The following is a 144179-nucleotide window of genomic DNA, read 5'->3' as shown; positions in this document are numbered from 1 at the left end:
GTCAACACCAGGTATGGTGCCAATGCTGCAGTGTTGGGATGGTAACAGTAAATTATTCTTTGTGGGTGAGACTGCCCTGACTTTATTCTGTCCTTGCTGTGAGTATTAGAAAGCTACTCTCCACTACCTATCCTTTCAGCTCCCAGAGATACGATTCTTTGTTTTTTTCTGAGGAACAGTCTCTGAAAGAGAACTTGGCAATGTAAACGATGGGGAAAAGGGCAGAGGAAAGAGACATTTGGCACCAACTAATGCTGTGAGGTAGGGAATAGTGTATTTTAGCTTGAGTAAGAAGTCTTTTTTACCACTGCTCCTGGCTGGATTTTCAGAAGAGCTTTGCTGTAGGTAGCTCAACATAGCTCATGTCCCCAAACCAAGACTTCAGTGCCATGTTCTCATGCCCATCAGCACTGTCCTGTCTACACCCAATTTCCCTCCTACTCCATTCTCTCAGAGATTTTCAGATCCCCATGAGTTTCCTTGTACAGGAACAAGTTATTGCACATCAACAACTCCGTAACAACCATTCTACAAGCTCTTGTCCATCCCACATTGTGTCATTCAAATCTGCTTTTCTATCTTACACACTTCTGGGTGATGCTGGGAGACTCATTTCTCATGCCTTGGATGAACTTGGGGAAACAAAGATACTGAATCCTTTTTGCTAACTTGTGTCCCAATTGCAAACATTTCAGGGCAGGGAAAGTCTTTTCCTTGGTCTTTCTACAGCACCTATTAGCCAGTAGCTCTAATGTCATTTAGTGCCTCTAGACATGACCAAAATATAATTTTCAATTCATTTTTATTTCTCTTTAAAAACATCAGTTTGACACATGGAAACAAAGTCATGAGAAACTTTGAAGAAATGTGTCAAGTGACAGGGCGAAGTTCTTTTTTGCCCTCGCACCTTTCTGTGGGAAGTTCTGCCTGTTTGTAGTGCGGTATTTTGCAAGAAACTGCTTTTAGGTAGAAAGGCTTTCAGATGGACTTGTGTAAAAGAAGAAAGATCTACTTCTCAAATGGGTTTTGAGTACTGTCTTCTCTCCAGTGCTCATCTCCTCAAGTTTAAAAACTCCTTTCTAGCTAAAATAAAAATAAACCCTTTTGACCTTAAGGAATTTATTTTCTGTTATAATACGTAGCACAACTGAATATAAAGAAAACAAAAGAAAGAAGAACTTATCTGAGAATGACCACCAAAAATATCAAGAGAAGGAGTCTGAAAAAATATTCCTGGAGGTGTTGTACAAAATATCTTGACCAAATTCAATATCTGAAACAACTTGGGATCAGTAGAAGTTATCTGCGCATTTACCACTCTGGGCTGCCATCAAGGAAAGCAAGTCAAAACATTTTATGTTGTGTCTGGGTAAGAAGATGGTGATATTCCTTGTGGGGTCAGTCCAGAGAAAGATTTGCAACCCATAGGCGCAAACCTTGTTTTGGAGGTAAAAAAATCCATTATGTTTGAAGAGGAGTAAAGCCCGATATAACCTTTAGTCAGAAGGGAAGCATCCTCCCAGATGTACACCACATGGACCTTTTAGTGCCAGCACGTAAGGACCAGGAGCAAGCTCCAATGAAGTGTTTGAGACCTACATCTAAGAATGAGGCAGATTTTGTCATCTCCATTAGACTGTGATCCTGCAAAGCTCTCTTTTCCGCTGGGGTTGCTTAGGCTTGACAGATGCTCTGTCTCTGATGTGAAGGCTCTTCTCCTTCTCCATGTCCTTGAAATTGCTGTAAACTCAATAAATGTTCTCAGAGCCACCTAATACACCCTGGTAGTGGTGGGTTGTCTGTAAAGCAGTCGCAGCTCCCATCTACTTTTAAACTGTGACTGAATGGGGAAGGAATGCAGTCCTTGGTTCTTTATTACCCAGAGGCCAATACCTTGAAACTGCCTGTAGAAAGCCGATAAAGACAGCAGTGGGCAGATTTAACATACTCAGAGTACTGTCACGTTGCCAAGACAGTCTTGTACCTAGTTGCAGTTTTCTCAGGGCTAGTGCCTGGATTTGGCCAGGCAACATTATGACCTGCAACTCTTCATGGTCCAGAATGGGCTCAGATAGAATCACAGAATCATAGAATCACTAAGGTTGGAAAAGACCTGTAAGATCATCAAGTTCAACCATCAACCTACAAACACCACCATGCCCATTAAACCATGTCCCACAATGCTTCGTCCACACGTTCCTTGAACACCTAAGATAGCCTAAGAATGGAAAAATTTCAGTAGTCATGCTCATGGTCATGACTCCCCATTTGAGAAGGGTTGGTTAACTCACACTCAGCCCCACAAGAATGCATGTAGATACTTCGGGTTGAAGTCCCTGTGCTGAGCTTGTGCAGCGCTGCTTCAGCTGCAAAGGTCTTCCGGACCTTGCATAATGCTCCTGTTACCTGTATCAAGGTGCAGACCCAAGAAATGGCTCTGTATGGAACCAGATGAGCCTGGGAGGAACTTGTGGGGAGGTCTGAAGGCCTCATGAAAGGACATAACCTAATCCTGGGCTGAGCTGGCACTGGAAGCAAACTTGCTGCATTTGCATGGCTCTGCCTTCAGATAATGAACCTGATAGACCAAGGTGGCTTAAGCAGAGCCAGCTCTGTTCTTAGGGTATAGTTTATCTACAGAAGATATCTCTTGCTATGATTACCACTGCAATCTAGACTTCATTTCTTCACTGGCAAGTTTCCAAAGCCCTGGGTGTTTTTCTTGGAAGTGTTAAGATTTGGTGCTTACATTGGCTGAGTCCTTGGAAGGATGCTGTCTCCTATCTCAAAGAACATCTAAGAACATCACAGTTTATTTGGTTTTCTTTTCTTTTTAATCCAAACTAGTTTCTTACTCCGCGTCTGTAGCAACCCTAGTAGCTCCCTTGCGAATGCACTGACACATTATAAATAACCTGGATATAAAGTTCCATCCTTTTAGACCAAACCTTAGAAAAAGTTTGTTCTTTTGAATAATATTTAGAATGCATTTGCATTTCCAATGTCTCTGCAATTACAAAAGACTTCACAGATGCCACAAAAGCATCGGCTGTTTCAACCTCTTTCTATCTTCTGTTCTTCATGCAGAGGATGGGAGGGCGTGTAGGGACCAGCATCATTTCCCATCATCCTGAAACTAGAGCAAAACAGTAGCTAGTGCCTAATGGTTTCTCTGCTGGCCAGGTGCTAAGTGTCCTTTCAGAAGTGCGGAATGGCTTCACCTCCCACCAAAGTCAAGGCAAGGTGAAGATGCTCAGCCCCTTTGCTGGATCTGCTCCCTGGTTTCCAAGGCAACTGTTCTTCAGAGAGATTTAATGAGAAGGTGAGGAGATCCACAAGGCCCTTTGAACATTTGGGGGAATGGAGAGCTTACAGAAATGACTGTGCTTTTTAGGGGAAAAGGACAGGTGGCTGGACTGAATGGACAATAAATAATTTGACATTTTAATGAGTTAACGTGATATAGCAGAAAATGACCTGAATAAAGTGGCTCAATCCCCATGGAGAAAAATAAAATAAGTATAATGGAAAGAGGAACCATAAAAGGCAAAAATGTGGGTTTCTTCATACTGTCTGAATGGAAGTGAAAGGAGCAAGTTACATCCCTTGTTACAGCCTCTTAACAGCAGTTGGTCTAAAAATGAATTCGAAAAAAATGTATCTGTGATAACCTGACATAGAAAAGCTGGTTGAGTAAGCACCATAAAACACAGCCTTTATATCAGTGCCACAAATAAGAAGCTATTTGCAGGAGATGTTACAGCACAGGCAACAGGTACTTCTTGTTCTAACCTCAGGCAGTGTCATCTGTTATAGGAAAAGTGGAATTGTTGCTTGTACCCAAAATGTCTCAGATCATGTTTACACTGTGCCATGCATTTTTACACCCTAGAATTTTCCAGATTTATTGTAACATGAACAGACTAACCTTTTAACAGTAAAAAAGCCCTTGTAAAGACAAAGACTTATCTATCCTGTGTGTGATACAGGCGAGTTAAGCAAATACGGACTTTTGAATCTACAAGAAATACTGATATATTAATACTTTTCTCATTGTAATTTAGATATAAAATTAAAATAGTTCACCTTTTTCATCACAATAAAGTCTGAGCCTTTTCAGTTTAGTATTAGAAAACTTTTTCTTTACTTAAAGTCAACCTTGACATGAAAGTGGCTATGTCCAATATGTCTCAAAAGGCTTGAGTAAACTGTGGGAAAAATTGATTTTGCAAACTGTTTTTGGGAGGGATGAAGGGAGGAGAGGCATATTGGTCAAATGAGGGGGAAAAAGAAATTATTTTTTTTTAAAATTAATTAAAGAGAGATATTCAAAACAAAACATTTTGTGTGGCTGATGGGCCATCTTTAATGATTTTCCTAATGCTTTTAAATGAAGTATTGGCAATTTCAGACTTGAAAACAATTATTTTACAATTAAAGAGGAAGAAGACTTGCTTTTAAAAATGCTGGAATTAAATGTTCCAACTGGTGCTTGGCTGGAAAAATAAAAAAAGGGAATTTTTGACAGAAACCTCTTCATCAATTCCAACCAGTCACAAACAATTCCAGCCCTATTGTCACCCTCCGCTACCCCAGAATCAGGTTTCAGTAATGATTCTGTGTGATTCTCTGATCCAGCTTTAAAATAAAAGCAGGAGCTTCGACCTCGTGAGCGAAAGATATGAGAACATTGTAAGGGCAACTACAGACCAGTCTGCCTGGACCAATGCAGGACCATGTGCCATAGTGATCACCGCTAATTCGGTGGGGGGGTGGGGGTGGGGGTGGTAAATCTGTGCTACCTTGAAGCCAACAGCAAACTTATCCAACTATGACTCCCATTCAAGAGCCACAGCACTGCAGAGGTTAAAGCTCTAGGTACTGTCAGGGCAAATAAAAACTTAAAGAGCAAAGATTGAGATGAAGAAAGAATTTTTCTATTGCTTTGGGTGACTCTGGTGCCACTTAGTCCAGGTGAGATGTCACTCTCTCTACTTCACAGTCAGAGAAGGACGGGGACCAAGTATACCTGGAGGCTCATGCAGGCTTCAATGCTTTCAGTTTGTAGGTAAGGCTTTATCTCCTTGTTTTTAATCTGATATTTCATCTATTTTTCTGGAAGGGTCCTTGTTAACAGTTCCAAAGAGAGTGTCATGCTTTAATACAGTCATTGTAGGGAGACAAGTGAGTGAACAATTATCCCTCCTAATACAATGTGGAAGGTCACAATTTTAGCATCTATCAAATCTTTTGGCCTTGTCAGCACTTTTTGCTCATGCACCTTTATGGGTGACTTTAAAACGGTGTCTCCAACCATAAAGTTCTCCCAGTCTTTAATCTTATCGTCTGTTTTCTTGAATGTTATAGCCAAGATCACTTGACTAATTCAGCTCACAAAGTACTACTGGGAAAGAGTATTTATGGTAGTCGCAGCAAGGACAACCAAATTAGCTGTAGCAAGCAGCCAGCCTGAAGAAGAAATAAAATGAGGGAGTGAGATAATTTGGAACAAAATGTAAAAGAAGCACAAATCATTTAATAAAGGTTTTCCCTGGAGGAAACTTTCCAAGCAGCTGAACATTAGGACAACCGAGGGGAATGAGGTCAATTGTGTTTAGACACAATGTGTATATTTTATTTTTTAAAATTATCATTTGTCAAACTTTATGGGCCAGATTCTTTCCTCATTTTAACTGATACTAGAATTTAACTCACTGAAATAAGATTTTGACTTTAGTAGACAGGAAGGTGGAGAGAGAGATTTATTTCAAGGAAACTGTAAAACATTCTCCGAAGTTGAATGATAATGTCTAAGAACTGGGAAATAAAAATGAAGTATAAACAGGACTAGGTCTGCTTTATCAAAAAGTATAGGAAAGAAACAACAAATATCTGTAATTCTTTAGCAGGCTCCTGGGTTAGATAGCTCTCTTGCACATCGGTCCAACAGTACATGTTTTACATTCCTCTCATTGTATTCATAAATCTAAGTTCAGGCACACATAATAGCAGCATTGGAGTCTAGAAGAACAAGAGGTAAGGGGAACAAATATTATCCTTATTCTCAGAATAAAACAGCTTTTTCCTCCCCTACTTCAGATGAAAACCTTATGGTCATATCTAAGTTCAAAAAAAAGACAATCCCCACTCTCCACCAGATGTTTGCTCCCCATCTGCAGGGGAAAGGGAGCATTTGAAGATGTAGCTCACCTGCAGATGTAGCCCTCAGTAGATCTGGTTGCATGTCCATTGCAAACCCAGCGCCGTGAAGAGTGATGCACTATAGTTTCATGCGAGCTGAAGACAAGGAAAAGGAGAGTGGTTCAGTTACAAAGACTTCCTTTTTTCCTAATCACTGGAAAAATCAGTCATTTTTTTCTCTATGCTGCATTTGTATTACAATAACCTACTAATAAACTATGACTCCTCAATTAAAAAAACTAGAGCTGAAACTCATTCATTCTCTCTCAAGCTGAGGTACCATGATCTACAGCAGAAAGCACAGTTACGCATGAGGCAGCTCTGCTGCAAGATTTCACCAAGATTTTGTTCTTCCTGTTTTACGTCTTCCTCAATTCCCCCTTCTCTAAAATGAAAACAGGTCAAATTTACTTTTGCATTAAGACGTATCATTAACCTTAATACCCAAGCAAGACCAGGACTACTCAGGGAGTTCAGAGAAGAACAGTACAGCAGAGAAGATGGCCTGGGTGGGCCTCAATGAGTCTCTTCTCATCTCTTCCCTCTCTGTCTGCTTCAGCAATTTGGCTTAGTGCTGGGAGAGGGCTGCAAGGAAAACTCATCACAGCAAAGGAGTGTGAAGGACCCTGACTGATACCTGTGGTAGCTGATTCTGCAAAGACAAGTGACACCAGAAAAGACACCCACACATAGACTATTGCACGAAAACCCCATGAGTGTAGATTTCACCCTGCACCATGCTGAGCCCCCTCCAGAAGGACTGCCTCTGTTTGATTGCTGTTCAGATGGATGGAAGAAAGCGGTGCTAAGTGCCCTCCAAATTCTCATTCTCTTCCAGAATGTGCTGTCATAAGATTGCATGGATGAGGCCCTCACTGATGCTCAGTTGCACCTCTGTCTTCTTACACAATCTGCTCCTACCTCATCCTGACCTTCAACAAGGCTCTCTCTGCAAGATAACCTCTCTTTTGCCTTGGGACCCACATGCCATAGCTAGGTGATCCACCTGGACCTCTTTATGGACAAGAGAAAGGTTCTAGGTCTACACTGCTGCTGGAGGGGTTGTCTCAACCCCTTTGCCAATGACCTCTATGTGCTCGGAGCATGGCCATACACACATGCACTGGAACAAGAGACGCTTGAGAAGTTTATGAGATGAATATATGGATGGATGGTACCCCACAGCTCCTGCCAGAAGGGTCAGGCCATGGAGAATGCAATTTGCCCTTCTCAGCAGTGACCCGTTCTTCGCAAGTAGAGGCATTTCAGCAAGGGAGTCTTCGTGTCTGAGAAAATTGTTCAACAGAGAGGAAAAGCTATAAAGCATTGAACAGATGTGCCAAGGTTTAGCTGTAACTCATTTGCTGCAAATTTGCCCCCTTCCTGAGCCACCAGGAAACAGCTAGTGAGAGTCACATCACAGTGATTAATTTGAGAAGGCTTTGCTGACCATAAGTCACGTGGCTTATCATGGGAAGGGGTGAACTCCTTAAGCAGCTCTGGCTTCTCCTATCTTTTCTTGGAGTTGCATGGCCAAAGTGGCATCGGAGGTGGGTTTCTGATTGTGGTGAGGAGGACAAATTCTCTGGTGGAAAGCCACGGAGAAGGGAAGGGCTCTCACAAGGAAGAAATGAAAGCAAATGGTGTCACTACAAAGCCAAATCCTCCTGTTATCCTCTTGCCCATTGCCTTGTTGAACATATTGTGTGTGTTTTTTCTCTTTGAGGCTGATTTTTATTTAATGTCACAAAGATGTGCTGCTTGGAGAGAGCATGAATCCTTTGAAAGTTTAATTAGTGATGAGGGGGGTACTCTCTCCCTCTGCCCGCAGACTCACAACTTGCATCTGGGTGTGCCAGCTTCCCCATGCACTTTCGGGGAATAAGGATGCCCTTGAGACTGTGAAATGAAAGCAAAGCAATCTAGGCAGCCTCAGATCTGAACCCACACTAAGTTGCTGAGAAACAGCAGTTTAGCTATGCTGATTTTTTTTTTAATTGACAAAGCCCTCCATCCTTTGATCTTTGAAGGGCATGTTTATCCAACATTGTTCTTTGCAGCTATACTGCTTCTAGTTACAAATTGTGAGAGTCATGTTCTGTTTCAATGAAACAATAGGATTTAATTATTAGCAGTCTTCAAAGACAAATGCAGGGCTCACAGTCTTCTCTGATTACAAGGTCAGAGCAGCAGAGCAGTAGCTTAGAAGCAACAGAGTTGAACAATCTTGTTTACATTATTCTGTGGGGGAAAAGGGTTCATTTCTTAATTTCAAATTCACTTTTCCTCAAATTTTCTTATTTGTAAAAAAAAAGCAATCAGCATATAAATCAGCAGCTTGATTGGATTTCACTTCTTCAACCTTATTCAAGGTTGGTTGTCCTTATGAAATGCATGCATTATGTTTGAATGCTAAATTCAGGAATAGAGCTGTGTATGTAATTCTGTGGACAGCTATTGTCAGGAGATCAAACAAGGTGATCAAAAAAGTTCATTCTGGGATTTAAAGATGTGAAGTAATTATCTGCATCAGTTAAAAACATAAATACTGCTAAAAGAGGAAAGTATTGAGATACTCTGTTCAGAAGAGTACCTTAGTATAAAATTATGGTAGGCATGGCATTAGGTCGCCTCCATGGGTGACAGATTCTCCATTACTGGAGATTTTAACAATAGGTTAAGTAAACAGCTGTCAAGAGCAGGTTCGGAAGAGAACTTGTTTCTACTATAAATCTGTTGGTACAGATTTCTACAGTGAAACTTGACTCAGATTCCCTAGCATAAAAAGGCTTTGCATGTCATCATAACCCAAGGAATACCAACTTCCACTGCTAATAATTGTAGTTCCTAATCAGTCTTTTAGGCATATGTGTCACTTCAAGCACAAAGCGTGCTCAGTTTATGGCTCAGTGAGACCACTCAATTAATGATAAATCATCTTAGGTAGCAGTCTCCAGAGAGGTCTGGGTCTTTCCTGTGTCTATGTCTACTAAAGATAGAGGTAATCTAGACTAAAAGCCTAACTCTTAGGCCACTAAAGAAAGTAAGATGAATCTAAAACTTAGCCTACAGATTGGTGAGCATTTCCAACTATTTTTACTTCAAGGTTTTCATGGATAGCCTGCTGATTCTCTTCAATTTATTTTCTTTTTTCTCTTATCTCTTAATGAAAAAAACGTGTAGACGTGGCACTGCGGGGCATGTTTTAGTGGGCATGGTGGTGTTGGGTTGATGGTTGGACTTGATGATCTTACAGGTCTTTTCCAACCTTAGTAATTCTGTGATTCTGTGAAAGAGCTGAAGACACCAAATGAGGAGCACAGAGTACAAGCTAAAGACCAAACAAACAAAAAGAACTGTAAAAGACCCTTAACTCAGAAACAGGGCTATTTTAGACCAATATTTCATTTAATTGGAGCCATCTCTATGCAGTTGCAGGTTCTGATATTGAGCGACAAGTGGAAATTCCTTTGACCATGCTGCTGTGGTAATAACACCACAGAATCACAGAATCATTAAGGTTGGAAAAGACCTATAAAATCAAGTCCAACCAGAAGAGAAGAGAGATGCCCTCTCTAGATGGTGGCAGAGTTTATCATCCTCATCATAGAGCCCAGCAAGGACTTTGTCCACCGGTTCAGAGACCTCATTCTAACCTGATTTTCACCACTGAGTGGCACCCAATGCTAGTCCTTAAAGGATAAGTGAAGAGCAAGACCAGGTATTTCCCTGGATAAACCTGGTGCAGAGTGTAATCAAAATAAGGCTTACAGTCTCATGGGAAAAAAATGAGCAGAGTAATGCAAACCACTTCAAAGAAGTTCTGTCCAGGGCAAACTTGACTTTCTGGGACCAGTGCCACCTAAGGTGTAAAGAACAGCAAGCATCAGGTAGAAGAAAATGATAAAGTTTTGAAGCTCATGCGGTCAAATCAAGTGCTGATCTTACCAAGCCTGACTTACCATGTATCTACTGATGCAGACACATGCCTTCCCTCTGCATTGATGGAGAGTTCTTAATTTATAACTTTTTTCGGTTTCTAGCTGAGAGAAACTGGAAATTGTAGGACTTGCTGCAGATCACAGATAGAAGTTCTGGGAAGGGAAGATGAGTTGCACTGGCACTGAAGGCCTCTAAAGTCAGGTAAGATGCCTTCCAAAGTGCTTAATTTGACTGGGGGCAGGAGCAGAAGTCTAGGCACCAAAGTATTGGGGGGGGACAAGATCTGACATGTCTTCAGGTTTTCAGGCTTTTAAGTGGTTAGCAAGGAATTATTTCTAGATCATTATATTAGGCATAGGTGCCTCATTTCCACTGAGATTAGCACATTTTCTCACTTCCTTTTTCATTTTTGGAAATCCTTGGACCTGTTTGAAGATCTCACATAGCATAGTGTCTTGTTCTGGGATTAGTCCCACTGACCTGGTGGGTTAGAGGAAACCAGGTTAAAGGAAATCAGGTAATTAAGATCCTAATCCATTGAGGATTCTTTACTCATTAGCTGCCCAAAGCCTAGTCCAGCAATTAACATTATATTCCCAGTACAGCCACTACAGTAAACCATGCCAGGGAATTTATTTTAACATACTGAGATTGTTCCCGTATTCCTGGCACCCCCAGACTCCGCATTTCTGTTTCAGGATGTGAACTCCCCAAATCAGAATTCATGGTTTGGGCTGTAGTTCTGTGACAAAAGGCAGGATAAAACTTTTAGATAAGCAAAATCCCCAATCATATTTGTTGCTATGAAATCACAGCTGGACAATTTCTGGGTTTTGCTTGGTTAGACTTTTTCTTATTGTATATTTTGTCTTAGTGGAATCTTGTGATATAAGACAGCCTTTTTCCACACAGCATCTCTCATAATCCCAGTCCCCACTGACGTTATCATTTTAAAGATTACACCAACAGGCAGCATTACTGTTTCATACACATTCAGACATTTTCCCACAATGGTTTCTGACGCATTTTGTTTGTGATGGGCTTGCTCTGTCTGTGTGAGGCTGTTGAATCTCACATGGTGAATGATTATCCTTAGTGGATTAGACCAGGACACAGATCTGTGTTCAATTCCTATCACACATTTACTGACATGACTGTGGGCAAATGTATCAACTCTGGGTTTTTTTCAAGCACTTAAGTTCCTAAATCCCATTAATTTCAGTGCTCAAAAATCATGTAAAATTTGGCTTTTGGGCACAGATCACTGTATCTAATTTTAAGCACCTACCTGAGGGTGTGATTTCTGAAGATCCCTCTCTACTGCTGAAGAAAAGAGCTACTTTCAGAGAGCAATGCAAACTACACAAGAGCTCAGTGTCTCCTTGGTCTGTAGAGGTGCTCTGTACCCCAGACGTGCACCTTCCGTCTGGTACATAAAATTAAATTGAAAGAAAATGGGCCTTTATGCCAGAATTCATCCTACCTAATTTTAGATGTCTGAAATGGGATGTTTGAGAGTGGGTATCCACCATCGACTCCCGTTGTAGTCAATGAGACTGTGGAGGGTAGCTCATCTCACCTTAGACACCCATCCTGGACTCCTTTTAGGCAACTGAAGAGAATCCAACCACATGGCAATTAATACTTTAGGATCAGCCAGAACAAATTCATAGACAAAATACACTGCTCCACCCAAAAGGCTTCAATCTGAATCAGCACCAGCATAAATGTGCAGAATTGGTTGTGCTGAATAACGGACAAAGTTACCAAGAAGCCAAAGTCAAAGTGATGAATGGAGCAAGGAAGAAAACGGGAAGGAGGCAGTGGGTATATTTGCAGGCTAAAGACAATTGCTTTAATTACACCCACTTAAAAAAAGAAAAGAGAATCCTGGCTGAGAAACACTCTCTTTCAGGCCCTTACTTTCAAAACCAAAATAATCATTTTCATACTCTTTGACAAGCTCCATTAGCTGGAATTAGAGAATATTTCTAACACAGTCTTCTCTTTCCCCATCCCCAATATAGTCTCCATCAGGAAACAAGGGCAACAGACATGTTTGAAATGCCTATGTCAGCACCTCGATGGGAAGAAAAAAAGTGTAATTTCCCTGGAGAATGAAAACCACTACAAAAACTTACACAAGTGATAGCAAACATCCTATAAATCTGAACTAGAGAGAAGAAAGGCATATCCAGGGATAATTTGGTGGGGGGTGAATTTAGCTTGACAGCAGGCAAAAATCCAAGACAACCTTTGTCTTAGTCATAACAGTGAAATGTGCATTTCGTCTAATTACAGTCACTTTGGGGTTTTTTATGGGGCTATTTAGCAGGCATCCGCTCGTGATGACGGACAGTTTATGCTATCCCGACAGCATCTATTTATGGCAGGGGTTAGGAAGACATGCGGTGCCAAACACTGAGTAAATGTTTGCTGCCCTCCTGTGTACAACTGCAAAAAGACACATGCAAGGATGTGAGAGCCCTGGATTTGCCGCACAAGACTTTCAGCTCCTGGGGGGATGGCTGGTGTGGAGTGCCTGTTATGTATTTACCCCGATTTGCGCTGGTGAATCATCCACGAGTTGATCCAGATTACTGCTAATGGATCCGGGCCCTTGTTCTTGCACCATCTGCTTGTTGTATCCATTGCTTGTCATATATTTAGATACCATTTGTTGCTCCATGTGTGCAGTAGGGAAAAGGGCTGCGGGTGCAAGGCTGTTCCTTGATCGCGCTCTGTAAGAGCAACCACAAGACGGATCGGTTCGGAGCCAGCGCCAGCAGCCTCCCAGTTGGCCAGACAGCCCTATGTTTGGCTCGCTCCTGCATGTAACATTGGGGGAATGGGTAGCAATTTCCATCAGGAGACTGATAAAGCCAAGAAATCACCTGCCCAAGGAAGTCTTGGGCTCTCTGTCACTGGAGGTGTTTTTTTAAAAAAAACCTTAAATTCATGTTTTCAGGAACTGCTTAAATGATGTTCATCCTCCCTTTGGGCAGCAGATAGTTCAGAGGATCACTGACCCTCAACCCTGTTCCCTGAGATTTGTCTGTGATTTTATTTGCAACACAATTAAATGAAAATTGAATGTTTCGTGTGTTTCTGACTGTGAGAATTACTGCACAGTTACATGCTTACCTAAGCACAAATCAAGGTGTAGGGTTAGTGTTTGATGGTGATCATTTGCCATATTCGTCTTAGCACTGCTTGGCAGTAAGAAAATAACATGACATCCAAAAACACTATGCCAGGGTACCTAACCTTACGTACACCTTTTAGACCTTATTTATTCTATGCTACATATTCACTTTCTTCATTTCCTCCTCACATTAGTTACTACATTTAAATGTCATTCTTAGTGCCTATGCAAGTTGCTTTTATAAAACCTGTATCTGTGCTTCTGGTGTTTATTGTTAAAAATTAACTTCTTACTACACAAAAACCAAGATAAACAAATGGATATTGGAGCACAGCGGAATACAGTCACTATAAATTTTTCAGGTAAGAAGTGAACATTTCTGTACTGATGTACTTGTAACTCAATGCAAACCAACTTTCTGTCTAAATTTTCCTTGCGTACTTTCTGACAAAACTGGAAAAGGAGGATAAAAACATACACACACAAAATATGTTGCAGTGCAGTATGCAAAACAAATCTCTTCATCCTTTGTAAAGAATAAAACTTCTCCCTTTTGTTTACCAAACACATGGGGAATTTATTTTATTCAAGCCAGCTCCCTTCTGCATGGTTTCGGTTTTAGAAAGTGAGCACGTTTTGAAGCGTTATATCTCAAGGTCCTGTTTGGGGAGCATGAGACCAAATCTTGTTCTCAGCTGTGCCGTCCTTCTTGGCTTCAGCTGAGTGATTCCAATAGGAAATCAAGTCATACAGGTGTAATCAGGGAAAAGAACAGCCTAGTCCAAGGATTCAATAGTCCCATAATGACCTTAACAAGGATGACCGGAAAAAAAAGGCTACATCTGGAGGCCTAGGTTTTCCTGGTTGTTCCTGCGTGGTTAGACTCAATGCAAGTGTTTCATCAGAAATGTATCTAAAATGAAAATAAAACTAAACCTGCACTTTTTTTTTTTTTTTTTAACAGATCTCCAAAGCCCTGGGTTAGAGGGCTTTCTTTTTTAAAATAATCACTTGCATGGCAGAGCTCTACAAAACACCAAGATCTGGCAGTTTGACCCATGAATTTTCTTAGCCAAAAAGTCGCTCTGTGGAATTAGATCAGGACAGAGCAGCATGACATTACACAACTGTTGTGTAGAGTTAAATAAACAGTCAGGGAATTGAATGCCATTTCTCAGATAGGACTAAGCTATAATGGTCCCAGCTGCTTTCACGTTGGGTTTTTTATGAGTTGTTGGATGGAGAACCCAGCTGACAAGGACAAGTTTCCAGCTCCATCACATTTCCTATTCAGCTGCTTTGGCTGGGGGAGTTTGCAGGGCTCTGCTGGGGCAGAGTTATGCAGTTGACACTTTCTTGGCTGCGTATCCCTGCAGAGGGAAGGAAAAAGGAAAGCAGGATTCTTGTGCCAAGACTATTTGCAATCATGTCACATCGCACTGGCACCTCTGCAGAGGAGATGCCAAGGGTGACAGGGAGGAGATGGGTGGATGGAGGGACCAAGGGAAGGCATGGCAGTGCCCATCTCCTTCTCCAAGATCTCTATGTCCATGCTGAGGGGTGAGGATGAGCTGTAAAAAAGCCTGAAGTGTGCCCCCCTGCATGAGAGTGAAAGGGCAGACCAGCTCCTGAAGCTGTCTCCATCCCTTGGTCCCTAGCATGTCCCCAAAAGACATGGTGACACCTCATCCACTAAGAATGATCCAGTGATTGTGTCTACCTCAGAAGACCTCTGCCCCATGAAAGGGGCCTTAGGGGGCTTGGGGTACTGGCCTACAAGGGGTCAGACAAATCGCAAGACTTAAAGCTGCCTGGGAAGTCTGTGTTGAACACATAATTACAGGGCTGATGGCTCCAGCCAAACTGGGGTCCCACCACAACTGACATATCCTTCCTGAGATGGTTTTAGCTCTGAAAGACCAAGCCTAGCATCTTAGAGGGCTCCTCCAAGGGGCTGTCACCTCACCTACACTCTCCTGAGTCCTGGTACCCTCCTGTCCGCAGCTTCTCTCCTCCCTTTGTCACTCCCCCAGACATCTCACATGGCAGGCCAGGGAGCTGGTAGCATTGCACCAAGAAGGAGACCCAGCTTCTGCCTTATGCCGTTGCTCCATGCCCTGTGATGTGGCCTGAAAGCTCTGCTATGTACCATCTAGGGCAGCCTTAGGGACCGCCATCGCTTCCTTGATGCATCTCTGGACGCAGTGTGGTCTCACACACTTGTGGATGAGGTAACTGGAGGAATCAGTAGCAGCACACCTTTCAGCTGTCAAAATTATGTTTGTCACAGTCCACTGTGGCACGAATCTTAGCTTAGAGGTCCCAATGTCCTTAAATTAGACCGTATTTGTACGTTGTGCAACCCTGCCCATGTAAAAATCTCCTTCCTTCACCTCATCAGAGAAGCCTGAGGAAAACGTTAAGTGCTCTGATGTATATAGTAGGACTCCTAACACAGTTCACCGCTGGCTGCAAACCAGCCCTGTGAGCAGTGTCTCTTGGAAAAAATTCAGTAGCAACTGCCAGCTGATGGAGTGCCTTCACTATGAGAGGAACCCAGCTGGTAGTGTTGTTCTGGTGGAGCTTTTGTTTGTAGCATGACCAAAAAATGGTTGTATCACAGGCACACAAATAAGGTAAATTAGTCTTTTTCTGTGGAAGTCAGCAGAACAATGCCCATTGACAGGCCTTGTGTCCTTAGAGGGCTCATTTGAATTTGGACTTGGAGCTGACTACAGGTTGCCAGGTTGCAAAAGATCTTTTTGGAAGCATGTAGCAGATAGGGAGGGGACAGAGAAAAGATAGGACATGTTTGAGCTGCCATCTTCTCCTTATGGTCACAGTCCTTCAGAAACTCCTATATCACAATGTGTTATCTGAATTCCCAACTCTATGGTCTCTTGGTTGTCACTGTATATCTTGTATGCCATCACTGCACAAAGGCATGAAAAGTAGGGAAAACTGGGGCAGGGGGCATGATTCCTGTGCTCATCTTCCCACAGCCTTAGTGCATATACAGAGAGACAGATGTGAGCTTGGCCCTACTACTCCCTTTCTGGGTGATCTTGGGCAGGCTTCTCCATTTGTCAACCAATTTGGGATAATTCTAAAAGGGAAAGAGTGGATTTACATGAGGAATTTTTAAATGGCTCAAAACCGTTGACATGACTACAGAAATAAGGAAGTTTGATGGACCTCAGAGGGATTAAATTGTATTTCTTTATCTCCTGCCTGCCTGGGAAGGAAACATTTCAGTTCTGTCTCCCTCTCTTGCTCGTTCAGATGGCCCACTCTTGGATGGAGGGGCCTTTTGTTATTTTGGGGTGTAGTTTAGCACCCACCACCTAAAGGACCTCAATCTTTCTCTTTAAAAATATCTTTCCACCAAGACAAGACACTGCTTGACCCTTGCACTGGTGTGGGGTTTCTCAACATGACAGGTAGGATTTTACCACCTTGGGAGTGATGGAGCAGGGATGGACCAGGTTGTTCCACTCATGGAAGGAGGAGGGAAAGGCAGCAGTACAGACCCAGGATGAGTCCTAAAGAAATGGGTGGCTTCTCTCCCTGCCCCTGTGTGATGGGCACAACGACTACTGCTGGGGGTGGCCACACTTCAGCAATGGTCACCAGCCCAAAGATCCTGGCTGTGCCTTCAGCAGTGGCTGCCTTCCTGCCTGCTTTGCCCTATGCCCCAAATCAGTCCTCTTAATACTTGTCACTTCTGGTTCCCTTTACTTCTGGTAAAGCTAGAAATAGGTGTATGGGACTCTATCACATCCACTGGGAACATCCTATGGGGGGAGGCTGTAGCTGAAGGCTATTCAGATACTCAATAGATGGGCCAGTCACATGAAAACAATTCTACACATACGTTTTCTCAGGGTAACTCCTTCCTCTTCTATCTCTGCTTTGGCCTGAATAAGAAAAACTTGCTGAACAGGAGCCCTAGGGGGGTGATACATTCCACAACCGATGGAAAGCAATGCCAGCATCTTCTCAACAAATGCTTTTTCCTACACACGCAGCTCACGCTTCTAACAACCGGTTGCAAATAGATTTTATTGCCCAATGGCTGGATCAAGTAGACATTTAACAGGCTTTAATTCTTCATCAAGCTTCAGGTTTTCCACCCAGGAAATCTTCCTCCTTTTCACCCCCTCTCTTTTCTTTTCCTTTGTTAAAAGCAGGACATGACAGCCTGCAGGGTGATGTCTATTGTTATAAGTTGAAAGATCTAGCACACTCCGGAGTCTGAGAGCATGAATGAATTATTAACATCCTTCCCCACTGTTCCTGGTAATGTATGCAACACTTGAAAAGGCTTTTCTTCTAGCTTAAAACAGCATAGATATTAGCAGCTATTCAAAACAGCCTGGCAGATGCTGTGTTAATATTGCTTAGCCAGGGCTTGACAGGGGTGAACTTTGGATCTTTCCGGTTGAATGGGAGAAGGGCCATAGTCCAGGAATAGAAGCAGCAGCATTACAACAGTAACTAAACAGCTTGTCCCAACAGCCATGGTAATTTGTTTGAGAGAAGGAAGGTTACGCTACCCAGATTTGAACCAGAAAGGCGTGGCTACTGTTACCTAACTTTTGTCAGATAGCCAGGACAGTTAAGTCACAACCAGTCACCTATAGATCACTCTGTGGCCAAAGGGGTGATAATTACCTCCCAAAAGTGCTTTAAATCATTCTTCCATGGTATCTGCCCCTTTCCACTGAATATACAGTTGCCTCTGTGGCACCTTCTTGCATTACATCACCACCTAATGTCCTGCCCCAGCTGTGGTTGACCCTTGTGATGCTCCTCTGCTGACCATCCCTGTCCGTGGGGATGTTGAGCCCAGAGAGCCTGAGCTGGGAACCTTTCCTGGTAGCAGTGGGATGAAAGCCATCAAATTTAGTTTTATGTCTGTTAATGTCCCTTTCAATGGGCTGCCATGCACATCTGCAAGGCTACCATGTCTCTCTTGCTGAGGACAGAGCTAATGTGATGGGGTGTCCCTCTGCTCCTTTCTGGCCTCAGCCAGGCCTTATCTCCGCCCCAGCTATTCTCTTGTGGCCGGACACAGTTGGTTTGGTCAGTGCTGTAGCAGAAGGGATTGTCACACATTGGGACCCCAATTCAGAAACCCCCAGTCCCAACCTTCAGACTTGCAGAGTTAGTCTGCCAGAGCCACTGAGACCACCCAACACTATGGGTGAGCTACACTGAATACACCATCTTCTAGCACATATGTTGAGACCACCGCATGACAATTGCCTCATATATCAAGAAAGGAGGAACTTGTGAAGGTTGTTTTGCCAGGGATAGACACCAGTGCTAAACTGTCCCTAGCTAAAGAAAATATAATGAGAAAAAGTATCCCATGGGTTCTTATTTGTTCCTGAATGACTAGGCAAACATGACATCTAAGAGTAGCAATCAGGATCCATTGAGGGATGATTATTCTGGTTAATGAAATCTTATTTCTCACGGTTTTGTGTCATCGGCCTCACACGCTCCTCCTCCACAGTCCCCCCAGCTTTCTGTCCAATCCTGTATAAGCCTCACTTGGCAAAAGTCTCTTGCTCACGCTATGGTACCTTCATTTTCTTCCTGCATCACAACGCCCTTGCTCTGAAATAACTCAACTATCCTCATGTCCACTAGCTATTTAGCTATGGACTGTGGAAAGTGAATTAGTTGGTCTGGGGATGTAATCACAACAGATAATCCAAAGGGCTTAGGTTCTTGTTACTGTCTTTTGGGCACCTTCTCTGCACCCAGTGATGAACACTTGCAGGGCTTGTGGGTAGTAGCCCTGAGGTTGCTATCCTGGTGTTAAGCTTCAGTCCACCTTGCTGACGGGCTCAGCTGTTAGCAGGGATGGACTAACAGCAGATCTGTACTCCGGCAGTCAGAATGTGCTCTCAACCACATCTCTGTCGGAAATAAACAGCTTAAAGGAGTTGAATTCCTCTAGTTTGTTTCTCTGTGAGAGACACTGTTAGCTGACCTGCTGGACCATGAAGTTTCATTCCTCAGACCTTCAACACTTCAGTTAGCTGCCTGGTCAGAAACGTTTCTGCTCCCCAGGCTTTCCTTGTACATGGGAAACATTTAAACAGTTTGTCAAAAGAAGAGGCTGGGAGGAGGAAAGGAAGGAATCACAAGCCAGAAACATCTAAATTTTTTTTTCCAGGCCATTTTTCATGCTGAAAACTGAATCAACTCAACAAGTCTGGGCTCCTGCTCTTGTTCCTGTGCTTTCAAAAGCAGCCAGCTCCCACAGCATGGGCAGGACAACCCTCTGATAAAGCAGTTGAGTGTGATTTAACCTCGTGGGGCCTTGACAAATTCAGCACTCAAGGAGAATGCCTATTCCGTGCCACGACCATAAGGATCCAATGCATATGGTTGGAGAGACATGGGTCAGGATGAGTCTTGGTGGCAGGCACAGGAGGTCACGGAGGAGGAAAGCAGTGAGGTTGCCACAAGAGCCATGAAGCTGTCCATGTGTCATGATCCACGCCTGTTACATACTTCATAGGTCTGCAATTAGTTAGACCCTCAACAAAATGGGGCTCTCAAGGGCTCAGTCACAGCCAAGTGGGCAACCTCTGCAGAGCTATTCCTAAGCAGAGGCAAAATTATTCCTGTCCCCTTGAATATCCATGCAGGTCCAGCTCTTTTGCATTGAAGGAGAGCAACACTAGGTGGCACTGACTTCATTATCTGAAGGAGTCCAAAGCCACAAAGGTGGACAGAGCTGCTGAATGGGGGATCCCAATAAACCCCACTTTGGGGAGCCTCCAGCCAGGGGGTATCTTCTGCACCTTGTGGATATTTGGGCTCCCAACCTCATTGTAGTGCCTTGTAGATAGCAGTGCCAGGAGAACAGAAGTGTTTCCTCCTCTTCCTAAAGAGAATGTAAAAGATGCAGGAAAATCAGAGCTTGGTTCTTCAAACATGCTCATCCTTGGTGAAGTCTCACAAATGCTCCACCTACATGCCCTGTGTACTTAAAGCTAACAACACATGTAAGTACTTTGTTAATAAATGCTTCACCCAGACTACACAAAGTACCAGGTTTCCTGAAGCCCTTTGGGCTTTCACATCACTGAGAACTTTGATATGGTCTCCTCGATGTAGCCTTCTTCTGTGGGATCAGATGCAGTGGTTGTGAAAGAGCTTACCCAGCTACTGCCGCAGGTCAGCGTAAAGCTCTTGGTGGACACCGTTGCTTCAGGAGAGCTCCTTCAGAGTGCATAAACATCATCTGTGTATGGCTGCTGTGGGTACAGACTATATGTGATGAAGTAGCATGAAGATGTATGAGATCAGAGTAAAGGTCTGCTTCGTCAAGTTCTGTCTCCAGCAGTGGCCAATGGAAAATTTATAATGAAGAGGAAGACCAAGAAGATCCTGACAACTTGTGGCTCTGGGTCTTCAGCAGCTACCAGGATAATTTTGTAAGTCAAACCCGTAATGGAATTTTCTTCCCTGAATATGTTCTGTCACTTTTTGAAAGCATGTAAGTGTCAGCGTCTCCTTGTATTTTGGCAAAGCATTTAACAGCTGCACTTCACGCTGCTAGAAGAAATATGTCTTCTCATTTTTTCTGAACTAACCAGACAGTAACGCTATCTGATGCTTCTCTGGATTTTAGTATTAGGAAAATTAGATACAAGTTGTTCCCTCTTCCCGCTCTCTAAGCCATTCACTGATTTATATCAGATGCTCTCTCAGCTACCTTTTTTCCAGGCCAAAAATTCCTATTGTATGTAATTGTTCATCACAGAAAAACAATTCGACATTTTAGCATTTTGTCACTCTCCCACTGTTTCCAGTCCCAGGATATTACGCTCTCAGGTGGGGAGACAAGACAACAACATAAATAACATCAGCTGAAGACCCTGGAAAGATTTATATAGTAGTGTAATTATTTTTTCTATTATTGTTATATTAGCAAAGGCTATATAAAAGGACAGAAATGGCACTTTTCTTGACCACAAAGCTGTGTACCAAAATGGGTGAGAGGCAAAAAGTTGCCTATCACATCCATCCAGGACCTTGCAGAAGAGCCGTAGTTTGTAGGCAGATGTCTATGGTTGTCCATGGATCTCACTAGTCAGGGAGCCAGACGGCTCATTCCCTCCTGCAGTGAGAATTCAGGTTGCAGAGAAGTCCTCAGGCCAGCGCAGCTCTGGAGCCTGCCTTCCCTCCCTTCCACAGCTAGTAAGAAACCTGTTTTAATGTAAAAAAAATAGCATTTTTCATTAGAAAAAAAAAAAAATCAAGACAACATGCAGAAGAGCAAAGAACTAGAAGTTTAGAGGACACATTTCAATACCTAGACACAGATATACACAAGATAGTAGTGCTGTGGCTCTCTGTATTGTGTAAATCATGAAGGCTTCATATTTTTCAGACAGTCCCATACAGCATATGGTCCCTTTTGTCTGGGACATCAATACTGTGTCTCATCAGCTAAAATGGCTTCGTTTTCAGAGACACTGAGGGTAGGATTCATTACACCTAATATCACCTGTGTAGGTGTTAGTCCCCCTTCCCCCATTTATGATTAAAGAAAAATGTGATAATTTTTAAGATGTGATTCATCTGACCTGTTTTACACATCTACCTTAGTCTGAGTTAAATGTATTCTGGAAGTGCCTGTTTCTCTCACAATAAAACCTAAATTTGATCAGACAACTCCCATCGTTCATGCCCGACATCCTTATCCATGTTAGCCTCCCAAACGGCGTCTGGAGTCTCAAGAAAACTTAAACCAGGAGAAATTCACCTGCTTTTATGTTGCTTTGACACTGTTTTCCAGGAGCAGTCAGCCTACCCATGAATGCAGGCTCAGTGTTGTCTAGGTTCAAGATGAAGAAGGCAAAGGAAGTTGGTCACTGTGCTTTTTTCTTCCTGTAGAGATGGTGGTGTCTAGCATTCAGGCAACTTCTGTATGAAAGGTGGGGACCTGTGCTAAATCAGGTGGCAAGAATTTAGAGCATATGTGAACCAAGGCAGAAGAAGAAAGATCTTCCCATTCTTCCAAGCCAAAATCTACACAAAGTTTCAGACAGCTAAGTACTGTTCACAGTCTACATTCAGTTGTTAATGGGCTAAATGGACCCTAGAAATTCTAGATTTGGTCCAGATTTTTCCATACAAGTTACAGGCAGCTCTAAGTTAGGCTTAATGCTAATATTCTTGGATGCTTGATTTAGTTCAATTGGTTCTGCAGCATATGAACTGAGTGTAACAAGACTCTTACAAGTCTTTGCTCCAGAATCAAGCTGATTCATGAGCAGGTCCTTGCTGTAGGCCCTATATAACCATACAATTATAAAAAACAGGGGAGATTCAACTCCAGACATTCAGATCTTGAATCTGGAGGTGAATTCCTCCCAGACTGTAGAGATGTGAAGGTTCATGCTCGTGTTACATAGCTAAGCTTTCTTTTGTAAATAAAAGGGATATGGGGTACAGCTCAGTTGTGGGACTCACCCGGATTCCAGCTGCTGATCCAGAAATATGAAGGAATCCTGATGCAGATGCCACAAATACTTTAGGTTATCTTATTGCCTGGGTCACTGTATTTAGGTAACTGGATTGAGACCAGGAGACAATACAATCAGTAGTGACCAGCTGACTGTGCATAGGGATGCAAGCCAATTACCTGAATAGGGGCATCTAGGGCAACTGAGCTGCCCTAAGTTATCCAAGATGTCAGCACAGGGCTGGTAAATATAATACAGGACCTACAAGAGACCTGCACCCATATGGAACAATAGCTGGAGGCCAGATGGGATGTGTCTAAAATGACACAGGCCATGTGTGGCCTTTGACTTCTGCTTTAGGGTGACGTTGAGTCACTCTTTAGGCTCTGCTGACTGCCTGTGCTAAACCTCCATGGACTGTAGTGGATGCTGAGCATCTACCAAACTCAAAGATTGGCACTTGCACTCTAGATCCCTAAAGTTGAACATCTACATCTCTCAGAGTACCAAAAAGATAAGTGTTATCTCCTTTTGCTCTCCATATTACAACATTTGTTTGCTTTTCCAACCCAGGTGGTTTGATTTATTTCATCAAGATTTCTATGTGAAGAAAGCAGTCTTCCCTGAAACAAAAAAGCTTCCCTCGAACACACAGACACATCCCCTCAATGCTGATGTATGTTTTATGTCACGCAGTAAAATTCTCATGTGTCACTGTTTACATATTAATACGAAGTACAGGATTAGGCTATAAAATGAACATGCTGATTTCAGTTCCTTTTGTCAACAGGGATAAATTACACCATATGTCAAGTAGTGGTAAAGCCTTGGTGTATGCTCATTAATGGAACTATCCATTAATACCCAGGTACCATGGCCAAGAGAGACTAAACATTTGTTTCTTGATCGTAGTGCATGCTTCTCAAAAAGCAACAGCTGGAAATTAGCAGAATTAATAGTGCTCAGAATAAGAAATGTTAAAGGAAACCACAGAGACAAAATGCAGACTGAGATTATAATGGTATTTTCAGCTATTTTTTTACTGTAGGATATGCAATCCAGAACCAATCCAAGCAGGACTTGACATCAATCCCTCCCTGAGCCAGCCTTGAGCACTGGCTCTTATCCACTGTCATATATATATATACACACTCCAGGCTAGTTCTGACATGGTACTAGTTAGGAGTGAGTCAGACCCTTTCAGTAAAAGGATTTTTCAACAATTGTGAGCCATGGAGGGAAAAACAGATGCACTACTTGGAGAAGTGGGCTAAACTACCACAAATTTACTATGGAAGGTAATAGGATAAGAGCTTGTACAGCTTAAGCAACACACAGATCCAACATGTGGTTCTGGCTCCAGCATCACTGATGTTCTGGTATGAAATTGTTCTTCTCCATCTTGCTGAAGCTTCAAGTCCACATCTCAGATTTATTACCATTATCTGTCGGCTCTCCAACAGCTACTTCATTTCTTCTTAGAAATCTAGGAATAACGCTGGGAGCCCCAGCTTTTAGGAAGGATCATCCATCCAGATTAAGATGAAGATGATAACATAAACGATCAAAAGCTTTGGAATAAAGTGTTCCTATCTTCTACCAGGAAAGTCAGTCTTTAAGGGAAAGCAAACCATGGATATTATTAATATTCAACAAAAGAAAAATAAAGCTAGCATGTATTTAAGAAAATTAGAAAGCGCCTAGGAAGAACATATTCTCTTCTTCTCAGTCTGAAGAGTAGGTGACTTTGGATTTTTATAGTAAAATTTTTTGACCTATGAAATGCAGCACATCAGGTTTGTGGTACCGCTTTCCCTACAAAGTTCTTATTTTATACAATGATCACTAATATTTCACAGGCTTATTCATATTTTAATTAAATATATGGCAATACGAGGGACATAACACCTTTAAACTTATCACAACTTATCACAGACCTTGCCTGAAGCACATGGATCCCTAGTTCATGCTATCTACTTTTGCTTCCATTTATATAAGAAAACATGACTGTGCATCAAGGAATTTACCTATGATATCTTGCCACGACACCTATTTTTTGCTGCAACAGTGAGTTCATGAAACAGAGTTGAAAAGATGGAGAAAAATCAAGAAAGTTGTCTTAAGTTAAGAGACAAGCATTACGTTAGGAAAAAAACTCTTTATGCTAGTGCTCAGATTAGGTCCAGATGCCACTGTGCACTTTGAGCCTCCTTTTCTTTGGGAACTGGAATCTTCTACCCTGACGATCAGAGATGGTGACGCAGACCACCAGCCACCCCAGCTGCAGACCTGGATCACCCTCCATATGTACTTCTGGTCTGAGGCTGGAGCTGCTATTCCTGTTCACACACTGCACCAAGCAATCCATGTTCAACTCAAATAACAGCTGAAGCTATGCAGCCCCGGGGCCAAAACTACTTAAGGCAAAATGATTCCTGATGCAGCTTTCTTCTGCTCTTCTCTTTGTGCCTTCATAGCATCTTTTAGAATTCAAATGCTTCCATTTGACACAATCCTTTCATCTTTTGGCGGGTGAGTCCCTGCTATTACAATCCTCTGCATGTTGTATAATTATTGTAACAGCTCCCTTCGGGCTCAAGTCATTATAACTGTCATTTGATTAGCTTTTTGTCACAAGGTCTTTTAAAGAATGACTGCACCTTTCACACATAACATATGTTAATTTATTTCCACAAACATCCAAGTGTCTCTCCTCAGCTTGACAGTGACTTGATCAGATTTTGTGTTTCTTCTGCACACACTCCCTTCTTCTAACTGATGACCAGATGGAAATGGTGATCCCATGCCTGATCACATTTTTGTTTGTAATTTAGGCTTATCAACAGATCCAACACAAGCATTTAACCTACACAACGGAATCAGCATGGGTTCTTCAGACATCTGTATAATCATAAGGTTGACATTTAACAATTAACAGTTTTCCTAGAAATTTTTTATTGGGAGAAAAAAAAATTATTCTTGCTCATCTCTAAGCTATCTCAGTGGCCATTTACAGAACGCTTAAGTTTGCCATTAACTTCAGTAAATGTCTAACTCTTCCAACTGTATCTATCAGCTCAGATAGAACCACATCTGGAACATCTGGAAGCTAAGCGCACTCCATTCCTACATTATCTTCTATTATGGATGGTCTTGAAGAGATTCATATGTTTGAGAAATGCTGATTTCACTTACATTATCTTGATAATGGTTAACCACAATACCAGTCCCTTAAAAGTTCTATTATATTTCTTTATCTATCTGTGTTTGATCCTATTTGTTAAGCTAAGATAACAAGTCCATCACAGGTTTTAGGTTGCTCTGGGCTGTTGCCAAAAGTTCAAGGTGGTTCATATTCATATTTGCATTTCAGTTATTCCTGTCTGGTAAGGTTCAGAAGAAAATCTCAAACAGAACCAGAATTAGCATCCTAGACTTCCTAAGAAGCCACAGAAAGTGTCTGTCTGAGTTGGATGTGGGATGCTGGATTGGAGAAGCACTCATTGCACCCCACATCAGCAGTGCCGTGCGGAGAAGTGCTGTGTGCTGCACACATCCAGGCTGACCTGAGCCTGGAAATCTCTGCATGGTGACCGGCTTCCTTCCCTACAAACACAAGTTACTGACCTCTGGGAAGCAATTGCCAGATCTGGTCCTATGGTCTCAGTTGTTGTGGTCGTTTGATTTTACATAACATTTTCTATTTGAGCAGTTGTTACCAAAGAACAATTCAGATTAGTTCCCTGATAGAAGAAAAATAAAAGAAACAGCACTTATATCCTCCAACCGTCACTGCTCAGCAGCCCAAGACTCACACCATGACATTGTGACAACCACAGTTTGGTGGAAAGATGATACAAAACTAACCAGATGGTTTGGACATCTGGTGTCATTTCCACCAAAGGAAAATAAAAGAACTTGCAAAGTGACTCAGTGACTTGAAGTGTCAGTAACTGTCCAGCCACTAAAAAGTTGATGTTTCCCGCACAAGTCGCCAGCATGGATTTGCTGCTTTGCTGCATCCTGTGCTGCCAGTGGCAACACCAGCATCACAAATACTTGTATCTCAGGCGCATTTGCCGTTGGCTCTGCAGCGTGCAAGCACGCTGCATCAGAAAGGGGGAAATGCAACAGGGACTTACAAAACGGTCCCTGCCCAATTTTCAAGCCCTCAAAGGGCTGAAGAAAATGGTTCCTTTAACTTTGCTCACTGATGGGGACGAGTGAGGTGGCAGCAGGGAGGGTTTTCGTGATCTGTTCGGCTACATAACAAAAATTGTGGCTGCTTCCTGTAAAGGAACCGTCTGCTGAGGCAAAACATGACGATTCGTGCCCACTTCAAACACTGCATGCTCCGTCCTGCAGCTTTTGTTTCAGAGACACAACAGTAAGTCTGGGTGGAAATAATTTTTTAAAAAGTGCTAATTTTGTTTTCATTGACTTATTTAGGAGCAAACCTTGATTGCATATCAGGTATCTCAACTGGTTACCACCATTTGCTGTCTAAAGAAAACTTTGAGGATAGGAACTGCCCTTCCCTCTGTGTCCTGGGTCATGTAGAGTCCCAATACGGGAATCAAGTACAGGGAATGACCTAAAAGAGGCCCTAAAAAGCCAAGAAGACATGCAAAGCTACACCTGTAGTAGTGAGTTAAAGGGGTCAGGACACCTTCTCCATCCCCAAGCCCATTGGCATGGCCTGTCTGATGTCTAAGCCAAGACAGACACACAAAGACAGACCAACATCTCACATGCTTGGCCAGCATCAAGAAGGTACATTTGGGACAGTGAACAGGTCTACGCAGAGCGGGCAGTTAGGGACCATGGTAGGAAGGATACTCTTCCAGTCTATGTGCCAAAATAATTACAGAAAGAGCGTGCCCATGTGCCTCTTCTCCATGATGAAAAGTGATTGTATGCCAGACGGTTCTCATCTATCACACTCTGCTTTGGTTCATCAAGGAGTTGAATTTCACCCATGCAAAAAAAAAAAAAAAAGAAGAATGAACACTCCTTTTTCTTAAAGGCACAAACAGAAAGTCTGATTTTCAGGGAGCTGCTTTGCTCCTGTTGTCTGTCTTTCTCCTCCAGACCTGCGGCCCACACATCGGGGAGAGCTGATGCACAGCCCCTGCTCTGCCATGACCAAGGAGAGACTCCTGAAACCCCCAAGATGGAAAAGCTTGCAAGTGTCCTTCTGCAGGAGGCAAATAGATGTATTTGGGTGTCACATTTTTCCACCTCAAACTAACCCTCGGTGGGCCCGGCAGAAAAAGCTTTGCCGCAAGCTATGATACAGTTCATGTGACAATTTTTTCTTCTGAGGACTCGAACACTAACGTTTGACATGTGTCTGGTTTTCTAACCACAGAGACAATATCTTCTTCCTCTGGGCTCCGTGGGGAGGTAGAGGCTGGAGGGTTTCTCACTCTTCCCTTGCCTCCACTGACTCATTCACACTCAGAGATGCCCGGGCAACAGGAAAATAAACTAGAGCAGAAACCTCCTGAGCAGTTAGTCTGTGGTCTCTCAACCAGTCCTAGCTACATCTTGGGGCCTTGGTCCATGGGGCTCTGCAGTTTTCCCAGCGTCAGCTGCCCCAAGTCCCAGTGGATCCACAGCTGGGCTTTACCTGCCTGTTCCCATCTTCCCTCTGACGCCTTCGCCCCAGGGAAAGGTAACTCAGAGCAGGGAAATGTATTGGGGTCTGACAGGTGCTACTGAATCATCAAAAACAGGGTAAAAGAAAAACAATAAAAATGTGTACCCATACTTCTATTCTTTTTTTTACTTGCCGCAGGAAATAGGCATCAAAGGGCTGTTCTGAGGCACCCAGAGTGAAAGGTGAAACAGAGCTGCTGTCATAACCAATGCACTTTGTGATTCATGATCTTTTGCTTTTCCTAGAAGGAAAATCAAAGATTATGGTACTTGTTTATGAGGAAGCTAAAGAAGAACCACCCTCACTGAGGCCTGGTCAGAGAATTTCAACCCTGTGGAAAAGTCTGTGATTCAGAGCCTTCCTCAGATCTGAGGAGATCGAAATCCATCATTCCAGATGTCCAGGAGAGGCACTGGCCCATTAGGCTCCAAGCAACATACGGGAAGAGGGGCAGGATGCCTTCCTGCCCCTGCAGCTGATGCTGGACTGCAGCACAGCATCCCATCTCAAACTCTTCCATGGAGAGAAGCAGTAGTTTAAACTCCCTCTGGCCAGCAAAGCAGCCCAGATCATTTATTTCCTGCAAGGTCTCAGCAACCACTAAGCTGTCATGCCCGAATCGGTTGTGGTGGTATCACGCAACCAGCTCTTGCATGCTCCTTGCACGCTCCTTGCACAAAGACGTCAGATATTTCACTTGGATCTGGGAATCATGCTCCCAAGGGAGTCTTGCAGAGTAGAAACAAGAGGTTACCATCACAGGAAGGACATGGACTCTCGGTTCCATGCCCAGGTCCCTCCAGACCTTTACAGTCACCATGCCAGGTGGTGCTGGTTCAGCCTAATGCTGAGTAGGATGAGATGCGGTGACTGAGCCTGGTGGGGTGGGTTAGCAGAAGACAGAGAGATGGGCTCTGGCTGACGAGTGTGAGTGTGTGAGGAAGAGAATGAAAGGAAAAATTGTCATGGCTGGAAGTACTCAGCAACTTGGGCAGAATTCAACAAAGAAACTCACCCCCCCAAAAAAGAGGAATAAAAATGTTAAGACGTATTTCTGCTTTTCCGAAACGAAACACTGGGACTTCAAGCAGCCTGTTTCGTCTGAAAAGTGGAGCTAGCTGCGAAAGCTAACAGACAGGGGGTTAAATACAGGGGAAATAAAAGAAACCGCTGAACCTGGGGAGGAACAAAACATTTCAACCTGACCTCTGGGTTGCTTTGTTGATTTTCAGAGAACGTTCCTCAGTGCCTTCCTCCTCTGAAATACTCTCTCACTCCCCTCCCGTATTTTTATTTTATTAATTTCAGCTGCTAAGCCCAGAAGTTAATGACTGCCCAGCTGTGTCTACATCTTAACTCAACTCGAGCTTCTTTTCTTTGCTGTTGGAGAGGCAGGAGAACAGCTGGGAGGTGAAAGCCCTCCTGCACCCAAGCCTTGGTTCTCAGAGAGCGCGGATGGAGGAGCAGTCCCCAGCACCACCAGCACGGTAGCCCACTTGCTTGGGTGGAGAGAGGGCTGAGGATGGTTGTGGTTTCATTCAGTGTGGTGCAGAGCCCTGCTCCTCGCTGCTGCACCATGTCACCATGAGCCGTGTGATGAGGACATGCTTCGGAGAGTCACAGAGTTAGTCTGGGATGCTTTGTCAAATGTTGTGACTTTGGAAACTAGGTTATGGTGCAAAAGAGATATGACTTATCTGCAGCAATCAGAAGGAACCAAGGGCAAGACAGCTCTGAGAGGTCTTTGGAAGATGTTTGTTCAGTAGTGACTCAGCTAAGTAATCCAGCAAAGGTCTGCCCACTTCAGGTCGTGGTTATAGCTGCACTCCTGGATACACCAGGCTCATAACAAAACCTCTTAAAAACACAGTTCTGCACATATTCCTTTCCCAGACCCATACGTCCGTAATAACAATAGTAGAGTGATAACAGTAACAATAGTCAACACTAACACAAAGCAGAACTTTAAACGATGAGAAGTATTCATTAACTATTGAGGTTTGGTTAAACAGTTCAGTGAGATTCTGGAGTCGCTGACCTTTCAGATCTCCCATGCAAGAACAGCACTGTTGTTGGTAGTGATATTGGTAAATACTTGTATCGCAGGAGGCTAATGCATGTAGTTCTCCTCATGGGATGTGGTGAATATTGAAAGGTTACTGGTATGATAAAAGCAACCAGATAAACTGGTAGAAGAAAAATCCATAAAGAGGTATTGAATATAAAGCCACAACTACAGGAAGTCTATGAACAGCAAGTCTTGCTCTGACCTACTACTCGTTTGACTTGAACTTTTGTTCTCATGTACCTTCTTGGAAGTATTTATGTGTGTCTTATCTGTACTACTTCTGGACAGGTCATACCAGGACTCTATAATGAACCTTTTCAGCTTCTGAAAAGTTTTGTGAAGGCTTGCATCCCATGTTGGTTAGATACCATTACAGGGTAACACTCCAGTTGGTTATTCCAGCTGCCAGATCATGTCTGTGGAGACATTTGGATATGGCCTTGAGAATGAGGTGTTTGACCAACACACTTATTTTTCACAGGTGTTCACCTAATCTAATACTACTGTTCCACAGGTTTATGTAAGCATGTGCTATACTCTTGAAATCAAACAGCCATCCACATAAACTCCATGGTACACTTACATGGGATGCTTCTAGGTAGTACTTGGCCCCATAGACAACGCAAAACTGCAGGCAGGGATGGAAACACCAGTTGTCACTAGTGTTGATGGCACTGGAAACCCCTTACTACATCCTCAGCTGTGCATGGGGCTTCATGATGTCAAGTTCAGGTGTCACAGTTCTGCCTGTGCTCTGAGGGCATTGTCTCCCAGTTTTTCCTTAATGCATCCTAGCCACATTGTCAAGGGTTAATTCTTAATCTGCCCATACTTTCTCCTTCTGACTTTTTAGTTCCTGATTACCATCACACTCTGATCTCCTATCAAGGGATCTAGCCTCCCACAGAGCAAGAATTTCTCTTCAATTTTAGATCGGTCATAAAGTCTTCTATGTTTTCATCTTCTTTTGATAATAGCTTTTTTAAAGCATCACTCTTACATGTCTCGTCTTGATGTGGAGTGCAGTACTCCTTCCATTCCTGCTGCACACTTTCATAGTTAACTTCCTCTGCCTGAGTTAGCTGAAAAATATTAAAAGCATAAAGTGTTTCACAGACAGTTGCTGTCAGAAGTAAAGCAACCTTCTGACCGTCTTCCTTTTTGTGGCACGCTTAACATGGTGATACAAAATGAAGCAGTGGCTCTCCTCTCTGCCTAAAGGTGCAGTTCATTTAGGATTTATAAGTAAGGTCATCTTCCAGGCAGTGTATTACTACTTTTCATTACTTTAGTTTACTCCTTATACCATGAAATGTTCATTAGTCACTCCCAAGGAGTACGTCAGGGCCCCTGTTTTTTTCAGGGTCTGAGTTTCAATTATTTCGTCTTGTGCAACCAGGGTGTTTTCACACATGAGAATTACGGTGCAGTAGCATGGTATCATACATTAGCTGCTCCTGATTAATTGTCTGTGTTTCTATGTTTTTCAACTCATGGTAGCTTGCCATAAATGCAAAGCTCTTTGTTCTCTTTATTTAGGGGTAAGCTAACTGAAGCTACCTGAGGTGTCTTGTTCATACCTGGTGGTATTCAGTAAAGGTGGCTATATCTCCGTGTTCATCCTAGTATGCAAAGAATATTGCTTCCAGGATAATGGCTCCCATTGTTGGTGAAAAAATGTGTAAAAATCACTTGGCATATTGATTGGTTTGTTAACTGTTTTATGAAATGAGATTCATGACCTCACTTCTGTTGCTACGTATAATACACATGTACATGAGATTGCCACTGGAATAACGGTTACGCTGCCTGCCAGCCCTGTCATCCAATAAATCAAGGCCTGAAAGGTTCTAGAAAGTTTGCAAAGCTGAGGAGAGAGTTTCATTCCTTCAGGCATCTTCCAGTTCCTCAATCCCTGCAGAGTTAATCTTCATAAGGATTTATCTCCAGCACGTTGCTCAAGACCAGGTAAGCTGCCAGTGTTTTGGGAAGCTTCATTTTTGGGTAGTCAGAACAAGAATCTTAATAAAGCCTCACTTTCAAGGCATGACACTCAGCCTTTCATGAAGTCTATCCCTACCATACACTTCCCATGTGGGCACAAAAACCCATCAGAAGCTCCAAAGGATTTCTGGAAGTCCTGTCCTAAGAGGACTGCTTGGGTTTCCTTCTTCTTGTCTTGAATTTCCAAGGTTTGAACTCTGGTTCTCCAGACATGTTCAGTATGAATCAGTTTGACTTCAGGTGAGCATGTCTCTGACATTTCATGGCCAATCTATTTCAATGTCAATTTAAATATGACCTTAGTGCTGGTGACCATGTCTATTTAATGTTGCTACTTGCTCTCTAGTGCCCATCTTTCTGGAAGAAAATCACCCAGTACGTTAAGATCAAAAAGGAGAAACTCTTTCTTATCATGAGGAGAGAAACTTTATAAAGTTCAGTAAGCAAATGAGTCGTTTACACACTGAAAGAGGTTTTTCATGCACTGCCCTTTTTCCCTTTGCACTGTTGCAAAAGCATATTGTAACCAGTCTTAGGATTTTGAACTCAGGATTAACCACTCACAGGCTGACAGAAAATTTTGCTATGCTAGCCATAATTAAAACTTTTTTTTCTACAACGTCCAAATGTACAGACAGTTTTCTAACACCTTTTGTTTTCTATGTCGTTGTTTGGTCTGTGACTCAGATGCATAATTTCCATTAAATGAAATGTGGGTTGAAACCTTACGTAGCCCACTGAAATGCACGGTGTTTCTCATCTACGGTAATTGCTCTTATTTGTGCTGTACAAAAATATTTACAGAAAAATATAAAGCTAGACTCATAGGTGGTATAAGTCTGTGTTCAGAGAAATCATAGAATCACAGTAAAATAGGATCTCAAGAGACCACCTCCTCCATCATCTGTCCCAGGGTGGGATCAACCCTACCTAATCAGTTCTCTATATAAGTTTGCTTAATTCCTCATTAAAATCTCCCACAAGTTTTTGTACACGTGTAAGTTCAGCTGACTTGTTCTTAAAACCTCAAGTGATGGCACCTCTGCAATGCGCCTGCAACAACCTGTTCAGAGCTTCTCGGTCACAGCTGATGAAGCATTGTCCCCAGTGTTTGCCCTAATTCCCCCTTGTTGCAGTTTAAACCCATTATTTGTATCATTGGAGCCAGTGAACACATATTACAGCAAATGCCATTCAGAGTTTTAGGGTTATAATTGCCTTCGGTGTGGATCCTTTTTTAAAAAGGAGGAATTTATAATAAGGCCCCACTTTTTCCCCGTAAGTGCTTACAATCAAAAAGGAAAAGGAAGGAGAGAGAAAGTGATACTCCAACAATGCCAGAACTCTGAAAGACAGCACGTTAGTGTACTATACACTACCCCATATTACTTCTTATTTAATTAACAGCTCTATCCTGCAAACACATGAACAATTTTATTCCAGTAAGCTTGTGGACACATAAATATTGGCAACATTCATTCACAGAAACATTGTTCTTCTTTTTTAAAGATTATGGGCTGTTCATGGTCTCCAGGCCTTATTTATAAGACCAAACAGCTGAAGTCTGAATTGATCCTCTTATTTCTGTATAAATATACTGGAAAACAGCCTTCCCTTGAATTATTGCATAAAAAAAATAAGAAGAATATTCATACTTACTCAAAAACCTACATGAGTAATAGGTTACCAGAATGTGCCATTGTCCAAGCAATTTTAGAGATTGCATCATCAATTTTGTTTTGGCATGTTGTGCTGTCAAACAATCTTCAAAAATTTCACATTTGAGATCTGCCTCAAACATAAATTCTCTTTAAGTGGTACATTCAGGAGCCTGTAAAAAAAAACAGGGTCAAATTGGTTCTAGTGAAGTTAAAGAGAATGTACACATACATATATATGTATACAGACGTATATGTGTGCGTACACACACATAATTTTCGCCGTTTGAAAGCCAGGTTCAGCCATAAAAACTCTATTCACTGTTTTTCTCTCTGTAATGGAAAAGATGAGTCAATCATTAACCCAGTGCTTGGGCCTGAATCTCTCATCCCCAAAGCTGACACAAACAGAAGTAACCCAAATGAGTTATGTGGAGTTACACCAGCATGAAAGTAGAGCAACTGAGAGAAGAATAACCTTCCTCTGTGCATGAAGCTGAAGAGGTTTATTTTAGTTTCATTTATTCCCAGGCTTTTCAGCTGGGAACACTATTTTTTTTTTAACTTCATAGGCTGTAACTTGAGGCTGCTATAAAAACTCCTCTATTCTTTTGAAAGTCAGGCTTCCTTCTTCCTTTGTAGCATCCGTAACCCTTGACTCTCTCACGGAAAACGCGTTCCTCAAAGACTTCTTACAAGAGAGATTGATTTGAGGTTGGTTTTCAACTTGATTGTATTTTGTATGACAGGGAATATAAGCAACATTGACCTAATCTTATTGCCCGAGGCATGAAAAAACAAATAAATTAAAGTGAATGATTTGCATTTGCTGCAACCATTCATGGCTGTTTGCCCATAAGATCAATTGTATGGACTCATTGGCCCAACATCCTGCAGGATATGGGGGCCATATGTACATGGCTTTTGCATAAGCCCAGCTCTGATTTATCCAACCTATTGGACCCTATGCAGCCCATGGCAGCCCAAACTGCCAGCAGATATCCAGAGCTCAGCTCACTCTGAGCACCGTGTTGTAACATTGTACATTAGCAATCCCCAAAATGACCACTGTCACCTTCCTCCCATTACATCCCTGCATCATTTAAGGCTTTTTTTATATGGCTGACATATGCCCACTGTGTAGACCATATGCAGCACCACATAAGGGTGTCTTAGGGAGGACAGATGTTGCACAAACCTTTGCTGTGTACCTGCAAAGACCCTTCTAGCATTCATATTGTGGTGGCTTTATTGGTGTCATGATGGCTCTATCATCTTTCACTCTATCCTCGATTACCCATCACACTGAACCCATGGTCCACATCAATATTGTCACCTCAACATACATGGACCAGCTGATACTAGTTGCAAAAGAAAGTGGAAAGAGGAGCTGGAATGAGACCTAAGCACATCCAGAACTGCAAGTTAGGCTTAACTGGTGGACAAAATCAAAAAATCTTTTGACAACCTTGTGACACACACATCTGACAGTTGTGATGCCCAGAGTTAGTGCTTCGCAGGAGCTCGCTCCCAGGACAAGTGTCCGGGCTGAGCCAAGGAGATGGGGGAGCTGGGGCTGGCCAGCTGCAGGCCTTCCACCTCATTTCAGTTCAGATACATTGCACAGCAGACACAGGAAATCGCTACCCAAGAACACAAACCAAAATATACACAGATCTTGAGTTTCATTTTAGCAGTCCCAAAAGGCAGCTGTTTCTAATTAAAAGTATGATATCCGAGAAGCTGGAAAGAGGAAGGCACCTTTACAAAAGACAGAGATGGCAGGACCCTAATTGATTATCCTCCCCATCCCTCTATTACAAGGCAAGATCAGCCCTACCCAAGACCTTCTCAGTAAATGTTTGTCTAAGTTACTTCAAAAAGAAAAAAAAATAATGGTGTTCCTATACCTTCCCCATGAAAGCTATTCCAATACATCACTAGTCCTAGCATTAAAATGTTTTTTCAATGTCTAAACTAATAATACAAGATGAAACGTTCAATATGATTTCTCAGTCACAAACTCTGCAGATATTTCTCTGTAAACATTGTCACCAAAGTATCAATGATGATGATGATGATGATGGTGATGGTGATGATGTTACTAGGATTATTTCAGTTGCAGTGCAATCTAAAGGTCTCAGGGTCAGGACAAAACTGAAACAAGGCATCAGTTCAAACCATCAGTCAAAGCTATCACTCAAACTACAGCCATCAGCCAAACTGAACCAAACTGATCTTCTTGGGACACCCTACACAGCCAAAGGCAAGGTCAGCCCAGGAAGCCACTGGGGATACCTTTCTTAAAAAACAATGATTCAGAGAGGGATTAGAAAGTACGCCCAAATGTCTAACGAACCAGCCCTTCCTGCAGTTTCAGGCCAAAATGTCTTGTCCTCAGCAGACACAGAGAAAAGATACCCCTCTTTCTTTGCTGCTGTTGGCTTATTTGAAAGCTGTTGGCATATTCTGCTTTGCAGCTCACTTCTCTTGATCGAAACATCCTCAATGGCTTCTATCCTTTGTGATGGCCATGTTCCCTACACCCTGATCCTCGTTGCCATCCTCTGGCCTCCTCCTCAAAAAACCTTGGAGCCCACCTGACACCCACTGCAGTCAAAGAGAAGATGACCTCTAGATGGTCCAGCCTTTAAATACAGGTTTCCCAGTCTGCACTATAACAGCAGCTTTTCCCTTCATATGGAGTCTGTGTTCAGTGGGACTTGTCCATTGCGTCCAGTCTGGCTTTATTTTTACTGTTCAAGTAACAAACTAAGCTTTAGTTGAAAGCATTTCCCTAATATTTTGGTCTCCTCTTCCTGTCCCCTTGTTTTGTTTTGTTTCATTTAATATCTCAGGATGATTCAGAAACTCACAAGAACCCAAGGGGATTGCAGCCACCAAAATTTATTTGCTGCAGCAGCCCTGGAAGCGGCACAAAGCATCAAGCTGTGTGTTGTGCTGTGTTTCAGACCTTGCCATCTCTTCCTGCCTGTTGCTCTGTTTCCACCAGATATTCCCATCTCTGGAGCACAGTTGGCAGAATGAATGGCAAGACCGGTCCTGATCCTCTGAAATCAGTCCTCTGCACTGCTTTAAATTATTCTAGCAATCTCTGTAGTGAATGTCACTGGTCAGCTGTCGAGGAGGGTGGTAAAACCAGCCAGAGTTTTTAACTTGTGAAATGCTTATAATTCAGATCCACAGGCTTGAAGTTTGTCAGCATGAGGATGCCACTGTGATACTGTTGAAGGTGCAAAGTGGAATCAACAGAGTAAAACTAGTATAAATTTTCAAATGGATGCTCTTACTTTGATGCAAGTAATCTTCTCTTGTAGAGTAAGTCCATGAAAGCAGGTTAAAGGCAGGCCAAAATATCTCGGCCTGCTGATGAAAGAAATGCATCTTGCCAGCAATTTGTATTGACAGGACTATATCAGGTTAATTAGCTTGGTAGTCAACAGCATTGCACATCTTTTAACCTTTGCATTGGGCTTCTCAGTCATGTTCTTTTCTCTCTTAAAAAAGAAAAAGCAATGCTGGGGAAAGATGTCAAACCTTGTATGACTCCAGATAGCAGCTGGAACATAGATAAGTTTCTACTTACAAAAACCTTTCTCCAAAAGACTTTTAAGCTGGCCTTCTATGTCCACAACTTGGTCTTTTTTTTTCCTCCCTAAATATAACCATTGCTCTAATAAAAACATTACCTCTCTCTACAAACCTTGTGCTATTTATATCCTCAGGACATCAGAGCTACAGAAACACACTTATTAAAAAGTCAAATGAATAATACATTAAGGAGGATTTCTCTGTAAACTTGTCTCTCGTGTCTTGTGTTTACTTACTTGTAAAAAAACATGAGAGAGCTTTGCTCTACAGCTCAAGAGAAAGGTGCAGAGAAGGATCACACAGAATCACAGAATCATTAAGGTTGGAGGATGACAAAGATGATAAAAGATTGTGGAATAGCAGCCCAAGGAGCAACAATTAAATAACCTTGGATTCATTTCCAGGCTGAAGAGGTGGCTGAGGGAGTACGAGAAAGGTTTATCATACCTCTATCCCTCTCCTAAATGGTTTTCTGTTGTTTGACATCAAACTGACAGACTGCAAGGAGCATTCCCATAGCAGCTCTCCTGGCTCTGCAGATGCTGTAAAATGAAAGAGAGACTGAAGGGGTGGGCTGAAGGGGTGGGCTGCTGCCTGCTCATGCCCACCAGTATATCCTCATGCCACATCCCAAGGTTTAAAACATTTGCTGTCAGGTTCCTGCTATGAAGCACAACTCTAGCAGGCTCCACTGCAGCCTTACTGTTGTGACCTTGACCTGGAAACAAGATAATAAAGGTATGGAGATGATAAAAACAATGCGTATAACAAACCTGTCTGGGGACCACGGGAACACAAGACACGGCATGAAGAAGAGCCAGGGCCAAGTGCAATGCAGTGTGGACATAGCCAGGAACTGGTGCTGGGACAGGCAATTGGTGCCTGTTTTGATCTAGTAGTCCAGATATAGCCACTGGTGCAGGATCAGGGATTAATAAATACGTTTAGGTGTTTCTCCTCCACAGAGCAACAACCTCAGAGAGACCAAAGGCCATAATGGACTAGATCTGGTCAAGAAACAACCTTAATGGAGGCTTAAGCAGGGGCAGTCTAAAGTGGAAAACCACCTTTCATTCCTTGCCCCACCAATGGTCCAAAGACTGCTGAAGTAGACTCCCAGTTCTTTCTCCCAAGTCACTTCTATTTTTCAAATGTTATTCTCCTGTGTTTCTAGCCACCTCTGACTGTGCTAAAACACTTTGGCTGTGCAAACACTTGGGTTCCTCAAGGCAGGCTGATGGACCTCTGTAGCTGATTTTTCTTTCAGTCCCAAGCACACTGTGCCCAGTGCCATAAGGGGACCTGTAACCCTGCAGCAACAGCAACAATTCATTTTAATAATTAAATCAGTGTTTTCTTTCTTGGTATGATCTTATTTTGCCAGTTTCAAGAAGATCAGACTGAGGGCTCTGAGTATTTCACATTTCACAGAAAGATGCAGACAGTAGAAGATGGAGACCCATCCCCATCTACAAAGGCTGCAGTTGTAAACACAACTCTTATTAGACCTTGGAGAATCCACACAGGAGAAACCTCTGTGCTGCTGCTTGGGCCCTGCAAGTGGGTGAAAGAAATCAGTCCCCTGCAGCAAATCCACAGATAATTCATGGAATTAATTCTTTCTTCCTTAAACTGTCAGCTTGTGGGCCCTGCAAGTGGGTGAAAGAAATCAGTCCCCTGCAGCAAATCCACAGATAATTCATGGAATTAATTCTTTCTTCCTTAAACTGTCAGCTTGGAAATAACCCACCCCAGCGTTGCATTCCCCTTCTGTGGGAAAGGGGGAAACTGAGGCATAGAACTTGTTCTGTGCTGTTGAAGGGAAGAAAACCCCAGATTTCCTGAGCTGGGTGCTTTATCCCCCACATCGCACAGCCACGCAACAATTGAAGCCGTACGATTGCCAGCTCTGCTTTCATGAGACAGGTGGCTGCAGGGGGTGGTTACTGAGAAGGAGCCCCAAAAACCCCTTTCAGCAGTTTTCGTGTAGTCTGCCAGCATCTGGACAGCCCACAGTTTCCCCAGTCTAAAACAATTCCCCCACCAACATCAAAAATTCATTTCCTTGAGGGGGAGGGAGGCCAGTCGATATTTTGGGGAGAGGAGGAAGACAGTGTACTTGACTAGAACGCGGGAGGTGGCTAATCATGAAAGATCATGGTAGAAATCATCAGTGAAAACATAGAAGAAGACAGGATGTTATCTTCACTGGACATGATTAAGAGCGTGGTTTGGATGTCAGAGAATTCACAGAATCACAGAATCACTAAGGTTGGAAAAGACCTGTAAGATCATCAAGTCCAACCATCAACTAACACCACCATGCCCATTAAACTATGAATTGGTCGATTAATTTTTTGCCTTTCAGGAGAATTGTGCTGCAGGATTTCGGTTTATACCTGAGAAAACAATCTTATATCTAACTGCAGGTATAAGATTGGAAAGTGGAAGGGATATATGAACCCAAGCCATATCCTACATTTTCAATGAGTGTCAGCCCTTGAGTGAGGGAGTTGTTTGTATGATTCCCTTCCATAGACTGTCAACTCTGAAAACTAATGACGGCAGGGTACTGCAGGCTAGAATCAAAAAGTGTGAGGAAACACCTGGAGATGAACATTTTAATGAAGAACATGCATTGTGGTTTTACTGCCTTTTTTATTTTTGTATTTCAGTGGAATGCTCCTAAATCAATCATTAATCAATTGAATTCCCATGAGAAAGAGTCAAGGCTTGTTTCACTTGCCTAAACTTAAATGCCTGGGGCCATCTGAGATGCCCAGTGTATCTGAGACATTCAGATAAGGCTGGCTACGTAGGATTTCTGCCTTTCTGAACATGTGGCTAGAAGCTGAGCGTGATAGCATGATACTCAAGCACATCTAAAATGGCACTAGACACCTACGACAGAGCAACTGTCTGGCACCCTCGAAGTCCAGGCACCCTGCTACAAAATCAGCTCCATTTTCTGCCGAGAATGTGACATTTCAGCGCAATCCAGCAAGTGATAAGCCTGTAAATGTCGAGAAAAGTTAAAGAGCAGTCTGGCACTTCACAGCCAGCCAGCTAGTCCCCAAAGTAAAGTATTTTACTAACTTTTATTTTAAGCTCTTCTTTAGCAAACATAGCATGTCTGAATACAAATTATCACAAAGATCAAGATGTTCAGATCTGAAAATACCTCACAACAACTGTCTGCTTTAACCTTTGCATATTTTACATATTTTTTCCTTACAACCATATTCCACCCACTAAAGGATTTCAGAAGCACCAGAAGGCAATGCTTCTATAGAGGGTATTTGTTAGAACATAATATCTGCTATAAAGTGTAGCTGGAAATTATTAGAAAGTGTCCTGAAATAAATGTTCTTCATTAGACCTATGCTAATTTAGAGGATCCTATCATTTTGAAGTAAGAAAGTATATGCAAATAACATCTGTCTCATAACTAGAAAATGGCCCCAAGCCTAAAAGTTCAAGTCTGGATCTAGATCTTACACCTCATGAAGTGTCAAGAGCTCCAGGCTTGGGATCTTGCTGAATAAAACATCAGAAACAAATCAGAAATAAGACCAACAGCAGCACAGAGAGGTCCCAGCACCCAGGGTCACTGAGAAGCCCAACAGGGAAGGCAGGTGTGGAGGCACAGGCATCAGATAAATTCAGCAATCAGGGGAGAGAGATCATACATCAAGTCTCTAGCAGCTACAAGAATTAAATGCAGATGTACTATAACCGTTCACTGGTCCTTTAACCATATAACTGACAATTCTGTCCCAGCTGTTCAGTGTACCAGCCACATTTACCAGGGACAGGGCGGTATACGGTGAAGACAACTAGAGGCGGATAGCCACATCTTCATGGGAATGGTTTTACCTGGAAAGTTCACAGGACTTAATCCCTCCCTTTCCTTCCCCCATTAGCATGCTGGCAGAGCAGATGTTCTTATCTTACACTGATTTGCATACCATAGATTTACACCAGCCTGCATCTGTTCATGAGAGATATTTATGCCCGAAGGAAACAGCACTTTGGGGTGTAGAAATGACAGCACGGACTGCAAAAAAAAAAAAAAAGGTGAGGTAAACCTGTTGCATGTGGTGTCAACTTGGTACCTGTGGAGGATGAGGTCCAGCCTGGAGCCTACTCTTCAGGAAAGGTGTGGAACAGAAGAGGATGGCAAGAAAGACCTCAGAGGCTAAGAAAACATCATGTACAAGGAGAAGTAGACTGAAATGGAGCAATTTACCATTAAGACAGACAAATTCAGTGCAGGCATGTGGGTGCCCAGTCTCTGAGAGTTACTAATGGCAAATGAACTAAGGAAAATTATAATAGGCCAAAGACACAGAAATACTTTCTTTGATATTCCCAGCCTCCAGCAACTTGTATTTCCAGGACTTCCTAAGCCAGAGAAGGTCTACTGGAATTTAATAACCCTTAAGGGACTTTTATCCATGTATTTGTTCTTTTTGAACCTGCCTAAGATTTCAGTGGTCACAACATCCTCCAGTGAGAGGTTTCATAACTTAGTTACAGGTCTTGCATGCTGCATGAAGAACTACATCTGTATGTTCTCTTGAACCTATTTCTTTCATATAATTTGATGACAATTTGATGTTCTTGTACTAGAAACGACTGTGGGCAATCATGTCTTACATATTGTCTCAATGGTAGTCATGATTTTATAGGTCTCTGTCATATCACAGGGTAAGAAGTCAGAGGCTTCAGCTGCATTGTGGTGGATTTGAGTTGGATGTTAAGGAAAAATCATCTTTCTAGTGGTAAAGAAAATGAGATGCTGAAATAGATTGTATGGTAAGAGGATTGAGCTTGATTGCATATGTGTCAAGAAGGCAGACAATCAATGATGTTCATGGTGCAGTTTATCCCACTATGAAGTAAATGTCCACGTTCAGTCATTTAAATTGCACTTTAAACTCCACCGACTATTGATGAGATCTCCAATGACAACCATGGACCCTCAGCAGCCTCCTCACAGGGAGATAACTAAAGTTAGAGGAGAGGAATCCCACCCATTTGAGTCAACCCAGGCAAAGCAGGACTGCCAAACTTCCATCTTTAGCAAAACCGCACCTATCATTAAAAGCTACTGAAATGCCGTGACAATGATTTGAGATAATGCCTTCAAATACTTGCTTTTCTTACGTGTTCTTTGATGCCAAGCACACATGACACCAGTTCAACTCCCATATATTCTTCCGACTTTGCAGATTGTGCAGTGAAGCTGCAAACAGTGGCTGTGCTCTGCCAAGTCATGGAGTAGAAGTGAAGGCAAGCCACTGAACTATGGTAGGAAAGGGTAGCATCCCTTGAATCTCCTTTTGCTCAGCAGAGCCCTGTAACAGTTATTTTCCCCATTGACAGCCTAATGCTGTGGCTTTGCCCACCAGGATGCTTCTTCCTGTCCCAAACCTACAGGAACATGAGGGATCCATAGCTGGCCTCCTCCTCTCCCATTTGTCTTCAGTACCTTTTCTGTCTGAGTTTTGCCCTTCAGACCTTCCCTAGGCCCCAAGCCAGAAGCTCTAAAAGTCCATGAAGGGACAGCCACTGACTGCAGGAGGGCTTGGCTCACCCAAAATTACTTCCATGTTGGAAATGACTAAAAGAGGACTTTGGCTTTGACAGGCATCACCAGCTCAGCCAAGACACAACCATCCTCAACACCAAGGACCTACCTGGATTCCACACCCCATATCCACATGAGTATTCAGGATCCTAAATCATAGCTACATTAAAAGCAGTAGAAAGATGAAGCCTCAACAGTTTCATGTCCAAGGTCCCTCATGGAGCTGATTTCTCAATCAGTGCAACCACCATGGCTAATTCCATGTCAGATGGCTAATTCACCATCTCTCCATTCCTTCCAGGTACCTTTCATTATCCCTACATCTAATTAGCTAGATCTAAAGGAATGCTAAAATAAAATTTTTCGTGAATAATGGCCCCTCTTAAATCTATGTACCATAATAATGGCAATTAGTTTGAACAGGTCATTTAAAAGCTATTGTATTGAGCTCAGCACAAGCCCAATTGACATGCAAAAGCCTTTTATAACCCAGTACTCTCTGCACTATCATCAATTATCTCCTAATTAAACAACAAAGTTCCCTTGCAATGCCCCAGTTAGATATCATTACTAAACATTTTGCCATCACTTAGTGGATTAATGGGGCTAATTAAACAACTTGCAGCACTGGAGTCAAGATCGTGGCATGACACTTGAAATGAGCTGTGCAAATCTCTATAAATTGTTTGAAGTCAAAACCTGCTTGGCCTATATTGACAGAAAGGATTACTTTAAAAGTCAATAGCTTTATTCTGTTATTTTTTCCCATCCTGGGGGAATAAAAACAAAAAATGCCCACAAACTCAAATGAAAAATTGCCATTGGCTATGTTGGCTTTTCCATGCTCAAAGAAGAGATTGCTCATTTGCTCAAAGTTTTCAGGGGGTGGAAGTGTGAGAGTTTTACAACAAGGGTTTGATCAAAAACCTCCCAATAAATTTTCCATCAGTGATGAAATCTGAATTCTTCAGCTTCACCTATGCACCTACTGGGAGGACCTCACTCCATACTGGAGCTCAACTTCACCTATAACTGGGAACTCCTGCTGGAACTGTTCATACGCCACTATATCCAGTAGAAAGAGTTTGAGGATGATTTCCTTCCTTCAGCAGGCTAACCTACTGCTGAGAGTGACCAAGCCCAGGTTATCAGAGCTGTGATTGCATGAATATTTCCAGATCCAGTCTACTTCCAGGAAACTTGTGAATTTGCAGGTTCAGCCTCAGCAGCTGCCACTTTCCAACTATTGTTCAGCTAACATCCACCTTGCAGGATGTTTGTTCTGAGTTATACTTCTCAGATCAAGAGCTATGGAAAGACGTGAAGGTCTGTTTAACCTTGTCTCTAAGAGAGACCATTTTGAGTTGCAAACCCATAATATATGTGAGGACACTCATAATGCACCTGTCTGTCTCCACTGACCCCAGGTCATTAGCTGGAGTTAGACATCTGACATTCAAATTTTGGAGTCAGAAATTTCTCATAACTTACAGCACAATGGGTTCCTAATCCACAATGAGGAGCACATCGCTAGTGAAATGCTAATAAACTTTAACAGAAGAGCCTCACTCAGGACAAAGTCCAGCATTGCTGTTTTCTGTTTACAGTGGCTGAGAGGGTGAAAAAGCTCTTTTAGGGTGTCTGAGATTCCTCCCCGGAGCTGTACTGGGACTGTTCACATGTCCCCGTGACTCTGATAACTATGTTGACACTCAAATCCATGACAGCAAAGGGCAAACCCAAATCACTGTTCTTCTACCCTAAGAAGCAGTAAACCAACAACCTGCCAGTGAAAAAATATCTTAGAAAAACATGATTAGGTGGTACAGCAATAAACAGCATGCTAGGTATTTTCATGTCCTAAGCTATGTCTGACGATGTGCGGAGGGTTCAGATTTGTATTCAGATAAGGCCATTACAGCGAATCTGAAACTCCCTGCATGATAACTAGTTCTTACTAATGTCAAGGATGATGCCTGAATTATTATAAAATCTGAGGCACCTAACAGAAGCAAGCATGCCCAATATGATGTTGTCCAGTGGCACTCCAAAAATACCCGTGGAACAGTTGGCTTATACGCTCTCCACCAGGAGGCAGTCATTAAATCACTTTTCATTTGCCGGTGAAGACCTTGATTTTTCACTTCATCTGCCCCGCTGGGTTGAGCAGTGACTGCTCTGTTCTTCTTTTTGTGTCAAATTGAGCACAGAAGGATTCAAAGCGAAAGTCGCACCCGCACACATATGAAAATGATCCCTTTGGTTTTTCTGTGATCTACAGTTTGATCACCGAACTGCCTTGGAAGAGTGATTGACACCTGACTGCATCTCTGGCAGGTTGGACAGAGATATCCTGGTTCTCCGTCTCTATTCTGCTGTGGCCTTTAGCGTGTTCACCGCTCTAGGATGCCATCGCCTAACCCCAGACTAAGGCGGTCATATGTCACATGAATTAGAATAAAACCTACTCATATACGAACGAGCACTTCCTGCCTTCCTTTCAGCCTCACGTATATCGTCATCCTCTGCTTATTATAGTGCCCAGTGCCCGGTCACAAGTGATCGCTTCCCCTTTCTCCCTTTGCACTGCCGCATATTGCACAAACAGAAAACGGGTCCCTACCCAAACTGAACAAACTGGTCGCAGGGAAGGAAAGCACCTTATCAAAGCAGGGGGTACAAAAGCTTACGAACGGGCTCAGCAGAGCAGCCTGAAGAAGAAGAGGCAAACATACCCATGCAATAATAAAAGTGATACCTCAAAGTTTAGGTCTCAGGAGGAAGGCCAGATCCAGGCTGAGGCTAGTGAGTGGATTTTGGCAGCGTTAAGTTAGGCGGTGGTACAACTTTTCCAACAAGTAGGTGACAGCCCTCTGCTTGGTCAGCTGGAGAGCTGGTGCCATCTCTACCGCAAGGAACCTGGAGAACAAGATGTAATGTTTGGGGACACCTGGGCAGGTTAGACAGGAGCAAACACCTCCTCCACAGCCCCACAGTCCTCGGCAGGAACAGCAAAAGCAAAATTGCATCAACTCTGTTTAAGTGGCAAGCAAATGGCTGTGCAACATCAGCCTGGGTTGGTGATGTAGTTCTCAATCCTCTCCATGCTGCTCCATGTCTTCCAGATTATCTCCCCAAAAACAGATGTGCACCTTCTGAAAGCTCTCCTACATAGTCTCTAGCTGTGCATGTCTGTGCCCGTCTCAGCAATTTTTCTCATTTTCCCTTGTGTCCATAAGTCTTCTCAGCTGAGGGACTGATGGTGACTCAAACACAGTACTGAGGCACTGAAGCAAGGGTTAAAGGTTCAAGCATGGAAGAGACAGTCTGTCCACTTCCACACTTCTTTCACATTAGAGAGGGAAAAATGGCTGTACAGGTATAACAGCCTGAAAGAGCTTCCCCAGCTCAGTCGTGTCATTGCTACTGCAAAGTATGTCCCCCCTCTTCCAATATCTGCAAAACCGATATTGAGACTGGTGGAGAATACAAATACACACATGTATAAATACTCACATAGGCAGATGGGACACAAGACTATTCTGTTACTGCAGCTCTCCTTTGTCATCTGGGCATCCCTTTTTATATCTCTAAGCTGCTGCCACCTCCTGTTTGCCCTCCTGCTGCAGATGACGAGGCCCTCTCCTTGGTCTTAGATGCAGACACCTGTGGCCATATCCTGGGCTGTCCGGGGGTGTTGTATATACACACGTAGGTTCTTTTGATATCCTATGTAGATTATGCCCTTGCTACAACCCTGCATCTAACCATTTCTGCAGATTACACATGGCAGTGTTAGGTTTATGGTTTGACTTGATGATCTTAAAGGTCTTTTCCTACCTAAATAATTCTACGATTCTGTGTATGAATATGGATTTGTATGCATGAATATCTTGCCTTTTGTTGTTTTTAATGCCCAATAGTTTCACTATTCAAAGTTTTCTGGCTCTTAAAAAGGATGGTTTTTCCTCTTAAACTAAGCTCTTAGCCTGCATCTTATGTTACTTTCTTAGTAAACCCCAAACACAGACTAGTCCATACAACTTCTGGTTGCAGCCATTTCACCACCTTGCTTTCTCCCACAAGCACATTCCTCCTGTCCCCAGAGTCTCAGAAGAAACAACCCCTTTCACTGACACTGAGCTAAAATCATGGAAGTGTTTCTATTGATCCAGACTTCTAAAATGATTGGAGGTGTGCCTACTGTGGTTTAAATGAGCACAACACTGCTCAAGTCAATGAACTTTTTCTGATTTACAAGGAGATGTCTCTATGACTTTACCATCTTGACAAGTTGGACCTGAATTAGACTGGCAGTTCTTCATGAAAGTGAAATTCTGCATGAATTTCAGAAGCCAAAGATATCATTCCTAAAGGGAATATATACTGTCTTATCATCACAGTTATTTAACAGGCATATTTCACTAGCATCTTGATATCAGCCATAGTGAAAAGCTATCGCGCTAGAACTTGTCCAAACCTGTAGAAGTGACAATCGCTGTCCCAAAGAGCTTGAAGATTCAAATCAAAAAGAACTGGGGGAAGAGAGGGACACTACTAAAATGAAACGACAAAACCAGCTGCATAGTCTTCGATGCTAAGTGTACCGATACTGCAAAAAGTCAGGGCCCTGTGTACCACATGACGTTCCAATTGCAACATGGAGCCGATTCCCCACTACTGAAAATGCAATGGCCTAAGAAATAACATGAATTGAGAGTTTGTGCAGTGACATTTTTAAACGTGCACTGACTTTTAAGGAAAGCCCACAATGAATATTAAACAAGCCCCTGCATTTCCTAGGGTTGGTGGGTACCACCTGACTTTCCTTTCTTGGTTATGTGCGGTGACCTTTTAAAGTCATTTTTGGCACTGCACGATTCCTCTGGTTCTTCAGCCTTATTCATTCTGGGACTTCAAGAGAATTAAGTCTTTTCTGTTGCTAATAAATGGAACCCTGGATTCCCTCACCTGGAAAAGGACTTTTGACTAATGCTACTGTGCATGGAAAAGTGCTCAGAAATTATAAGAGCATTTCAGTACAAACCAGAGGCACAAATGAAAAGAATTGCTGGTTTCAATTGTTACTTTTGAGGCATTTAGTGTTACAGTACCTTGATGCCTTACATAACACCCGGATTAAGTCCAAATCTTCAAGGCTGTATTGACAGATAAAACACAAAGCCTATTTATTACTGAAGTCCCACTTAAGCCTTCAAAAGAGACTTCAAGTACAGCTGGAGTGCTGCACTTGCCTCCTGCATGGGGGACCTTCTATGATACAGTCATTTAATTTCAGGATATGTTCGAGCTTTTTCTTATATATTCTGAAGGAAATCACAGGCCCAGATAAACCACTCTGGATGAGACAGCAGAAAAGCAATTGTAGTTTTGTTTTTCCTCTCCATTTTTTGTTTTTCCTTTCATTAGCAGGCACTACCGAGCAGGCTTCCCATCACCTAATCCTTTTTAAGAGCTCTCCCTAAGAATCAAATGAAGCCAGATGTAAAAAATGATTCATATATAGTCATGTTTATCATTGTCTGGAAAGCAAAGTGTTCAAACCAGATGCATCAGAGACAAAATAGCCTGAGCTACTACCGTGATGACCTACTTTTAATACTAAGCGAACGCTCCAGGACTGGGTGGGTGGGGTAAATGTGTAAGGCCCCTGGAGCATGGCTAGGAGACACCCTATGGGAACGGATGCTCCAGGGTCTTCTCACCCTTCAGATCCTGACCTTCTTTAAACAGAGATGTGACTAGATCACGAAGTAGTGTCACGGTTTTCATGTGTTTACCAGCACACAACAAGAGCACTGAAGATGCTGCAGCCCAGGCTTTATTGCATGCCAGGGGTCCAGAGGACTTGCAGCCAGTTGTTAGGTAATCCCAAAGTCGCATTTTTGCTGTTGTAGTGACAAGGACAATCTACGAAGAAGACTGTGATCTAATGTACAGATACCAACTTCTTGATACGATCTATCAGCCCTTCCTCCCCCACATCTGTACTGTCACAGAGCAACTCCTTGAAATAGCTAGAAGAGCTTGTTTCAGATGAGTTCAGGTATTTCCGCACTGTACTGCAAGGCAGGCAGCAGCACCGGCATCCCCGAAACCAACCCAAGTGAGGCAACATCCTCTGTTCTCACCTACCCAAAGCAAATGTCCTTGCTGTGTGCTGCCCCAAATCACCACCATGCTGTACGTGTGCTCTTCCTGTCCCTCCATCCCAGCCCTCTCATCTTCCCACACTTCATGGCTTAGACAGGGTACTGAAGGTCACCTACAGCACTAATCTGTCCTTAATTTCTTTCTCTTTTTTCTCCTCTGGTATCCTAACTTGAGTGTGGAGTTTTCAGTGCTTGTCTCTACCCTGCCAGACCCCCTGACCACAATGGGCATGAAGGTCACACAAAGAAGAGAGGTATATTTCTGAGAGGTTGATGATGTGGCCTTCAGTCATTCCTAGGAAAGCAATAATGAACCGTGAGCGCATAGCCAAGCCACAGCCATGAAGTGCTTGGGAATCTCCCTTTTATTTCTTCCCTCGCTGAAATCCCATTTCTACTCCTGCTAGGAATGCTGCAGACACTTGGGTACCTAAATGGATTATAATCTGTTGACTGTGGCCAGTGACAGAAAGAGAGGATTGTTGATAGAACGAGAGGAAATGGCCTCAAGTTGCGCCAGGGGAGGTTCAGGCTGGATATTCGGAAAAACTTCTTTACCACGAGAGTGGTGAAGCACTGGAACAGGCTGCCCAGGGAGGTAGTGGAGTCACCATCCCTGGAGGTGTTCAAAAAATGTGTAGACGTGGCACTTCAAGACATGGTTTAGTGGGCATGGTGGTGTTGGGTCGATAGTTGGACTTCATGATCTTACAGGTCTTTTCCAACCTTAATGATTCTGTGATTCTGTGATTACTTACCCTACCTTCATGTACCTTCCTAATGTTGCAATTGCTCAGGACATTGCTCCAGGTTCCTCCTCCTGATCCTAGCTGAGATCTCTGTAGCATCTGTCTCTGAGGACCAGCTCTCCTGGCTGCCAGATCTGGCCTGAGAGCAGTTGGTTTTCAGAGGAAAACTAACACGTTTAATGCCATCTAATCTTGTTCTCTTCCATGCTGCTGAAAATTGTGTCCATCATGTATTTTGCTGGGTGTCCCAAAGGTGAGGTCATTAGTGGAAAAAGTATCCTGGACACCCAGCGTCCTCTGGTGAACAGATGCTACTGCGGAAAGTCATAATTTTGAGAATGTTGTGGACATAATAGAAAGGATGTGACAATGGTTCCCTTAAGCAGAGCCTGGTATGTTTCCGTCAGCCAGCACTGACGGTAAATGCACTCAGATCATAGCACCGAGAAGAAAAAGTTTTGACCTTTCACCTTAACCACTAAAAGAAAGCAAGCCAGCAAACCCACTCCTCACCCAAAATATTCACCACAAGCAGGTCAGGTCTGAAATGTTACCATCAGCAGCCTCTGCTCACCCCAGCTTACATTAACTCTGCAGCAGAGAAGACAGATTTCTGGGAAACTTAGAAGGAGCATGCACACCACAGCACCCAACTGAATAACTTACTATTAGCAAAATTTCACTGGGAAACACCACTGTCCGCTGGCATCCTTGTTTCTAGTGAATAGGTCAATTCAAAAGAATTAGCAGGCCAGCTCATGTGAGAAACACAGAGAGAATTCAGGGAAATAAAACAAAGCCCTTCACAGGTCATCTTTGGCTCATGCCTGCTCACGGATAGATTACAGAGGAGAGGTAAAACATACAGAAAGGGCTGGTTTTTGACTGGCTGCTCCCTGCTAGGAGGTGGCACTGGTGCAATCCAAGCACAGGAGGTAGATCAGCGCTCATTTTGCAGCACCAAGAAGGTGACAGCATGGCCTCAGCACACAGTGGAGTAGTGGGATTGCAGCGGAGCGAGGGGCTGCTCAGCATCCCCGCGTTGGGTTGGGAGGGAGGCAGAGTGGGCTGAGTCAAGGTTTAGCAGACTCTGCCCACCACAGCTTTCAAGCTATGTCTCAGTTTCACAGGCCTGTTTGCTAAACTCTCAAAGCCTTTCTTGGAAAAAGCACTACTGAGATCGTGAAGACCACTAATGAGCATCTGCATATGCCTTTGGTGAAAGAGTCTGCTTGGCGCTTACATCTCCACCAGTGGCTGTGTGCACATCTGCCAGATACCGCAGCTCCTGGAGTCTTTCCCATGCCAAATCAGCTCTCCCTTTGGCTAAGTCTTCACCACCTGGAGCTGCTTCAGGCATTAATTCATGCTATGCATCAGGAAAGACTCTCCAATGAAACAAGCCTCCATCTCCTTCCCTGGCAGGCCTGACTGGTCAGCTCTCACCACATGCCTTCCAGACAGGTCCAAGTGCAAGAGACACCTTGAGACAAGATGTTTTGGGACTTATAGTGGGTGGATATGTGACTGGTTACCCAAGAGCTAGACATTGCTCTTCTGTGTCCCTAGGCTTCAGTCCCCTGTCTATAAAAGAAAGCAAGCTGTTCCTTTTTAGGGCACAATACAGATAAATACATTAAAAACTAGGAGGAACTAATATACTGGATGTAAGAGACTTTGGTCCTGCCTTAAACAACCTGTTCTGTTGGGCTTTCCTCCTCCAGACTGCCCTGCGTAAAGGAGGCTATTGGCTGCTAGGAGTTTTTTAGGATTTCGTACAGCACCAGCACAAGGGGGTTCTGCGTCCAACACTCAGCGCTTCTGAAATACTAGTGTTAAACTGCTTTGAGTTCCTGCAATGTATAACCCAGAATCAAAGTTATCAGGCAAAACTTCTCAACTCCTTACCATTACATGAGATTTAAGATCCATTCATTTAAGATCCAAATTTGTATTAACATCATGGTGTCTTACTGCTCTTTCTGACAAACTCTTCTATTTGAAAAATAGGAATCTGCGACTGTCTGTCTGCTGAAACCGCACAGATAATAAAAAAACCCCCACATTTCTGGATTCCTGGGAGGAGGGTTCAGACCCGTTATGAATGCATGATCCCTACACCAAATGCAAGAGCCCTTACCAGCTGGACTGCTGGAGCCCATTAGTTGGAAGGAGGTGACTATGTCTCCAGGGAGAACATCTGCCCCACCTCAGCAAGCATCATAAGCATCTTCTGGCCATGATGCTTATTTCAGATTTCAGTTATGCTGCAGCTTAAATCTTGGTACAGACATCAGTCATGGGAGGACACCATGGTGTGAGTTGTCAGCAGCAAGGCTCAAAAACCAGACATCCAGATCTAAAACTGAAAAAATGTCTCATATTCAAAACAAAGAACCCTGTATTGTTAGCACAGCAGCAGCAGCAGATTGATCAACCTCCCAGTCATCTTGTCTTTAGAGTACCCTCTAGAGGGGTACAAATTTCTGTGCTGAATACTAATACAAGTTACAAAGATAAATGTGAGCATACCTGAAATCCTGCTGATCTCTTAACCTCTGTGACCTCCCTGGGCAATGACTTCTGCTGATCCCAACTGAATTTAAACAAAAGTTCTTTTAGCTGTGAAGACAGTAAATACAAAAAGAGCCCAATATCATTTGGTTGCCCAAAGAGGTTGTGGAGTCTCCATCCTGGGAGACATTCAAAAGCTGTCTGGACATGGTCCTGGGCAGCCAGCTCTATGTGGCCCTGCTTGAGCAAGGAGGTTGGACAAGGTGATCTCCAGAAGTCCCTTCCAACCTCAACCATTCTGTGACTCTGTGATTTCAAAGATGAGTACTTTGATTTTGCTTCGGATTTCCCTGTGCAATCAGTTGATGTTATCAAAGGAGCTAGGTAGGGCAGAATATGTGTACCAGCAATCCCGCAACCCCCAAGCTGGGCAGTTTGTCTCCAAGGGTGGTCAACGTCTCAGGCACAGGAACAGACCAAGCTCTTGGAGTCGGCTTTCAATGATCCCTATTTCACGGAGACTTGCCAGAGATGGTGTCTTTGTGCAGAAGTCAGTGAAGGGGTGTTGCTTTCACACAGGCAACGGCGGTCTATTCTCCAGGAAAGGAGAGGAGCTTTTAATCACCAATGACTTTGTATTTTTCTAGCAGTTTCAAAGCACCACGCATCTCATGAAGTGTCAACTAGAGCGTGTGGTCACACATCGTGAACTTTTTGGCTATGGAGCTGGCTGGGGAGGTTTTCACCCGCTCCCACCCCTCTGACACCCACTCCACCTCTTCTCCACCACCGCTGCTTTCACTCAGCCCTTCATGTGACCATGCCCTGAGAAAATTATGCCTGTTACAGGCAAAGGGCAACCCTTCTTTTTTTTTTTTTTTTCAGTTTTGCCTTGCTTGTTTTTCTGAAATCCAGACCGTTTTGCTGCTCTGGCTGAGAGCACGGTGAGGCGATCAGTTGAGTCAGCAAAGTAAGGAAGCCATAACCTGGGGTGGGGAGGCAGGACACAGGCAGGAGGGAGGCAGAGTGTGGGAGCCAGCAGGCAAGGGTGGGCAACGGCTTTGCCTCCCTCAGCCTGTGCCCTAAAATGCGTTTTATGCATCTGCTTAAATTGGTTATTTTGTACGCCACCAGCTCATAGCTGCTGATAAACCATAGTATTGAGACTGAAATAACTGAATAGGGACTGAGAAAAATCTTTGAACCTTTTTAAAATCACGGTTGAGCAAACTTTTTTGATTGGGAATACATTTTGCGTCGTGTGGTTGGTTGGTCCTTGGTATGAGACTAATAACTCTGGGAAGGTACTGCAACAACGCCAGTGCTAAGACCAGCATCACAGTTGATTTATTTCTCTTTATAGCTTGAAAGGGACAATACATACCCCCAGCCAAGGAGTTCCAGGAAGTAAAATCAGACTGGACCCTGTAGAAAGATTCTCCCATAATTACTCAACCTTTTCTGGTGAAGCCTGGGAGATATGCACCGTCACACAGTATTTTGCAAGTGGTTTGATTTGCTCACTGCATTTCCTGTCCTCTTCTGCAAAGGCCAGGGAGATCCCGAGCCGGACAGACAGACCTCTCTCTGTAACGGGTGGTTTGGGGAGTGTCGGACTCGCTGTGTAGTAGAAGAGATGAAGTGACCTCTCTGGTCTTTTCCAAGCCCTTTTTTTATGACTGCTAGAAGAGACTGAAATGTAAACCTCGTGTTAACATGCAGTGTGCACTTTGAGCAGAAATGGAAACCTTCAGGGAGGAAAAGAAAGGGAAAAAAAAGCTCAGTTTTAGTGTTATTTTAATATTGAAAATCACCTAACCTGCTGTATTTTCTTCTTTATTTTTCAAGCATATCGACTCATTAACTGAGTTTCAATTAATTCAAAGCAAAGACAAAGAGGAATATTTTACCTTCTTTCACAGCAGTTATTAAATGTGGTCCCTTGTTATTTTTGCCCATACCACCTTTAAATTAACAATAAATTGCAAATAATCATCCTTAAAAACCAAACAACAGAGATCAAATATTTTGAGAATGAAACTCTTCAGAAAGGCCCATTGCCCAGGCAAAACGCTCAATCAGTTTGATTTTTTTTTTTTCTTACTGAAAATGTGGGTGGTTTTCAAATACAGGAAAGAAAACACGATGGCTTGTGGTGATATTTTCCACCAGAAAGATGCAGCTTTAAGGGCTTTTGGTTTCCAAATACCTACACCCACAGGAGTGGCCTCGTCTGTTGTAGAAGGCAATGCCTGATTAGTTGTACAAGTCAAGTTAAATGACAATAATAATATACAGCAGTTGACGCGTGTTTCAGTGGAAGCTCTGTGTCAGCTGGGTAATGAATATGGCAGCTGCCTCCCAGACTACAGCGCTGTCGGTTTTAAATAGGCAAAAAGCTGCGGCGAAAAGAAGGGGAAAGTCTGTTCTCTGTGTCCCTGGTGGATAGGATCCAGTTGAAGATGTCCCCGCTCATTGCAGGGGATGTTGGACTAGGTGACCTTTAAAGATCCCTTCCAACCCAAACCGTTCTCTGATTCTCTGATTCTATAACAAGAAGTGGGCTTAAATCACAGCAAGGGAGGTTTAGGTTACACATTAAGGGAATAATTTCTAGCACTGAAGGACATCTTTGGGACAGACTGTGGCGAGCAGGCGTGGAGCTCTCACCAGAGGTCTGGATGGACAAGATGGGTGAATGCCCCCTTAGAAAGGGCTCCTATGGATTTTTCCTTGGGGCAGGGTCTGGAACATGTCCTGCCAAGGATTTTTCCTGTTCTGAGACCTTGTCATCGCACAGCCAAATGTTTTGCTGGAGAGGATGCAGGGTGAAGCCTTTTTCTGCCCCTATGTTGGAGCTAATTGGCCTGATGCGCTGTTTTGTGTGTAATACACAGAAACTAACCCTGAGTCTAAATACTTGCAGATCTGCAACATTTTCTATAGGCAAAGTGATCCTTAAAGGCAAAGGCAAAGGCAAAGGCAAAGGCAAAGGCAAAGGCAAAGTAACAGGCTGCTGTGTCATGCTCTGGTCCCCCAGGTGGGATCTGGTATTGTTGGGGCGCAATATCAATGGGGTCAGGGAATGGGGGAGAGACTGTGGGGCTGCATTGCAGCTGGGGATACACCACTACGATGGCCGAAGCTTGCACTCATCCAGTCTAAGTGCAGGTGGATACGATGGTCCTCCAGCCATCACGTTCCTGTGCAAATTGTAGTGACAGTATCAGCAACCAGTGGAGCTAGAAACTTAAGCTTGGGTTGGGAATACATGGGATTTTAATAATCTGCAGCTCACCTACACTTGGGGTGAAAGAACCTCTTCTGCATGCTTGCAGTATCAACACCACATGTCTTGCCCCCCCCAGTATAATGGACTCTGATGCAGACAGGAAGGATGGATATGTAAGTTAATGGTGTGTGAGCAATTAAAATGCAAAATCATCTGCCTCATGAAATGCCTTTTTTTCTCCTGCTGGTAACAGGAATAGGTATTATACTCAGCTCAAATTCTTCCAGAAAATAGGAGAGAAGCACTCTTTGAAAGCAATTCATTTCCCCTGATTTCCAAAATCCCAGCAGCCTTTCCCTTTGCCTTGCCTCGCTTCCGCTTTCTTCATTTTAATGCACACTTTACTTCTTAGGGATCAGCAGCAAGGGCAAAATAATCACAATGGTATTCAAAGAACCATCCCAGCCTGTTTAAAGTGAACATTTAGAGGTCCTAAAATTTCTAGACACTTCATTTGGATGATCTCAAACAAAACATCTTTTACAGGTCCGGCAGGCGGCATATTCTGCACCTCTAATGGCACATTGATCTTTAGCAAAACACCGTTTGAGATTCTTCACCAGAGCCGTAGGACGCACAGAAGGTACCTGAACATGGCCTCATGCCTTCTATGGGTATGTCAGGGGTGTGAAGGACATCTGTAGGTCTGCTTGCTATAGCTGTCATCGTATTTGTTTGACTGTTAGCGGCAGTGAAGCCCCCTGGTCTCACAGGACTGGTGTGCTCCTGCAAGGATGGGGGGATTTTGCACTGTCTCCTCCAAAATCCTTTGGCACCCACATTTCTGGGGTTTCCTTTCCTTCTTGTTGCTCCTCTCCCAGGTTCCCAGGCCAGTTTCCTCCTCCAGATCCACCTATTAACAACCCCCAGCACCACACCTAATCTTACAGCACAAGGGGAAGCCACAGGACCAGCGGAGCTGAGAAGGTGTCCCAGGGGATGTCCCAGGCAAAACCCACCTCCAACACCCTCAAGTCCTGAAAGGGGTGCACCGAACAGGTACTACCTGGCCTTCTTCCATACCACAACCTGGTCCGAGGTTGGGCCTGCCTGGAGGAGAGATGTTTCAAACACCCATGGCCAAGAATGTAACACGATGGGACAGATGAATGAGGAAAGATTTCCCTCTTGACTTCCCCTCGCACTCCCCAGCAAACCTCCCCTGCTAGCCACAACAACACGGCTCTGCAGCCTGAAGAAAAACCAGGTTGTCCTAATTATTTCGTACTTTTTGGTGAGCATTTCTTTGCAGCCACGGTTTCCCTGTCTGCAAAAGGGGGTTCTGTGCGCACAGCCCCAAAGCGGGGTCCCTTGCAGGGCTGGACACGATGCTCACCTCCCAGCCAGCACCAAACCCCCGGGGATCGGGGGCTTTTTGGGGGCAAACACGGGAGGAGGTCGGGGCGGCCCGGGGGCGGAGAGGGGGACGCGGCGGGGCGCGGTGCGGGGTGGCGCCGAGGAGGAGGAGGAGGAGGAGGAGGAGGAGGAAGAGGAGGAGGAGGAGGAGGAGGAGGAGGAGGAGGAGGAGGAGGAGGAGGAGGAGGAGGAGGAGGAGGAAGAGCGGCGAGGGCAGCCCCGGCGGTGGCGGCGGGCGGCCCGGCGTGCGCTTCCCCCGCGGGCCGCGGCGGCGGGGCGGGGGCGGCTGCGGCGGGCAGCGCTGCGCTGCGCCGAGCCGGGCTGAGCCGAGCCGGGCTGAGCCGAGCCGGGCTGAGCCGAGCTGGGCTGAGCCGAGCCGAGCCGGGCTGAGCCGAGCCGGGCTGAGGCGAGCCGGGCTGAGCCGAGCCGAGCCGAGCCGGGCTGAGCCGAGCCGGGCTGAGCCGAGACGGGCTGAGCCGAGCCGGGCTGTATCGGGCGGAGCCCAGCAGAGCCGGGCTGAACTGGGCTCAAGCCGTGCCAAAGCCGAGCTGAGCCGCGCCGAGCTGAACCAGGCTGCGCCGAGCCAAGCCGAGCTCGACTGATCCAGGCTGCGCCGAGCCGAGCTGAGCCGAGCTCAACGGAGCCGAACCGGGCTGAGCCGAGCTGAGCCGAGCTGAGCTGAGCCAAGCTGCGCGGGCAGCAGGTACTGCCAGCGGTGCGGTGCGGTGCGGTGCGGAGCGGAGCGGAGGGCGGCGGGGGTTGCGCGGGCAGGGCCGGGCCGGGCGTCCCGCTGCGGGGCGATGTGCGGGGGGCGGGTGAGAGCCCCGGGCGCGGGCGGCGCGGCGCGGTGCGGTGCGCAGGGCAGCGCGGTGCGCGCAAACTGCGTGCGGGCAGGAGGGGAACCTGTGCCCAGCGGGACAGCAACAGCGAGGGGGTTTGGGGCACTGTTTGATGCTGTTGGCACGGCATTTTACCCGGGATGCTGCTTCAGCGATCAGTTCTTCTTCTGTTACGGGATTGTAAAGCTGTCAACTTGAAATCGAGCCAGAGAGCTCTTTTTCTTTTCTTTTTTTCTTAAATAAGAGTTTAAATTACTTTCAGGTTCTACACCTGATGTCTTTTGCGAGTGTTTGTGGTTTCATAATCACATTTTCCTGCCTTTAAAAAAGTGTTGTTTTCTCCCATGTGACTTCATGCAATACAAAGAGGGGAAAATGAGAAAAACAACGAAAACCGACTATAACCAAAGTGTTATTCAACACAGTAAACAAACTGGGGCAAATATAGAGGGAAAATACTTTCCCCACTGCGTTCTGTGATGTTTTGTAGGTGTTTCTTGGTTACAGCAGTATGTAATAAGACAGCCGGATAGAAGTCTAGTTTTAGAGGCGATGTATCTCAGTAGCTGGGTATACCATTTTCGGATCGAGTTTGTAATAGTCTACAAACTAGCGCTGTGATAAGTTTGAAAGCAGATTGGAACGGTAAAGAGAAATGAACTGCCTCCATCCCTCCTCCGCTGCGTAGTGTTGTGAGCTGCATTTCCTTTTTGAAGGAGGGAACTCTAAAACCCAGCTTGGCTGCTCGGTCTTGAGACCTGGGTTATGTTCCCTGCATGCATGTTGAATGCTAATGAAGTTGAACTCTTGGGTGTGATCGGATCCTTTTTAATGAACCCTTTAAATTGTAACTGCAATGCAACTAACTAACTTCTCGACTGTACTTTTCTCTGGTCTCCAGTAATGCGATACTTTGCAGGGGCGGAAAGCTCTTTATGGGCTCTTGTTTTAATTTCCACCGATGAAAAAACAGTAGCAAAGAAAATGACTTCAGCAGCTGAAAGCCACTCAATTGAGTCATGCTAATAGCAGATTATTTAGTAGGGTTACTAGGGCAGGAAGAGATAAAGTTTCACTGAACTTGCTATTAAAAAAAAAAAGGCAGGGGGGGAGGGTGAAGCAAAACTATTTGCAGTGAATAGGGCAATGTTCTGACTTTTGCATTTTTCAATAGCCAAATCCTTGAGGTCCTGGACCTGTGTTTTTTGTATTTCTTTTTTATCCTCCTTTTTAATTGAAGAAAGGATTCCACATCCCAGTTGAGGCCACCAGGCATTTTTGAGTTTCTGGAGAATGTGCCTTAGGAGCCGAGTCGAGGGACCAGCAAGGAGCACCTGCTCCAAGGAGGTTCCTGTTCCACCTGGTTGCGGTGGAGAAGGGCTGCATCCAGCTGGAGATATCAGATGTGCTCCTAAGACAGTTGCTTTCCTGGAGCTCACAGTCCCACCAAGCTGCAGTTGGCTGGATGCCTGACATCGGAGTTGAATCTGGATCCCAGTGCAGGTTCTGGGTTGTTGCCTCTGCCTCTTTTGGTGTCTAGGCTGGACATAAGACTTTGATGTCCACCAGCCTTCACTTGCAAAAGCTCCCTGAGCCATGCTGAACACCTCATTTTCCTCCCATGACTTTTTGACCAACCCCTATGAGGACACATGGCAAATGAAGCAAGTAATGCTCAGCCTGTGCAGAGGTTTCTGAGTTGAAAGACTCCCTGCTTTTAGATGATGCTACAGATGCACTGGCATAGGCAGCACAGAGCTTAGTTAGACTTTCTCCCCACTTCTACATGTCCTTTGGGATTTTTTTCAAAGCCTTATTGAAGATTCAGATCCCCCTCCTGAACCTCCATTCTGCATCTCAGCAGCCCCCCTGTGCCCAGGCTGTTTTTGTAATCACAGTGCTACACTGGGTAAAACTTTTCATTTTTTTTCACACCAAAGAGAGCTATGAACAGAGGGTTATTACACTGCCAGGGTGGAGCTAACTATTTTTTTTTTCTGCCTCAAGTGTGTTTCCTTTCAAAGAAAGTTACTCAGTTGACTCTCAGAGCTTCTCACGGATGCACTGTGTGCCTCACCGTCGCGTCAGAGATGGAGGGCCTCAAAGGAAAGGCTTAGAGGGAGAGAGGAGGAAGGAGGGATGGAGGGAAGGAGAGCCCCAGCAGCTTAGCTTCCCAGCACGACAAGTTTTTATTTTTCCTCCTTGGGATCTTTTCCAGGTTAGTCTCTGTATATCCTCTCACTTTGTTCTGAAGAAGGTGATATGGTGCATATAACTTCTCATGGCAACTTTTTATTTTCTTCTCCTATTGTCTGGGTTTAATTGCAAAGAGCTGTGCAGCAGCCTAGGAAGGAGGTGAAGTACTAACCACCTTCCAGGGCTTTGTCAGGAGGGCTGCTCTACAGGAGCTGCTCTTGGCTTTTTACATATCTGTTTGTGGATCTAAGTTAAAAAACTTGGCTGCAAATTCTGCTGTTGCTTCCCATTTTGCTGAAGCCAAGGTTTGTGTACGCTGAGTGTTGTTCTTTGCCTAAGCTTTGAAAAAGTGATTCTCAAAATAGAAAAGGAAGAGAAAGGCAATACAGTAGGATGAACATCCAAAACGTGCATGCGTGAAATCATCTATAGGACTAACCAGAGCCTTGATTCTGTAATCACAGGTACCTACAGCTTGGTGTGCATGCACAGTTCCCTCGCAGGGTTACTCATGTGCCATCTGCCTGTTCTCACACAGAAACGTTCACCGGATTGTGTTCGTGATTGACATCAGAAGGCAGTCTGTGTTAGCCTGCAAGCTCACCGTGACAGTTTGTTTCCATTCCGTGGTGTTGTTCTCTGTTTGCCAGCACTTGCATCCTAACCGGAGTGTCTGACTCCTGGTTGTAGGCCTGGCTGGAAGGAAAACATTGGCAAAGGCAGCATAAACTGCAAACCCTTCTCTGTAGCCGATTGCGAAGTGTTTTCTGTGTCGTCGCTTGTTTGTGTTAATTTTGTGATTTATATCAGGCCTGTTGGAGATTTTTAATTTGTCACCACCAACCAGATCACATCCAGCAGTAGAGATAACGTTTATTAACTCTGATGATGTGTGTGGAAAGAACCCAGATTGCTTTTCAAATTAATGCACAGCTGCTTTAGCAATGGATAAGTTTGTATCGTACCTTGTAGCAACACCATTGCTTTGGAGCAGCTTGCTGGGGCAGAATTGTGCCATCTCATTTTGCGATGTTTTTAATTCCACCTATGTGTAAAAATCCTTTCCTGTGTTTGGGCCTTTTGGGCAGAAATGCTGAATGGAAGAAGTGTACGGTTGTATAGGAAGTACCCAGGGCGGGATGAAAAGAAAATGGTGCAGCTTTCACGTAGCCGTACCTTGTCTCTCTCACCACAGTGCCATGTGTGTGGTGCAGATGTAGGGTTCAGTTTTCCTTAAAGTGAATTTCTTGATACTTATCTGAGTCGCAAAGAGCCCTGAGATTTACAGACGATAAGCTCTATATGACATTTTTCTGGGTTTTGTGAATGGTCATTTCCACATCATGTTCAACCTGGTTTGGGCTGGCTTGCTTCTCAGTGATTAGCTGCTTCAATTATTATGTCGTTTAATTTGGTTGGCAGTCATTCAAAAGAAGTGTATCCCCTTTTCCTTATCATTGTCAAGTACAATGTCCCACTTAATCTCCAGGAGATACAACGATACAGTCAGAATAGATGCATAGGAAATACCAACCCTAAAAGATAAAAAAATTTCCAGTTGATAAATGAGTGAGAACAGGGACGTTTTGAATCTTGTGGCCATCTGTGTATCATACTCAGTCTGCTTCTGTTGCTCCCGTGACTTCTGTTACGTCTACTGAACTTGCCATTTCATCAGGGAAGTGAAGGGAGTCTTAATGCTGAGACCAGTTTAGGGCATCCTCACCCTGCCAGGTCAACAGGGAGAGAAGGGCTGGCGGGTACAGCTCATCATGTCTGCACTTGGTACGGTGTCCTCTGCAATGCTTTTCCTGCATGGCCAAGTGTTTTAACTTACAGGTGTTTGACTGACACTCTGCCACTAAGCTGTTGACCTGTGTGTCAGTCTGGACCTAGCTAAAACAGGGGTAAAACCTCCACGCTTTGCATAAAGATTATGGAGAAAGTAGCTCTGAACTGCCTGGGAGGTGCTTGCAGACAAAAAGAGGCGTATCAGCCAGCAGAACAATGTGAAAAACCTCAGGATATCCAGAAACCGGGCTATGAACTTCTCTGAGCAGTGTTATGGGGGTTGTGTGTAGACTTCAAACAAAACAGAGCAGAAAGGATCATTCTGCCCCATTCTGTCCCATTCTGTTGCCCAAGGCCAGGGCACTCTTGCCCTTCCATCAGGAGATGATGCCGATTCTCCAGGGGCAGAAGCGACTCTTTATGGAGAAACTGTGTCTTTCATGGCATAATTTTTTTATTTGTATCTCATCAGTAATGCCTGCTGAATACCTGAGTTTAGAAAAAGAAAAAAGCCCTGCATCTTATCCCCGCTGATTACGAATTAGAAAAACAGAAAAAGCAATTACAAGAAGTATCATTTTTTTCATAAGAAATATGTATTAGTTTACCGAAGTATTGCTGCATTGAAATCATCTCCTAGCATAGACAAGGCACCTACAATGTTGAAAAATTCAGACAGTTTTCATCCAGGGTTGCCAGACCATGAACAGTTAAAGGAAAGAATTTGATGTGACATCTAAGAGAGATGCCTATAGGAGATGGTTGGAACACCTTCCATGACATGTAAAGGAATTCAAAGGTGGCAATAAAAACCTTTCTGTACTTAGCACATTATATTTATCAGCAAGCATGACAGCAGGAGGACTGTCTCCATAATTACCACAGCCCTGACCAGGAGCTGAGGATGAGATAGTGCATGAACGCATAAAAAATGTTATATAAGGAGTTTACAATACCTAAGAATGAGTTATAGCAAAGGTAGCAAAAGCATGGTACATATGGAAGTAGAAATGGTGAAAGAAGGAGATGGAAGGAAGAAGGAAGTCCTGCAACCTTTGTGTTGCCAGATCACAGCTCTTCATGGGCATAGTGACATGCTCTCAGGTAAGGTGTTAGAAGAGCAGGGTCTAAGCTGGAAACTTCAGGGTTACAGATTCAGTTGGTTTTAGAGGGCAAGAGAAATAAAGGTGTTTTCCTTTCCAAAACACAGAACATTTTCAGGTTTTTTTAGTTCTTTAGTGGAAATATTTTGGTCCACAACAAAGATGTTTTGATTCTGAATGCTGTTATTTTGTGTCATAGGAATTTAGTTAGAGATAGTACATGCTTTTCCATTCAGTTGATTTCCTGGAGCTTCCAAGATGCACCATGACCTCTTTATGTGGTGCAGAAAGGTGATGGCTCCATCCCCAGTGTCCCTGACAGTAGTGTTCATGGATGATGTGGTCCTGTGGATAAACCTGGTTGACAGAAAGAATGAGGATATGGGGGAACCTTCTCTGTAGTTTTCATGAGGCATTACGATAGGTTGGCTGAATCAAAACATTTCAGACTTTGCACCTCGGTTTCCTACAGCAAAACACCAACTTTTCTTCAGAAAATATTTAATTTTTTTAGTTGAAAAAGTGGTTCTGTATCAAATATGTTTGAGAGAATTTTCTATGGCAAAAGAAAACACCAGCTTACCACCTGCTGCTCGTGGAGGGTTTTATCATTTAAAAAGACAGAATAATGACCTTTGAAACTGGTTTGAAAAGGTTGTTCCAGGCTCTGGGGGTAACATGGGAGAAGACATGAGCATGCCTGCAGAAGTGCATCACTGAGTGGAGGAGGTAAGGTAGACATCAGACTCATCACGACAGCAATCTGGGGCAGGAAAAACCCTGCGTAGACACAGCCTGAGAAGAAGGTGCTGGTTATAACAAGGTGGGTAGAAGATAGAAGGGTATATGGTGAGAGGTGGGTGTGGGGCTGGGGGCGGCTAGTACGTTCCTCCCTACTGCAGAAGGGTGAAGGTGTAAGCTAGAGATTCGCCTGTGTTTAGGTCTAGCACATTGTACAGCAGTGCTCTTCAGTTTTCTTGAAGCTTTGGCTCTTTCCTTGGCTTCATTAGCCTCATTCTCGGGCATGAGGGTTCATGCTTACACACCTTGCCAGAACAGCTAAGACAAGAGCATCCTTGCTCCTTGTAAGAAAGAAAGAGACACCTCCAGAAAATGTGCCTGGGACAGACTGAGCTAATTACCTCCTGTTAGGTGATATCTAAGGCATAAGACCCTTCTGCCTCTTGCTTCTTTATGGAAAGAAGGCCACATAGCCCCAGAACCAGAGCAAACTCACTCGAACTCTGCAATAATGCAAGCATGCCTTCTCCTCGAATCCCCGCCTTATGGGCAATGTGGAGCCACTGTTTGCTTTCAGGGTGGAAGGTGAGGTCCTAAGAGATTCAGGTCAACTTAATGAACCCAAATGTTCATCTTATGTAGCCCAAAACAAGTCCCAGTCCAAACTAAAGCAACAATGCCTGCTCACATTCCCGCAGTGGTATTTCTTTTCCTTCCTGGCACATCTTTGGTGTTAAGTAAAGGACTGGGACCTGATGCCCACTCTTTCCTGCTGGGCAGGACGCACAGCTCCACCTGATCACTGGTGTGAGCCACTGGATGTGCTCCTGAGACCAAGCGTGTCCCATTCTTTATTGTGTGCCTGGAGTTACTGGCTGTGCTAATAAAGTAACAGGGCTGAGCACTGTGCTGCCGTCGACAAGATCATTTAAGTGTCAGCACAGTCCCACGTCTGGTTGTGGCCTGTTTGAGCAGTGCTCTGGCACTTTGAGTGATAGCGTATGATGGGGGCCGTTCCCTGCAGGCAGGACGGATGAGGATCTTTCAAGAAAGGGAGATATACCTACGGGATGGATGTGCTCTTGGGACCAGAGAAGGTATCTCGGTCCACTTGGTGTGGGACATGTGTGTCCATGCACTGCTGATCCCAACAGTATTGGCTTCGCTTCACAAGACCAATATGCCTAGTTTGGATTTAGTTTGGATTTTACATTCATGACCGAGAATCATTTATACCATATGTGCCAGTCACAGGACAGAAAGGAGATGTACCCTTGCCCTCAGGAAGGAATGTAGCCAGAAAGGCGTAATGAACCTGATGAATTGTCCTTGCGTGCTGCATATAGCAAGTTTTGGACCTCAGCAGAGAAGGTGAGAAGAAACAGCTCTCCCTGGTCACCAGCATGGGCCTGCTCCTCACTGCTACGTCTGGGCCAAGTGTTGTGGACTAAATCACAGCCCTAAAAAGTCATCTATGAGGGCATAGACTCCTCTGGAGTCCTCTGTTTCTTACCGTGATAGGTATGAGGCATTTGAAAGATCCAGTAACAGTACAGCAGACAACTTATAACCCAAACAATAGCTCTAAGTCAAACACAGATTCCTCTTCTGTTGTCACATCTGGATATTTCATTGCAGAGTAGCCACCTGCCCAGGCCAGGAAGTGCAATTCCTCCCTCCCACCACATGTTTTCTGGAAAAGCGAATAAGCCCAGTCCCTCCCAATAAGCAGAAGGGCTGTCGCATGACTATAAATGCACGCATTTGCTGAGAGTGTGGATTTAATGTAACTCATCTCGGGGATGCAGGGATCAAGGGTGAAAGAGGATGTGTTCTCAGAGCAGACTGGCTGTAGGGCTTTGGCTGGCTCGTTGTTTTGTGAAGTTATTCTGGCATTTTGTGGGAGAACCCCTCTAACAAATGTACTCATAACTTTGGACTGACAGTAAGGTTTTCTTGAGTTTGATAGATGTATACTTTGTCCCTGTCTGTCCTCATTGATGCAGTAACTCAACACTTTGTACCCAGTTCTGTCCCTGGGATCAAACGTACAGCAGCAATAGCCTCACTGTGAGCTAAATGTCTCCGTCTGAGAGGCCAAATTTAACCTGCAACCTAAATAAACCGCCCAGGTATGTGGCCTTAATTTTATTTTTTAAATTTAAAAAAAAAGAGAGAAATGCTAGTGGCAGCAGGTTTATTTGCAAACACACACATGTAAGGCTAGAGTAACTTTCCTGAAGCCTACAGGCTTGTTGCAGCTGTGCCTTGGCACGAGGGAAGTACTAATTCAGCTGGGTCTTTTAATGACCCCATGACACTGTGAAATAGCAGAAAACAATCTACAGGGATACTCAGGGACACCACAACCAGCAACAGGATGGCTGTCTCATTAACGAAGAGGCCAAGCTTTGGGGTCATCTGGAGCCGTAAATGCCCATGAACCTTGCTCCAGACTTCTGCAATGCATTGGGAGCAGAAACTTAACTTCTGTTTTGTTTCAAAACTAAACTTTCATATGATTAGTTTTTCACTTGGATTCAAGCCTTTTCTTCTGAGGAGGTTTTTGATGTGGTCACTTGATTTTGCTGTGGATTTTCTATGTGCCGGTGAGCCTGCTCCTCTTCTGATGTAAATCAGCAGTACAAGTCAGGAATAGCTGCGGGGGGGAAAGAATCAGCCTGAGAGAAAGAGGAGGCATTTTGGGCCTGATAAGTTGAGAACAGAAAGAGCAGCTGAGGCTTATAGAGATTTGCTCTGGCTTGTGAATGGGATTTAGACAAGGTCGTACCCTACTTAGCCACGGAAACCAGGGAGACAAATGCTGATGTGGGAGTCACTGTTCTTTGTCTTGAAGGATTGTGTGCATGTTGAGAGCTGAATTTACCCAGGTTTTCCCCTCCCACCCTTGCAGTAACACTTGCTATTTATGTTTTCATTTATAACATTGGTGAAATAGTAATGAACATGCATCCTTCAGCTTCCGTTTTCAGCTCCCTTATCCCCTCCTCCCCCTTGTACAAGGGGAGGGTGTTTGTCAGGGCAGCTACAGACGTTGTTATTAAAACATTTGAGCAAATTAGATGGAGAAAGTCTCTTGAAAATGGCTTTGTGTCTCCCTGTCCCCTGCCGTCAAAGCAAGGTGGTTCTCCGTAACAAGTTTTATAGTGAAATTGGAAAGGATGGTGCTTTTACCGAATCTCATCATTAGAAAATTCAGTTATACAGCTTATGTCAATTTTTCCAGTTCGTAGTTGTTAACATTGTCCTTCTGCCTTATTTATAGACCAGATTCAAACCCCACAGAAAGTTAAATAAAGGTTTCGGTGAGTTTTGTTTCAGAGTCTGTTCCACTTAGACAGAGCCATCGCTGTGTCCCCAGCTTATTTGTCTCTCTCTGCAATACATGTGTTAGTTCATTTGGGTCTCGATGCAGACAATGACCCATAAGCTGATCTGAATTTTCTCAACTGCTGGCAGGTGAGACACCATGGCTGGAAGCCATCCCCTCTTGTCTCAGAAGCCTAGATGCCAGACAGACATCTCCACCTGAACTAGCTGCCTGGTCTCTGTCGGCTATGGGGAGAAAGAGGCATTTGAGGTCACCAGACATTTGACCCATTTTAGTCAGCTACGTGGAGATAATGGAAATTGAAAACCCAGCAGGTCTCTTTCTTTCTGTCGTTTATGAAGGGAGCCTGGGGTGAATAGTCCATACGCAGAAGTATATGGAGTAGGTAGTAGAGTGAATTTCTAAAGTTAGATGCCAGGAACCCCAGCCGTATATTGGTTTGTTTGGGCAAAGAGGGGAGGGAAGGGGACCTCCAGTGTGTCAGAATCAATAGATGGACCCATATCTCTGTGGGAGAAGTTGCCATAGGGTGGTTCCTGCAGACTGTGGTCTCTTTGGGCAGAGGACCCCAGTAGTAGAAGCATCACCAGCTACAGCCCCATGTACTCATGGACCTCTCTTGCTAATCACACAGGGGGAGGCCGTGGTGGTGGATGAGGAGTGAGCAGAGGGCAATGGCATGGTAGACAAGGAGGACGTGGTGTTAATTGAATAAGCTTTGGAACACAGTACTGATGTGAGAGTCTGAATTCAGTCCTTGCAGGGAATGCCATATCTGTTTGCTGAAGTCCTAGTAGCCACCAATATGCCTCTTCATGGTACAGCTCCCACTTGCACAGCCCCTCTGGCTCTGTGGTTCTGTGCTATCACCTCAGAAAAAGGGACTTCCTTTTGGCAGTGGTGAGGAAGGGGTGGTAACTGATTATAAACTTTTGCCATCACTAGAGCAAAGCACCACCTTGATTTCTTGGGTCAATACTTCCTTTTCTGATCATAGTAAAAGGGACCTCATTTGTCTAAAATAAACAATCATCTGTTGCATCTTTGCAAATGCTGCTGTGGCTGTAACTCATACCATTGTACAGAGGTGACACAGCGTTGGAGCTAGTCCCCGTTTGGGATATTGTGATTGCACCAGGACTACCTGCACTATTGCACCTGGGTATCTGAGTGTGTAACTGAGCTTTTCCCTGGCCAGTGGTTTGTGCAGGAGGGACAGGCATCTTCCTTGCACCGTGTTGCTTAGCTGAGCTGGGAGAGTGATGCTGAGGTGAACCCTTCATGGTTCCTGGGGATCATGAGCCACAGTAGTACCGAGATTGCTAGGGTAGGATGGGCTGAACATTCGTTTGCTTTATGCAAGGCTCTGTGCTACCTCCTGAGCTCAGAGGACAGCATGAGCCAGGGCTAGTTAGTAGGGAAAACAGTGTGAGTTTTGGGGAGAAGGGAGGCAGGTATTGTCTGCATGATCACAACTTAGCTCTTCACACAGTGTGAAGATGAACCCATGAAGGTTTGCTTAAGCAACCAGGAGGTGATATGAAAAAAACCCAACCCTAAACCAAAACCAAAACCAAACCCGAAAAGTGATTCTTTAGGCTAAACCGAATTTTGACTGTGTTTTGTATTACATTCTTCCACCCACTGTATGTCCTATAACCACCCAGTCAGGGAGATAACTAAGGGCAGAAGCACAGAAAGAAACTGGTGGACAAATGACCTCGCAGGGAGTTGGTGTGAACTAAATGGTAAGTGGGGTGGAAAGATATGAAGAGACAGAGATGGACAGTCTCTCAGGAACCCACCTGAGGCTCTGATGCTGAGAATAGGACACCAAATTATCAGTGGGAAGCGGACTCTCAGCCCAGCTGGAGCCAGAGCTTCCTTATTTGAATAGAAGTATAGTTTTAAATTGAGCTCTGGTCTGACTGAGGAAGAGGGAATGATATGTCAGAGTTTATTTAAGGAGGTGGCTGGAGTCCAGAGGCACTGGGAGCGGGAAAGACATAGAGGTTGGTGTTGCGATGGTATTGACAAGAGAGGGCACAGGAGAGGCATCTGCAGAAGGGAGCCCTGAGACTGATGGAAATAAAAAACCTCATCAAGGGTCATTTTGGTGAAGCCGTGGAAGCAAAGGCTGATGGAGCCGAGAATGAAGGCAGAAGCTGCAGGTCTATCAGCTTCTGCCTTGCAAAAGAAGTATTTCTGCTTTTAAAGTGTTTAAGAATAAATATGAAACTGCAAAGGTGTGGAAAGGGCTGAATTATCTGAAATATCTATGGTGGTGTTCATTGTAAAGTGTGAGCTGGGCCAGGAGCTTATGGGGGTAGAGATTTCTGCAGACTTATTGGGAGGACTGCAGGGCAAGGAGAAGGCAGCTGAGGGCTGTGGGCCAAAGCTGGGCTTGTGCTGTTGGTGTGCCTAAAATGAAGTTATCTGGCACTCAAGCATCTTTTTGCAGTTCCTATCTGCTGTGCCTAATACAAAATGTAGAGCGCTGGAAAGAAGCGAGGAGAAAACACTGATTCTCTTTAAATAATAGGGCAAGCTCTGGAGAAACACGGGACAATTCCAGAATAAAATTGGTTTCCTAAAATACCACTCCAAAGCCCTTTGTGTCACATAGAAGTAAGGGGCGGATGTCCAATGTGGACTCCAGTTACAATCCAGGGTTCCTCTGTGACAAATTTGTCCACGTTTTTGAGGACACCAAGTGCACAAGAAGCTTCATTCCTGATAGATGGCTAGACAGATACATCAAGGGTGATGTAGACACAGTTTGCTAAGAGGCAGAGGGATGAGAAAAATGCTCTTTTCCAGCTCAACACTTCCGTGATTCTGGGTCCAAATACCTTTAGCAGATTTCCAAATTAAATAAAGACATGAAATACCTCTACTGCTGAACAAGGTTAACCGTAGGCATGAAACTGTGCCTGCAGAAAGAAGGATGTCCTGTATGTCCCATTATGGTCCTGCCCCCCTCCTTGGGACTTTTTCTTTTTTTTAAGGGAAAGAAAGTAAAAAATAGGTGCAGATGCTGGCACTGGCAGGAAGTTCAGTGCATTAGTGACCATCCTGATACAAGGTGGTGCAGTATTTGAGGCAAACTCCACCTGTATCCTTTTAAAAAAAACCACCAAACCGAAAAAAAAAAGTAACAAGAAGTCTGTGAACCAGTGCCAAAATCTTACAGAAATACAGGAACTGCTGGGCTAACGAACAAGAGGCCGAGGAAAGGAGATATTGTAGCTACATCTCAGTTCAAGATATTTTTATTTCCCTTGTTACACTGAAAAATTCTTTGAAAACATTTTGTGTGCAGTGTTTGAAAAACTGTGTGTTGCTGCTTCAAGTTTGTCCTGTGTTTGTTAGAAGGCAACTAAAATCTGAAAAGAGCAGTCAGTATTAAAAATGATAAATAAACACAACGGGTATAATTATTTTGAAAACATTTCTTTTGAGTTTGTGTGGCCCAAGCATTGCAGAAATGGAGTGATACAGGAAATTAAATTAACCAGAAGCTCTCTAGGAAAATAACAAAGCAAAACCAACAAGTTGCTTTTAATGATCTGAAGCCAAAGGGAAAAAAATGCACAATAAAGAAAGGATTTACAAAGGAGAGTAAACTGAATAGTTGTGTATGTTTCAGGTGGGACAGGTGAGGGTGCAAGTTTGCTTTGTTTCAGGACTGCACATGACAAATGTTCATTAAGTGTGAGGAAAAAAAGAGTTATGACCTAGCTTCAGGCACAGGACCTGGAGGGGTTTATTCCCAATAGAGATTTGGTGGGTCTGCTCTGCTTCTCTTTCCAGTTGGCAGAAATAACAAGGGTTTTAGCTTGAAAAATCATGCCTCTCCAGAGGGAGATAAATTCATGTTGTCTACTGGAAAACAAAAGGCATATCTGAAAGATTATCCTTTTGATATAGGAGACTTTGGCTCCTTCCTTGTTCAAGGAACGTGTGGACGAGGCATTGTGGGACATGGTTTAATGGGTGTGGTGGTGTTAGTTGATGGTTGGACTTGATGATCTTACAGGTCTTTTCCAACCTTAGTGATTCTGTGTGATTCTGTGATTCTGTGTATGAGCAAATTAAGAAGTGCTGAGGGGTGTCCCTGGGTGCTAGACCCTCTTTCCATTTCTAGAGCAACGTTCAGAGCAGATGGTCCTGGACAGGCAGGACATGTGGCGTCCCCACCCAGCTGTATTTCACTGTCTTTTCAAGCTATCATAACTGTTAGACATGAATGCATCTGCTCCCGGATCCAACCCTACAATCTGGGTCCTTTTCACTGGACATCAGAACATCAGTAGTAGGACTTACCTGATTTTGGACATCTTTGGGGTAGACATAATCATAGAGGGGAAATAGCAATTCCAGGATGGGATTGGCTTAATTTATTTTAAATGTTGTCTTTAGGATGGGGTGATGCACTTCTACAAGTACTTGTATCTCTTTACTGGTTATAATGGGATCTGGGGTGGTAGCCCATATGTGCGCTGCAGTTGTCTGCGTATATTCATGTGAATCCGCCCTTAATCTCTTCATCGACAGTGAGGCCACGATTTCCCAGTCTCTTTATCCCAACCAAAATGCAGTTGCTGCAGACCATCCCCCATGTCATCATTTCTGCTTAGTGCAGAACCCTGCATCCGTGCCGTGTCAGTCAGATCAGGGAATGGATGCAGCTGCAAACTCGCTTGTCAAGTGAAGAAAAGAAGGGTTGCTTTTAGAGAAATCTGTTCCCTGATCCCATACCATGCACAGACACCAAACTCCTGGAAGAGGTTGAGAACCTGCAGTGTGAGATGAGGTGGAAAGCTGAACCATGTCTTTGGACATAGCCTGCATTTAGGTCAGGGTAAAGCAATTGTTATGTGAAGACCTAAGGATAGCAAAGCATGAATTCCCTATTTTTAAGACCCAGCTATACATGTATCTGCTAGAATGGCTGTAGATCCCGTCCTAGAGTCCATGCATGTATGCAATGACCACTGGTGTTCCCAGCAGCAATTTTCTGCAATTTCCCCAGTGGGACGAATACCAACCCTTTCACAGCTGTAAACCTGTTCACCTCCGTTAACTCCACTGAAGCTAAATCATGTATAAGATCTGAAAATAGACCTGAGACTCTGGTCTTGTCTTGTGTACAACAAATGCAATAGGAAGAAACCACGTGAACTTAGCAGAATCCAAACAGCCGCGTTTGTAGGCTATATATAAGAGACCAGGTCCTGTTACCAATAAACGTGACTTGCTCTAAACACAGCATCACAAGATGGCCCAGAGACTTTTAAAGAGAAATGCCCATTCCTGTGCCTGCCATGGGCCCCAGAAAAGTCTGCAAGTCTCATTTCCAGATGACAGGCGAAATGCTTTGCCTGGCTTCGTTGTGTCTGCAAGTGATGGGAAGGGTTTGTGTGGAGAGCATCACTTATGTTTTAAAATCAAGTTGTTCCATGAATTTTTGGGAGGCTTTTTAGTTGCATGGAGTCTGGTATTGTACCAATCCCATCAGAGACTGCTGGTCCTACCTTTCCTTGCTCTTTCCATCCACTGCCTTTGCAAGATGCTGCAGATGGGGTGGCTGACTATGGAGAGAGGGAAAATTAAATGGCTATGCAAATTCCCCTCCTTTTCCTCCTCCTCCTCTGATCCACATCTTTGTAAAAGGGAAGTGTTAGAAATGTTGGGTGGCACCCAGAGGGGTTCTCACCTTCCTACTTTATGAACAGGTTGGTTTGATCTTCACTGAAATAACAGGTGATATTGGCACCCGAAATGAAAGTCACTCAGGGGTATTATTTAGATCCCTGTTCGCTACTGTATGGTCCGTGGGATATGAGGAGTCAGGGGGCAGAGACAGGGACCCCAGCTATCACTGTTGGCATTCAGTGTTGTTCTTGAAATCTGCAGGAAGACCCTGAGGTGTGTAGAGTTATGCTCACATGGAGGTCTCCACCAGCTATATATACAGATGTTTGCAGGGTCAGGACCTGCCTTTTTGGCTGGAGATGCCTTTCAGGGGGTGAAGGAAAGTTCATACCCTTCAGCTATATAACTCCTGGTTCCTTTCCCTCTTGGCGATGCTGATCCTTGGATTATGAACTCGTTTTGCATGCACAGTGTTGCCTCAAAACAGGGAGAGAGCTGGAAATATTCCTTCTGACCTCTAGAAAATGAGAGTTTGATGACATGAGGAAAGCAGCATCTCAAAGCCAGAAATACTTCCCCTCCCCTCTCAGTTGGCCCTCATTCAGTAAATTGCCACCTTTACTGCATCATGTATCACCTATTTTCATTCAGCGAAACACAAAATCATAAATCCCCCTAAAAGCAGCTGTTCTCAACACAGTTCTTCCGCTGACTAGGAGCAGGAGCTCATTTCTTCCTCTCTCCTTAACCGCAATTGATTAAGGATGTTGAGGAGTTTATTACTTCCTAATATCATCTGGGAATGATTTCCATGTGTTGCCTTACTCTCCGGCATGGGCAAAGCCCTAGTGCCCATGAAGCAGGATGCAGTATTGTTGAACCCCAATTAAGCAGTATTTGGTGTTATATTGGAGGAGAGGTTGCAGGTGGCCCTTTATAGAAAGATACATTTAATCCTTAGTTTTCAGATACCTTATAGTATCCTTTCCACTGGGAAATTAAGCAGACACTCTCCATATCCATTGCAGCTGCTTCTAGCATTAAACTGCTGCTATTACAGTGAGCTGTTGCAGGAGCCGAGTTGTGTTGTTCCTTAACTGTTTATGGCTGTGGACTCGAGCCAAGTAGCAGTTCTGTAGTGGCAAACGCTGGAGATATGACCTGGAAAACAGATGTTTGGGCCAAAGCCAAGGTGGTTTCAGGAAGGACAGTGAGAGAGAAGCAGGAAACCACTTATCTGTCTGATTTATTGGACAGGGTGAAGAAATTCACCCCAGGGCAGAGTGCTCACACAAGGCTGGTACAACAGTAACTTCTGATTTTAGCTAGCTTTTAGCCAGCCTTTGCAAGCCTTATATGGGCAGCTGTTGGTTTGCTAGTGCTAACACTAGGTGTGCCAAACCTACATGCTTTGCAGCTGGGTAGAAAATTCTCGCCTGTTTGTTGGTGTCTGCAGAATACCTCATGCAATACACTGGTTTATTGAAGTCCTAGCATAAGTCTTTTAGATCTGATACAATGCAGTGGATTTTTTGAAAGTTAATGGCTTGGGGAATCTGATCAAAAGGAGATCTCCACAGTGGAGGTGCTCCGTGTGAACAGGTCATCCCCAGGCATTACCCTTTGCTCTCAAAGGAAAGAAAGTGATTCATCGCATGCTAATGGAAGGGTCTAAAATGGGTCTAGCTCATGATTTGAGGGTGGCAGTTTCTCTCTGTTCCCCTCTCAGGAGCCCAGGTAACTGCCCCACATGGAGACATTGATGCTGTAGACATCTAGGATTACGTGAGATCTGTCCCACCCATGTTTCCACGGAATCACAGACTGGTTGAGCTTGGAAGGGACCTCTGGAGGTCATCTTGACCAACTTCCCTTGCTCAAGCAGGGCCACCTGGAGCCAGTTGCCCAGGACCATGTCCAGATGGCTTTTGAATATCTCCAAGGACAGATACTCCACAACCTCTCTGGGAAAACTGTTCATGAAGTGCTTGATTGCACAGAGCCAAAATGGAGTATTGCACTGGGGGGGAGGGCAAGGGGTGTCCAGCTTAGTTTTTCTTAGTCTTAAATGCCACTGTTTAGGGAGCAGATCCACAGATCCGAATAGGTACCTTTGTAGCACATCAAACCAGTGATTTTTGGAGCAGTGATGTTAGTATTTAGCAGGATAAGATGCTTTCACAATTTTAATTATGTTGTAACTACATTGATTTCATTGAAATGTGATGAATGCCAGGCTCAAACTTCTAGCCCTAATTTTGTTTCTTTAGAAACTGACCCAATAGTGTTACTACATTTTACTGTTGAGGATTCATCAAAAAACCTTTGGCTTCCTTTAACAGCACTCACATTCTTAGACGCCCAACATGTTGACTAGTAATTCTGGCTAGCACTCTGAGTTTTTCAAGGTGAGTTTTGAAAGTCCTGGTAAGGGAGTGCTTACAGCCCTCCCTACACTACCTCCTCCTCCCATCCATGCAACAATAGGTTCTTAAAGCCAAAGGTATGGGAACTGAGGATTTGGAAGAGGTTACATAATCTTCTCTTGCCCAGCAGTCACCAGCAGTATTAGTGGATTATGGTAGAGGCAGAGACAATACATCTCCTTTCACACAAAGGGGCCTGATGCAGATGTTTTGACCGTTTGCTTTTGTCTTTGGGTCTTGTTAGCTTCCCATACTGATGCTACATTGCACAGACAGAGCATGCAACTACTTGGATTTCCCTCCTGCTGTCAGAGACCCTTTGATTTGTTTTTCCTTTTGTCTTTGGACTAAGTAGGCTTCTTATTTCTTGAAACAAAGGAAATGGCTAAATAATTGCATCAAACAGAGGAGGGAAATATATATACATATATTTCTTCCTGTTAAAGAGATTTTTTCCTACTTAATTTGATCAGATTTCTCTGCTTCTCTCAGGTCAGGCAGAAATTTTAGCCTTTTTGTGCCATGGACCATTCATAAACCATTCACTGTACTATTGTGCAGTGCCACAAATGCCCTTCCTTACAGAGCTACCTGTGCTTGAATATCTAAATGCAAGTGGCTTTCCAGAGCAAGTTCATCATGCACTTGGCTGACGTGTTTCTGAAACACCCTTCAGAGACATGCTGCCCTCATCCAGAGGAGAACAGGATCGTCTTAATCTCCTGCATCCAACCCCAGGTGGTGCTTTGCCTTTCCCACTAGCTTCTGTAGAATTGCAAAAGCACTGATGTTTTCCCAGTTGATGGCAATGCCACATGCAGAGGTCCTTGGACAGTCTTCAGAGGAGGTCTGATAGCTGCTGGTGACCCATGATCTGTGCATTCCTAGGGAGACACAGTAGACAGGAGTCACAAGATTTTTCTCTCTCTTTCTGTCCTATCATGTCTTCCCCAGAAACCTGATGATTTTCTTTTCTTTTAAGCTCAGTATCCAAGAGAGTTTATGAGTCGTTGCTGTTCTCCTGAAAACTCAGCCCGGTTGTTAGCTAACCTACCCAGGAGCTCAAACAGGAACGAGTCTTCCTATGCTGTCCATTGTATAGATTGGCCTTATGTAGGGTAACAAATTTAGGGAAACCTCCTGGGAAGCCTCCCCTGCCAAAACCTCTATCAGAGAATAGCTGCAGTGGGCTGCGTGGGCCCTCTGTCTGCAAAAGTGCCAGAAAGTGTCACGGTGTGAGTGCTCAGTACTTGTGAATATTCGGGCCAGAATAGTTGGTGTTTCAGTCCCAGTGCTAACTGTAGCTGTTTGTCTTCATTTTATAAAACAGGAAGAAGGAGAAGATCTCACCATATCCAGGACACAAGTAAAACAACAACCTGCTGCGACCTGGCCACACACTAACTGAACGTTGTTCTGAGTTTTATAGTCGCCCTAGACTTTTGCACAAGGGGCTGATGGAAACTCACGGCTCCACACTGCTGGGTAAGAGAGAAGACACTCAAGCAAAGGGCTACGTCTTCGTTTCTCAAGTTTTCCTCTCTTCTTGATGGTCTTGCCTCCTGTCTCCTTGAAAAGAGAGTCCAAGTTTTAAAGTCAGCCCAGCCAGAGGAGCAGTTACCCTCGTTCTTTCAGCTGAGAAAATCTTTTCCATGTTGTCCACAACTGTGATGAAAAGAGAAGCCACTCTTGACAGAGACTGAACTTGTCTGTCAGAAAAATACCATTTACAGGTAAGAAAATGGCATTCCCAGCAAAGAATATGGATCTTCTTCTGTGTGAGGCTAGAGAAGCTGCCCTTGGGATAGAGCATTTTATGTGTAAAAAGGAGAGGAGACTTGGGCTGCATCCCACACCACCAGTCATTCAACTTTTTGCTGTTGTAGTTGAACAATATATTGTTGTCAATATATTTGACTGGTAACAGCTGGTGATAGGGCTCGTGTCCTTTAACTTTGGTGGTCCAAGACATAGACATCTGCAGCTGAGTTCAAAGTGCCTCTTGCTCCCCATTGACTAGAAGGGCAGCCAGGAATGACAAGCTTAGAAGTTGACACAAATGTTGGGTGGTAAATCTCAGTCCTTGGGCCCAGATGGCACAATGATGGGCACCAGCTACAACAGTTTATAATTTCTGGTTTCACTAGATCTTCTTTCTGGAAGCTCTGAAAGAGCCTACAGGGAAGACCAACTCAAAGCCTTTGTTGTGTTTCCTGGCATCTTGATTTTATATGTTTCTGTTTTCAGCTGCTTAAAATTATCCTGAGATCCTTTTTTTTTTTTGCTCCACTCTCTGCAGTGTGGCTCATATGAGCTGAATTTTCTCTTTATAGCTTCACTTATGAATATGGGTCAGCACCCAGGCAGCTGAATGCCCAAGATCATTTCCATGCTGTATATAAATAGTGCACAGTTATTTCACAGTTTCATGTTCAGCTTGCAAGCTTCCAACAGCCTTGTATTCCCGAAACCTTTTCTATTCTCATAGCAATCGGGTTCTTGAATGCCTGACTCAACATAAATTACAGCAGAGGTCATCCCAGCCAAGAAAGTCCCAATTTGCCTTCTGTGTATTGTCATTCTTGTTCCTGACAGCTGGCATCAAGTCATTTGTACTCAAAGTTGCTGTTGTGGGTCTTCCCAGCCCTGCGATGAGTTCAGCTATGCGGTTAAGCTGACAGCTGAGTTACACTACCTTACGCACGTTAAGCAGCACTCGGTCAGTCTGTCATCTTGCTAGACAGTGGAGGAAGCCAGAGAGTCTCCAGTTGGATGGATAACTAACGGCCGGCGTACCCCTGTCCGACGGAGATAAGAGGCTGGTTAAAACCAAGGGAATTTTTAGACTCTTCCCAAATATTGCTTGTCTTTTGTTTGACACAGGACTTGTCATGTCTCCCTTTCTGCGTATTGGCTTATCCAACTATGACAGTGGCCCTTACCTGCCATCCCAGGGGGAGGTTATTAACCCTTACTGTGCTGTGATGGTTAAAGAAGCCGTGGAGTCAGGTAAGCGAGGAGGTGTTAAAAACATATGTGAGCTTTTGTAAGACATGTGTGTGCCTTACTGTGTCATTACTGGTGTGTAGGAAGCACACTGGTAAATCTTTATAAGGGTTTCTGAAGTGCTTTTTGTCTCTCAGCACAGTGCAAGTTTGGTTTTGGCGTGGTCTGCAAGATAATCTGATTTTACGATGATGCCCAACAAACAAATCTATGTCTTCAATTTGAGGTTATTTTCAACTGAATTACAGGTCCCAGCATGTGACAGAGCAGATGAGCTGAGCTGTATTCGGTTTCACTTTTATATGAGCAGTTGTTGGTTTGTCAGTGGGACTCCAGACAGATGAAATCTGGGTACCCTAGAAATATCCTGGGAGGGCTGTCTTTCTTTATCACATTTTTTCGAGGAACTGACAGGTCCAGCAAGTTCCACCATTTAGAACAAATAGCTTTCAAACACCCCCAGTCTTTGCAGAGAGAGTTAATTTCTCTGTGTAGTTGCTGTACTATGTAAAATGTTTGAAGGTGAAACCTCTTGCTAAGTTGTTTTATGTGTCTGGATATATGGATTGTTGCATGCTTTTCCTGATTGAACAACACTGATGAGTCCTTATTGGGAAAACATTTCTTATATGTCTTATGCATGAAAATAGTCCCAGTTAGAGGATGAGAAGTTCTTCAGTTCTGCTTTTCAAGAATCATGAAGATCAAGACCTTCAGTATTAGGGAATTCCTCATATTGGCTGTTATTTATATTAAATCTTCGATAAATTTCTAACTTGACTGCTGTGATTCTTTTAAAAATTAAATCAACTCAAAAATCTCTTTTTATACCTTGAGAAACGAGCACAAGTCTGATGAGGAGTGGCTGAGGGAGCTGGGGTTGTTCAGTCTGGAGAAGAAGAGGCTGAGGGGAGACCTCATCGCTCTCTACAATTCCCTGAAAGGGGGTTGCAGAGAGGTGGGTGTTGGTCTCTTCTCCCAGGTGACTAGTGACAGGACTAGAGGAAATGGCCTCAAGTTGAGCCAGGGGAGGTTTAGACTGGATATTAGGAAAAACTTCTTCACTGAAAGGGTTGTCAGACATTGGAAGAGGCTGCCCAGGGAGGTGGTTGAGTCACCATCCCTGGAGATTTTTGAAAGACGTGTGGATGAGATGCTTAGGGACATGGTTTAGTGGTGGACTTGGCAGTGTTAGGTTTACGGTTGGACTTGATGATGTTAAAGAAAGGTCTTTTCCAACCTAAATGATTCTATGTTTCTATATAATCTTTTTTTTTAAAAAAAAAAAAAACCAAAACCTCCATGTAGTTAGAAGTGTTACAGCAATTTGTTACTGATGACAAACCATTTCAGAGATCATAGGCGCCTCTGAGGTATAAAAAAATCTGCCCTTTAAAAATGGCTTCTGCCTTCACGAGCCACCCGGCCCAGTGCCATTTCACCACCTGTCTTGGTGACATTTGCTTCGTGAAAGCTCCTGCTCTGTGTTTGAACTCAGCAAGCCTCCAGGAAAAGTGCTCCCAGCTACAGTGGAAGCTGCTGCCCGGGAAAGACAGATGCTATTTTATTTTTTCAGGAACCCAGGGTTAGATTAATCCCTGGTAGAATTCCACAGACGTCAGCAGGGATGCACCAGGGGTGACTGTCTGATCCCATATATTGGCCAGCTCATTCACATTCCAGGGCTTGTTTATTTAAGCCATATGTTTTGGAGTGCAATGCAAACAAAAGCACTTGTTTTGCAAGTGCTGTGTTTCACATCCATGGAGTTTCACTGATGTAGCAAAGAAATAATGGTCCTTACTGAGATTTCTGTTCTCTATGATGCTGGGAAGTTTATGTCTCATTTTTATGTCTCCTTTTGTCTGCTTTTGTTGAAAGAGTGCATTGAATATGTATTTGCACGCTTGGTAAGAATGAATTAAGCCTGCAGGCAATGAGCTCAGTATATGATTGCCTAAATCTGCATATGTGAAAAGTCAACCCCACTTAACTGATAGAGATGGATTCACCTTAGATTGAGGTGCTCTAAAATTTGGGGAAACTGAATTTGAACGTAAAATTTAGCTGCACAACCGCTTCTCGTACCAGGCAGAACAAGGTTGAGAAGCGATTTTATGCTGCAAGAATGATCTCCGCTCGGTTTTGCCATGCAGACCAGTGCTGATGGTCAGAGCGTACTGCAGCTTAAATCAAGTTTATGTGATCGAACCAAGTGCAAAACTACTTTGTGAGAGCCAGGTGTTGGATCATGGAGTGAAATTTCAGCAAGTCGGTACTGCTTGCAGGATCCTGCATGCCTCTCCTAAGGAAAGTACTTTCTCAACCTAAATCTATCTCGTGAGTATAGTTTAGGTAGTGGCTCTGGCAGTCATTTCTCCAAGTGTACGGGGTGGTGAAGGGAGATTTTTGTTATAATCTCACAGCCCTGATATTTGTTCTCTCCCCAATAAACATTCTCTCATTTCCTGAGATTAATATTACACAATCAGGAATCACTGTTTCCTTATTTCTCCTTCTCTCCTGCCTCCAATACCTTTGGAGCTTGTTTACCAGTTTTAATCCATCCTGAAGGTGTGATACAAGCCTCAGAAATCCTGGAGTTCCTGCCTGTGTAAATTAAAGCTAAGGAGAGAAAAGAAACCTGAATTAGTCCTCCCATCTAGGGAATTATTTTCTCCAGCTCATGTTGCATTCCAGGATATCGGCTGCATGTGCTTTTCCAGCTGTGTGGGATGAGGGAAAGGCTGGGATTATTGGAAATAGGAGCAGGGTCTTTAGGAGACAGGAGTCGCAGGTCTGCTGCTCACAGGACTGCCTTTTATTCTCTTATTCCACCAGCTTTGGCATTTGATGGGTTGAACATTTGCGGAAATGTGAAATAGAATTTACCTTGAGTAAGTGTCCAAGCCTTTTACAGGGCTGTATGAAATAAAATGGGCTGTATGAAATAAATAAAGCTGGCTGAGACAGAGACAACTAACCAGAGATAACTTTCTGCAAGCTAATGCTAAGCCTCAGAGATATCCTTCACCATTTTAAGATGCATCTGCTATGAAGGAAGAGGAATTAATGCATGAGGAAGAGGTGCAGAAAAAGTTTGCTTGGTTGAAAACTCTATACCGCTGTGGATGTGGTTGCAGGTCTGCAAGGCAGTTCATACATTAACGTCCGTGCCTTAGCTGAGTTGTAGCAACTGACTGGACATGCGCTCCAGCTCAACCTTAATTACAAAGTGCACCCAGCTTTTGGGGGGATTGAAGCAAACCTGTTTCATCCTGCATTGCCGTGATGATATATGTAGCTGGTTCTGTGATGAGATTCACCTGATTAGAAATGGGTATCTGTGGTGTCAGAGTCTATATTTGAGGTCTACTCAGTAGAGTTAATGGAGTCAAGGGTGGAAATGATCTTTTCTAAGGTAGATGTCTGTATTTGGTCAAAAGAACACACCCCAGCTCCATTAATTTATATTGATTATATTCTCTTCACTGGCTCTGAACGGAGCCAATGTTCAGGCAGCTCAGATATGGGCATAAACATTGTAGACACTTAAAGTTAAGTGAGATGAATCCCATCCTACGTTTCACTTCACATAGTAACCTCCTAAGACACTCTAACATGGTCCATTACACACCGTGCCGGGAGAGAGACCTTAAAGTGGGTAAATAACACAGATCTGTCTCAGGGACTGTAGAGTGGTGCAGATGAGAAGCAACTCCAGTCAATCCAAACCACTTCTTCTTGACAGAAAATGGCCAAGTGTACGTGCAGAAGAAGCCCACCATGTATCCACCCTGGAACAGCACTTTTGATGCCCATATCAACAATGGCAGGGTCATGCACATCGTTGTCAAGGACAAAAGTGCCGAAATGGTTTCAGAGACCACGGTGGAACTCAAGGTGCTGGCGGAGAGGTGCAAGAAGAGCAATGGGAAGACAGAGATATGGGTGAGCATTGTTATCTCCTCTTGCAGGATGTGATGGGGAGCTACTGGGGGGTAGGAGAATGCCTTGTGTCCATGCCAGGCTGTGATCTCCTCTTGCAGGATGTGATGGGGAGCTACTGGGGGGTAGGAGAATGCCTTGTGTCCATGCCAGGCTGTGACTGTGACCAAGCGGGCAGCAGGAACTGGCTGCCGTCCAAGGAATAATGTTTTCAGTCTACTTGGGTATGACTTGAAGGAAAGATTTCCATGCATGTCAGAAAAAAAGAGCATGGTGCATTTATATTACCTGCTGTTACATTGAAACATATGCCTTCTGTTAGCCAGGATTCTGGTTCATGTGAGCTGTGCCCACATATTAATCTTTGCTTAGGAAACCCACTGGGGCGAATGGTGGTAATATGAGTGCCTAAGTGTGAATTATTTTATGTGCTCTGGGGAAAGACCTTTAAAAATTTAATCTAATATCAAGTAACTGTTTCACAGCTGCCTGACTTCAGAGTTATGTCAGAGAAACTCCTTTAAAATCACTGGAAATATAGTGGAGTAACTTTGAAGTAACAGTCTTCATAAGCGTGCTAAATGTAAGGTTGTGTTCCCTGGTAGTCCAAGCAAGAAAGTTCTTGATACTAGTCTTTAACATGTAGTATTCAGTATCCATGCCATGAATAACAATAAAGTGGAAAGACATATGGAGAGAAACTGATTTCCTGGATTTTTTCGTTTGTTTTATTTCTCACGCCAGGTCTCAGGCTAAGCTGCTTGGATTAAGCAGAGAGCAGAAAAGTCAAAAAGGCCTGGGTCACTTAACAGACCTAAGAGCAAGATGTGGTAGATATTTGCACATTTAACACATAACTTGGAAGGAATTGAGATACTTAGGGACAGAATTGAAAACCAAAAGTCTCTGCTCAGCATCACTCCAACCCCAGGCTTCAAAGGCATGGGAGGCAGTAGCCTGGTGAGGAGGAGAGGGGGCACATAGGCTGGGGTGCTGCTTGCATGCAGCAAGGGTAGTAGACCTGAGGTCAAGTGGAATTGGGAGACCCTGGTCCTGTTGTGTCCCAGCCTGGTAGCAGCTCCTGAGATGTCCTCTCCACTCACTCCCCAATACAAGTCATGACCTAGAGAGGGTGGTCCCAGATATCCCATCCTGCAAGGGTCGTGAGGGGAGAGAATAACATTTTTCTCACTTTTCTGTGCAACGGCACTGGTTCACCTGGAAGGTAGAGAGGTAACCTTGCTCAGGCTGTGCTGGAATTGGGTGGGGAAGGCACCGTTGTGGTTCTCAGGCTGAAGAAATATTTGAATGTAAGTCTTATTCCTAGACAAGTGGATCCAAATTTACAAAGGCACCTATGGACAGAGGTTCAGATAGGTGAGAATTTCCAGGTCCAGTGGGAAGACCCAAAAAAATGCCTGAGAAAGCTTGTAGCATCACTCACGTTAACTGTAATGCAAGTTAGACTTGCAGAACCAAACTTATAAAAGATTTCAGTATCTTTTAAGTACCTGACTGAAGTTGGCTGATTTTTTTACAGGTGCTCCCACTTGCCCCTTGAAAGATCCACTGGGAACGACAAGTTGTCTCTATAGATAATGTTGGTCCTGAGCTGGTGTCTAAAAACCTGCCTACAGCTTCTGTGGTTTAGTCACATTTATCTCTTCTATTATCTCGCTGTGAGAGTTTGATAAGAGGTGATCTAGCCTCCTTTCTCTATTGTTGCTCCTACCCCATCTTGTAACCCCACATGGGTATGAGCAACCCAAAAATTAGTGTTCACTGGCATTCATCCATTCCCACTAGGAAAAGGAGATAGCTTGAGTCATCCGAAATGATTGTTGCTTCTTTGAATGACTGTTTAATGACTGCACTGGGCTTTTTTTCTTGTTTTTCACTTATCTCAACCAGCTAGAACTGAAACCTCAAGGGCGAATGCTGATGAATGCAAGATACTTCCTGGAAATAAGTGGCAAGTGATTTTGTTTGTTAATCGATAGATGTGATTTCTGGTTATGTGGGGCAGACACGGTGTCTTCACTAAAAGCAGTGCCTATGTTATTACTGATTGATTCATAGGAACTATCATAACGGCTTGAAATGAGCACTCCAGAAAAGCAATTTTTATTGTATGGTGGGGATGAAGATTGACTGTTCCTCTGTGATTTGTAAGGCAGATTTTTGGCTGTTTTACCACTAAAATGGTAGATTTTCTCATTACGCTAAGTAAGTTGGAATAGGTACTTCAGGAGCCAGCTCCCTCTGAAATCATTCTACTTGTATGTATGCATGTAACATGTGCTGTGGTGTGCATTATAGTGCTGATGTAAAGATTGGGATACAATTTACGGTTGACAACACCTAAGTGTATGTGTTGATTGGGCTTTTAAGATCAAGAGTAATCTAGGCAAAACAGGCAAAGAACCTACAGAGTGATTTGTCTGATCAAATGCAGGTTTCTGCTGCAAGGTGAGCCGAGTCATTCACTGGGCTCCATTGCCTGCTGCAGTTAGACCTCCAGGGACGTGGCAGCAGCTTAGTCACTCTGGACAGGGGACACACCATCATTTACATGTCTTCACTGGGAACCAAATCCCACCTGCAGAGTTCAATGTCCATGCGAAATGCATTTTGCTCTGTTGAAGGAAGTGGGTTGCAATCCAAATGCTCAGTCTTATGTCTTTGATGTCAAAGTTCTTGCTGCCTTTCACAGATGTGGGGTGAAGCTGTAAGGTGTAGATATCTAGAAGGACCTTCGATTTATAGAAACATAGAACTACTGAAAGCAGCAAATAGCATGTCCATACTGATATTTTCTTCATCCATTCCTACCTTTAATATAGAATAAACTACTGTTTCCTCCTTGTATGTTATAAAATATCAGAGGCCGAAGCGTAGAAAATGCAAGTTGTGTTTGTATTACAAATAGCAAGATCAGCATCAGATCACACAGGGGGCCAGTTTCCACAGACTACTTATGAGACTTGCTGTGTAATGCATGAGCAAAACAAAACAGAGATTGAGAGTGAGATATTGTGTGTGTATCTAGATTTGTAGCCACAAGCACATATATAAGTGCACATGTGTATATATGCATGTGTAGTCAGAATTGGTTTGTTTGCTCTTCTAAAAAGTTTAAATGTGAACTGTGAATAATGGCATGGACACAGCAAACAGCAAAGCAATTGCTGGCATGGAAAAATAACAGGAAAAAGAATATCCTAGAAACATACATACGTGCTTACTCACGCACACATACATGCATACTTAAAGGATTCAGTTAAATACCCATATATATACACACACACATGTGTGTTTGTGTGCATATATAGATAATTATTAATGTTTATGTAATTTAATCTTTTTTAGGGCATGGTTCTTCAGTGCTATACAAAGTTAGAATTTTATGTTTAACTGCAAATTATCTCTCCCTGGGAAAATTCTGGTCTACATTTCAAAAGCAGCATTATGAATATTCAAGAAAGCTCAGAGTCCCAAGTTTAAAGTCATTTTAGTGTCCTTGCAGGAATGTTAGATAAAAACACATCCAAACAAGTCTTGTGTGGGTTTCAGAAAACAGTATTTCTTAAAACTATTCATTTCCATGAGGGGATCATTAGCTTCAGTCACTTAATATTTTGGCAGCTGCATTTTCTCAAGGCGCCTGATCAGGACAGGGTACCCTAATAAATATTCTGTTCCCTTTCCCCCCAGATGCAAAGGACCTGGCTGACTGTGAGACTGAAGGCTTTTTCTCCTTGCACCAGCGCAGGGGAGCCATCAAACAGGCCAAAATCCATAATGTCAAGTGTCATGAGTTCACAGCCACCTTCTTTCCACAACCCACCTTCTGCTCTGTGTGTCATGAATTCGTATGGTAAATGAAAACAGATCTATGCATTTTCCCCTTTCAACCCCAGGGACCAGTTCTTGTGTAGACGTGGTGCTTAGGGACACGGTTTAGTGTAGGACTTGGCAATGTTAGGTTTACAGTTGGACTCAATGATCTTAAAGGTCTTTTCTGACCTAAATGAATCTATGATTCTGCGATTCTCGTGAGTATCTGTGCTCCTGCTGTCAGTAAAGGCAGCAGGACTGGACCCTTGGCATCTTACTTGCAGAGTTATTGCATCACTTCAAGGATGTGGTTCACAGTTGTAATTTCAACTGTGAAAATTCCCTTCATTTTTTAGTTTATTTTTTATAAATATTTTTGTCTTTGGCCAAATGCACAGACATGTCTCATCAGCCCAGTTTGCTGTTCGGATATTGTGAAATTCAGAATTTGAATATGCTGTGAAAACCACAGAGAATCACTCCACAGTTAAATTGAATGAAGATATTTAGATTAGGGAAGCTCTATAAAGACTGATAAAAAGCAAAGCTGTTTTATTCTATTTCTTTCATAAATGTTGCTCTCTTTTTTTCTGTTGAGGCTTTCAGAAAATTCAGAATTAACCATTTCTGTGTTTATTTCAGGGGTCTCAATAAACAAGGCTATCAATGCAGACGTAAGAAACTTTTTTTATTTCATTACTATCATTATTTACTGGATCCTTTGTTAAGGATTTTTTTTTTATTAACACCATGACACACTTGTTCTTTCAGAATGTAATGCAGCCATTCATAAGAAGTGCATTGATAAAGTAATAGCCAAGTGTACAGGATCAGCAATCAATAGCAGAGAAACAATGGTATGTATTATTATTTGGTTGCTTTTAAAACATTTGGGTGTCATTCAGATCTCTCCTACATTGCTGTAAGACAACTGATGAAGCAAAAGGTGCTACTGAACTAAAGGCCGTGTGATCTGATCTGTGCCCTTGGTTTTTTACGTTCTCAGTGGTTTCATTACCTCCTGCTTCTGATTTACTCAAATGCAACCGCTGAATAAGCAGATGCTGAATCAGGACTGACGTTTTTCTAATGTATGAAGTAGAGCTCAGGGGGAAGTCATGGATATGAGGTGGAGATTTACTGGAGGAAATTCTTCACTACATGATGTTAGGCAGGACGTCACACTGAATTTTCACAGCAGTACTTCAACATCCCACTCTGTGTTATCTGAGATTTCCAAGCAGTCAGTGGAAGATCTAGCATCCCCACTATTATTTATTTTATTTTTCTCATATCAGTTTATAATCGACCTTCTTTTTTGGTGGGCAAAAGTGGAACTTAAACTCTTGACAGGACTATTCCCTTTTTCTTAATTGTGTCCCACAGCTTCTGTTTGCTTCCAGTCCTACCCTGGCTCCTGTTCTCCTTTTACAGTCTTTAGAAATTAGATTCATCTCACCTTGTCTTCTGACATCTCCAGGGTAGATGTATCCAACTTTGTCATTACCTTTGGCTCCCTGTAAACTAAAAGAATAAAAATAGGCTTTTCCAAAGAGTGATTAATGACAACAAATGTAGACATCCAATTCAGGATGGGGTGATTAATTTTTAGAAGTACCCCTGTTTTTCCATTGAGCATTAAGGGAGTCTGGGTGCGTAGCTGAGGTGCAAGTTATCTGGTCAGATAAATCAAGTCCAGGTATTAAATTACCCAGTTCCCACTGAATTGCACAGATATTATGTATCAAAATTTAGCTTTGTATATCTGAATGGTAGTTATAGATGGTTTCTTCTTGGTCGTCATACTCAAGGATAAAGGGGCAGTAGACATCCCAGCTTCTGTGGTATGAGCCTGGGGGCAGCTGGTTTTCCATGCAGAGCTGAGGTGGAGAGGAGTGAATTGCCAGAACAGCTTTTCTCTTGCAGTTCCATAAAGAGCGGTTCAAGATCGACATGCCTCACCGCTTCAAAGTCTACAACTACAAGAGCCCGACTTTCTGTGAGCACTGCGGCACACTCCTCTGGGGCCTTGCACGGCAAGGACTGAAGTGTGATGGTGAGTCCCTGATCTATGTAGCTGAGACATTGTCTTTAGGGGGTTGTAATCTGAAGGGCCAAGTCTCATTTATCACACTTTTCTACACGACCTGTATGAGATGGCATCCAGGGTGGTGAAGGAGTGGTCAAGAGGACCATCCTTCAAGGAGGATCATTATTCAAGGAGGACGACAACTGTCAGTATACAGAAAGATATGTGGTCCACAAGGCTGAAGAGTTGCTTCCCACAGAGGCAAAGAACATCTCAGTGACACTGCTGATCTTCCAAAAATACTCCTAGTGTCAACTTGCATGCTCTATTTCCATTGTCAGATAGACCCAAGACATGTCACCATCTTGATTCTCCCTCTCTACTCCACTCTTGTGAGACCCCACCTGGAGTACTGCATTCAGCTCTGGGGCCCCCAACATAAGAAGGACATGGACCTGTTGGAGTGGGTCCAGAGGAGGGCCACGAAGATGACCAGAGTGCTGGAGCACTTCTCCTATGAAGACAGGCTGAGAGAGTTGGTATTGTTCAGCCTGGAGAAGAAAAGGCTCTGGGGAGACCTACTAGCAGCCTTCCAGTACCTGAAGGGGGCCTACAAGAAACCTGGAGAGGGACTTTTTACAAGGGCACATAGTGATAGGATAAGGGGTAATGGCTTTAAGCTGAAAGAGGGTAGATTTAGATTAGATATAAGGAAGATATTCTTCACCATGAGGGTGGTGAGGCACTGGAACAGGTTGCCCAGAGAAGTTGTGGATGACCCAACCCTGGAAGTGTTCAAGGCCAGGTTGGATGAGGCTTTGAGCAACCTGGTCTAGTGGAAGGTGTCCCTACCCATGGCAGGGGAGTTGGAACTAGATGATCTTTAAGGTCCCTTCCAACCCAAATCATTCTATGATTCTATGATTCTGTGATCTTCATAATCCTATACTATACCAACAGGGAGATCCTGTTCTGTGATTACTGTTTATCTCTGAGCTGATAGACTGTAGAGTTTTGGTAGCCTATAGCTGCAAAGGCTGATGGATGTGGAAATGCAACCTTTTCCAATAAGAAGATATAAAAAAACTTTGTCTCCATAGAGAACCAAAAAAAGACCTGAGCGCCATCTCATGACACATAAATGGTGACCAGGCTTTGAGCTGTTTATGTGGCTGATCTCTGCCCTTGGCCAACAGCACATGTTCCTGCCCAACCTGATGTCAAACCCTTTACAGCCTAGCTATCCTTTGTTGACCTGACACCTCTTGTTCTTTCTTTCAGCATGTGGCATGAACGTACATCACAAGTGCCAGACAAAGGTAGCAAACCTTTGTGGAGTTAACCAGAAACTAATGGCTGAAGCTCTGGCAATGATAGAGAGCACCCAGCAGGTAAATACTCTAAGCCTTGAGTGACCTGGAGAAAGGAGGATCAATTGTTCAATGTTTGTATCAGTGCAAGAAATAAGGGCATTGAGTGGAGCACTGTGGGTAGCAAGTTCAAAGTAAACACTAGGAAATGGGTTCTTCATGGAAAGGGTAGTTAAGCTCATCTCAGCACTTTGTGGAGGCCAAAAGTTTTCATGGGTTCAAGCGATAATCTCCTGTGTTCATAGAAGAGAAATTCATTCAGGAATAATAGAATGATCAATTCTGTTAATAGAAAAGCACTGCTTTTGAATCGGGAAATCTCTGAGCCACGTATCTCCGGAGATAGGGAGAATATTCTGAGATGACTTTGCATGCGTGTAATCTTCTTCTATCTTTACCTGGTGTCTGCTTGACCCCCATCGCAGACAGGACATGACCTGGATGGACTCTTGCTCTGATTCAGTACAGTTGTAGTTACATTATGTTTGTAACTGAGGTTGTGTAACAGGCTCCAAGGCAGAGTGAGAGGAACTTGGTTTGGGTCCTTTTGCTGTCACTAGCTTGCTCCATGCTTGTGACTTGTCAGTTTGTCCTGTGACTTTTTGATCTGTTTGGAATGAAACTCCCCAGAGCATAGACTCTCATGAAGAGACCTGGGCCTTGGGGAGAGGATTGAGGTACTACTGTCATATAAACAACAATTTATGAACGCAGAAAATTGAATTAAAAGAAGGAAAAATAGCTTGTCTCACGCCCAAAACCATAAAAGGATTTAGAGATTCTAGTTCAAAATCAGGATTGTTAGGATGCATCTCAGCTCTTGAGTAACCTCAGAGAGGGACAAAATCCGTAGGTACCTAGTCCTCCATACTTAGGTTACTCAGGTATCCCAAGGCAACATCTTCATCCATACAGCAGGTGTTTTTCCATCTATACCTTCCTGAGGGGCTACCTACCAGGTTTAGCTCTGCATATTTCTCACTTTTATGTGATAGGTAGTGCTGCCAAACCTCCAAATAAGAATTTTTTCTGCTCTTACTTCTCTATTTCCTACCTGCTGTCTCTCTACAGCTCTTTGGACTGTATGCTTGGAGTCACCATTGAGAGGTGAAGAGGACAAACACTAGATACTTTCCCCAAAATTTCTAATCTCCAGAAATTTAGGCTTTGGGGACTTCTTGAGCCATAGGTGGAGTCTTAGTGTTTAGTAGCCCTCAGAGGATTTACCTTTCATGCCTTTGTCTCATCACCCTTGAATCCAGACAAACTCTTACCTTCTGCAACATCCTGGTGCAAGATGTTCTTCGGAGTGACATCCAGACACTGTACAGGGATGAAACTGCAGCATGTTCCAGCCTCTAGTATTTTTCCAGATTTCTCTTCAAAGAGGACTATTGGGAGGAAGTCGTTAATTAAAATGCCATTTGTGTGGATAGCCAGGGACTCAGATCCCTGTGCAAAATAGAGGATCTCAATATTGGCAGTACAAAGGCCTGTTAACACCCACACACACCTCACAGAAGGCTGTGGGTTCCTCCAGGTTACCAAACCCCTAAACGTTAGGTACAGAGATGCTCTTCTCATAAGCAAAGACCTTTTCTAGATCTTGGCTTCTGTGACAGTCACACTCAAGAAGCCACAGTGTCCATAAGCTCAGAACATGACATTTGGCTGTTTTCTGTAATCCAGGCTCGCTGTCAGCGTGACACTGAACAGATCTCCAGGGATGGACCTCTTGAAATTGGCTTCCCTGTTCCTGTGGAGGTAACACCGATTCAGGCATTGCCAGCATCTACAACAGGAAAAAAAGGTAGTTTGCCCTAGTGATATGGTTCAGCAGGCTTTGTTAATTTTTTGGTTTGTTCATGGTTAGGTGGGGGTGACCGGGATGGGGAATTTATTAGCCATTGAATCTTTCATGCATCTTTCCAGCCTAGAGCAAGACATACCCTTTCTCATCCCAGGATATCAACAACTCTTCCCAGGCATATCACTGGGGCATGGCAGATACCCTAGAACTCAACCTCGTTCCTTTTCTTTCTATAAACCTGCACTTCCCCCATGCCATCCCAACCTCTGGTGACATGAGACACCAACCACTACTCATTCAGCTAACCCCTAAACTCTCTTTCTGACCTGGCACTGGAACATACCTCATACCTCCACTGGCAAGAATGTGTTTATTCCCTTCTTGGGACTCATAGACTGTAAAATCTGAGAACTTTAATGAGAAACCAACCTCTGAACAGGAGATTGGGAGTCCTTCTGATCCCCATGGCAAATTCTCTTTCTGAGTTCATATTTTTGGGTGGGGGTTGACATTCAGTACCTTTGAAAACCATTGACAGATCCCCACTTCATTCACCCAGGACCTGATCTAGGTGTCACAGCCCTCTGTGCTACAAGAACAGACATTTAGGAGGGTCAATGAGAGATTGGGAAAGATTAACAGACCTTGGACAAAGCTGCTGGGGACTCTGGCCTGAAACAAAAACTACAGTCTCCTCAGGAGATCCCTTGTTTGTCTGCTTTGTGCTTGAGCCACAGAACTCTGGATATTAGGAGCAAAAATGTCACCATCTTTCATTAGACCCATGTGGCCCACGTAAAAGGCCATTTCAGGACTGCACCAACTTCATGGTTCATGGTACCCCTCCAAGAACTGTACTGTTCTGGAGTACTTGATCAGAGATCTGTACAAGCTGGAGTACTTGATCAGAGTTTCACATCCAGAGTAGGGACCCAGTATGAAAAATGCTGTCCCATCTCTTCACGTGCTAGCTTTGCCAAGGGTCTTGAAAAGGCCTCAGAAAAATGGGTCCACATCCTAACACCAACCAGCAAGAAGATATGAAGAACACAGGTGGCCAGAAATGAAGGGTTTGGTCGTGTTTTGCTGACATAAAATGGAAAGACAGATGAAGTAGTTTGTAAAGCAGGAGTAATGCCACTGAAGAAAGTGGAGTTACACTGGAGTAAAATTTCCTCCGGAGAGAAAGAAATGTAGGAGCAGAGCCAATCTACTTAGTAGACATGGCCAGCACATTTCCATTTATGTGGAATACCCTTTTAAACCCCTTTTCTAAACACAATACCTGTAAGTGTTCTGGGGATTTTCTGCTCATTTCCAGGGGTTTATTTGAATGCTGTGATGTGTGTTGCAGAGCCACAGGGCATCTCCTGGGAGACTCCGGTGGAGGGCACAGTGAAGGGGGAGTCCCTAATAGAGTCAGACTTGGGAGAACAGACCCAGGAGCAAGAAGAGCACCAAGTGCAGCTAAAACTAACCATCGAAGATTTTGTCCTGCACAAGATGCTGGGGAAGGGCAGTTTTGGCAAGGTAAGCATCAGGGGACTACATGCCACTGCATGGGTCTGTGTGTTGCTTATTATGGCCCTAAATAGCATGTGGTTTGAAGGCCACTTAGGAAAAAACATCACTAAGCCCTCAAAGAACCTTGCTCTGGCACGGCTGGATCTTGAATTCAGTCTTCTCCTTGACTAAGACAAACATCTTCCTTTCTCTTCCCTCTGCCCCATTAGTTTGCTGTCTCATGAGTGCCCATAACAGGAGAGGCAAGCAGCCAAGTAAAGCTGCAACTTCTCTTTCTGTGCAGGTTGATGGAGCCTGGGCATCCACAGAGAGCTGGTGGGAAAGATCTCTGTGCTGTCCCCTTTCATGCAGCTACTCCTGCCAACTTAGCTGAGCAAGCATGGAGGGAGGCGGAAGCATTAGCTGAAAAGTTGAGTGTGGATCACCTCCCCTCTCCAGATCAGCAGGTCCCCAGCTGGGAACGCTAACTGCTCTTTCCCGGCTCTGATCTGTGCTGGAGCGTAAAGCAAATTTCACAACTGCCAAGAATTTGTGCTTTTGAAACAAGTACCACCTGTTTGCAGTGGATTCATTAATCTTGATGAATTGTGGATTGTTCCTCCTTCTTGCAGATGTCCCCTGGAAGGGGACTCGTGTTATTCAGTGCCAGCTCAGAGCTGCATGAAGCAATTTCAGAGTAACTCACCATTGTATTTTCACAGCCAATAAGGAGAATTAGTATCATTATGTATCACATTGCTCAGATCCCACATCTTTCCAAGGTGGAGACTGCGCCTTAAAGAAAGCCTGCTTTTTGCCTGCTAAATGAGCTGGAGCAATTGCTGCAGCCAGTTCTTAAACTGGTGAAATATTTGCTGTGTTGGCTTTCCATACTTGAAAATACTTGGCATGTCTACAGTTTGCATGGGAAGCAGAGCTGAGGCATCTCAGTTACAGCTAAGCCAGAACACCCCAAAATCCACAGCCCAGACTAACCTGGACTCAAGGGCATAGATGTCATAGAAACATTTATGTTGGAAGGAAGGGACCTCTGGAGGTCATCTAATCCAACCTGCTGCTCAAACCAGGTTTTTATCAGATGAGGTTGCTCAGGGTTTTGCCTCGTCAAGTCTTGAATACCTCCACTGAAGCAGATTCTGTACCTTGCTTCAGCCCCCTGCGTTAAGAGGGACTCTCCAAGCCTGCAGACGTCTGCATCTCTCTGCAGTGCACCATGTGGGTGTGGAGAGGATGGGCTATTTCATGCCCTTCTGCAACCAAGGTCACCCACAAGTTTCCTGTGTTGCTCCTGATGCCCTTATTTGCTTGGAGCAACATTCACTTCCCCATAGAGGGGACAGATCTCAGTGCCTGAGGGGTCTCTTCAGCTCTGCATGGACCAGGGAGGTTGAGCGCCTGACCTGTGAGAAAGCCCCCTCTGCATGAGGTCTAGCATTGCCTACTCACACCTTGGAAGTCACAGCAGAAGTCACAAATGTACTGCGTTCCCCGGTTTCCCCAGGAGAGCAGTGCCCTGCACAAAAACGGGGGTAAAAAGGGTGCCTGCAGCATCAGCACTGTTAGTATTTCTGGTCATTCACTGCAGAGACAGAGGGAGGCTCCAGGCTCTGCTCTCTGTCCAGTGCTACAAAGTGAAATGCAGCAGTAGCCAAAAGGGTAAATAAAACTTTTGTCAGGACTAAAACATGTCTGAGCTTACTCAGTAAATAGTGTCTGGTAGAGAACTTCAAAGACCTCTTTGATGAATCTTACATATTTATTCAGTCTATGGGAAACTGTTGATGGGCTGTTAACGTAAAGATCAGGTCTGGCACTGCCTTCCAGTGGAGACTTCTTTGCTCTGTGGTCTCTAGAAAACCCTTCTCTGCTGCTCCATGTCTCAATTTTCCTGCCCATAAAAACAGGCAGAAGCCCTAACTTCTCTGGGATGTGTTTTGCTCTTCTCAGAGAAGTCCTGCAGAAGCATAGGGGACCCAGACTGTCTGCTTAGGCCTCCTGCTAACTGGGGGGGAGAAAGTCACTGCTGGTATAGATCAATCTAACTACTGGTAGACATCAGTTTACACCTGCTGAGGATCTGGTGTAGGCCATTTGCATTTCACATGTTGACAAAGCAATATTCTATGTTTTGTTACTTAAAGTCAGAAAACAGGAAATGTATCTCATGAGCATTTGCATGAAGATGGTTTCAGTTATCAGAAGTGTTTGGCTCTCTGACATGTCCTGTCCACACAGGCGTGTAGCCCCTGCTCTTGTAATCACCAAGACCTTCTCAACCTTCCCCGGGGTTCAGCTTCATAAAAATGTTCTGGGTGTGGGGAGCAAACTCAAACTCTACAAAGTCTTGATGGCAGAACTGGGCCTTAAACCTCAGCTTTTTTAAGGTCTACCCTAGTGAATTCCCCAGAGCTCAGCTTCCATCCTTGTGTGGCTGTGTTGCCAGTGCTGAGAGAAGCATTGCTCTTTCTGAGCAGCTGTTTCCATCCTAGGTGTTCCTCGCCGAGCTGAAGAGCACAGACCAGTATTTTGCCGTGAAAGCCCTCAAGAAGGATGTGGTGCTGATGGATGATGATGTTGAATGTACGATGGTGGAGAAGAGAGTCCTCTCCTTAGCGTGGGAGCACCCATTCCTGACTCATGTCTTCTGTACGTTCCAGACCAAGGTAAGACAAGGATCTGTCACATTCGTCCACAGGCTGAGGATGCTTTGCTGAGATACGGATACTTGGTGAAGTGTCTAAGTCTGCTAGATGTTAGGGAATAGCTTGGACATGAGGTGGTGCTAAGGGAAGGGATCTTCAGGTTAACCACCTGGGAAGTGGCTCCAGAAATTTCATCTACCTTCCCCACATTAACCTGGGGGTGCATTTGAGGATTACGGCATCCAAGACTGATTGAGGTGGCTGTGCAGAGATCCCATATTAAAATCTGTGTCCTGGTACCCTGGGCTGAGGATATGCAAAGGCCACATCCACAGCCAGGGTGCAGATGTGCCCAGACTGGTATTATTTGAACCTCTTGGACCATGAAGCAGTAGCTTTATGCTGCAGCAACTAGCCTGGTTCAGAGCTAACTCAAGAAACTCTGGTTATGAAGAATAAACATGCTGTCATTCACTTTAGGAATCTTCTTTTCCCCCATTTACTGTTAAATTGCATCAGACTCTTCCTAATTCATGCAGGACCACTGGTTGGTGAAGGCTGCAGTTCAGAGGGGCAGCACAAAGCATCTTCACCTGAAATCCCACTTAGGACTCCAAACCAAAATTGAAGTGATGTTTAAGCAACGTACATATTTTCATGGCCCTACATGGCAACAAACCACTGACTGATCAGCTTTTCAGAGCCTTTTCTACAGCCACAACCAATCATCTTAACACTAAAGCACACAGAAGGCATAGAAAAAAATTATGAAAGGGAAGTTGAGAGATTGTCTTGTCTGTCCAACCTACTCAAACCACTCCTGAGAGATGCTTGCTATCCCTGAGCTCAAACTCAGAGCAGCACCACTCTCGCAAGGCTGCTTGTTCAGGGTTTTGTTAGGATGCTCCCAGTCCCTGTTCAGTCCCGGGATTTAGTGATACAAAATACTGCTCGGTGTGAGGTTAGGACCTGCTCGGCAAGAGGCTTGCTGCTTCTGCAGGGTCAGGAGAAACAAATACAACCTCTGCGGTATATTGGTATATCGCAGTCACCCGTGGGATGCGGCACCTGTTTAAAGACAGATTGAATTTGTAACAGGGAACGTCTGGGAACTGCCGTGACACTAAGCCCAGGCATGCTTGTTTAACCCCTTCGTGCCTCTCAGTGAGGACATCATGGTCTAGGAATGGATCCTTGCCTGGAGAGGAAAGGAATTAATTCCCTTTTTATTGGGCTAGATTTCAGAGGAAAATATAAATGACCCAACTCCAAAAGCAAAGAATATCAAAACTTAATTAAAAAGGCAAATTATTCACAACAGTCACAGCTCTACAAGGGAGCTTATATTCCAGGGAGAGCTGCTTGTGCTGCCTGTAACTCCAGGTGCCCAAGGGGATGTTGACTGATGCAGCAGTAGAACCATCTTGTCCGTGGTCCAGCCCTGGTCCAACCCTGGTCTGGAAGCTGGAGGTTAGGTTGGGGATGGACACAGCAGGGGCAGCATGCAGCTCTGGTTTCAGGTAGCACATGCATGTAAGTGTCTACTTCTCTCATGAGACCCCAGCAAAAAGATGAGAGACCAAATGAAATCGTGCCAGGAGCCAGATGGGATTTACTGACCATTTAGGGGGTGACTGTGCTTCCAGCTGTGGCTAAGGCAAGGAAAACTTGCAGGATGGAAAAGCAATGGGTGCCTGAAAGATTCACGGGCGCCAGGATCAAAAACTCAAGCGATCTTTTCCTACATTGCCTTAGGGGCAGCGTCACAGTATTGCCCTCCCTCCATATAGAAAGTATCTGCATCCGTCTCAACCCAAGTCAACGTTGCCACTTTAAAGTTATTTGATCTCTCCATTTTGCCCTCAAGTGCTCAGATTCAGAAGTTGCAATGAGGCTGCCCAGGCCAAAGCCGCTCTGAGCTGTGATTGATTTCTAGCTTATGTTTTTCCCCTCTGACCTTTGCAAGCCAAGCAGCAATCACTCAACGCGTGAAAGTCATTCAGAGCAGGAGAGCTGTGACAAGCCATGGACAGTCTTTCACAGCTCAAAGGACAGCATGGTTCAGTCACAGTATCTTTTAGAGCAAACATTTTAGAAGCCAGGGCACTGCTGTGTAGTCCCTCTCTGGACTTTAATATTGAAAACCTGAATTTTCAGCTGAAAAATTGATTTTTTTTTAAGGCATCACTGGATAGATAAGTAGTTTCAAACCGAAATGCATGTGTCAATGCCCTTCTGAATCTCTAATGCTTTGGCTTGCAAGGTTTCTGAGCTGCTTCAGGTACTGAGTGACTCTGCAAAGGACAGTAAAAACAGAATCACAGAATCACAGAATCACAGAATCACTACGGTTGGAAAAGACCTGTAAGATCATCAAGTCCAACCTGGAAAAAAAAAAAAAAAAACCAAAAAAAAACCCCACCACACAACAACAACAAGCCACAACCCACCCAACACCACACAGCACCATGTCCATCAAGCTACATGCCACAATGCCACATCCACACGCTCCTTGAATATCTCCAGGGAGGGTGACTCTACCACCTCCCTGGGCAGCCTATTCCAATGTTTCACTACTCTCTCAGTAAAGAACTTTTTCCTAATATCCAGCCTGAACCTCCCCTGGCGCAACTTGAGGCCATTTCCTCTCGTCCTGTCACTTGGGAGAAGAGACCAACACCCACCTCTCTGCAACCCCCCTTCAGGTAGTTGTAGAGAGCGATAAACAGGAATATTCCTACACTGAAACTTCAGTAGTCCCCATGTCTCCAGAGGGAAAAAAAGTCATATAATCTGTTGACAGTTCTCTGAGCTCTGGGTTGAGTTTCTTCCTGGCCTCAACCCAGGTAATCACTGAATGCTGAAACAGATAAAGCTTGACAGCCCTTCAGACAGGTTTTTGTAGGCACCAGGCACCTAATGCTCCTTTTTATTCCTGTGGAGGCTGAACGATCAGTGCTTTTGAAACTCAGAATACTTGTCATGTTTTGCTACATGAGAATAAATTCAAACGCATGGGGGTTTTTATCCCAATCTGTTTTTGAACTCTACTGTTTTATTTTACTGCAGTAATCTTTGCATCCAGATATTCAGCTGACATAATTATATGGTGTGAATTTTAACAACAAGCTCAGAGAGCTATTCTGTTATATTAGATTTAAAGGGACACTGTTATGTTAAAGAGGAGGAAAAACATGTTTATAATTCTGTGAAATCCCAAAATTAGTAATGCCAAAACAGTGACTAGCATTCCAGTGCTTATGTTTTATTCTTTTTGCATTTCACTGATCTTCTGTGATAAAAATAGGCTTTCCCTTTTTGAAAGTCACTTTTGTTTCTAACTGTTTCTTTACTTCATTGACCAAGTTTTTATTCACACCCTTTACCTAAATGCAAATTAAGTCTTGAGGCATTTTGGCTTATAGCACAAAGTAGCAACACAGAAGCCTATCTTAGCCCAAAAGAGAAGCAATCTTTATTGCAATTTAAAAGGAAATGTTACAGAAACATTTCTTTTCTGCTTTGCTAATGTATTATATCTTTTCAAAGTCCTGATGGTGAGCCATTTTCACATGCTCTGTTATTTTAATGTGCTCGATACTGGCTTTAAAATCTCTTACATTGGCAGGAAGGAGAAAAGGATTGTAAATAAGGAGTGTGATCCTAATTTAAAAATTCTTAGGTTCTGAAGTGTTTTCCATGAGTATTTTCAGGAGATTTCTCATTAAAATATCTCCTTGGAGGAAATTGCAATTCCTGCAAATTTTTCCAAGGGCAATTTCAGTTTTCTTCTATCTTTGTCTTGACGTTAGAGGGATGGGACTGAATTGCTTGACCTGAATCAGAGCCTGTAGGTTGGCTCATGCGCGTTTCACACCCATTCGATGTTCAGCTCCATTGCCTGGCTGCGCCACGGACCTTCTGAGCAGCCCTGGATCAGGCCCACATGCCCTCCCCAGGCAATGCAGGATCCTTTCTGAGCACAGCATGGCTGCAGGATGCTGATGCACTGCAGGAGAAGTCATCCTGCAGGGAGGTGAGGTTGCAAGCCTTGACTTCCAGCACTGCTGAACCACTGAAGCACAACAAAATATTGGATGGACTAAACTAAAAGCACAACAAAAATCTTGGTCACAAGATGAGGTGTCCTACGAGGTCAGACCAGATAGCTTTGTAGCCAGCATCCAGTTTTTGGCATTGACCATGAAGGAAGGCTAAGGAAGAGAGTACAGGGCAACACAGTGATTTTTCTCTTGCACAAACCACCCCATGCCTTGGTGTTCAGCCATTTGGGAGACACGATCTTCAAGATACAAGGTTTCTAGGTCTCTATCTCCTCCTACTATTTTTGGGGGGATAAGTCAGCTTGGAAACATCTGCTCAAAGCTAGTTGGCCAAATTTGAACCAGCTGATGGGAAAGCTGGGGAAGAATTGGGAAGTTTAGGGAGGCTTTAAGGATTTTGCCTCTTGCAACCAGCAGGCTGGAAAACTGGCAATGTCTCATTCAGTAGTCCTGGCCCAAATTTCAACATGGTTCAGCAGAAATAGCAGCGTCTCAGCAGGGCTTTGGGATTTCAACCAGGTTCTGCCAGAGAAGGTGTCAACAGCTGTAATTATAATATCAAAAATATGAAGTCTTTACAAGACACTTCTAGGTGGTGTTAGCCCATGTGGAGTGTATTGGCAAGGAAAAGAGGGGGCCAGCTCACAAGCATCGTTTTTTTAAGTGATAGATGATCAACATATCAAATACACATATTCTAATTGCCTTCCTGTTGTCCAACTCTGAGGAAAATTGGCCCAAAATGCATTCAGCTTTGCCTGGGATTTCTAAAAGTCTGCAATGTATCTGCTCAGTTCTTCGTCCTGAAAAAAACTGACTTCTTAAAATAAAAACATTCCTTTTTTTCCCCTATTTTTCAGTTGATAAAATATTTATGTTTCATAAATTTAACTACTTTTTGTTTAGTGTTTGGTCTGGTGATAGTAGGGCTGATAGTAACTCAGTTTACCACTGTGAGTGATGTACTCTTCCTGCTCTGAGCTGTGAGGAAGTGTCCTGGGATCTCAGAACTCAAGTGAAAAGAGCTATTGCCAGCCATGTCTGCACCTTTATGTATACATATGTATTTTTATATATGTGTATAAATATATTCATGTGCTTTCTACCAAGTAGATGGGCACACAAAGCTAAGCATCCCAAATGAGCAGTTTAACATGCAGACAGTGCAAAGATTAGAACAAAAAAAAAATCATGAGATCAGTGACTGGACTGAATTATTTGACAACTGTAAGAAATGCTGCCATCTCCAGAAGACAGACTGATATTACACAGGAGGGAAAAAAAAAAGTCTTTACTCAGAGAACAAAATTAATCTGGGGTTGCTTTAATCTGTAACAAAAATTGTCTTTGCTCGTCCCCAGATGTTGCAAATAGCAATGATAATACCTCCTATGGTCACCTACTAGCAAGGAGTGACCCTGTGTTAGCTGTTCTTCATGGGAGTAGACACAGTGAGGAGCACGTGCATTGCTTGCTTTCCCACTGGATGGGATGCTGTGATGGGACTGCAATACTCACTGGGTGGTGTGGTGGAGAAGGACTGAGAGGCTTTTGGCTCACATCTATCCCATGATATAAAATAGATTCAAAGCATTATGAGCACCCAGACTGGGCTGGGCTGAGCTGCATTAAAATGTCAGACAAGAATCAGCTGCAGGAATTGCATGATGTCAAACCTTTCTCTTGGCAAGGGCCAATCTAATTCAATGGGCATGCAGTGGGCTTAGGTCACTTAACATGCATTGTGGAGCCTCCTCCACATGGAGCCATTTGCTAGGGTAACTGCTGTAAATAAGGGTAAAGCCACACTGTCCTGCAGCATTAATTATTCCAATATTCATCCTCTTGGAAGCCCTGTGAAGAAGAATTTTTGCTCTTCAGTAAATGGTGTTAAATTGTGTATTTGTATGTATGCAAGTGCTTTCAAATGCAAAGAAAACAAAATCTGAAAATCTCTGCAGAGAAGTGCTCTGGAGGGCTTCCAGCTGGTTTGAAGATTTTAAGAGCCTGTTATAGGATGTACCTTCAAAAAAGATCAATTTAAATGCTGCCTGCTTTATACTCATTGTTTATAAAGTTGAAAGCATCTTTGATAGTGACTATTCATTGTCACAGCAGTTGCATGCAGAACAGAAACAGGTTGGTTTAACTCCATCTCTACCACGTCCTGGAGAGGCAGAGGGAGCAGGTGGCTCTGCAGGGAGGAGCTCAGCTCAGCACAGGCACTGATAGGGCAAGAAATTGAGTTCTTGCGGTAATCAAGTCTTTCAGCACCTGGCAGGATTGAGTCAACTAGGGAACCGTGTCATTTTGTGTGCAGGATGCACATGTGTATGTGTCTAACTGTGTTGTACAACATCATGCCGTACGGTTCTGCCTGCTGTAGGAGCAGCGCTTCGTCCTCCCGCAGAGGGGTTTGTCATGTTCCCTCTGCTGCAATGGAGAAGGCTTCTGGAAGGTGGTCTAGAAGTAGGGCATGACTGATATAAGGGTGTCCACAAGACAACTAGTGCCAACTCTCCTCTGGCAGTGTCAAACATTGAGTGCAGGAAGTGCCTTTACAGTCCTCTGTGAGCTCTGTGGTTGTAGAAGATGGCCCCAAACTCTGCCGAGACACCAGACTTGTTCTGTTCTTTTCTGTGAGTCTGGAACCATGACCAGAAGTTCGACTTGAGTGTTTGCTACCTGAGGATGCTCTCACGGGGGGTCAGCAAGTCGTCTGTCATCTGTCTGCAAGGCAGACAGGTAGGGCGAAGGTGAGGGCTCTTCCCAAGCCTCCTTCAGAGCTACGTAGGTCTCATCACTGAGGAACAGCGTTCCTGTTTGTTTGCTTAGCATCCCTGAGCTACGACCATCATAGGGAATAAGGGCATGATAAAGTCATGCCATCCCAGCTGCTGCATCTTGAGAAATACCCACTTAACCCACTCTTGCCTGCTCCAGGTGCTGACAGACTTCAGAGCCTGGCAGTAGCAGACAGGAGCCATCAGATAACTTTCCCAGGACAAGAGGAAGTGCAGGTTGGAGCCTGTCTGCAAATATGTCCTCCGTGCCGTTTTAACCCTTTAACCTCTAACACACTGTTGAATTTTCAGTGGTTTTGAGCATGGGTTTTGCCACTTCCCATTTTTAGCGTGTTCTATAGCTCTGTAGTTCTCAGGCTTAGGAAGCTGTCTCCAATGATTTGTTGCAGCTTGCACTGTTTGGTTACATCTTGCTATTCATAATGATGTACTTAGGGCTGATCTCAAGCAATTTTTCTCCATGAGCTGTTCCAGAAAACTGACCTTTGTAAGAAGCAAGGGGAACTTCCAAGTCTCAGCAGAAAACTTGGAGTGATGCTGCCTTTCTTTCCAACAGCATTTATGTACCACTCTGTAGCACCTGGTAGACCATGAACTTCAGTATTAATCACGCCTAAGTCAAGTTTGTGGTCTTCAGCTTCACAGCTTTAGACAGTTGAGCAACTGAGTTCATATAACGATTTTTGGATGCCAATTAATCTGAGAGGTTGTCCACCTTTTCTTTCCTCAGATGGCAGAAGGATGCTGCCAAAGTCCCCAGTTTCAAGTTAGAGTTCCCAGTTCAATTAAATAGGTGCATCAGATGGATGCTCAAATCCATGAGCAAGCAGAGCATGACTGCTGAATATACGTGGGCTTCAAGTTATGCTTAAAGATGTGTGATAAGGTGTAGCCAAACTCAGTGGACTTCCCACGGAAACCCAGGGTTTTCTCCTTCCCAGTCCACTGAAGCTGAGCCTGGTCCATTTGAAGACCTATGAGTTTTCTTCTGTCCTAGTGTGATACATGCGGCTGCTGGTCTGTTGTTAGCTGAACCTCATCACATCCCTGTGTACCTTCACAAAGAGCATCTGTTCAAATGTTTTCCTGAACGGGCTCCTGAGCTCACACTGCTTCCAAGATTTATGCATTTCTATACTGAATTGCCCATCTCCATTTGGCCTTCTTACTTGCTTAACCTGACTTATGTGCACGGACCTCTACAGATGCAAGACCTTCAAACTGAAAACCTGCACCCATTTGGTTTATTGGCAAAATTTGTATTCTTTCCCTGGGAGGCCAGATCTGGCCCTGTGCTTGTTGCATGACAGGTGGGGTTTCCAGCCAGACGTCCATTTAAATAAGAGTACTGTAATTAAAAGGATCTGGCTAAAGAAATTGCACAAATTAGAGCAGACAGCTGTTATTTGAAAGGAACAAACACTGTTGTTTTTTTAAATAGCCAGATCTTGGCTTGCTGCCAGAGATGCTTACATTAGACCTTACGGATAAAAATCTTCCTTTGACTGTTAAAAATATAAGTGAAAAGAACTCTATTCCCCCCCGAAAAAAAATGTGATGAGCAATACACAACAAAGGGAAGATATTAATAAACTTTAACATAGCCTGGAGATGACTAACTGCAGAACAGAGAGAGGCTTTTGAGAAAAAAAATACTGCATCCATTTTATTTTATCCATGCATTTATGTACAAAAGCTGAGATTCCTGAAGCAGAAGTTTAAACTGGTAGCATAACTTATTGCACAGATACTCTTGTTCCAGAAAAAGGCATCCCTCCTGCTTTGTAGGTGCAATGCAATATGGAAGGGATTGGTCTGAATCAGCGTCCAGCTTCAGTGGGGGCCTGGTGGTGAAGTTACGCTCATGAAGTAGCAAGAGGATCAATGTGGTGTACATCAAGGATTGGAAAGGAAACCTTGATGATCTGTTCTGCTCTTTATTCAATACAGAGATTCCCCCCATCCTTTCTATGTACCAGGAGGAGAGTTTTCTGCCTCCCTGGTAGAACGGCTGACGGTTGCATGCAACTGGGGACAAGGACTGGGTCTTTTTCCAGATTCTCTGACATGCAAGCACTCAATGAGCATCCAGAAATACGATTAATTCATGAATCTTCCCACTAGCAAGTTACATCCTGCCTTATCTAATAGAGCAGCTCCCAGGCTTAAAATCTGGCCAGTGTCTCCGGTAACTTGAAAAGGTCAGACCTGTGTGCCTCCGCAAAAGATGTGCAGGAATGCAGGCAACACCAGCTTGAGATCACTCCACTGGATGGATAATGCACTGGGCTGGGGACCAGAGGAGACCTGGGATTTACTTCTGCCTCTTCCACTAGTCCCCCAGGAAGCTTGTCCTTCTGTTACGCAGGCACTGGAGAGTCACTCATCCCCTTCTAGTGAGCCTTGAGGTCTACTGGTAAAAATCAATGGCACCAGCTGGTTATTATGTGGATTTGCAATGTTTGCTAATGCTGTTTATACAAGTCAGAGCAGCGAGGGTGAGTACAGACTTAGAGAACAAAGGAGAAATACGGAATGTGAAAAAGAAACTGCTTTCTCTCCAAAACCCTCGCTGTAATCTTTTCCTTCCTCTTTTAGAGTGCTTTCTGGGTGGGGTATTTTTCAATTTTATCTCGCCCTTCTCCACCCTTATTGTCATCTTGTCTCATTCTCTAGGAAAACCTCTTTTTTGTGATGGAATACCTCAATGGAGGAGACCTCATGTTCCATATCCAGAGCTGTCATAAGTTCGACCTTCCCAGAGCAACGTAAGATGTTATAATTACCTTTCGGCTTGCAGGTCACACACATGGTAGAGGCAAAGGCAGCAGCTGGAGACACCAGGGATCTTCATTTAGTAGCTCTGCTACTGTCCTGTAGAGGAAGCCTTGGGCAAATCATTTGACCTCTCTGCACCTTATCCAGCTGCAAAGTGGGGATAATGCTTGTGCTGGAAGCAGGATCACTCTCTACCCAGCTCTCTCCAAACTGAACAAAACAGACATGCAGGTCATCGCCCTGACTCAACAATCAGCTTGGAGCAAGTCACTTCCTCTCCCTGTCCTCTTTCCCCTCCCACAGAAGGCTTTGTAGAGCCCATCCACACAGTTGATTTCAGTTAGACATGAACTTGCTTTGCATTCTTGGTCAACCAGGGGAGCTATTTCTGTCTGGAAGTGTTACAGACGCTGCTACACCCTCGTCAGCATTGCATCTGCCTGCAGGCTTATCCTTTAGCCTGCAAACCAGGGACCTCCTTCCAGCCTGTGACGTGGCTCCCCTATTTTGCGCTAGCCACAGCATAGTCCCACAAACATTTGTTCAGAGCCGAGAGCTGGGCTGGATAGAAGCTCTCCCTTAGGCTGCCCTGCTTGCTGGATCAGTCCCCTTCCCGGGACTGCAGTCCCTCAAACAGAGAGGGGGTCCAGGGGGTCCATTCAATCCACCTGAGATCTTACCTCTGGAACTGCCTCCGTTGTCTATAAACACCCCCGAGCATGCCTAAGACCTTATTTCCATGGTCAACGGATGAGCGTCATTTTAAAACAACCTACAGGTGTCTGCTGTGAATTACAGCAGCCCTGGGGTTGCTCTTTGTCATACTCATTGAGCTCTTGCTCAGCCCATAATTGGAGGCCCCAATAATGACATCGTGGACCGAATCGCCATCCCAGATTTACCACCATCAAAGAAATCCCACAGATGCATTTTCAGCCATCTGTGGAACCGAATATCTTGTTCTTTGCAACGCTGGGTGGCCTGTAGCCAAGCTGCAGGGTCTGCTTAAGCTGAGGTTCCTGGTCTGGCGATCAGAGGTGAAGCTGTTGTTTGTTAGAAATAATGGGATTTTCCCTTTTTCCCTTTAAGGTTCAAGGAGGGGAGGGGGGGAAGAGATAAAACCTATCAAAAGTGCAAAGGTAAATTTAAATAAAAAATTAATACACCAACAGGGAATTAAAAATTTATTTCACTTCGATTAAAGCAAATAGAAGAATTAGAATAAATGAAAGGTGCTTTTAATCCTTCTGAGAGCAAAAGGTATTTTAAAAGTAAATATTGAAACTACTATAGGAATTATTTTTTATTTAATAATTTAAAAAAACCAAACCCAAACCTTCATTTAAATCAGTGTTTAATTTGATGATTTTTTCAAAAGCATTTGAATTTTCAGAATTAAGGGCTGATGCATTGAAGACTGAGGGAGCAGAGCTGTACAACACTGGAGGGGCATACAGTCCTGCGGTTACATTCCCTTCTGGGAGAGCACTTTCATTGCACAATGATGCTTCAGCCTTATGCTGCCTCTTTGCAGCAGGATGTGGTGGTGTCCTTTAGGCAGAAATGTGTTGAGAACAAAGATCTCAAACTCGAAAAGACTCCAGAGAAAGGCCACTGAGCTGCTAGCTAGTTCACATCTTGGGTAAAATTTCAAAAGCAAGTCATAAATCTGAGCGGTGAAGTCTGTTTGGCAAGCCAGGGAGACTGCCTGTGGTCCCCAAACCCAGACACCCGCCTGCCTGTCCCCTCGCCGGGACCTCTCTGCTGTTCGTGCAGCAGCTACTGAACGTGGCAAATTACAGCTGCTCTTCTGAGGTCTGAGGCATTAACTGTAATTTGCAGTTTGCCGTCTGGTACATCACTTTAACTCGTTGATATACTTTAAATACGTAAATAAGGGAGCGGCACAAACACCACCCGGTCTGCCTCCTTTGTGACAGGGACCACATCTTGAGGCAAGGCAGGGTAGGCAGTAGGAGCTGAGTGGCTGTTTTTTGCTCCACAGCTGATCTGGAGACATCCTTGGGCACTGAAGGACATGTCCTCAGAGTCAGTTCCACATAAAAAAAGTGCAGCTAGCCATGCAGCGTGGCTTCCAAATCCCTGAAGATGAGTAGGCTCCAAATCCCCACCATTTCGCAAAGTATTTTCAGTGGGAGTTGGGCTGCTAGCCGTGTGGCATGCTTTTGGGAATCTCACATCATCCATCACTTACCTGTAAAACACAGCTATCCCAAGCCTTCTGGAGACACTCCAAGCCTTCTGGGAACTTAATGAAATTTTGGCTGCTGTGGAGACAAAAGTTTCCATCTTTTTGGGTCTAGTTGAAAGCGCCCGTTGGGAAGCTTCCGTTCTAACTTGTGCCTTCTGTCACTCAGGTTTTATGCTGCTGAAATCATATGCGGGCTCCAGTTCCTTCATTCCAAGGGCATAATATACAGGTAATTTTACTCTTTAGTGTCTAACATACTAACCCTTTTCTGCTTTCCCTGCAAGCACTAATGGTAACTGAGAGACCGTTGCTTGGATGTACTTACTGGTATTGCATTTCTATGCAGATTTCCTTTTCACAGAGTCTGGTTGTTTTATTTTGAAGGGATAGTGTAGAAAAGGCAGTTTTGAGCCCTTTTTGAGAATCCAGTCCTATTTCAGTTAACATTAAAACAAGCCCCTTGATGCGTTTACACTGTGTCATTCATATAGCACCCAGCATAGACACCCAGTTTAAGCTTTCCATGTATGAAGAAGGTATGTAAGGTCAAGCTACCCATAAGAAATTTGGTATACCTGCTGTGCTGGTTACCGTGGGACAGTGGTGACAAGCTCAGCTCAAGTAACAACAGCAGGGAGACAATGATGTACCTTAATTTTGGGGTTATTAACAGGTCTGCTGTGCACAGTTCCATGGGGAGATGGGATTTATCTCACCTACCATCAGGAATCTGATCTAGCCATCCAAGCTCTTCTTGAAGTAAGCAGAGAGGAGTGGGCTTTTTTAGGTTCATCAAACCTGTGTTAGAGTGTGTATGGAAGTGCCCGTTTCTACCAGCGGGTTCTACAAGGAGCTGATGGGGACTAGGTGGGACACTGCAGGCAGCTGCACTCAGACAGGAGCGTCGTCTCCCAAAGTTACTGGTATGAACTTAGTGCACAAGGCACCGATCTATCAGATCCTGAGGAGGAGAAGTCCTCTACTACAAAGTTGCCCATTCCAGCTTCTGCTTGATTGCCCTAGGAGCTTAAAAGTTATACACAGATGCTTGGGTCTAATGCACAAGTGTTGTGCTTCAGACCTGTATAAAAGGTCAGAGACAAGACGGGAGCAAGAATGGCTGCTGAAATCAGGCCACAGTCTGCTTTCCCATGGCCGAAAGGAGGAACAGAATTTCTGGGGAGCTCTAGGCCAGCTCATCTTCATGGCAAAAATTAGTTACTCCATTGCAGCGTTCTGTAAAAGCAGGAAACAAATATCTTGTCACAAACAAATGAAAAAGCTCACTAAAGCAATGATGTTTGCAGAAACCAAAATGAGCTTATTTTGATGTTTGTCATGTAGTGTGAACATTAGAACAAATGCTAAAATTGCATGGCTTGTTTACAATCCACTCTCCCATTAAAACGCAAGCTTTGATTCATATAAACTCGCCTTATTATTCATTATTAGTACTCATGTGGGAGCCATTTATAGTCTTTATTGACCAATGATGGTGATTGCATAAACATGAGATCATTGCATAAACATGAGATCAATATCAATGGCATTAAGCTAAGATGATCTCTGGGGTCTCAGCAAGTTTCTGGCTCTAATTATTGTTCTGGATGACTGAGGGGAAACATTATCTGAAATGCCCAAATCACTTAGCCATGTCTGTCATTTTTACTCAGACTTCTCAGAAAAGTTGATTAAAAATATCTGCAGGACATTGTGAGTTTGTGGCAGGACTGTGAATGCTGACATTTTGTTTATAATTCACATTTTTATTTGGAATTGCTACACCAGCGGTGTGTCAGGGTTTGGGACCCACTTCCTCATGAAAGGAAAGAGATGTTTAGAATTTGGAGCCTTGGGAAACGTGGGTAAATTGGGATAGTTAGACATTGGGTAGCATAGTGATAGGAAGAAATAGCTCATTCCCAGGACTCGGCGCAACATTGCTTTGGGTATCAAGCTTTGAGAGAAAAGATTTAAGCAGTTCTACTCCTTTTTCCTTTTTTCTTTGAAGACAATGACAATGAGGTCAGTTGAGAATGCACGGCCATCAGTATCTCAGTCAGAGCTAACTAAGCACTTAGGAAAGTGAATAGAAATCATTTTTGAAACTACATCACTTGCGATGTAGTAAGACTAATGAATCCAGCTGTTCTGTCTCATGCACCCACGTTTGGAAATGTTGGCTTAAATTTTAATGAAGGAGTTGAGGCGTTTTTGGCAGAAACTCCAATCCCTGGAGCCAATGAGTTTGAGACTCATCAAAATAATGAGAGCGAACTGTAGGTGATGGGTTTTTTGTTTTGCTTCGATCTACCAGACGAATAAAAGCAGTGCTGGCAGCCAGAGATTGATCTCAATGGTGTAACTAAAATAAGTCATTCCAGCTGGAAATTGTGACAACATGAGTGTCTGCCACTTGGAAAGCAAATGTCTCGGTTGTCTCTATATTTCTTTTTGATTGATGACTCCCACTTTTTCTTGGGCCATATCCTAGCAGCAGCGAACAATTGCCCCACGACAACAATTTAGTGTGTAGGCACTACGAGGTCCCCCACCCTGACTGGTACAGGGCCGAAGCTTTGCACAAGGGAGGTTTGCACAGAGGACGGCTGAACAGCCATCTTTCCTGCAATCGTAGGCGATCAGCTCAGGAGCATCATGCACTAGAAATTACCTTCTTTGAGGGAACCCAAGCCATTTCTGGAAAAAAACACATTGTAAAACAGTTGTCACCGGGAGGGTAGCTATATAGCAGCCTCGTGGTTAGGACTCTTGTCTCAGATGTGGAAAATGTGTGTAGGCTGTGAATCAGCACAGGCTGGAAAAGACCAATTGTCTCCTCAGCAGTGGGCACAAGCAAATGTTGTGTCTGGGTGCTTTGGGAGCCCTGAGAAGGAGCAGTGATTGATAGCACAGGATAGGCAGTGCAGGAGCGTGGGTGTTCCAAGACCAGGTAACCCAAATTCTACCTACATCCCAGGTGAAGCATCACTGATCCAAACATCTCCCTGAGTCATTATTTCAATGAAAAGCAAAACTTTTAGGTAAGATGTAAAAAATTTAACATAGAAGCCATGCCAGCCTTCCTTTCTTTCTGCCTTTTTCTTTCTTTCTTTACATGCTTTTCTCTCCTTTCAGAGGTTGTTCCCACATGAGGACCTCTTTGTTCTCTGTCAATGGCCATGATTCATCAGCTCACTTGCTTTTATTTCCTTCTCTGTACATTTCTTTTTTTTTCTCCCTCTGGGCTCTTTGCTTCCCACAGTAGCTCAGAGCCTGAAACCTCTGACAACAGCTTGGCAGCTATGTGTGAAGGGCTTTGTAAATCCCTGGGACTCAGATGGTGCAGCCCAGCAGTGAAAAGGTGGTGGGTGTTCTGCTGATGTCTGGGGTTATTCTGATGCTCTGCAAGCCATGCAGGGCTTGTGGGTCCTCACCTCTTCCAGCATTTGTAGAGCCTGCACTGGGAGGGAGAGCTGGCAGCATCTCCAGAGAGAGTACTGAGACTCCCAGGGAAGGAGAAAGTGAGCATTAGCCAGTCCCTTCTTGCTCACCTTCTCCAGGCTGTGATAGAGCAGAAGCACCAGCTGGTGCAAAGCCCTTTTTAGCTTCACCATTCTGCATTCTCGAAGGAGGGTACTTTTAGAAGATGTCTTGTGTAAAGTCTTCTCCAGCAAATGAATCAGTGCTGGGACAGGAGGAATGAGGAAGAGGGATACTGAAGTCCAAGAAAGCAGCTCCTCATCTGGCCTTCAGCCTTCCTTTGTAATTGCAACACGTAGGCACTACATAGAGGCAGATAGCAAGTTAATAAGTGTAACCTGCTAAAATAACTTGTGTGGCTCTGTAACACTTTAAAGGAGGGGTTTCATTCTCTTCCTCCACAGAGACTTGAAGCTAGACAACGTCCTCTTGGACAATGAGGGGCACATCAAAATTGCTGACTTTGGGATGTGCAAGGAGAACATGTTCGGAGACGCAAAGACAAGTACTTTCTGTGGGACTCCTGACTATATCGCTCCTGAGGTAGGTGTGAGGTCCAGGGAGGTCATCAAGCTGCTGTGGGACAGCAGAATGCATCTTAAGACATGACTGTCAGTCAGTGTTGGAGGGTGCAAAGGGTAATAACTTGTTTTGAGCAGTTCCAGACTAGAAACTGGATTTCAGTTTGACTCAGAGTCTGTGTTGCTGCCTGGCATTGCATATTTTTGTGGCTAGTTAATATTTTATGCAAATGGACCTGGGAAACAAGTGGTGCTTGACTTAACCAAGAAACAGAATGCTTAATGGAAATCCAGTTTGGGCCATGGCAGAAGAAGCTCCAAGAAGTAGGTCCTGCAATTCAGGGACAGAAACAGCACGAGGAATGGGAAGCATGTTCCCTAGCTAGCTAACAGTAAGCTTCCATGGCTGTACAGACTCCTTGATAGCTGATAGCGAGCTAGGAGCACTTCTAAGAGTTTGATGTTCACCACAAACTAAAACAGAAAATAGAGAAAGGTGGGATAAAATGCCCACCTGAAGCTGATTCTTCCTCCTCATTGATTAACCACCTTTTAGATAGAGAAGAGAGGCTGGGTCCATCGTAAAGCGGAGATTGGGGTTCACCTTCTCTCTGGGATATGCTCTCATGCTTGAATAGGGATTGCACCCATAAGCTTGGACTTCTCTTTTACTCAGACAGGTTCTTAGCTGGATGCAAACACAGCCTGAATCACCAGCATCCTCCCAGAGCTGAATAAAGCACTATATGCTCTGAAAAGTCTCTGCCATCAGAGGCATAACCTTAAAACTGAGCACAGGTTTGAAGGTCTGTCTAGATAGAAACCAATAGCTGCTTGTGAAAGGGATGGAGATGCTTGGAGACATAAACATGAGACTGGTCATACATACTGATTTTTCCCCTCTAAATGCCTGCAGTCAAAGGAGAGGTGTTGCTGTCCAGAGGACAGCCAGGACCCGACCTGCTGACTCTGGGCTCTGGACTACCTGCTTCTCTGCTTTGGCTGTGCAAGGTGCCAGAGTGCCTCATGTCATTGCATGAATCCATCCCTGGAGCACATGCCTCCACAAGTTGCCTCCAGGTGAAGGAGGCTCTAAAACTAGAGATGATGCAGCTGTTGCAGGGCCAGGCTGTGCTTGAGCTAACAAGGGCAAGACAGAGCCTATAGCTGGTGTTAAGGTCCTGCTCTGTCTCCTTGACTCAGGAATGTTGAGGCTTGCATGAAGACAGTCTCCAAGCTCGATGCAACAAACATGCCAACAGTTCCTCTTCTCCTGCAGTTGATATCTACTGATACTTGGTGGAGAAAAGCTGAACCTGGCCTCTCTGTGCCCACGCAAAAAAACTGGGTGGTCACAGACACCAGAATCCAGCTTGCCCATGGCGAGATCCTTTGCCCTTCCCCTTATTTCTTTCCACTTTTTCCCAGACAGAGACTTCTTCACTTTTTTTTTCCCCCTAATAAATTTAGATATTTTGGACTATATGCCTCCAGAAAAATCAAGCTCCCTTAACTTGGTGAATTGACACAGTGGTAGATCTCACTCTGGAAAAGCTTTGACTAATTAGGTGGCAAATGGGGGCTAAAGAAAACATTTTTCAGCTCAGAGAAGAACCTGCGAGTCACCCATGCATCATGTCTGACATCACTCTAATACCCATTTATTTGCCTTTCAAGAACCCGTTTCCTGATTTTAGTGTTTTCATGATGGATATCAGTACTTTTCAAATGGCTTTTAAAGCTTTTGGTTTTTTCCACTCCACTATAATTCATTGATCTTTTACTGAACACCAAGGGCTCGATTCTGATCTAGGTTACACCACTGCTGACACAAGGGCTGGTCTCTTCACATCAATTGGATTTGTATTGGCTAAGAGCAGGTGTAAGTACGCTCTGCAATCAAGCTGCAATTGTCTTTTATTCCACTTCAAGATGCTTCTCTTTTTTTTTAAAAAATAGCTATTTTCTGATCCTAAAAAAAAGAGAGCCAAGTGATAATCCATTATCTGTGATTTTACTTCATAGAAAAGAGAAAGACTAAAATAGCTCAGAGTTTTATTTTTGCACCATCATTTATTTTAGAGATTCAACGAGTGCATATAAAACATTTTACTTCTAAATTGAAAGCACTGCTAGGGTTTATGGATCGTCTCTCCCTCCAGAGGCTGGAGCACTGGACTTTTTGTCAGTATTTCAGTGCAGCTGCTAGCACTGTAATTTGTTACAAACCCAGCACCTTGGCTACAGCCCTGCAAATAAAAGGACTTTGAGTCAGTAGACAAGAAGTTTTTTCATTTCAAAAAATATTTGACAAAAAAAAAAATACTTAAACTGAAATGAAATTTCTGACTCTATTTATTATTTCCAGAGAATTGCAAAGCTAATAAATATTTTCTTTCACTGCCATAAAATATTTCATTTCAATTTCCAAACATTTTATACTTTAAAAGGTAAAGCCTTATAAAAATAATGTGTCCTTTCAGAAGGAAAGGTTGGGATGCTTTTGTTTGTAAGTAAGTGACACAGAAGAAATATATTAGGGAGTCTTGCTGATTCTTTTTTTTTTTTTGGCTTTGAGTGAAACACATTGTTTATATTGCGTCTTATATTGAAATAGCTTTTTTTGTCCTTTTTGCGTCTCTTTTGGCATTTTTGGAGACAGATGTGTTAGTCATGAGCACTCTACATCGGCTTGGATTTAGACTTCTGATATTAAGGTCCTGCTTTGCTCGATGCCACAGGTATATCAGAGGGGCATACTTCTCACCTAATGTGACAAAATTCATCTGAGAAAGAAGCGTTAGATGGCACTTTATAGTCTTGTAGAAGGACAAGCACCCCAGAAGACAATCGCTTCCTACCTTAGGTGTGTAAGTCAGTTAACACCATTTTCCCTCCATTGACTATAGAGAGACACCGGATAACTAAATTAGTAAGACATATAACTTTTAGGCAATAAGATGACTCTGGGCCCATTTACAAGCAATGCAGACAAGGTATGAAAACAGTGAAGAAATTACTTACCTAATTCCACTGTACCTCAGAGCCAGCAGTAAAGATCACCTCTCTAAATCATAATTTTTCAACTATCCGCAGTTTCATATGTACTGATCTGGATAGTTGTTTTCATTAGTATTAAGCCATCTCCATGGTTTGTCATTGATACCTACACCATCACTATAGTATAGAGGATCACATGTGCAACCAGGCTGTGGGCTCAAGCATAAAGATTGTGCCTTAAAATGAACTATTCCCCTCTCCAGCTCTAAAATCCTGATAAGGATCCTAGACTTCGTAGTCATCACATGTACCTTTAGACATCTGCAATGTAAATATCTATATATTGTCTAGCAAGTTGTCTAGGCTCCTTCATAACCAAAGGAGACAAAGAGGGTGTTGTATTTTACAGCAGGTAGATACTTAGCTGGGTGTCTAAAATTGGACTAATTATCTTCCTTGATTATAAAAGGAGCTAATGATAACTGGTTCAGGTCTAGGTATCTCCATAACAGATATCTGTAGGCAGGTGAGATTAATTTTGCTTCCCCAGAGTGGAAGTTTGAGAACTTGGTAGTGTTTGGCCAGGTTTGTAGGGGCAGAAAATGCCACATCCCTTCTTAGGGGCGGTCATCACTCCAGCTGTCCCTCCCTGACCCCCACACACTGGATGTAGCCTTCACTTTATAGCTGACACAGAAAGGCACAAACCAATGGACTGACTGAGGACAAATTCCCATTCCTCTACCTATAACTCAGTTGGTCTCAAGAGGACACATCAGCAACCGCTTTCTCATGTTTTTCCTGGAGCAGATTTTCCTGGGATAGATTCAAACCATTTCCACTGACTGATCGTCCTAAAGTACCCTTACACTGTCAAACTTGTAATTTTAAAATACAGCTTGTGTAAGTTATATCAGTCCCAAAATGCTAGCACCTAACCATTTGTCTTCTTGGAGTTCACAAGCCTGATTTGAACCCTTGGGATAACTTGGAGAGCAGGCAAGAGATGGCTTGTCTCACTTTTTTTGTTTCAGCTCTCTCTGGTAGCCAAGGATTTGTTCAAGTAACTTAAGAGTAACAAGAAAAACATGCAATCTGTTATCTGTAGTGCGAAGGACTGCTTTGGCAGCCAGATGTGGCTGCGATTTGGAGCTCCCTCAACCACAGCCTCTGCACCACTGGCAGATGCTCTGACTCATGCTTCAAGGCAGGGGGAAGCACCTCTGCTATCCCACTCAGTGCAAAGTGGCTGTTGAAAGGTCAGGGTCTGGCCACCCTTCTGAAGTTGAAATACTGGTGTCAGACATTTTGCATCTGTCTTTGTCACTCCTCTCTTTGGGCAGATACTGCTGGGGCAGAAGTACAACACCTCTGTTGACTGGTGGTCCTTTGGCGTCCTCCTGTATGAGATGCTTATTGGCCAATCTCCTTTCCATGGCCAAGATGAAGAGGAGCTTTTCCAGTCTATCCGTATGGATAACCCGTTCTACCCTCGCTGGCTTGACAAGGATGCAAAGGACATTTTGGTGAAGGTAAGAATTACCACACATTGAACAAAAGTCTTTTTGCCAGAACTGTCATATTTGATTTGTGCATCTTCAGCTGTTGTTCAGAGAAACAAGTTTAGTGTGATAGGACCAGAGAGAGTCACTTTCTTGTCCGTGGACCTCGAAGCACACCTGACCTAAGTCATAAGGCCATCTTTGTGTCTTCTTTCTCCTGAACTGTGATGGTGGCTCCTCACATCCAGTAAGTAGGATCGCAGGGTATCAGATACCAGCAGTGATCAGTTTCTTTGCAGAGCAATCCTTTAGGTGTAAGGCATGTCAACTCCTGGAAAAGATATTCTGCCAGGCTTCAAACTAAAGGTTACAGTGACTTCCTTGAAAATTATGGCTTTGATGCAGTTCTTGTGGCTCAGAGATACGAGGATATCTGGGGGGTAGATAGCTTTGGTGTTCAGCTTGATTTTCAGTAGAGGATATTTTGCATCTTTGCACTGAGCTAAAGAGCATGAAAACAAAGCCTGAGCTGTGTCCTGAAGTGGCAGAGCTACTGAAGCTAGCAGCATTGTGTCATTTGGATTTTTGGCCCTTTGAGTCTCCTACATAGCAATGCATAGTGTCCTTTCTGAGTGGAGCACTCTTCTGTTTCCATCTAATGGGCATCCTTCTCGTCTTTTAGGTTCCCTTCCATTAATACACTGATTTTTTTCATTGCCTCCTTCTCAGCCCCATGCCATTTAGCATTGTAGCCTTTCTGGCTTGGGATGCAAATTATTCTAGAGTTGCAAGATAAAAATGCAATGAAGTCACAGCTAGTCTAATAAGTTACCTCCCCCCAGTCAGGCTTTGGACTGACATTGAACATGATCTAAGCTAAGGCGTTTTACCTCGAGATGGAGCGTGGTAAGAGAGCAGGTACAGATGGCTCAGCTGATGTGAGGTAACTTGTTCATCACTAGATTTTGGTCATATTTGACCTATAGTCCCTACCTTTACTTTTGCATTTACAAAGCGACAGGGCAACATACAGCATTGCACTACAAAAAAATGGAGAACAGGAGATTATTTTAGCATCTGTGCGGGGCTCAGATGTTTAGGTATCACTATAAAATGATAATAGTGAAAACATTCAAAAGCAGTTGTTGAGGAAGACATACCATAGCAGACTGACATTTTGAATATCTATTTCTGGGACATACACTGCCATCTTTCTGCACAACCAACCTGTACTTCTGTCAGGATTAGAGATGGTAATCATCTGTATACCAATCAATAAACTTCCTTGCTTAGGAAAAAAAAACATTTTCTCCATTATGGGCTACTCTCATTGCTACCGACTCTAGATAATTACATATTCCACCCTGCTTAATGGCTGTAGTATCAGCAGAGAATTTAACCTATGGAATCTGTACTGCTGTGTAATCTGTTGTCTGTAGGACTCTTCAGTTTTGGTGAGGCTTTGCCCACAGTGTTCACCAAACCCCAGTGCCTGTGTTTTTTTCAAACAGGCCCTCAATGGTCTATATATCAGATTCTTTTGCTGCCACTTTTGGCATTAGATATTTATATTTGTTCTTTGCTGAGTGGTATCTATTGTGTGCTCACTGTTGGCCAAATAGATATGTGTATTTATTCTTTGCTGAGTGGTATTCTTTGTATGCTCACTCTTGGCCAAATAAAGTAGCAAGAAACTTCTACCATATGTAACCCAAGTCCATTTTGAGATGACCTCCAAGAGTAAAATTTGCCCTTACCTCTGAAGTAGGACATACTGGCTGTATTCAGGTCACCTGCTATCAAGTGTTGCCACTATTCCTCTCCATTGAATTTAGAGGGATCTAGTATCTGGCACTATATGGGCTAGCTGGCCTGGAGGCTCTGGACTTTTTACTGCAGATGTAAAGATAAATTTTAAACTATTCACACCCAACATTACATCAATATTTCAGCACTACATCCTGCTCACGAATATTGAGAGGAGCTCTGAAGCATTTAGCGCTCCTGAAATTCTTCCGCAGAAACACTTCAGCTGCTTCCAGAGCCATATGGCTCCTGCATCACCATAAATACATCTGTGACAAAACAGTCTATGTTTACACTAAACTGAAGAGTGGGCTCAGACCTGCACATAGCTGATGGTGAAAAGATATGCCCCCAGTTCTAGCTTTTTCCTACCTTCAGCAGAATTAGTCATCCACAGAACTTGTAGCCTGCAGTGTGCAGCAAACACAAGCTATCTGAATTGGGAGTCTTTTGACAAACTAGACAGTTGTCAGCATCTGAGATAGTCAGTGGAGAGAAGCAAGCACTTCCAGGGTGTCTTTTATCTCATCTTTAAGCGTGTAAAGGAGGTCAGATGATTTGCACCTAAGATTACTGTTTTTCTCCATTAATTATAACGGGTCAAATACTGACATTCCAAGTGTCCAAAGATATAGGGGGTGAATGCAACCCCACATAGGCCAGACTAGTATTTTCACAAATTATGCTTATATTTCAGCCCTAAGAAATTTTCTGATAGCAAGAAATTGACCAGACAAAAGCTTGCAAGTGCAATCCGGATATTTCACCTGTGTAGTTGCATATTTGCATGCTCAGAAACACATGTTGTTGCCGCTGTAGCAAATTTGTCCTCTCTCTCCTGCAAAGGAAAAATATGGCCAAGGTCTCTCAGTTTTGGCATGTTAGGCTAAGAACCCAAACTGGTTCCCCAGTCAGAAATTTAATAAGTTAGAAGAGTCTTCACACTCTCACCAACCATGCTTGAGTTTGAAGTCTGGGGCCCTATCTGGTAGGACTGTACTGATGAATACACTGTTACTGATAAAAGACTAAGGTATTTCTCTTTCTTTGACATTCTAGCTTTTTGTGAGAGAACCTGAGAGGAGACTGGGAGCAAGAGGGAACATCCGCCAGCATGCCTTTTTCCGGGAAATAAACTGGGAGGCTTTAGAAGAAAGAAGGATGGAGCCTCCTTTCAAACCGAGAGTGGTAAGAATGCATCTTCTTTCAATTCCACCCATCTCATGTCTGTCTTTCCTGAATGATTCATTCCCCAAATATTTAAACCCTCCAGCACATGCTAGCAATAAACCAAAGCCAGGACCTACAGTAATGTTATAAACCTATTTATTTAGGGGCACTGTCCAAAATCTTCAGACATGGGTCTTTAATGTCAGAGGCCTCAAATCCTGTTTAGATTCTTGGAGTCAGCATTTTAAAGGTGGATAAATGTCTGCTTCACATTGGAACTAACAGTTTAATGCACCAAGTTAAGGCTTTCAGAATGCCCTCAAACTTTCAGGGATATCTTCTGGAGTTGCTCTGCACAATCAGCCTCTCTGTCTAAAAGTAGATGGAGGACCTTGGTCTTGGGCAATCAGAATGGAAAGTGTTGACTTTTACTTAAATTTCCAAATGCAGATTAAATTTTTCACAGGCTGTCTGGTATGTTGTGTACATTAGATACAAGCAGATGAAACCATCTACAATTTGGATCTACCACAGCCTCACTCATTGTACAGTCATTGGAAAGATAATTGTGAACTATGACCATCTATTGGCTGGGCTCCCTGACCTGATCATCATGATTACTGCTTTCTCATGGCTATAAGCCCTGGTCTGGCATGCCCATACCTGAGAAACCATGAATTACTCATCACTTTCTCAGTTACCATAGCAAGGGTCTGGATGCCACCTAAAACACCTTCCCTTAACCACATAAGTGCAACCCATTCTGTAGGGATTATCTTTCACTGCACTGACTATTAATAACAGTCCTATTAAACTATTAAAGCCCTATTAATAACAATAATATAATTTAATTTGACAAGTGCATCATACTTTCATTTTACAGTCCTTCACAAGTGTTATTTAATGAATGGGTCCGGTTTGCTGTGTTACAAAGCTGTAACATCCCTGCCTGGCAGAATTAATGGATCATGGGCTCAGTGCCTCCTATGTAATATTTATTCCCATTACTACTTCAATAGGATGGTAATAAGCAAGTGATTAGCACTGGTTGCTGGATATTAAGAGCTCAGACAGAAGTTCACTGCAGTTTGACATATTACTGTGCATCGTTGGGGCTGGAGTAACTAATTATTGTGCAAAAGGCCAAGAGCAAATGCATTGCGGGTTCCCTGGTTGAGCTGAGCTTGCTCCCAACTAGTTGAGCTGAGCCCATAGGAAGCAGCCTGATAGGGCCGGTACCATTGTAATGAAGATCTGAATATTAGTGGTTTGACATAATTTTTTTTTTCCTTTTCTTGAAGAAATCTCCGAGTGACTGTAGCAACTTTGACAAGGAATTTCTAAATGAAAAACCTAGACTGTCATGTGCCGACAGAGCACTGATTAACAGCATGGACCAAAACATGTTCAGCAACTTTTCTTTTGTGAACCCTAAAATGGAGAAAATATTTTCCTGAGATCTGCCTTACTGAAGGGATTCTCTGTAATTGTTTGAGTAACCCATTGTCAACTGTAGACTGCGCATGGTTATTTTTATCAAGAACCCACCAGAAAAACACCTCAGTGAAAGTTTGTACCATGCCTGGAGGCTTCCAGCTTATTCCAGTCCGTAGCAGATGCCAGCCACTCTTCACTAATGATGAAACCTCTTCGTGGTATCTTTTGGTCTCTCTTCTCTCTTTTCCCAATGTTCTTGAAGTTGAGAGCATCTGAAAATGAGGAAGTGACAAAACTTGTTCCCCACTACTTGTACACATAGCCAATGGGTTTCTCTGTAAGAAAAAACAAGTATATTTGGGCTTCTGGTGATGTCAGTGCCCATTTCTGCAACCTCGACCCAACTCCTTCTGAAGGACAAGTGATTTGCTCAAGGCCTGAGAGCATCTGGGAAGACTTCAGGCTGGGTGCTTTTGTAACCTCCACTTGTACATGTGCAGGAATGTGCATGTGTGCAAAGGAGTTTTGAAGAAGTAATTTTACTCCCCACATACTTTAAGAGTAATGTTCACACGTGTTAGGATTCAATTTTGCTCCACTGGGACAAAAAGACTTTGCAGGGGCCCATTCCAGCATTCGTACATCTCAGTCAGAGGCTGTGGAGCTGCGGACTCAACCCCGAAGGAGGATCGTTGCCATGGCAAGTGTCAAGATCAATATAGAAAACCAGTGTTTTACACTTAGCACTTGAGCAGGAAGGATGGGAAGTTGCAGTCCAGCAGGAAGCCTCGAGAACCCCTGTTCTAAAGCTTTAACTGTCCTTGCACACACCAGGCTCAGAGCAAAATCGGGACTGGGCTTTCTGGAGTTTTATCCTAAAACTGCATGAGAAAGGTGGAAGAGGTTTCCTCAAACCATTGTTTAAGCGTCATAAAACTGGCCTTCCAGTCACAGCATTGGCATATTTTACTTGAAAGGTAGTAATCAGTCCTTGCAAAGGCTCATATACTTTCCATCACTCTAAATGATGTCCCAACTCTTTGGCATGCATTGCAGACATAGGTCAAAAAGCTGCACCCAGTCGTCACAGGGCAGGACAACACCTTGGGTGAGGGTGGTCCTCTCCTTCACCTCATGACATTTTGCTGTGTGTTCTATCCCATTGCAGTCTGTCGAAAAGCAGATGGGTTAAAAAAAAAATCTTTTCTGTGATCCTTTCACCATGGGATCCTTTTAAGTAAAGAGGAACTGTTTTCTGAGGTTGGAGCGATGTAGAACCGCTCAGTTACTTCTTGTCACTGAGACACCAGTTAAATACCAGGTCAAAATTAAGTCAAAGCACAAATCGAGAATTCTGTAATAGCTTAGACTTAGGCAGTCACCCCAGCTGGTGTTAGGCTCTAATTGAAGTGTATGCATTTGGAGCTTTGTTGCATGAACCCCTCCAGTCCATGGAGAAAGAGAAGCTCTAGAAGGTGAGTCATCCCAAAATCAGATTCCCTTCAGAGGTGCCTTTCTGGCTCTGCTGGACCAGGCTGTCAATGTGGACCTCCCAACAGGACGAATGCAGCCTTGCAGGCAGTGCTGGGATATCACTGGCAGTGACTGCAGGCACCGAATCCAGCAGGACCAAGAGCAGAAGTGCCTGACATCGACAAGAAAAGCAGAGCACCCTGAAAAAGGTTTCAGTTCAGTGACTCTCATGAAGTCCTTGTTTGTGCTGTGTAATCACAGAATCACAGAATCATTAAGGTTGGAAAAGACCTGTAAGATCATCAAGTCCAATCATCATCCCAACACCACCATGCCCACTAAACCATGTCCCAAAGTGCTGCGTCTACACGTTTTTTGAACCTCCACCACCTTCCTGGGCAGCCTGTTCCAATGCTTCACCACTCTTGAAATGCAGGGGGCATTTGTGCTCACAGTTTGTGCAGCTGGTCATCATGTTTAATTAGAATGGTTAACATGAATTTTTTTTAATGCCAGTGCTGTTTGTACAGTTTAATAAAATGTTGTGTACAATTGGAAAACGAGCATTGAAGTGATTCAATAGGGACAAAGAACAAACGTGCTTAGAAAAGCCATTAAAATGGCTCTGCGCTTTCTGGGGGATGTTCCCCAGGGGAATTTCAACCTGTAAATACACAGGATCAGGAAGCATTTGAACAACTGTAACTACTCCACAGATCAGTATCTAAAACAAGGATTTGGTGCTGTGCAAAGGTATCCAAGAAGAGAGTGAAATGTTCCTTTTCACTACCAGAAGGTGACATGGCTGTAAATGGGGTCTGGTATCTCAAAGGAGTTGCAGAGCTAGATGTGCAGAGGTCATTATTATTAGAGGGCGATTCGGGCCATCTTCCTTTGACACCTGAATGAGGCTGGATCAGCCAAGTCCTGGGAGGGCCTGACTCTGTCCACACGCTATGGGTGGAGTCTGGATGGCCTGATCCAGACTAGAGATTGCATTACTAAGCATTTGAAGGTTGTCAGTATCCCACTCTAAATGGCTCTAAGGGATGTTTTCTTTGCAACAGCACAGTGGTTTGTGCTCGATGCCAATGCAGGGACACCCCAAGAGCATAGACTAAGGAAGAAGGGTGCTGAATAACCTCTTGTGGTTAAGTCCCTGAAGAGCACCAGGGTTGAACTCCTCTCTGACCAGAGGCAGGGCTATCTGCACTCCAGCTGTGGTCCCATAGAGCTGAAGCAGCCAAACATAAGAGTGACTTGTAAAGGTGCACGTTTGAGTAACTGCTAGAGCAGACACGGTGTTAGGCTTACTGTAGGGCTTTTGATGCAAACCACAAGAAGTGCCTGCTTCTCTCTGCAAGGCGTCTTCAGCTTAAAAACCAAAAAAAACCATTGAGGATGGGGGGAGGGAGATGGGGAGAGGTGTGTACGAGCCATCACGAAAGTGCGTGCTGTGTGTCTCACTGGCGCCTCAGCCTGAAAACCCTCCCAGCTGTGCCTGTGGTGTGCGAAGGGTGACGTGGTAAGCAGCAAGCGTTTTCCTGTGGTGGCAGCGATTGAGAGATAGGAGCTGGTGAGGGCTCAAAGCCAAACACCCGCACGGAAATGAAAAGGAGCCCAGGTACTCGCAGAGATGCTCCTTTGCCTCGGCTAAACCTGGCACCTCCATACCCCTCTTGTCTTTTCTTCTTTCTTTTTTTTTTTTCTTTCCCCTCCTCCATAAAATGTTCATTTTATGGCATAGTAGATGGGGCTTGCCAGGTTTGGTTATTCATTCGCTCAAGGCCCAATCCTGTTCTGGAGCCCCATGCGGTCACAGCACACACAGCTAGGAGCATGGCAGCTGCAAACATCAGGGTCTGACCTCCAGCACCACCTGCTTCAGCTCAAGTTTTGGGAGTCCTTACCACCCAACTGCTTCTTCCCCAGTCTTGCTGCTTCACTCGACAGATGCACAAATTCCTACTTGCTGGCATTCACCAAAGCAAACCTCAGGCTGATAAACAGGTCAGGACGAGTGGGAGTCACCAGTGAGTGACAGCCCTGATTTCAGCCCTCCTGCAAAGATCTCCAAGTTGCTTTCCAGAGGAGGTTGGTTGGTCTCACAGCTCCTCAGCTTGCAGCCCAGGAGTATGGTTGTGTCTCCCAGAGGGAAGACCAAGCTCCATCCTGCACCCCAGCATGCTCTTTGCTGCCCATGCAGAAAGGAAAGGCAGTGGTTACCAGGCACATCTTGCAGTGGAGAGGTGTCACCCAGAAGTCCCTGTCTGCCAGTACAGTTCCAAATAGCAGGTACAGCAAGTAGGTATGCTCCTCCCTTTGCTATTGTATTTGTACCTTAGACACTTAGAACCCAAGCGAGAGATCACAGCTGGCATATAAACTGCACTCTCACTCCAAGAGATGCCAGCTCAGCTAGCGTATCACCTACAGCAGCTAAGATCATAATCAGTATGTGGCCCAAAGCGTGCCTTGCAGTGGTGTAAAGCCAGCGGAGGTCTCAACGCAGACCACAGGAAGCTTTTCTGCCTTCCTTGCTTTCAAAGAAGTTTTATCTTTGCTGTACCACAGCAGCCAAGACAGCACATGCAGAGCTGGTGAAATACAGGAATTAATGTATTTCTGGCTCTTCTGTAACTGGCACTGGTTGCAAGCCAGTGGTCCTGCACAGCTCAGTGACTGTACCTGACATGATGGGGTCCATTCTACCATTTGGTAACAGGCGCGATGGAGTCCTTTATCCTCTATATTACCTTAATGTTTATATACACAAGGATATGAAATAATTGAAAAATAAAAGGAAAGTGAAACAAAGAAAAAACATCATTGAGTTGTGGAAATTGAAACAAGCACAGAAAAGGAAAGTATGAAAGAAAGGAGAGATACAGGTTGGTATACTCTTATGCAACACTTCCCTTCGTTCAATGGTTTTAATTACAACTCTGCTGTTTTTCTCCAAAGCCATCAGTACCATCCCAGAGTTGCTTTTGTAGCTGAAGCATGGGATTTTCAGAGATTTCAGAGGATGGGACAGCCTGAGACCAGAACAGATGAATAGCTCTAATCTGGCCTCCCAGGTAACACAGAGCAGCCACTCCTACCCTGACATCTCCCCCAGAAATCCAAGTATTTCTGTCCTGAATCTGGATTCAGGTCCCAATTCAAATAATTGAATTCAGCTGTCTAGAGCATAGGAGTGCAGTTTAACTGCTCATCTTTAGTCATCTAGCATCACAGAGACACCCTGGGGTATCCTGGAGGACTTACACTGAATATGGGTGTCTCCTACAACCTGTGGCATATCCCGCAGCCCTATTACCCAAAAGCACCTCCAACAGCAGTGGACACCTCCACGTAAGCAGCTGAATCAAGCCTGGTGATTGAGTTCACCCTAAAACAGGCACCTGCACGCAACCAGCCGAGTCACTCCTTGTGGTGGGGACAGCATGTCACAGCTCAACACGTATGATTGCTTTGGGGTGTTTTTTGCTTTTGCCACTGGGTTGCAAAAATACCGCTTCCTAGACTCCTGTCCTGAAAAGCACCAGAAACAAATAGCCTTTGCCATGGTGCTCACCAAGCTTCCAGCCAGAGGAAATCTGCAGCTGCTGGCAGCAAACAGCATGAGCCCCGTGGTAGGCAGACTGGATCTACATGCATGCTGTAGCTGCTTATGGGACTTTTGCTGGCACTGAGCTACTGAAACAGCTTGAACTAGAGGCTGGCAATGTCATCATGTTTTGTCCCTGTCAAGGAAGATCCTTGCAAGAAGACATGTCAAAAATTAGTCATCAACAGGTTTTCTGTAGCTGCTAAAGAAACTTCATGAAGGAAATTCTCGATTCTCCTGGTACGTCCTCATTAAGGGTGGCCAGAAGACACTTCATTCCCATTCCCATTGACAAGCATCTTCCCTTCTCCCACACTAAAACAGTGACAACCGGAGAGGTACAAAGCTCCGTGTTTATTGTCTTTTGAGAACTGTCTTTGCTTTCAGTCTCCACAAGGACATGCATTTTCATTTTGAACCTGAGGATCTGGTGAGTCAAAAATTCAAAGTAAAGCTCTGCCAGAAATCTTTGTCCACTTCCATGAAAATCGTGCAGAAATGCATTTCCTCAAAAGGTCAACAAGGTCTAGTTGATCTCTCGATGGGGTTAAGTTGGAGCAAAACTGAACTAACAATATTCAAAACAACTTTGCAGAGAGACATGTCTTAGGGGAAAGACGATCCTGTGGTTAAGGTGCTACTGAGTCTTTGTAGACCTAGATTTATTTCCAAGTTCTTCTATGCATATCTCTTGTGGCCTGGTGCAGGCTATCTTGCTAGGCTTTGACTTTTCTTCCTCTGAATGGACATAGTTCATACTCTGTTGCCCTAAGTTGTTCAGAACAGAGGCTCATGGAATGGAACTCAAGCTCAATTAACCAGAGTTGCCTAAAAGTATGCAATCTTTAAAGTTCATTAAAATTTAACTAGCTGCATCCAAAGTAATCGTCTACATTTCCTCTACTATCAATGGAAAGAGTCTAAGAGTATGATTCATCCCATTCTAAGACAGATAACAGGAGTCATCCACTGAACTTTCTCTCCCTCCACTTTCTAGAAAAGCTGGCAAGTGCTGCCCTGTGTGTATTTGTGCATCACCTTGTGCATCACTTTGGGGTTCGGTGGGGCCTTACTCTCAGGTAGATATAGTAGTGCCATTGTATAAATAAGGAGAATATAAAAATGCCTCAGCTGGCTGTGAATGAGGCTTGGTTCTCCCAAGACTGGTGCTGAATGACTATGCTGTGAGTGCCATGGTACTCAGGTCTCTGTTGTGGCACCCTGGTTTGGTAACTAGAGCTAGGAACAGTCAAGGAGCTGATCCACCTCACCATCCACCTAGCTAGTCTGGGCTTCATCAGTTTGTCTATCAGACTGTTACAGACTCTGCTGAAAGCTTTGCTAAACTCAAGATAAACAGCATCAACTGCTCTCCCTCTTTCTCCAAGCTAATAATTTCATTGTAGAAGGCTTTTCTGAAGATGTGATTACCCCTTTATAAATCCATGCTGACTACTCCTAATCACCTTCTTGTCCATAACAAGTTTGGAAATTGCTTCCTGGAGGATTTTCTCGATCAACTTCTCCAGGATGGAGGTGAGGCTGACCAGCCTATAGACCCCTTAGCCTCCTTTTGCTCTTCTTGAAGATAGGAGTGACATTTGCTTTCTTCTATTCTGCACTCCAGTTGAAGAGCAGGCTCATGATACAGGCCTTAATCTCTCCAAAACAAACAGCTCCTGCATGTCTGTCTATATGGCTGGATATAGCCCAGTTGTAGCCTGCCTGCAGCTTAGCTTAGAAAGCCCCAGCTACCAAGCCACAGAAATTTCCCACAGTCTATTGCCATAGAGAAGCTGAAGCCCTTTTAGGAGTATTTGGGAAGGTCCTGGGACAGCCACTGGTGAGTTGGGATCTAGCAAGACTCTGTGCCTTGCCTCAACAGTGCCTGGGTCCAAGCTAAAACAGTGCATGTGCTTGGGCTCTCCAGCTTCAGTGCAGCTCAACCTGCAACTGCACCCAAGGGTGACTGTGGGTAGTGGGTGATGCACCGGTCTTTAAAGCCAGCAAGGACCACAGTGTAACTTATCTGTGGCACCCTGGGGGATGGTCAATCACTTCGCCTGAGATTTCTCATCAAAGCAATGATACTGCCTCCAAAGCTCAAGTAGGTTGAAAGCTCAGCTAAATAACTTGAGTGTCGTAGGAGATGCTTAGTTAAGATGAACCTACAGGAATGCTTAAGGGCACAGGCTCTTTCTCATTCTACATTTTCACATGTTAAATTAAAAAAACCCCTAATCTCTGTTCCAAGAGGCAAGTGGATTCTGTCTGTCTGGGACCCAGCTATCACTCAACGCGTGCTGCTCCACTGCCTAAACAAAAACCTGCCAGTATACAGCAGCTGGAGAGGTGAACCATTATTTTAATAATCACCTAGAGGAAAACATGCTGTTTGAGTGGAGAGAAAATAAAAATTAAGTATTACATTTAATTTATGATATGGCCCTTTATTTTAAAGGAACATAAACAGAAAATATTCAGACATCAAAGGGAGAATCTGAGCTTTCACTTCTAAATTCTTTTTTATTATTGTTGTTAGCCTCCCAGTAGCAAAGGAAATGAGCTCTCCGGTAACCATTTCCATTTAATTTTCAGCTCCTTTCTGTTGATAGCATTGTGTATAACCTTTTTTCTAACAGTTACTTTAAATTGTGTACTTCGATATTCCATTCAGATGGTGGGGAAAGAAAAAACAGTTCTAAAAAAGCCATTTTATCTCTGCTGTACATGAGCTCGGCAGGGTAATGTGATATCTCAGAGAGTATATTTATTTTAAATCATTAGTATTTTCCACCAGGGTGAAATTCTTCAAGATATAACCTCTCATTGCCCCCCTCCTAAATGTCATGGGGCCAAAGTAGTGGAGAAAAAGGGACAAAATAGCAACCCTCATTCAAAAGAAACAATAATCCACCCAGCAAATCAACTCAGTTCTGGTCATACTAGGCATAATGAAAAGAGTAAAACAACTGACAAAATGGGGGAAACGGAGCATCTGTTATCATAAGGATAATAAATCCCAGACCACAGTGGCATTTTGGAGATAGTGAGGTAGGAGTCAGCAGTGACACAAAGTGAACTTTCTTGAAAAAGATGATGTTAAAACTTAATAATGCATTTTAGTTCTTCAGGAGATCGGGTGACACTGGAATTCAGATGGGAGAAGGAACATTAGCTGTTTCTTTGTGCTGGGCTGTCTCCACATCAAATCATACATTCGCTTCTCTTTCTTTGGGTGGACAAAAAAAAAAAAAAAAAAAGAATAAATAGAAAGTCTCCACAAAAGACTGCAGTAGATTTGGCTTAAAAACAGCTATCTTTGGGCCAAAAGCAGGGCTTGAACCTGCTAATATGAGCCATTGCCTTAAGATTTAAATTAAATGCCTTGGCTGAAAAGCAGCAACACTTTCACACGCTTATGTGGACTAATCACTAAAGGGAGACAGCTGTATCGGCTCAAGCCACTATTTTTAGCAGCAGCAACCACCTTGAAGCAGCTCTCATCTTCCAAATGAAGGGTCCTAGATGGACCTCCTGGGAACTGTGAAGTGGTTCTTTATCAGCACAGGAGCATAGGGAAGAGTAAGATCTCCTGCACCCAAAGACCGACAAAATTTTGTGTCTAGACATAGCTGAGAAAGTGACTAGGAAAGTTCAAGATACAGGCTGGGGCTGCAAAGGACCACTGCAAGAGAAAAGATGCATTTGTTCTTGGTATAAAGGAATAATAAAGTCTGATCCTTATGGTGTAGCTCTGTGAAATATACATTTCTTCCTTGCTGTTAGTGCTCGACCACACACTGACCCTGAATGGTGATGAAACTATGATCCAGCCCTTCAGTTTTGGAAGAAATAACTAAGCATTCAGATGGAGGCAGCTTTCTACCATGTCTTACCACAAGTATAACTCTTAGTGTCCCTAGTATGATGCCTGATTTACACCAGGGAATCAGACCCAAACATCTGCCTATTCCTTTGATTAGAGATTTTTGGATTAATCTTGTGCTTCTTCAATTGAGACTGCTGCTACAGAGTGACCTCGGCCAGACACTGAAACAGAATGGTGGAAGAGCAGACTGGAAAGTGTTTTTATTTGAGTGTGGCTCTGCAGGCAATGCAAACCTTGCTTCATACAGTGAAGATCCCTTTTCTTCAGGGTCTGTAGACCTGTGTTTAATGTTAGGTCCTTGGAATCCATTTTCCATGGTAGCACAAGCCGTATTTCTCTCATCTGGCTGTAGCTATTGGGATGTTAGGATCTAGTCTAGCAAGTCAGGTGGGTTCCCCCTGCAGACAGTGGAGGCAGATGTAGAGGGAGGTTTATCCCTTCCCACATGGGGGATCAACAAACAAGTTGAATGAAACACTCTTCAGATTCCTCTAAGACTAACAGAGTCTAAAAACCTTTCAAACATCGAGACTTTAGGCAATACTGTCTGTGTCTGTGACACAGTCACAGTCCAGGTAATATGAAAATAAGTGCCATAGAAATCAGATCTGTGATTTATATATGTACAAGAGTATATAGTAGAGATGTTTGTACCTGAACAAATACAACCTCAGCTCCCTCTATAGTAGCTAAAGACTCTTATTACTGTCAGAGAAACTTATAACACAAGTCAATTCATCTTTAAGTAGATACCTGGACAACTCGTACTCTAAACTTCATCAGCTGTTGTGACGAGGTCTCCATTGACTATCACAGGACCAGGAGAGCTGTCTCCCACATAGGAGCCCAAAGTAAAGTCACTTCAAGTTAGGAGAGAAGAATCCCCTTTCAGGTGAGGTCAGAGCAAGAAGATCACCACCTGCACTAATTAAACCGTAAGCAGTAGAGGCAGCAGAGCAGCTGCATGGCCTTTACAGACCATGTGGGCTGACTAAGCCTCCCCTAGAGTGCTAAGTATTTATCAGCTAGACAGCAAGCACCAAAAATCAGGTGAAGTAAACCCAGCTGCTGTGATCTCTGTGCTATCTCTGGCTATGCTTCTGGTGATAATGCCAACCGGCTGAAGGTATTACCCCAATCCCTCACTTCCTAGGCCTGCAGTCTCTGAATAAGGAGAAATCAGCCCATCCTGAAGCGACCTCATCCAAAAACTTCAGTGTTGTTATTTCAGATTTACACCACTGTAAATTAAGCCGGAATGCTTTGGTCCCCATCATTTCAGGTATCTCTTGAGGCCTTGACAATGGCAGGGCAGCAATGAACTGGGACGTCTTCCCTTTGTATCACCCATCTGTGCTTCTGCGTTCCTCTGCACACGCAGATGTTCATCCTCCTCTTACCTGTCACCATACAGAGGGGTGATTTCATCTACCAAAACCATTCCAGAAGTTACTTTGTGCCAGCCATGCAGTGGAGGGGCTGGAAACATCCAGGTGAGGCCCCTTGGTCTGCTGCAGGGCAAGGTCAAAAAACCTCCAGAAGTCTCAATAAATTAATTTTAAAGAATACTCATTCAAGCAGCTTTAATGGCTGTCAGAATATTCTTGTCAGGGATAGAAGTCACTCTAATCTACTCCCAGACATAGCATCTTCCTTCAATGCTCTCAGTGATGTCCTCAGCAAGTTTAGGACTTAGAGCCACAATTCCTGAATGCCTGACCATCTTTGGACATGGAGATTTAGTTCATATCAGTCTCTCTCAGGCTCTTTTTCTCTCATTCACTCACTGCGTTTAAGTTATTCCTTCCTTTTTACTCAGTCAGCGGAGAATTGAAATTTGCTGATGTCAGGATCTCTGAACAGATGGGAGAGCAGTATTGATTATGCAGTTGAGAGTAGGACATAAATAGCGTGTTAAAAGTAAATAATAATAGTTTAAATGCTCTGTACAAACCTTTATAAAACCTAGTGAAGCAAATAAAATAATCCTTCCAGAAGTCTATCCGAGTTTTTAACAAGGTGATGAAATCCAAGAGCCTTTTTCACTTATTTATGTTAGTGCTGATGTAAGAGTTGATTGAATTAACAGTCTGGAACTGCTAGAGATGAGCCTGCCTTCAACATCCCAGCCAAATGAGATGTTTGCAGCTGATGTGTGAAAGGGAAAAGAGAATTGATGAGGGAGCGAGAGCAGGAGGACAGGAGCTGCAGAGTGCAAGCCAGTTTTCTTCGCAGTAGAGAAGGAAATTTATTCTTCATCATAAATTCAGAGTCTGGGCCCGAACTCACTCTGCTGTGTGTGACATTCAAATCGGTGTCTAAGGCAGGGCATGGTATAAAGCCATGGATGAAATGTATCCTTATTGATTTTGGTTCATGTTTAGTATGTATAAAGTCCTTCTGAACTGAGAGCATTGTGAAGTCCACGCTCAAAATCCATCTGTCCCTCCATCCACTAACCGCGCTGTACCCAGCTACTCCAAATGGTCGCGACTCCACATGGTTGTGTTAGGTAGAAAGATAGATTAAAATTTTAAGGTTAGGCAACAAAGAGGAGATCTGGAGGAAGAAAAATTATTTTTAGCTTGGGCTGCTATTACCACTGGTGTAAATGCAATGCTTTCCTGATTTACTTCTATGCCTATCAGTCAGAATCAGGACAAAGTCTGCAGCAGAGACTGAGTCACTCAATGAGGAGTGTTCAAAATGAAAACGATAGCTCAAGCTGGGGAACAGGGTATTTTTACAAAAAAGGGGTCTTGCAAACTATTCGTCTGAGAGAAGACCATGTTTTCCTGGGGATCGATTCCCTGTTGTTTTCACATTAACCTATCTTAGCTCCAGCTCAACCAACAACCAAGAGATGGTTCAGCAGCACAGCCGTGTTCGCAGACACTCGAGCAGGCGCACAAGGACGTGCACCCGTGCCGATGCACCCGTGCACCCACACTGATGGCAGGGCTGGCCCTTTCCCCTGAAATGCTGGAGATGTATCCTCCAGAAGGACATCGCTTCCCTCAAGTGTTCATCACTGCTGCTGCAGAAGGAAATACGCTGGGATCATACTGCCTTCATCTCCCCAGAGGCAACTGCCTGAACAGAGCAGGGATCCAAAGCCTACGGGGCTCCCCTAATTGCTGAACAATCTGCGCCCTTTGTCCTGAGCCCTGATTTTCATCCACAGTGTGGGGTCGAGCACCATGAAGTAGCTCCCTGCTTTCTTCCCACCCCAATGCAATGAGCTAGGGGGAAACTCTCTCCTTTGCTCCTATAACATTTTGAAAGTTTTCAACGACTGGTTTCAGAGAAGCTGAAATACCGTAAAGAGATTCCATTGAGATGTTTTCAGCTGAAATTTCTTACAGATTAAAGGTGTTTTGGAAAAGTCTCCATTTAAAGAAAAAACAAAAGAGATCCCAACAACTGCCATTTCAAGCAGATTTACCCTTTCAATGCAGAGGTAAATATCTGGACCCAGGACTTTCATCAGAAGCCACAACCTAAGAATCTGAGAGATGGACAGGCTGGAATACAGATCAGTGCAGTGAAGCAAAAATTCCTACACACTCTCATAAGCAGAAAAAAAAAAAAAATCCATTAAAATTTTGAAATAACTTCACATGCAATGAATGACTAATTTGTGGAACTCGCTGCTGAAGGGTAGTAAGGAATTTAACAGCACACCAAATGTTTTAGTCATTTTTGGTGAAACACTTAAGGAATAGGGAAAAAAAAAAAAAAGAGAAAACTCATAGCTTGGTCAGATCTATGGCCTTCATGGTGCACAAACATCTCTCCAACCATGGTGAGACATCCCTGTGCAGGAAAAAATTCTAAGAAGAGAGAGATCCTCCCCATTTTTCCTCCTTTTCAGCTCCAAACCATAAAGTAAAGCAGGAATAGGACAATCAACAGAAAAAATGTTTGTGTGAGAATGACAGTACAGGAGGGATTTGAGTAAAATTCCATTTCCCAGATTTCCCAGAGATTTCTGGGGTGATCTTAAGAAAAGGTGAATATTCCCTCTGTACCACATTTCCCTTCCTATAAAACAGAGATCACAAGTCTTCTTTAAAAAAGAGGTGTTGTAAGGATAGAGCCATAACTCTTTGGACATGGTCTGCTAATATGGTGATGAAAAACACAGACATCTAGATGAAAAGACCAATAAAGGAAAAAATAAGTCATGTTACTCCTGATTCATCATAAAAAAGAGGGAAATTCCCACAATGAAGAATTTTCCTTTTGAGCAGAAGGATGCAGTGTAACAACACTAAGGCATCACACCAACATTAAAGGGAATTGCTGCTATAAACAAGTTATTTGGTAAATTGAGGATCTTTTGTTTGTTTGCCTTAATTATTCACAAACAGGTGGTGGTTTTACTAGTTTGTTCTTTATACAAAATAGTTGGTGTAAACATATTTTTGTCTCTCTGGTAGCAGGGCAGTAATGTCCTCGTTACTCCTTCCTGGCTATTTGGGCCACATGTTGGATATTAAACCACACACCAGTGATGATGACTGTGCCACTACAGCATCAGCTGTCTCAAAAAAAAGGAGAAAAAAAAAACCTCTTTCCCTTCTTTTTTGGTTGGCAAATTATCTGCAAAAATCTCAGCACTGTTTGAATAATAAAAAAGCTTTTACAGATGGCCACAGAAGTGTTTGCAACGAGAGTATTCTCATGAATATTTATTCTCACCAATTCTCCTGACAACTTAACTTTCTGCAGACATTCTTACAAGTAAACACTCAAACAGTCTCGAAAAAGCAAATAAAAACGTTTTGCACATAAACACAAGAATGCTCACAGATTATTTATTTTGCAGCACTATCTAGGAATCTCACCCAGAAGAAAAGCCCTCTTGTGTTCAACTCTTTAGCTGCATGGATGAAAAATTACCTCCTTCCTGAAGAGCTTGGTCTAAGTGCACAAAAAAATGACATGATACTGTCCTCATTTTACAGACAAGGAACTGATGTGGACCACCATGGAGAGATTTTCCCTAAATTAGATAGCGAATGGCAGAATCACAGAATTAACCTCTACTCTCTCTGAATTCCCATCCTTGCACAATGTTCAGATCTAGATACTTTTTACCAGGCAGTGATTTAGGAACTTTTTAGTGTATGGATTTTTGGCCTTACACTCTTTCATAACTCCAAGCAATGCGCTACCCTATACAGGGTACCCTATATAACTACTTTATAGTTAGTGTCAATACACTTCATATCCTAGTAGAAGCAAGAATTGGAATTATTCACTTTAATGAGCATGGACCATTTTGCCTCAGCCAAATTCCACTTTCATTACATGATTTTTGAAACAAAGGCAAAGTCTTTTTATGGATTGCCATAGTAAATAGTATTTGAATGGTATAGCACACCGGGTGCAAGGCACAGAGGCTGGAGGTATGGAGGGTGACGTATTCAGCTGGGATACTTCTACCCACATGGTTCTTTTACGTGAGTTGAATCATTGCAGATTATGCCCGGTTGAAAAGAAACAGTATATTCTGTGGTCTTTAAAGATGTCACACTCATTGCAGAGCTTTTGGAAACCAGTGAGTCAGCAGGAGGAACACAATGCTGGTTCCAGCTATTAGGCAGTTATTTAAAACAAAACAAACAGAAACAAAAAAGCCACTTGTGAATTCAACAGATGCAATGAATTCCCTGCTTTGCAAAGGCTAAAGTGTTTGCACAGAGGAAAGGGGCACTTTTATGAACATAAAGGTCACTGCAGTTCAATTTTTCGTTCAAATGAATTATTCAGAATTTTCTTTTAATCTTATTAAAAGTGGATGTCTATAAACAAATTCTGAAGATGCAGAGAGAAAATCAAAGACCAGCAAAAAACATGTGCAGTGATGGAAAAGCAACAGGCCAGACACCTTATGGAGGCACAAAAGATCACACCCAGATTTTAACCCAACCAAGGAAACATACATGAGAGCTCAAAAGGCCATCAGACTTCTTGTGAACCACGTCCCTTCACACGTGTCTCTTGCCTTCCCCGTGCATGGCTGGCTTGTTGCAGATGCATTTCTAGCAGTGCTTAGACAATGGAATAGCCTGTGATCCACAAAACGTATCACTGAATCCTCTAGATATTCAGGACCCCAGGTAAAAATAGGATTAGACAGCCTAAGTCCTCCTCAGCCCATGTGTCTAGTGTTTGCCAGTGGTGTTGCAAAGCCTTCAGAGATGCTATCTGGTCAGGAAGACTAGTTTCATGTAATTAGGTGGAATGAGGTGTAACTCATTGCCTTGTGTTTCCAGGATATTGATATGCTTAACTTCCTTTAAGTGGAAGCTGGAAACCTGAAGACACCTTAGATGATATGGCAAAATGTAATTACCCTAAGCTCTCTGGCACAGATCTAGTCTCTCCATGTCTGTACATCTATAAAAACTCAGAAGAGTCTTGTATGGACTCTCCAGACATAATTGGAACTTAAAAAATAATGTTTTACACTTTTCCATGCATGGTAACTAATGTATGCAAGGACAGAAGCTCCAGAGCTGCATGTCACCACCTGGTTGTTGGAGCTCTGGAGCCAGCTAAAAAATCTAAATACTGGGGAGGAAAAAAACCCACAGCATCTTCTGTTGAAGAATTATCTGTGCACAGACTTTTAATTTTCACCAACTCATTTGGCAGTCACAGTTATTTGAGGAGTGCTTTGTGCAGCAATCTCATCATTTATCTTTGTAGCGTATTCTTTTGCAACAGCTGTCTTCATTTGCACTTTATTAGCCTGGTTGGGTGATGGTCTCACTGGAAATCTTCCCTTCATCCACTGGTTCTAGGTCCATAACACACTTCACTTCTAGGCAGCCCTATTTAGCCAAAAACTGGAACTAACATATCTTCTGGTTAAAAGAAACACTCTATTTACAGGAATAACTATGTGCTATATCTTCAGATAATGAATTCCCAGTGTTCAGCTATTAAAAACTATTGGTTTTATTTGCAGCCCTGCCTAAGCACAAAGGTAAACCTAAATCCAAGACTCGTGTCCACTGTAAGCTTCCCCATAGCGTTCTGGTGGATAGTGATTTGAGGCTTGGTACAGGTGTACTTTCATCTATGGATTTTGTCTCTCCTGAAGTTGTTCTCCTCAGATGAAGAACAGAATGAAATCAAAAGAAGTTTTAAACAGGCTAAAATTGCAGAGATTTGCTCATTGTCAATCTGAGCTTGTAAACAGGGGAAAGTTCCTGCACCTCTGAAGTCTGGTCTTGCAGATAACTTCATATGAACTTTTGAGTTCTTATGTGCCAGAGAAATGTCCTCTCTTCTCAGAATTCCTTTTCCTTGTAACTACAACTACTTATTCACATGGCAATGGCACCAGCCTTTTTTTTTCATAGTTCAGAGATGTTTTTTGCTCTGAAACAGAAAAACACAAAACGTATTGCAAGTAGATCACCCTTGTGTATAGTTGACTCAAATTCAAAAAGAACAGACAAGTTCAAAACCAAACAATGGCATAAAAGAAGGCTCTCCAACACAGAGTTGGCTCATAATCAACCCATTTCCAGTATAATTTCAGAGAAAGCCTTCAAGGAGACTAATCTCAACCATATTTGGTGCTACTGTACTGACTCTAAATGGCTCCCTTCTTAAACCCTTTGCATAGAAAAGGACAGATCCAGCAATATCCGTCTACTGTCGTCTTCTCCTCCGCAAAACACTGCAAAATGCCTGCCTGATGAAGGAAAGAAGGAGCCCACAGATAGCAGCCAGGACAGGGGTGGTGGATGATCTTTGCCCATGATGTCAAATTAGACTAATTCCAGTATAACACCATTATGATCACACATCTCCAATTCCAGAGGGTCCCATCTATTTGGGGAAGAAGGAGATCCTTGATCATTGGTGTGGTTACAACCAACACATAGTGTTGAGATGTCCAGATAGAGTCCTTTGATGAGAAGGCAATACATGTGCTTAAAATGATGCGAGGACACAGGTCAAGCCCAGCAGATCCTGGTGGTTCAAGGGATGTGCCCACAGAAAAAGAGCACGTCGCCTCTGTTTGCCACCTTTTACTTTGCGCTCCTGTCACACCTCCCCAAGGAAACAAATCATGTCCTTTCCTTCAAGGCTGTTGCACTCTGACTCACAAAGGTGATGTACTCTTTTTTTTGCTTTCGTTTTCAGTTTATTTAAAGAACTATTTTTCTTCTTCATCAGAATAAACCTGCAACAGGAAGCTTTGACAAGTTATAGCTTTCAGAACTCCTAGCACAACCCATAGCAGCTCCCATGCAAGGCAGAGAGAAATAGGAAAATCCCAGCTACACATGTGACTTAAACCCATGATGACTTGCAGGAACTATGACTCCAGTTCAGGATAGTACCCTGATCCCAAGCCTAAATTCAGTCACTTGGATAATGACCTATCTCCTAAAGTCAAACACTGTGATCCAACTCTATCAACATGACTTCTATACTTCCAGTGTGAAAGCACTGGTAATTGATTACAGCCACCTAAACCACAAGTCTGACAGACTCTGCCATCCTGTACAGTCGAGAAAAAAAAAGTAATTAAAGTTCAGACATCTGAGCTGAGGTCAAGGTGTAGCCCAAACTTAAGGACTCCTCATATTCAGCAGGAAGGTTTTGCAGAAATGTTCAGCAGACTTCATAAAAAGCAATGTGCCCATAAAGTTAGCACCCTCAATACCATATTGAAACCCATTTGAGCAAAGGAAGGCTTTCAATCTTCATTTTCTCCTCCGTTTCTAGCCATACAAGGCTTACAATCCTGTTCTCTGATTACTTCTCTCCTTATCTCTTTGTTCATGCTCCATTCAACTTCTGGGCCTATTTAAAGTAAAATTAATAGACAGAAGGGAAAGAGTGCCTACAGGGAAAGTCACCATGGTCAGGGCCCTTCCTATGGTCCCATGCAATGATCTGTCCATCTCCATCAAGCTCAAGCCGTTCATCCTCAAGAAAAGTCCCATCAAAACTGACTTTTGAATTGCCCATTGACCCATGCTAAATTTTGGACGATGGAACTTGTTTGGAAGAATGCCAGCCAGCAAGGGTTTAAAAAATTAAAAAGAAATCATTCTAGTTACTGCACGATTGCAGCCCAGTGCCCAGGAGGGTCTTTTACTGTTTAATTTCTTAGTATGGACACAGCCACAGACATGACCAAATGTGCCCATTCATGACAAAGGCAGTAAGAGCTCAGCTATTGTAATTTCTGCTTTGCAACAACCAGCTGGCCGGGTAGCAAATATGGGCTGGCAAGTCAATGAGCGTATTTGTATTGCCAGATTACTCCATATCTCTGCTTTTGGCCAATGAGACCCTCAAAGATTCACAGAATACTGAAGAGGGAAGAAGAGAGCTTTTCTGAAAGCTGGTCCTTACCAAATTGCTCTAACGTGGAGGACTAACTACACAGAGAACATGCAACCCATAATCTTCTCAAATGGCTTCTTTCCGTGTTTTTCTGTGTTCTTGGAATCAGTGGATGGGGATTTTTCTTCAAACTTGAATCCCAGCTGGTGGTCAGTTATTGCGTAATTCCCTTGAATCATTTGTAGTTCTTCCAGAAGCAACACTTTCCGACTGTTACAAACTCAGGCTGACTGTCCATGTTGATCACATGAGTTGTGATCCATTGCCATTTGGTTGGAAATAGCTCTAACTTCATGACCTTCCGCTAAAGCTTTTTAGCAAAGTTTTTTGCTGAGAAAACGAGGAAGTTAAGAGGATATTTTGTTGCTCTGGGTGACCAAGCCTGCTGATTTGTGATTGCTGGCTGGCCATCCTTGTGAGTCTTGAGCTCAATTGAAGTAGGTCACAACATTTTTTTATTGTGCCCACCTGGGTGACTGTTACACTTAGACCATACTTCCAGCAGGCTGTATTTTGTGCTTGCAAACTTGAAACCTGCTTTCCTAATGAGTTGCTTTAATTAGCTATTTGAGTGGCATTTTCTGCCAGCAAACTCATTTGCTAAAATACCCATGGAAGGTAAGTGCAAAAGAACGTCAATTGTGAATGTGTCTTGAAATTAGAGTGAAAATCCATGGTATGTATTTGACAGTAATTGCTATGATGTAGTAAATCTGGGGGTTTTTTTACGCCTGGAACCGTGATTCCTGAGTACTGAAGGTGTCTGAGTCTGTTATATACATCCACTTCACCTGTACAGATGCTGAATCCAGTTGAGGTCGGGCATGAAATAAAGTCATTTCCATCTGACACCCATTTGTTGGTTTAAATAAAATGAGCTGGCAATCATAGCTAATTTCCTGCTGCTGAGAGACCATACCAATAACTGCCAACCCTAACATCACTCTCTGCAGAGAAGCCTCAGATTGCTCCTCAGTCCCAGAGTGTGGGAATCATGCATCCTCCCAGGTCCCCTCTGAGCTCAGGGGGGGCGAGAGATGCCACCCCTTCTCAGGGCAGGACAACAGGGTGCTCACACCCCTCTGAACTATTACATGATGATGCACTCTAATACAGGAGGGCCACAACTGACCTTTTTTCCCCCTGGGCCCCCTCTGTGCTGCCTGTGCAAGAGCTGCATGGCTGGGGAATACGATTTATTTATATTGCAACCCTATCTAATAACACCACACACTCCCGGACCACAAAAAACTGCCTCTTCCTCCTTTTCCCTAGCTGCTAATATCACAGGTGAGCGTGACACCAGGGGTCACAGCACAGGAAAAGACTGTCATCTGTGTCCTGAAGACTTAAAATGACCAGGAAAGCCTGACTCTGGCAAAAGCCAGTGGTAAGGTTCATGATAAATGAGGGACACTGGGCAGGTTGGAAGGAAAACCTTCAAGTTTTGCTATGCTGCCCTAAGGGGGTCCCAGCCCCTAGGAGCATTAGGTGGTCAGAAGCACCCTTGTCTTCCAGCACCCAGCCCCCTTTCTGCTCATCCTCCCCAATTCACATAGTCTTACCCTCAGCGTCTTTCCAAATCCCTTTATCCCTTGCCTTGAGGCCCCTGTGGCATCAATCGCCTTTGTCGATGGAAATTGTCTCCTTACCACCGATTGATAGATTGTCCTCATGGGTACATCTGTTCAGCCCCAGCTGCCACCCCTGAATTCCCTCATTAAGCCCAAACCCATCCAGTAACAGTTGTTGTTAACTCTGTCCTGGGAATTTGATGGCAGGTCTTCAGCAAAGCTGGTTGGAAAAATCTCAGCTGAAGCAAAATCACCAGAAAGAGATTTTTTTTTTTTTAAAGAGGTGTAATTGCATCCTTCCCTGTCCCTAGGATAGAAATAATTGAGGGTCATTCCAATGCCGTGCCCAGACTGTGTGGCTGGGAATGAAAGGGGAGGCTTTTACAAATGCTCCCCAGTTGCCTTATCTTCCCCCACACTGGCATGGCCTGGTAGGCAACACGGCTGGTAAGGTCAGTGCAAAACCTCCTTCCCACTCATCAGAGGGTGAGTTCTGCCTCGCCACTTAGTTTTGCCTCGCCACTTGCTGGGTGAGCTCTGCAGAGGTGAGCACGGTTTCCCAGCACCGTCCTGCAGCGTCAGGTGCCCACAGGCAGGGCAAAACTCTGCCTGGTTGCAATGAGCAAAGCCGTCTGCAGATGCGGTGGTGAAACCAGTTTGCACCAGAAAAGGTTGATAGGAAAATGGATCAGTTTATTGCAGGTTTCCCATAGGATAAGATTTCTGGACAAAGAATGTGGCAGGTTAGAGAGCCTGAAATTACCTCTGCAAATGCAAAGAAGAAATGAGGATGGATGCAAGGTCTTTCCCAAAACAGGGCTGTTATTTTTTGCATTCTCTATGTTGCTGTATCAACCGCTCCTTTCCTTCTTCTATCTGGATTATAAAACTTCCCATCTTTCCAACGCACGGGGGTTAAAATCGTCCATGCTAATAATCTAAGTATGTCAGGGGATGCACTGGGACAACCTTGCATGTCGTGGCTTGGGTCTGTGCTACTGGCCTGCCAGCCACCAAAGCAAGGCTGTGAGCAAGCTGCCAGCTGGGAACAGTCCCTGGACTGGACTAATTGCCAAATGCGGGAATGGTTCGGGGGTAAATAGTAGAAAAGGACCAAATTTGTGCCAGGGAATGTTCTAACATTTCACAGACAGGGACAGTGGCCACCAATGTTCCCAGCGCACTTGACCAGTTATTATCTACATCTATACATGGAGTGTGTATCTATACTGGTGTAGGTACGTCCAGGGGGACCTGGTCCACAGTGGGAATTCCTAGTTGCGCCTCAAAACAGATCACAGAACAAATGCAATAATATACAGTCTTACCACTGTTTCAAAACCGTGGTCTCTAATCTCGCAGTTTTCACAAACAGCAGTTTTGACATACATATTTTGTAACCAGCAGCAAATCTGTCATTGCTTCAAATCTGGCCAAATGTCACCTTGTTTCTCTTGCAAATATCTAGTGCAGGTCTAGGTCCAAAACCAGGCACCTAGGTGACAGCATGGTAGAAATTATGTGAATGACATGCACAAAAATTGCAAGGAGCACCTTTTTCATACATGCAGGTTCACTGGGCAAGATTTAATCTGGCAGTACCCCACTTTTCTAGCTAGCTGGTACATGCTTGGCTTTCTCAAGGAGGTAGTTTTCCAATGCAGAAGATACTGTTATGTGAGGCCAGAGGATGGGGAAACAGCCCCAGCACTAGGGAGAGCCTAGGAAGGTGCCTTTGAGCCGGGGCTCCTTCTCACCTTGTAGTGAGCCCTGCCCAGCCAGCGTAGAGCTGTGCCACGGTCCCATCACTTCACACAGGCAGACAGTGGACGGACACAAAAGAGCTTTGCACACCTACTCTCATGCAGTTGTTTTCCAGGCACCCAGAAAATTATGTACTCTTTCCCTGTGGTGAAGGTGAATCCATCTGTCCTACCACCATTTTCCCTAAGTCCTTTTCTCTGACAGCCTGGTGATCAAAACACTTAGGTGTTATTAAGAACATTTTTGGCCAGATAGGTGAAATCTCACAACCCAAGGACATACTTGCTCTCTTTGCATTCTCTTGTTTTCCTGCACACTTGTAGAATCTCAGTTCCTCCCTTTCTCTGCACCCATCCATCTATGATACCTACCATCCCTTGCCTAGATGAGCTGGGTTAATGCCACAATGCCCAGCAAAATCCTCGTTAGTCAAGGCAGAAAGTGCCAGATGGCAAATGCAATACAAGCTGAGCAAAAACTAGCAACAAAAAATGCACTGTTCAGGATTATACTGTAACCAAATTCAGATCTGCTGTGTCTGCAGTGTTCCCAGCGCAGTCAGCGTTTGGGAAAGACTTCTCAATCTACTGTGGATGCAATGCAAATTCCCAGACCAGCTCTTTGCCCTTCTCTAAGGAAAAGCTAATGACTGATGTATATGAGACTTCAGCCACTGGACAAAGCCGAGCCAACATCAAAAAGAGCAAAGGGAAAAGGGATGTGACCTACCAAGGACATGGTGCAGACAGCAATTTGCTGCTCACAGAGTCGTATGATTGTGTGAGACTCACTAGGAAAAAGATGTGCCAGACTAACAAATTCTAATGAGCATACAGGAATCCAATTCCCCACAGACTCAAAAACTTTCCTCACCTGACTTCCATGGCTAAACCCTGTGGGCAGGTGACTGAGACATTTATGAACCCCACAACTTTGTCCGTTGCTCTTGCTCGGGGCTTCTTTGTGCCCAATGACTTTGCCTTCCCCTCATTAGAGGCTCTTACAAGCCCTTTGAGACTCTTCTTTCTGCCCAGGCACTTGCTTGCAAAATCCATGGGAATGCAAGTCCCTGGCAGACATCCCCTTCTCTGCTGAGTGTGATTAAAACTAGCCAACTGGTTCAATGGTTCTTGGTGGGACAGGCAGCATTGCGTAAGCCTCTTTCCAAAGGAAATGAGGCTAAAGGGAGATTTCTTTCTTCGTTGGGGAGACATGCTTAAAAAGCATAACACAGATGCCCTTTCCACAAGGAGGGAGCGCTGCTCTGTGGTTTTGGACTCTGAGGCTTGCAGTGACTAGCACTGCATTAGCCCTTTCCCACTCCTAATTTCTTGGCTTCCCAGTGCAGAGTAGATCGTTTACACGTGTGTCTTTCCCACTCTCATGGGGGCTTTGCTGTGGCAGGACTGGGGGCTGTGGTTTGCAGACACGTGGCTTTAATATTTCCTCAGGTGTTTTTTTCCCCATCAAAACCTCAATGTTTTCCCCCTCACATGGCTATGCCATTGGATCAGTGGAGATGCCCCGTGTTGCCATCCCGGTAGTGTCTGAATTGCAGTTCAGGTAGGCGTCAGTGACACCGGGAGGAACGGAAAGCTGTTATTGATATTTCACAGCAACCTAAACCAAACCGATCTTCTCCTCTCAGCCCCTACAAATTGGTTTGATGCCATTCCTGGAAGTCTCCACTCTAGGTTCCCTCCTACAAGGCATAGACTCGCATACTGTAAGTCAGTCCTCTCCTGGAAGTGCCTATAATTTTAGTCTAGGCTCTGAGGATCTTGCAGTTTGACAGTGTATCAAGTTAATAGCTGAGTGGTTGGAGTTGAATAAACCAAGTGGTAGAAAATTGCAGTATGGCTCAGATGTGCACCAATTCAGTGGATGGACCTTGAATACTGTGGTCAAATCCTCATCCTTTTTTAGATCTCTACTTAGCTACCCCTTCCCTGCAATTACCT

The 144179-nt window shown here is 43.8% G+C and overlaps 1 protein-coding gene across 2 annotated transcripts; it reads left to right on the top strand.

The window, feature by feature from the left end:
• Positions 1–78463: 78463 nt before the first annotated feature.
• On the top strand, positions 78464–120535 carry PRKCQ (protein kinase C theta). Of its 2 annotated transcripts, XM_009816134.2 has the most exons (17): positions 78464–78581; positions 82330–82529; positions 84438–84498; positions 86241–86403; positions 87006–87037; positions 87135–87220; positions 88290–88419; positions 89674–89783; positions 91452–91572; positions 92927–93102; positions 95586–95759; positions 105283–105374; positions 107763–107825; positions 111484–111622; positions 115944–116132; positions 118968–119096; positions 120380–120535. In XM_009816134.2, the coding sequence occupies exons 1-17, from the start codon at positions 78464–78466 to the stop codon at positions 120533–120535; spliced, it is 2139 nt and encodes a 712-aa protein (XP_009814436.1). The 2 variants fall into 2 exon arrangements, with proteins under 2 accessions (XP_009814436.1, XP_059672091.1); XM_059816108.1 differs by lacking the exon at positions 115944–116132.
• Positions 120536–144179: the final 23644 nt, after the last annotated feature.

This window comes from Gavia stellata, chromosome 4, assembly GCF_030936135.1.
Source record: "Gavia stellata isolate bGavSte3 chromosome 4, bGavSte3.hap2, whole genome shotgun sequence".
NCBI lineage: Eukaryota > Metazoa > Chordata > Aves > Gaviiformes > Gaviidae > Gavia > Gavia stellata.
Note: the sequence above shows the minus strand (reverse complement) of the source record. Positions and strands in the feature narration are given on the sequence as shown.

Bases quoted from the DNA above. Each gene is read 5' to 3' on its own strand.
- PRKCQ (XM_009816134.2), top strand. From the start codon at position 78,464: ATGTCTCCCTTTCTGCGTATTGGCTTATCCAACTATGACAGTGGCCCT. The intron at 89,784-91,451 runs GTAAATACTCTA...TCTGTAATCCAG, and splicing joins TGATAGAGAGCACCCAGCAG to GCTCGCTGTCAGCGTGACAC. The intron at 119,097-120,379 runs GTAAGAATGCAT...CTTTTCTTGAAG, and splicing joins CTCCTTTCAAACCGAGAGTG to AAATCTCCGAGTGACTGTAG.